Genomic DNA, 144,179 nt, shown 5'->3' on the forward strand with positions numbered 1-144,179 from the left:
AACTTTGCCTCTTGCTTGTGTGTGGATCTTCAGAGTTTGGCCACTCTGCTCATCACCTCTCAAATCCTGAATCAAGTGATGGAGGCCTTCCTGCCATACTGGCTGCAGAGGAGGAGGAACAAGAAGGTACACAAGAGGATGAGGAGGCTGATGGGGGATAAAGAGCTCCCCCTGCTGGAACAAGTTCAGCTGGAAGCGGAAATGAACACCTATCTGGTAGGTCCTCATTTGGGGGCAAACAAGTAGAATTATGGACTGGAATTTGTGAGCAAGCACTATACTGTGTATACTGTACACACACACACACACACACACACACACACACACACATCCTCTCCCTATAGAGGATCCCTTTCCCACTCTACAGATAAAGCGTTGTTCAAAATCCGGTTCGCGTACCCCAAAGTGATAAAATAAAATTCTGTATCAAATTTATAGGCAAGACAAGTAGTTTGTTTAGGCATGGTTTGTAGGGAAATTACAAACCTGCGCACACATATTCAAACGAATATAACTATAGAATCAATTTTTAATGCGCATGTGAACGCCATCAGGTCACAGGTTCGCGTTTAAAGTCTGTTTAGAGAGAACGCCGTCGTCTTGGTGGCCCCTAATGTAATAACAAATGATAATTTTGCTGGAAGTGAATCAATCAAAACCAACTTTAGCCGAAATAACATTATTCCAAATCGCTATAAAGCCAAAACTATCTCTGTTACCGTAAATTGTATGTTTATCTCTGTAAAGCTGCTTTGAAACAATCTCCATTGTTAAAAGCGCTATATAAATGAAGATGACTTGACTTGACTTGACTTGACTTGATAAACAGGCGCACACATCTTTGTGGGGACTCTCCATAGGCGTAATGGTTTTTATACTGTACAAACTGTATATTCTGTCCCCTTACACTGCCCCTATCCCTAAACCTACCCATCACACACAACTTTCTGCATTTTTACATTTTCAAAAAACATTACTTAGTATGATTTATACGCTGTTTTCCTCATTGGGACCGCTGGCTGGTCCCCACAATGTAGGGGATTTTAGGTTTTACTATACTTGTGGGGACATTTGGTCCCTACAATGTAATATAAACATGAACACACACACACACACACACACACATAGCTCAGTCTGATATCATTATGAAGTATTATGAATTGTCAAGGAGCCAGCTCTAGAAGATTATGCAGACACTTAATATGAGTTGATCTGCCAGTAAGAATACTTTTATTACCAAAATGTGTCATACACTGATAATTACTGCAAATTCAAGTGTGCAAACAACTGATAGTAACAAAATATACCATATATTACATAGACATTAAGAAAAACACAATGTGTGTTTAAAAAAAAATATGCACATACAATACAAAAACAAACGTCTCATAGGGCAAAATGTGTCAACTTTTTTTAAAAGAATGCTATGCAAACATACTAGTTTTACATCATTTGAAACTGCTACGGCAGCGGGGAAGATGCATGGGCATTCATTTGCATTGTTTTAATGTTATGTTTAGTTTATACCTAGTTTTTACAGACTTACAGTCGTGACCTAAATTTGATTTTTATTTACAATAATAAATCCTAAAATTCTGCATTTGTGACATCAGTTGCACGTGTACTAAAGCTCAGAGGATTTCCCGTTCTTGGCTCTTTTTAAGGCAGACTTTCAAATTCAATGAGCAGTTAACTGGAGTCTCGCTCTGAACGCTTCATTTGAATCAGTGAGTTTTTTTAATTAAAAAAATATATATATTAAACATTACAAAGCATTAAAGCAATACAGATAAACATGGAAACAACAAAACAAAAAAGACAAAAAGATACACAGACACAAATAATTTGCCAGGGTAACAAAACAACAAGAACAATGCCGTACTGTACATTTATACCTTTAGAGGACAAAAAGGATGAATGTAGAGATACAGTTTTCATTGCTTTGGGATTAACAGAGCTTTGGATAGTTTCCATGTGCTTGTCTAGATCATCTTTGAATAAATCAGTGAGTTGTTGACTCGAGAACAGATGCAATCGGATTGGTCCAATTCACAAATGAATCGTTCAGTGAGATTAGCGGACCGGTTTAACAGGTTCATTGTAAAGAATCAGTTCGTTCAGACGAATCGGACACTGCTATTGCGTCTCTGAGCGAGTGACGATTTCTTCGGTTCAAAATAACGAGAAACGACATGATTTTATGAAATGTAGTGGAGTGAAAAGTATGATAATGCTTTGGAATTTAGTCAAGTAAAAGTTTTCCATTATAAAAATACTCTGATAAAGTACTGACACTTGAAAAATGTACTACTAAAATGTATACTTAAGGGAATAGTTCTCTTAAAAAAATAAAAATTCTGTCATCATTTACTCACCCTCAAGTTGTTTCAAACCTGTATGAAGATATTTTGAAGAATGTCGGTAACCAGACAGTTTGGACCCCATTGACTTCCACAGTAGGAAAAACAATACTATAGAAGTCAATAGGGTCCATCAACTGTTTGGTTACTGACATTCTTCAAAATATCTTCTTTTGTGTTCAGCAGAAACAACTTGAGGGTGAGTAAATGATGACAGAATTTTCATTTGTAAGTGAACTATTCCTTTAAGTACAGTCAGTAACAAAGTAAAAATACTTTGTTGCTGTCCACCACTGTTTCTTGCATCAAAAACAGTCATGATTTAGTTTGACGTGACCCTATTTGACCTTTAGAATTGAATCTGTGTGAAATACCGTGTCTTTGATCATCAGGGCACATTTGACGACTACCTTGAGCAGTTCCTGTTGTTCGGCTATGTGAGTCTGTTCTCCTGTGTGTACCCGCTGGCTGCTGTGCTGGTGGTGCTGAACAACATCACCGAGGTTTATTCTGACGCCTTCAAGATGTGCCATGTTTTCAAGCGTCCCTTCTCAGAACCAGCTGCGAACATCGGGGTGTGGCAGGTGAGAAAGTCTCACATCACAGAAGACATGAGCATTTCTGTATTTTAATGAAGGGTTAAGAGACAGAGAAAATGTACAGTGCTATAGAAAGCAGAGCACAATCTGATAAACTTCAATAGTACAGTATATTATAATAGTCAATAATATCCCATACGAGTCATAATAATAATGGAATTTGTCATCTGGATGAATGTGTTAAAAACAAATACAGAAAAAAAGTGCTATTATAAATATACATTCTACTCACACCTACTCATTCTTTAAAGGTACACTACACACATTTGTTACAGCATGTAATAGTAAATGTTGCATTTATCATTAACTATGATTAATACATGCTGTGGAATTATTGTTCATTCTTAGTTCATGTTAACTAAAGTAGTTAACTAATGTTGAGGTTAAAAAGGACACCACAAAAGTAGTCCATATGACTTTATATAGAGTACCGGTCAGATGTTTTTAAAATAAATCTCTTATGCCCAAGGCTGCATTAATTTGATAAAAAAAAATGCAGTAAAAATAGTAAGAATTGTGAATTATTATAATATGTAACTCATATTTATATATCTAATGTCCTACTTGTATGCATATGAAAAACAATTGTAAGAATTTAAAGCTATTAGATTGAAATGTCTTTAAGATCATAAGAAATATGCAGTTCAGTCTGTCACTATATTTAAACAATGCTGTATTTTACACACCAGTGTTGTTTTAGTATTAATTATAAACTATGATAGTATTTATTAACATTGATAGTAAAATGTATATTGATCTATTATTGATAAATATATTAGTATTATGATGGTATTTATTAATATTTTGAATTAGCTTTTATTTTGATATTTTTTATATTTTCGTTTTTCACTTAAATTTTAGTTTAGATTTTTTAGCAAATTTGTTATGTGCCTTAAAGATTTTTATTAGTTTGTTTCTATTTCTAATAAAAATCTTTCTATTTACATTTTAGTAATTTTAGTACTGCATCTTATTTGTTTCATTTCTGTAAGTTGTCATCTAATGTTTATATTTTATTTGATTTCAGCTATATTTAAATTATGTAAATGATTTTCAAAAAGTTTTAAGTTTTAGTTAACAACAATAGCACTGTTACGCACACACACACACTCACAAAAACTAACATTTGGGCTTTTTATTCTTCCAGTTGGCATTCGAGACGATGAGTGTTATCGCCGTGGTGACCAACTGTGCCTTGATTGGTTTGTCTCCACAAGTGAATGCGTACTTCCCTGAATCAGAGACTCAGCTGATCCTCGTTGTGGTGGCGATAGAGGTAACATATTCTCTCCTGTCCTCACAACATGATAACCTATAACCCGCTTTTGCAATGGCCCAAATTATCCATAAGGTGGCATCAGTGAGCTGTTTTCCCTTCTGTGTGTGTGAGTGTTAAAGGGTGCTAAACTTGGCTGTAGTCCTTGTTTCCTTAACCGCCATCCTAGTGGTTTGGATAATGCAGGAAACATAGTGTGCTAGACATTGTCAGTTCGTGTAACAGAAGAATCCAGAACCCCACTACCGTGAAACTCCAGTCCATATGGGTTAACATCAGAATTAAACAGGAAGTTCAGTAAAGGATAAGCTTTGCCGCTGGCCTCAGGAGACCCACTCAAAATAACTGACCCAAAGCATGGAGAGAAACACACACTTGCACACAGACACACACTAGAGACTTGTGTTTTTTGGGAGAGAGAAAAACAGAACTCCTGATATTCTGTGTGATCCTGGTGGGGATCTGGGGAGGAATTCATTGTGCCATGTCTTGTTTTCCGCTAATTAAACTTCGCAGTAATCACTGGAGTTGTAATTAGGCCATACTGATTCACGCACACAGCATCAGTGTACCATGACAGAATTTTAAATAAAACTCGAAACCGGGGAGTGTTGAGGGAATAGAAAAGTCTTCACAAACCTCAAAAGCAAATGCTCTAGTCAATTCAAGTCTGTGTGTGGCTTTGTTGTTTCGTTCTGCGACATTAAATCCAGTAAAATTCATTCAGATTGACTGAAGTCAGAGAGGATATGCATGTCAAATCAAAAGCAAATGGTAGTGTTGGTCAGAAATTGTAATTCAGATTGATTGGATTGAGTTTGGCCGCTGTAAATTGATTTGTTTAGGGCTGGTGCAGCTGGGATACGGGTATGCTGGGAACACAGGGCGCACTGCTCTGAATCAACTGTGTTTGTGGGTGAATGTGTGGCTACACTTTCTCTGACGTGTTCAATTCATTTCCTGTGAGGGTCATGGCACTTTCAACCTTCAGTGGCGGATGCTACAGACATAATATATATATATATATATATATGTATGTCTGTATATAAAGTATGGGAATTGTGTATGTATGTATATATATATAATGGAACTGCTTCTGAAAAAAAAGTCCAGCTATATTATTATCCATCTATGTATTTATTTTTTCTCAAGTTCAGTGTTGACATAGTTACAGGTGTTTTGCAGTATAGGGCCGTTTCCACATTTTAGAATGATAAATCATTCATTATGTAATGAACAAAATCCATCAACTTATAACTAAAAATGAAGCATTTAAAGCTATTAGATCAACTTGTCAATCTATACATTATTTGATTTGGAAGGTATCATCAAGATAATATTGGTCGTTTTAGGGTGATGGAATCATGTTTTTCAGAACCAGTTCAGTTTAGAAAATAAATAAATACAGAAAACAAATTACTTTTAGATGTTCGTTTCACTTGACAGGTTTTCATTCTGCCACCGAAATAGAGCATGACTAGTTTTATAACTAAAACTAAATCTAAAACCATAAAATATTTTTATTTTAGTTTAACTAGATGTAGTAAAATAACTAAAACTGAAATAAAAATAAATAAAGTTAAAAATAAAAATTAGAATTTACTACTAAATTACTAAAACTTTTACTAAAATTAAAATAATGGAAAATATGAAAATATAAACCAATTCAAAATATTAATAAAAGACTATCTTGATTGATAGTATCTCAATAATACAAACATTTTGAACGACTGATCTGGTCATGAGCTGGTTCTTCTATAAGCTGTTATTCTTAATAATTGGTCAAAAAGACTCACATGAGGTATTGCTTTCAATCCATTTCAATTAATTTAACTTAAATCAGTGAAGTCAATGACTCTTTGTTCATATGACAGTGTGTATTTTAAAATATATTACCAAAAATTGTATATTTTTTGTTTTTGTTGTTAAACCTTTAAGGACAAATGTTGTATCATGCAAGGTGCTTCCTCAAAATTGATCAAATAATTGTTAATGGAATTGTTAAGGAGCCTATAAATTCCTTAAGATTCCACTCCTTAATATCTATAAAGATTCTCTCTCATTAACACACTGTACTGTGTATGCGCACATTTTTATGTCTGCTACATACAGCTCACACAATAAGCTGCAAGCAAATCACATTCTCTGTCTATTACGCAGGGCGCTTTTCAAGGCTGTCTTTATATATTTTATTGAGTCTGTTAGTTGATTAAGTGGAGTGAGCTGGGATTGGCATTGGATCAGCATATACGGATGGGGGAAGGTCTGGTTCTTCTGGACTGCAGAGTACTGTCTGATGTATAGATTCTTTCAGAAGTAGTAACATTGTTTACTACTCACTGGAACACAATATCAGGTGCGTTCATGCCATGTCGTAATTACCATAATGATTCTGAACTGTAAAAAGACTTCATATGCTTGTAGAACATAGTACTTAGTAATTACAACGTGTAAACTTGTTATTTTCTGAGAGCTACGGCTTGTACCACCTGACCACTGCAGATTTAAAGTGTGTTCTACTTGAAACGGTGCTGTGCAGACCAATGTATGACATCTTTGTAGCGTGAGAGGGATTCAAACATAGATATCCATAATAAAGGCTAGATGTCTCGTCCGCGCTGCTGGCCAATGGAGGTCGACGTCAGCACCTGGCGGCCATCTTGTCACAGGCAGCTCGCTCACTCGTAACATTGTGTTAATGGTGCATGTACTTTTTAAATAGCCATAACTTGCTCAATTTTCTACCGATTTTCAAACGGTTTGGTTTGTCAAAAACGTCAGAGATCTAGTTATGACACTGCACACTTATGAAAAATAAGTGTATAAATAAATAATCAACCAAAAATATCTAGCCACGTTAATAACGTTTGTAAGAATTACAATGGATTACCGCTAAAAACAAGCTCCGTGATCAACAAAAGTTTAATTACAGACAGCCTCTGTAGTCCCATTTAGCAACCGCCTTTTGTCAAGACACGTATCGGCTCTAAAAAATCATGAGTGGGGTAATATTGATGTATTTTATGTCGTAGAATTAAACGTGAAAGTTTCTTGAGCTTGTGTTCACCACAGCCATTTAAACAAAACCACATTAAAAAAAAACCATTGACTTCTGGACGATGGAACCGGAGGTGCTAACATGCTAGCTCGTTTCCGCGTTTTGGCCTACAAAGTGATGTCATTCCTGCACCCCTCTATTACGACATGCCGTAACGCAGCATAAACACAGGAACTGTGAACACACGAAAGACGGAACAAAAAAACTTCAAAATAAGAGTCTTGGGTCTGTTCACACAGAACATGTTTTTCCACTCCAATGCACTTCCTTTCTATTGGTTTTCTATGGAAATACGGGCTAGACGGACGTGTTTGTCAATTGCATGTGTGTCTCGTGTCTTTTGCAGTGTCTCGCGCATGACACGCCGTTCTAAAAACAGCACTCAAGTTAAAATAGGTTTGACTTAAAAAAAAACAAAAAAGTCTTTTTTCATTACACTGACCTGCGTCTCACGTTTTTTACTTTAAAAACACTTATATACTTCTAAACCATGACAATAGTATGGCGTTAAATTATCATTATGGAATTAAATTATCAAACAAAAGTTTCCAGCACTTACTAAAAAAATGTAAAAAGGTAATAGCGACTTTTTAACTCAATTTTGACTCTTTTTTTTCCTCAGAATTGTGAGATATAAATATATTATTCTGAAAATAAGTCAAAATTGCAAGAAAAAAGTCACACTTATCCTTCATGTTTTTTATATTTTTTATTCTGTGGTGGAAACAAGCTTGCCTATTGGCCAAGTTTAAAAAAATCTAGCTCCCAAATTTCTGTCATATTCAGGACCTCACAGTGTAGCTTAATTTTTCTGTCAATGTCTGTGGGATTTTTTCACCTTTTTTATCATATACCAAGCAAAAATCACAAGTGTGTTCATTTTGAAAAGTAATAGCGCATCTCACCTCAAAAAGCCACATGATTGGAGATATCATTCATGTCTGTTGCACAAATGGTGCAGGATTAGTGTTTAAAGGGGTCATATAATGGTACATGCACTTTTACAAGTTGATTGTACTGAAATGTGTGTTGGCAGTGTCTGTACACAACCATCATATAATGATAAAAATCCATCCAGTGGTTTTGTTTTAATCTCCTTATATGTTTTCCCCTGCCTCAAATCGAGCCGTTCGAGCCTGTGACGTCACAAGCTCGCACGCCCCCCCCCCCCCCCACACGATTGTTGATTGACAGGAGTGTTTCAACACAGACCCGCCCTCGCTCATGAGGGAGCTGTCAATCATAGTCTGCGCGGACCGGCGCGGTCATTGTTGATATGCTGGAGCACTGTCTATGAGCAGAATGGCGTCTAAGCGATTGTGGTGTTCTGTTCTTGGGTGTAATAACGAACACAGCAGTCATTTTAATGTTCTTAAATCCGAACCGCTGAAGACGCAGTGGCTGAGTTTGTTTTCGAAGGGAATATTCCCCACGAGCAACGTCAATGCTCTCATGTTAGCGCGAATCATTTCACACACCAGACTGCTTTATAAACGAGGGTCAGTATAAAGCTGGATTAGCTAAGAAGCTGCTCATGAAAAAAGGATCGGTACCAGATATTTGTGTTCCTGCTGAATCTCCAGAAGAACGGAAGTGAGTGTAACGTTTTATTGAACTTTATATTAATTTATTAATCTTTGCAAATCGCTAGCTGCATGCTTAACAATGAATGCGTCTAAGGTTTACACTCAGGGTACATTACATTACGGCATGTTTTCTATGTATGACGTTCTCAATATAATTCATAATCTCACGTTTATAATGAACAACGCGTTATGGTTATTGTGTTATTGAGTTACAAACGGTGTACGCACAGAACAGAGGGGCGGGGTGAGCGAAGCTCATTATCATTTAAAGTCATATGCACTGAAATGGCGTGCTGAAAACAGAGCTGTTTTTGACCAGGTAAAATAAGTGTTTTCTTACAATACTAATGAGAATTTTTAATTAAAGTATATTACAAACTTTTAATTTAGACCCTAAAGAATCATATTAGCTTGTACAAAAATGGCATTATATGACCCCTTTAATACTTGGAGTTAAGTGTTTTTTCAACCCTGGTTATGAGCCATTGTAGCATATATGCTGTAGGTCTGATGATATTTAAATATAGGAAAACATGGATTTATTGTTTTTTTTTGTTGCATAAATGAGGAAATCATCCAAAAAGATTAATGCAGAAATAATCTGTGCCCTCAAAGGTCATCTTTGAATGATGGGTAATGCAAATGTTCCCTCGCTTTGTTATCTATTCTTTACTTTGCCTTTGTGTGCAGTGTCACTGGCTCACGGTGGAATGAATCAGAGAGGTTTGTGAGTGAGTGTGTGTGTGTGTGTGTCATTGCTGGTATTTCTCAGAGCCATGACTGCTGCCTATTTTTGGGCCATTCGATACTCAGGTAATTACACGATGACATGCCTCAGAGAGCAGTAACTAGGCAACAGTGTAGCCACGGTGACAGGAGACGGCTGAGGATCAGGAAGAACTGAAAAGCTTGATGGTAGAGTGGATGACTGTGACCTCTGAGGGAGAAAGAGAGAGAGAGATTTGTCTACAAGCAAACGCACACTCGTAATAAAGCAAAACAATGACTTTTTCAAACATTTCGGATGTTTTAGGGGCAATTCAGGGGCGAATATTGCTCAAATGCAATGTATTGCTTTGACTAGCTAAATAACTGTTTTACCTTAACCGAACAGCTTTGGAGTCATTGTAATGTTTATATTACTGATTTTGTGTTGAATGGTGGTCGTCTCGCACCCCCCTGGTGCCTGTGAGCCGCAAAACCACCCTTGCAACTTTGGGCCAGCGGGCCGCCGGCCTCAGTGTTAGGAAGTATCGTGTGATATCAGGTCTCGCGAGGTAACGAATTGCTTTACGGCAAAGAACAGATCTGATAAAATTCTGATAAAATGAGCATCAAACAGAAATAACCCGGCGCCATATACATTGGGCGCGCGCAGCTCTTAAAGGGGCCATACCTTATTTCCACTCGTTACAGCGTCCATCCTACTGAACAGGTACAGGTGCACAGGGGGAGGGGATCCGGCCGTGAGTGCAAGCCATCTCTGCGTGAGTGCTATTCACGACAGTACAAGTACTCCACAGCGACTCTAGGGGTCGCTGTTTGACAAAAACGGAATTCCTACTTAGTGCTGCTTTAACTGAATTTTAGCTTTTAAGTAGTTATACTGTAGTTTTGTTTTACTCGTGTAAATGTATCTATAAGCTTGTTTCTGCCACTGAATAAAACGTAAAAAAGGCAATTGCGACTTTATATCTTACAATTCTCGTAATTGCGTGATATAAACTCGTATTTGCGAGAAAAAAGTCAGAATTGCGAGCTTATATCATTATACTTGTGTTACTTAATGTTTAAACAGTATCTCAAATAGGTACCATGTTTATATTTATATACAAGTCGCATATATGAGGTTTAAATAACGACATTCTTGCATAAAAAAGACTTAACTTCATTACGTGACACATCAACATTAGTATTCGTAAAATAATAGTGGTTTGCTCGTTCGCCATGACACTCTTTTTGAGGAATGCTGCAAGCGGAGCGATACATAGGGTGAAACGGTTCCCATGGTGATACTGGTAGAAAATGGCTGGAAAAGGCTCTCAGCCAATCAGAATTGAGAACCAGAACAAACCGTTGTATAAGGGATAATGCACGTCCAGCCGTTGCAAAATGGCAGTTTGTATGAAACGATAGAGCGAGTCTGCGATCCCGGATGACATAATTAAATAATTGTACAAAAAAAATTGATTTGAGTTTTAATATTTTATTAGCTCACCTATTGCAAACCTTCCATGAAGAAAAAGCGTTCCTAGCAAGCGTATAGTGCTGACTTCTGTTACCCGGATGAGCCTGTGTTATCAGTTTTTACCTGTTGTTATCGACAACACACCGCTGGATGGCGCGATTGACCAATCAGAATCAAGTATTCCACAGAGCCGTGTAGTAAAATAGAATAAAACTTGAAAATATCTTGAGCTTGTGTTCACCAAAGATCTTATTTCAGGCATTTGACAAAATCCATTCGAAAAACCCATTAAATTCAGGATTATGGAACCGGAGGTGCTAAAATGTTAACTCATTTCTGGGTTTTGGCCCACAAAAATACATCATCCTTCCAGCACTCTATTCGGCACATGCTTTTGTAATTTGACATTGTGTAATGTCATTGTCTATACTATAGCTAAGAATCTCTCATTGTGAACTTTGCCATTATCTGCAGCATGACTTTCTACGGGAATATTTCAAAGAGCGAATACGGTTGTCATATAATCTGATTTGACTGCGACTGTCTAGATGTCAGTGGTTAAATTAGCAATCGGTCAAAATGAGAGTGTGTGTATTTGTGTACACCCCACCCAGCGAGTGTTCATGTTAACAGGCTGACAGGCTCTTCCAGGGCTGTTTAACTGAAGACTGTTCTGTTCCATGACTCCCTAACCATGTCTGACATGCTGCAAAATCAGATGTGGCTCTCTCTCTCTCTCTCTCTCTCTCTCTCTCTCTCTCTCTCTCTCTCTCTCTCTCTCTCTCTCTCTCTCTCTCTCTCTCTCTCTCTCTCTCTCTCTCTCTCTCTCTCTCTCTCTCTCTCTCTCTCTCTCTCTCTCTCTCTCTCTCTCTCTTTCTTTCCGTTCCACTCACGTCTTAAAGAGGATGACGGCTAGCCTGGAAACACTCTGACACCTCTCCGACACGCATATCCCTCCAGTTCACCGGTCACACATGAGATTGGTCACCAACAGGCTGAACAAATCAATGGCTGTACCCTTAACTTTCTCACAATGCTTTAGTTATATACTACATCGCATTATAATGTTGTCTTTAAATTAGCTAAATTTTTGTGAAATTTCATGGGCAAAATATGCGCTGACTATGTGTGACCAACTTGAATCTGTTGTGAAATTTGTGATTCCAATCGACATGACTCAATTGTGCCTGTGAAAATTTGGAGAACATTCTATTCTATTCTATTCTATTCTATTCTATTCTATTCTATTCCAGTGCACTTCTTAATTAGTCTGGTTGTTTTTGGATATTATAGCTCCTTTAGTAATAAGGTTTTATTATTGCTTTTCATAGTATAGCTCCTTTGATAATAGGGTTTTGGTATAAGGATTATATTATATTATATTATATTATATTATATTATATTATATTATATTATATTATATTATATTATATTATATTCCAGTGTACCCCTAATGAGTCTCGGGTTGGATTTGATATTATAGCTCCTTTAGTAATAAGGTTTTATTAAGGTTCTGTTTACCTATTCTATTTTTAAATATTTGTCTGTATTTGTGTTGTGACTGGTATGGAGCTCCTTTGATATTAGGATTGTACTATAATCTATTCTATTCTATTCTATTCTATTCTATTCTATTCTATTCTATTCTATTCTATTCTATTCTATTCTATTCTATTCTATTCTATTCTATTCTATTCCAGTGCACTCTTTTGTCTGTATGTGTTATGTGACTGCACTTTGAAGTACATCTGCAATCATGATTCTATTCTATTCGAGTATACTCCTAATGAGTCTCTGTTTGCTTTTGATAGTATAGCTCCTTTAATATTAGGATTTTATTATAAGGATTCTATTCTATTCTATTCTATTCTATTCTATTCTATTCTATTCTATCCCAGTGTACCCCTAATGAGTCTCTGCATGGTTGAGTTTTATTATTATAATAGGATTTTATTATTCTTTTCCATTCTATTCTATTTCAGTGCACTCTTAATTTGTCTCTGGTTGTTTGATATTATAGCTCCTTTAGTAATAAGATTTGTACCTATTCTATTCCATATTTGTCTGTATTTGTGGTGTGGCTGCACTTTGAAGTACATCTGCAAGCATTATTTGATTCTATTCTATTCTATTCTGTTCTATTCTATTCTTTTCTTCATAGTATAGCTCCTTTAATAATATGATTTATAAGGATTCTATTCTCTTCTATTCTATTCCATTGCACCCCTAATGACTCTCTGGTTGGATTTTATTATTCTATTCTATTCTATTCTGTTCTATTCTATTCTTTTCTTCATAGTATAGCTCCTTTAATAATATGATTTATAAGGATTCTATTCTCTTCTATTCTATTCCATTGCACCCCTAATGACTCTCTGGTTGGATTCTATTCTATTCTATTCTATTCTATTTTATTCTATTCTATTCTAGTGCACTCTTAATTAGTCTCCGGTTGCTTTTGATAGAACAGCTCCTTTAATAATATGATTTTATTCTGTTTACCTATTCAAAAAAATCTATATTTGTCTGTATTTGTAGTGTTGCTGCCCTTTGATGTACATCTGCAGTCATGATACATTTGTTTGTTAAAGACTCTTGGAGAAAAATGTGACTACAGAAATAATCTGGGCTTTGTTCTCTCATTATATCAGATCTTAGATTCTCAGTCTCTGCATGATATACAATATGATTTATAAGGATTCTATTCTCTTCTATTCTATTCCATTGCACCCCTAATGACTCTCTGGTTGGATTTTATTATTCTATTCTATTCTATTCTATTCTATTCTATTCTATTCTATTCTATTCTATTCTATTCTATTCTATTCTATTCTATTCTATTCTATTCTAGTGCACTCTTAATTAGTCTCCGGTGGCTTTTGATAGAACAGCTCCTTTAATAATATGATTTTATTCTGTTTACCTATTCAAAAAATTCTATATTTGTCTGTATTTGTAGTGTTGCTGCCCTTTGATGTACATCTGCAGTCATGATACATTTGTTTGTTAAAGACTCTTGGAGAAAAATGTGACTACAGAAATAATCTGGGCTTTGTTCTCTCATTATATCAGATCTTAGATTCTCAGTCTCTGCATCACACCCCCCTCTCTCTCTCTCTCTCTCTCTCTCTCTCTCTCTCTCTCTCTCTCTCTCTCTCTCTCTCTCTCTCTCTCTCTCTCTCTCTCTCTCTCTCTCTCTCTCTCTCTCTCTCTCTCTCTCTCTCTCTCTCTCTCTCCCTCTCTCTCTCTCAGACAGCAATCAGGCTGAAGAGAGGGTGGCATTTTCCACAGTTCACGCTCAAATGCAACATCATTTTGAGTCACACTTCTGCACATGCTCTGTGCTTGTTTTAGGCAGTGCCCTGCAGGAGACTGCTTGTCTGTTACTGATGTTGTGATAAATCACTGATGAATCATTCAGTCAGCGCTCTCAAACCTCTGAGTGCAGCCCTGAGTGTAGAGTCCTTTTTTAGGCTTGCTGATGGAGATTTGCTTTTAATTTTATAAAAACACAGTAGTTATATTACAAATCCTGGTGAGCTACTTACCTAGACTGTGTTTTACGCCATCATATACATGCTCCCTATGAGAAGGCTGTTCCAAAAGGATTGAACCAAATTCTAAAGGCGAGATAACTTTTACCGATTTTCGCCGGCAAAAAATCCAGTCTTTTCAATAGCAATTTACACAGTCTGGAATTTCTTGTGAGGGCGAAATATTTCCGCAGGCAGATTTTGCCTCGGGTTCAAGTTGGTCATGCACATTTGCCACAAGCACATTAAAAAAATGGTTTTACTAACAAATAAAACTCCATTTAATTCAAAACTGAAAAAGTATGGAAATACATTGCTCCTTTAAAGCTGACAATTACACCCAATATTTGCATATGCTGTGTAATTTTTTGGTTTGTTTTTTATTAGCCTATCCCATTATCAGCTTAGCAATATCCTAACATCAGACTGGAAGTAGTTGTGTAAATCAAGACTTATGTGAGCCTTACATGAGGAATGATGTTTGTGTTGTATACATACAAATTGCTGCTTTTGTTTCAAGCGTTTCAAATTATTAAGCGGTCTAATTACAGCCGCAATTATGAGGTTTTATGAGGTTCAATTTAATGCTGCTTTGGAAGCCTTATGTAGGAAGCAAGCCAAACTCACTAGGTTTTGGAACAGCAGGTTTTTGTTATTAATTGACATTCAAACTATTTCTCAAAAGAAAAACGTTTTCAGTTTAGGCAAATTAATATGCAAAGATTTGATATTCGTCAACAAGTGAAACCTTTTTGGGTAACACATTACTTGAACGGGTGTGCATAAGACTGACATGACACCTTCATAATCATGACATGTCATGAATATGAAGGAGGGTTTATGCATGTTTATGACAACTGTCATTAAGTGTTATTTGCTCAATTATGACATTTTTACTGCAAATATGACATTGTTTGAGATGTCTTTGTTATGACAACTTGACATTACCAAGACAACATAAATTGTCATAAATATGTCATAAACATGATATAGCAGATTAATTATCAAACGTAAGAAACCACTTTATGGGTTAACATTACATTAAACTGTCATGTGGTTGGTTTTGACATTGGCTGTCATGAGGCCATTATAACATTTTAATGACAAATTCAATTTGTACCACTGTAGTCGAGGTCAAGAAAAATATTCATGACAGTTATAATGGCCTCATGAAAGCCAATGTCAAAACCAACTACATGACAGTTTAATACAATGTCAACCCATAAAGCTAAGTGGTTTCCTAAGTTTGATAATTAATCTGCTATGTCATGTTTATGACACATTTATGACAATTTATGTTGTTTTGGTAATGTAAAATTGTCATTACCAAGACACTGACAGGTTATGATGTATTGGTTTATGTCAAGTTGTCATACCAAAGACATCTCAAACAATGTGATATTTGCATTAAAATGTCATAATTGAGCGAATGACACTTAATGACAGTTGTCATAAACATGCATAAAACCTCATGTATCATGTCATGATTATGAAAGTGTCATGTCAGTCTTATGCAGACCCCTTCAAGTAAAGTGTTACCCATTTTTGTTTGGTTTTTCTTAGGCCTACATCATTTGTTTTATGTCACCATTATGATTTGATTTCTATGAGTTTCTTAGTGTAAGACATTTGAGGCTCTACATGACTTCTTAAGATTTACCTCGATTTAGACTTTTCCAGGACGAGTCGCTTGTGTTCAGTTGTCCTGAGGTTTCCTCAGTAACTCTGAAGCTGATGCCCTGGGCTGTATCTTCAGCCATTTCTGAATCTGGGTTACTCTGGTCTTTAATAATTACCATACTTTTGTCCAGCACAGGATGAGGCATGGTTTGTTGAGTTGTCATTTTACATTCTACGAAATATGATTCGTTTAATGATGCTGTGACTGCTTGTGTATTTCATGAAGTCTAGAATATAGAAATTAAATGTTCAAATTGTTATTAGCTGTGGAGTGAACACATTCAGACTGGTATATATGAATGAAAATGAGGTGAAAGGGTGGTTTGCCAGCACAATAAAGCTAAAGTTGCTGCTATACTTATGGGTCTTTGGTGTTGTCAATCAGAACCTTAAATAATGACAGTTTATATACATGTGTGTGCTTTTATGGCAAGTGTCTCAAAAGAGCAATTTGGCTTTTTGTGTATTTCCCAACTAATATCAAAATATTCAGCCTTTCATTACATCATTTATAATGACATATGTCATCCACACAAGAAAAGCAGCTTTTTGTATTGAGTCCCAGCTTTAGCTAATGTCTATTCTCTGGCTTTAAAGCGTTAACGTTGTTGACTGTTTATTGATATCTGAACTAAACTACTCCATCCAAAAGCAGAGCTGGTACATTTTCCACATTAGTCAACAATAGCTGACTGACAGAGAGATTAAAGACAGATGTCGTTTATATTGAATTTTGGAGACCATCATCACTTGCATTATTTGTATTTATACGAGAGCTAACTACAGTATGCTGCATTTAAGACATGTTTAAAGGGTTTTACTCACCCTCAATGACTCACCTTCATGTTGCTTCGAATCCATTAGACTATCGTTCATCTTTGAAACACAAACAAAGATATTTTTAATGAAACCTGAGAGATTTCTATCCCTACAAATTCCACATAATCAACACTTTGACACCTCAAAAGGTTTATAAAGACTTTTGAAGAGACAGAATTATATGATGAACAGATTTAATTTGGACTTTTATTCACATATAAACATTGATCAACGCACATAAAGCACGTCAAATATGGTAAATGGAATGTCAAACGTTCTTGCTTGACATGTTTGACCTTCTTCGAGAACCAATAAGGATTGCTGTATTATGCATGCCAGGCCAGTAGTTGGCGATGTCAATTTGTAGAGAAAACCTACGCGCCTGTAGACTGCAATACATCATGTGCATGACGTCACTGTTTTCACAAATTCATGTTTTTATAGTTTACACTGAGACGATAATGTTATCGTTTTCAAAAACATGCATTTTCAGGCCCCCAAACAGTGTTGTCATGTAAATAAAGGACCAAACGCATAAAAAGTTTTCTGTTTTTAGTTGAAAATGGTGTCGTGTTAAACAGATACGTGTTGAGATTACACCTCTCGATTCATATGAATTATGTTTACAATGCCTTTATGAACTTTTGAAGCATTAAAGTTTTGGAAGAATGTGTTTCAAAGATAAATTAAAGTCTAATGGACATGAGGGTGAGTAAATAGTGACCGAATCTTAATTTTCTGGGTGAACTCTCCCATTAACAGCAACACAAAATGACCCTGTTTTTTGTAAGTCAACAGGAAACCCTTTTTGCAACCCATTTACTTCCTTAATTTTATGTATTCAGTGCACAACACAAAAATGTCATGTTCAAGGTCAGAATTTAAAAATAACCAGGACTCCCTTATATTAAAATAGTTTAACCTCTTAAGTGTCACGCCCTTTTTTTTTTGGAATAAACATGAAAATGCACAATCCGAACTTAAAGGGTTGTAATTCAAGAATACTTTGGAATATAGATGTAAGATTGGTCTAGTTTTAAAGAAAACATTTGGCAGGTTTTTGTAGACGTTAAATCAATTAAGAAAGTGAAACAGAAAAAAGTTATAGAAGTTTGAGTTTATGAAAATGTAAAATGTAAAAATTTAATTATTCGTATTTGATATAAAATATATTTTTTCAAAACCTCATGGACCCTGAAACTGCAAGAAAATCAAAGCCAAAACTCTGAACAAGTTGTGTTTCAAATTTTAGGTTGATATCTCAAAAAATGAGCTTTCAGTAAGATTTTGTTTGGGCGGGCGCAGTACCAAACTTTTTCACTAGGTCACAACCAGACTCCATTACTATGGAAGTAAAATAATGTCACATGTTTTTGAAATAAAAAGCCTGTTGAATTGCACTACTTGAAAAAAAAAAATAGGCATTGCATTAACCATGCTTGCATTTTTATGCATTGTATTTTTAGGGCTTGCATTTTTATGGGCTGAAATTCAACATGGTTGAATATTTAAGCTGTGAATATTTCAATTAAAAACATTTCAAACACATTTTCATTATTAAAAATTCAATAATCCATAATCACCATTCATATTTCATTTCCAAAATATTCAAACTGTTTAAAAATACAACCAATAATATTCAACAGGCAATTTTCGGTCCATTTTATTTCGCTTTGCAAATTCGCTTCCACAAATTCAGTGGTTCAAATTCGACAGTAAATTCAACATTGACGTCCAGGAACTGCAGGAAAAGCTGAAGATTGCCGAGCATAATCTCCATCTGCTGTTAGTCGAGCTCACCATCAGGGGGTGCAAAAGCGCTTGTTGTTGACGAAGACCAGCAAAATTAGAGCAAGTCATTCATTCATAAAACTCATTTACAGCAATGTAAGTTTATTTGTGATTATTATGACGGCTGTTTTTGTTAAATTCGGTGCCTTCACGGCAGTGGCGCCTCCAGAAATTTTTCATAGGGGTGGCCAGATGGGGCCAGTTAAAATCTTGGGGTGGCACAGCAAAACTATAAACCATAATTTCAGAATTTTATTCTACTGTTGTAGTAAACCGGCCTGTAGAAAACTATCAGAAAGACTTAAGGAAACTCCTACTGATATACTTTGGTTTATTGTGTTATATTTAATGTTAGCTTACTAATGATATTAGTAGGGCCCTACTAATATATATTATATATAATGATATATATTATACAGCAACATATATATATATATATATATATATATATATATATATATATATATATATATATATATATATATATATATATATATATATATATATATATATATATATATAAGGGCCCTCGCCCCATGGCAAATTTCCAGATACTTACATAATTGTGAGGAATTTAATCCTTTTTAAGTTATTATTTTGCAGTGTAAGATTACAGTTAACACCTTTAAATATTACATAAATGTACTATGAATTTTTAATAAACTTAATGAGTGTATAAATCAGCAGCAAAAAGTAATTCTTGAAAAAATCTGCACAGTAATTTTATAAAAATCTAAATATGTTAATAAAAACAAATTACTATTAGTTCTCTTATAAAATTCAATCAGGCAATCATACATTTCACAATTTTATAATTATATATTAATGTCAAGAATTCAGAAGTGCATATATAACCTACACTACAAAGAAATAATATACAATTAAATTATGCTTATTTTAAATGCAGGCTAGGTATAACAAAATATATTTAAAAGTTCACGTCACAAAGCGAAGAAATGTCGAGCGCACAAATCCTAGTGCGATTTGTTCCTTTGTTTCAGTTTTATATTCCAGTTATTGTGCGCTGTGTCCAGTTATCCCAACGGAAAGGGAATCCTTGAGTATGAGGTATTGAGGGAAACCGATTATAATCCTGTTCATGGTAGAGAAAGCTGATGACATGTAGAATACACAGGGAAAGAAACAATGAAGTTATTGAATGAAACATAAACACAGCTTTTGTGTGTTTATCATCTTTTCCGCATATACTGTCACAGATAATCATTTCCATTTTATGAATGAATGTCTTCGTCAACAACAAGCGCTTTTGCACCCCCTGATGGTGAGGTCGACTAACAGCAGATGGAGATTATGCTCGGCAATCTTCTGCTTTTCCTGCAGTTCCTGGACGTCAATGTTGAATTTACTGTCGAATTTGAACCACTGAATTTGTGGAAGCGAATTTGCAAAGCGAAATAAAATGGACCGAAAATTGCCTGTTGAATATTATTGGTTGTATTTTTAAACAGTTTGAATATTTTGGAAATGAAATATGAATGGTGAATATGGATTATTGAATTTTTAATAATGAAAATGTGTTTGAAATGTTTTTAATTGAAATATTCACAGCTTAAATATTCAACCATGCTAAATTTCAGCCCATAAAAATGCAAGCCCTAAAAATACAATGCATAAAAATGCAAGCATGGTTAATGCAATGCCTATTTTTTTCAAGTAGTGCAATTCAACAGGCTTTTTATTTCAAAAACATTTGACATTATTTTACTTCCATACATTACTGCCCATATAAGGGCGCCTCCATTTCCATATGTGTTTTGAGTGATCTGAACCATTATTTCCACAATTGTCATACAATTTATGAAGTAGGCATCCTATTCAGAAGTAGTAAGGGAAGTTTGGCATATTTTGATATAAATTCAACCTCTAATAATCACATAAAAAGAACACGCATGTGCGTTATAGCTCGCTGCCGCATCACAAATGGTGAATCTATCATATTTTTCTTTATATTTAAAACATTTCAGACCTTTTTTTCAAAAACAAATGAATGGATGCTATCTTTTGAACTATTGGAATGAAAACAAACTGAGGTTTCTACCATTCTTTCACGATTTTCATGTTCATCACTATTTAAAAAAAAAAGGTCTTAACACGCCTTAGGAGTATGAAAATATTCTTGTTGCAAATTGATAGAATACGGCTCTTCTGTAATTTATTTTGGAAATCAATCACCAAATATGAAAACTACAGATTGTAAGCTTTCAAATGATATATAGTTTGTCAATATTAGTTTAGGTTTAGTATAGGATATTACTGTTTTAAATATGTAATGGCTATGTGCTATAAGGCGGTGACACAATGCAAAGTGTGCAATTAATTATACATTTACTTAAACTGTATAAAAATAGTTCTTCAGATCTCTTTAAATCACACAAAGGTGAATCGCGAGCCCGTTTCAGAGGCAGTGGGCATGTGGTGATTCATTTTAATACACTGGAGCTGCAATGACAGTTGACACTCTGCCAGCAGTATTCATCTCACTAATGTGGCCTTTGAAGACATCGAGAGCCATAAAGTTCATCCAGCCATTCAGTATGACTGAAATATGTTCCCTTTTGATTTCACGTGTCTCTGTTTGTCAAAAAAGGTTCTCGATATAAAAAAAAAAAGCCTTTCCATTAAATGCCATTGATCTGTCTGGAAAAGTGTGAACGAATCATAAAAGAATATTCGAGGTGCATTTAGCACTCGCTTATAATAACATAGATATGAAATGAACGCTGTGCTTTAAACTTGTCTTTTTCGGTTTATTGCAGCATGTTCTCCTGGCCTTCAAGTTCATCCTGGCATTCGTCATTCCAGATGTTCCTAAACACATCCAAGTCAAACTAGACAAGCTGGAGTTTGACTCCCTAGAAGCTCTTAAGAAAAGGGTGAGTACGTTTGTACATGTGCACATTATCTGTAGCATGCAAACAGGAAATGGGTCCGTTCAGTGCAAATAGTGACTTGCGTACATGCCTCTGTGGACTTTACAGAGTCAACAACACATGTCTGCATCAACAGAAGCGGTTATGCACCAACCATTATTCCTCTGCTCAGAGAGGCAGAGAGCAGCATTAACATGCTTCCTGATCATTAAATGATCCAGAGAGACCTTTGTACATGCTGAGAAGCTCTACTGACATACAGAGTGTGTTCAGGTAGTGTTTGCTAATGAGGTTTAGCTATTTGGGCAGATGTTTATCACCTCACATGCGGCATAAGAAGTAGGTCACTCACAAAGAAACACACACTGCAGTCTGCCCTTAGCAGTCAAGCAGAATTAATAATGAGGAAAAAACATATTTTTTTCCTTAAAAGACAAAGGCTATGTTTGGATTGAAATACTAACACACTGCTTACTGCAAACTACCTTCTATTTTTAAAAATAACAGTGAGAGAGATTGTATTATGCAGTGATAAATATTTCAAACAGTAGAATGCAACAAGGAGGGGAGCTCACATACATAATTGTAGACATATTCGTGTACAAAAAAACAGAGGTGCAAAGAATACCTGAAAACCATACTTGAGTAAAAGTACAGATACCTTACAGTGAAAATGACTACATTACAAGTCTCCAATTCCAATATGGCTCGAGTACAAGTCTTAGATTATCGGATTTTACCAGTACTTAAGTATTTTACTCACACTGGATGTAGGCTCAAAGATACACTAGCCCTCAACAACTAAGAGATGCCAGTGAAAAAAACAAACAAAAAAACAGTTGATTTGTGAGGAGAGCAATCATGTTTATTTTCTAAAATTGAAATAAAACGGAACACCTCAAAATTGCAATAAATCAAGGTCGACACAACAGCGTCTTAGTAAACGTCTACAAACACTCGAGTGTCAGTTAAGCAGTTCTCAAAAATGGCAGAAGTAAACCAAAATCCTTCAATAAGGTCTATTCAATATAACAGATAAATCAAATAATGTTTAGTCAAATGAAATAGTCAAAGCCTACTTTTACTGGACATGCTGGTTTCAGCCTCATCACCGGCTGCAGTCATGTCCTCATCTCATATGAAACACCTGCGATTCAGCAACTTCCTTCTAATGCACTCATATTCATGTAAAGTAGCCTTGTTGACAAGTTTGGATAAGCAAGGGCAAAACAAACAAGATATAGTACCTTTAATGCCATGTAGATGGCGATATCACTTCTTTTGTAGCAGAAATAAACTGCTGCAGAAAAAGTTGCCATTCAAAATGTAAAAAGTAATTGCATTACTCATCACAAATGTATTAAAGTACAGATTACATATACTTATTAAAAAATGTAGTCAAGCAGAGAGTGAAAGTTTCTAATATCTTTAATACTCTGTAATACTACAAAGTAGCCAACAAGATACTAGTATAGCGGAGGATCTTTCCGAATTTTAGAGAAGACCCGCCCTCTCCAATTTTTTTTAAAATGCACATGCGCAACACTCTATTTGCTCCCGAGAGGGAACGCCTATTAAACTTTTACTAGCAGTGATTTTAAATGGATTTCTCCAAATAGCATGCCAAACTTTACCTGTCTAGTAGAATCTTCGTGACTGCGGCATCAGTGGGAAGCCCAACCTGTGCTTTTAGCGCACGCCAGCGTGTGAAATATTCACCCAAAATCACTCTGGTCTTGTTTCTATGTTCTGCGGCCTTTTTCTTCTTATACACTTCGTATACATTTTTTCTCTTTCGACCCTCGGCCATTTTCAAAGGAAAGGCTGAAACCGTAACTCATCACACATAATACACCTGAAAGTGCGCATGCGCAGAAAGCGAAAACTACATAGGGACGAGCATGTACGACGGCCTTACGTAAACATATCACCAGAATGATTGACACTTAGGTGGACCAATAGTATAGGCTACCCACCCGGAAAAAGAAAATCCTCCGCTATAACTTTAAGTAAAGTAACTTACGCACCAAAGTAATTTGTTTGTCTATAAATTCCTTCAGCCTTTGACGTGGATGTTTTTGCTGTTTTAAACAGTAGTATGTGCTCAGGACCTCATTATGTTGCATGTTAAAGTCAGTGAGTCTCAGAAATAAATTTGGTTATTTACCATTTATGAAAAAAAGTCTTAATTTTTCTATTTTAATGAAATAAGTCAATAATTATATATTCTGCTGTTAAAATGTTTATTTTCATAATAATGGTTTAAATTACTTTTGATTTATTTGTCTGATGAAACTGGAAATCTGTGAGTGAGGTGGTTTTGAAAGGGACTCATCAGCTCTTATTTTTCTCTTAAGTCAGGAGACAGTTGAATATACACTTATTATAATGTTTAATACACACATAGTAATATTATAGTATTTGTTGCTTGTTGATAGTGAATTTCATTCAAAAACTGTGTACAGTGAGAATGAATTTATGAATGTACACTACCATTTGAAAGTTTGTTTAATGTTTAAAGTTTCCTTGTTAAATAAAAGTGTACATTTCTTTTTTTTTTTAAACCCAGATTGATCCCAATCTTTTGAACAGTAGTGTACATATATGAAATTACTGTCCATTGGATTAAAAAAAAATCCCAGATAAGGATTTTGCAATTACTACTGATGTACTAGTATGGAAGTATGCAATTCTGAACAAAGCCTTAAAATGATTGTTCACAAAAATGACAATTCTTTAAAATCATTTATACACGCACATGTATTTCTTTCTTTTGTGGAACCCAAAAGAAGATATAAAATAAAAAAATAAAAAAAATGGTCTCAGTGGACCCAAACAGCTTGAATGTTCTTCAAAATATCCAATTTAATGCTTCACACAAGAAAGAAAATCATAGAGGTTTGGAATGACATGATGATGAGAGTAAATCATTTTTGGGTTAACTATCCCTGGAAGATGTCTGTGTGTATCCGCAAATTGATTTTTACTGTTATTCAAAGGTCAAGGTAGGTGGTGCCAGTAATTTGTTTATGGATATGAACCGTAGCCAGTTTTAATTAGATTAAAAGAGTGATTCACAATTGTAATGTTTGTGGTAATGTATTCAGATCACTGTCCCTCTTCTAAAATAGGAAAAGGCATGATATATTGTCTAAAGTATTAATAATGATTCCATACAATGTCTGTAAAAGCGACAGCATCGACACACTTTAACAGGATTCAATGGCTTTATTTCTGCAGAGACGAGCCCTCGGTCGGTAAGTCTGTTGCCATGGCTCTAGTGATATGGCACAGTTGGATTGTGAATGACAATGAGCTGGCGTGTGCTGTTGGCATCCAGCGTTATCCTTAATGTGGCCTTGTGTTTCCTCCATTCACTAACAGCAGATAAGATGTGTGCGATACGGCCCCCCTTTGCCTCCTAATGCTGTGGATTATAATGTTTCCAATTAATTTAGGTACATTATGAGCACTACTCTAATAGTTTTGCATTTTTATGTGTTGGTTTTCTCTAATCGCAACACTGGTGTGCACGGGCGTAGGGACGGAAACAGTGGGGGGCAGATTACAAAATCAGCTCGTTTATGAATATCAATTGGTTCTGCTTTATTTGCTGAAAAGCAGACATTGATAAATATGTGCAAGCCAAGCAGGTTCATAATACCTGGAGAGTGCTATTTGTTAGCAGTCTCATTTATCTCAATGGCAGATGCTCGGCTGGTGCAGGACCCCTCGGAAGAATGTGAATTGAATCATGCCATTTCGCTCATATGCACTCAGTTCCAGATAGGTTTTTTTTAAGGCAATCGACTAAGCTGTAAATGCCATGTGACTAGTTAATCTTTAGCCGATGAAAAGGGACATCCTGATATCAGGCTGTAGGTGAAAACCCCCAAGCACTTCAATAGCTATAATAGCATACTGTGAAGTGAATGGTAGCAATGTAAGACAGTTTTACTGTACGCTTTTAATAACACCAGGAAATAAAAAATAAAAACTTGTTTTGACTTTTAGTTCATATGGATGACTCCGCCTGTACTATACAGATTTTTGTCCAATCAAATGTCCTTTATTTAAAAATATCCATCCCCCTTATATCACCTTCGACTAGGAAGTAGCAAATCATGGTTTAATGCTGTGACATAAAGCCCATGTGGATATTTAAAAAGAGGGGATGAGCTCTTAGATCTGTCTTACCTAAACATCCTATAGGAAATATGTCATCACTGGAAAGATGACAGGTCTGGAAAAAGTAATTGCATGGGTTCTTTAAGAGCCCTTCTGTAAAATCAGCCACATTAAATATAAAGAATTTCAAATCATATGCTGCTTGCAAAAAATATATATATTTCCCACTGTGACCAAGCATCCAACTATAAATTCTTAAAATAAATAGATAATTTTTTCAAAAGCAGAGTGGACAAATTTATAAATGTAATTTTTTTTTGCTCAAAATGAGGCACCTCTTGATGGAAATAAATGTTGTGATGCTATTTCCATCAAAAGGTGCATCCATTTTTGGTCAAGGACTATTGACAATGCAAGAGTCCATCACTCTGTAAAGTCTCCTCCAGCACATCCCAACGACTTTCAATGAATTTAAGGTCTGGATTCCGAAGTGCCAATTCATGTGTGAAAATGATCCCTCCCAATCATTCTTTCACAATTTGAGCCTGATGAAGCTTGACATTATCATTCTGGAATATGGCCATGATCTGTCTTCCTACATAGGGATAGTTCACCCAAAAATGAAAATTCGGTCATCATTTACTCACCCTCAAGTTGTTCCAAACTTGTATGAATTTCTTTCTTCTGCTGAACACAAAAGAAGTTATTTTGAAGAACGTCAGTAACCAAACAGTTGATGGGCCCCATTTGACTTCCATAGTATTTATTTTTCCATACTATGGAAGTCAATGGGGCCTTGGACCTGTTTAGTTGCCCATATTCTTCAAAATAGCTTATTTTGTGTTCAGCAGAATAAATAAACTCATACAGGGTTGGAACAACTAGGGTGAGTAAATTATAACAGAATTTTCATTTTTGGGTGAACAATCCCTTTAAGAAATGAAAAGCTATACACTCCATCAATTAGGGTTAGAAGAACAGTTGCCAAACATTTGACATGCTAGAAATATAATAATCACTGCAACAATGATCAAGTCATAGACTCTTAATATATATATATATATATATATATATATATATATAGTATAATTCATCTACAATCGGCAGTAAAACTAACAGAAAAATATGATTCAATGTTCAACCCTTGACCCACCATAGGATAAACGGTTTGGAGAAAGGATGGATAGATGGATAGATTCAGTGTTTAACTGATGTGGCTGATATTTGCTGCGCAAGGAAACATCCTGATTGGAATGATTGTTTGGTCATTAATATACCTAGATATTTATTCAAGGAGGAAGGAATGAAAGCATCTTGATGGCTTCACATTCATGAAGACTGTGGTCAAAGATCTGTGGGATTGTAGGTACTGAAAAGGGAAGCCCATTCTCACAGCGAAATCAAGACAGCACATTTAATGATATGATGGAGCACTTGGCTGACGAGCTGCGATGAAGGCGGGACTCCATCGAAGTTTCATCAGTCTAACATTTCTTTTAATTTAGCAGAGAGACGCAGGTCGTAAAACACATATTGATTATGTTTCAGGATGACTGAAGACGTGATGTTTCTGGGCTTCTGCCCCTGCGATTCTCTCTCACAAACTTTACCTGACACCGGCTCATCCCTCTGCCAGTGCTGGCGCTGCGTCTTCACCAGAGTCTTTCCATCAGGATGATGGACGGTGGCTAATCGTTTCAGCGGCCTCGTCCTGATCTGTTAGAGTTCAAAAGTGCCGACTGCAGTTAAACGGTGCGATTGTTTGGTGATATAAGACTACAGGACTTCAGGGAGGTACTTGGTCCAGTGGTTTGAGGGCGCTAGAGTTGAGCAAGCAACACATGACGCCATTTAGCTGTATTTCCATGTGTTCAGCAGCTTGAGAGGGTGAAGACAGCTGTCAGGAGAAAAGTTCCCACTGCTCTAGGGCAAAGGGACTCTGAAAATAGCCGGCACTTGCGGCAGCAATGGAAACCCCCTGTTAGTGGCCAGTCTTTGGAAAGGATCCGGGGTGAACTCCAGGAAAAGGCCAAGCTGCCAACACTAGCATGGAACTATTAAGGAAACTGGGGATTTTGGCCTTCCTGCTCTGTTGAATCTGTTTAACCCATAACAACTGTATGAGTGGCTGATAGGAATAGAAAACAGAGACGGAGACAGTGGCCCTCCAGGAGCAGGATTGGACACCCCTGTGATAATTGTTAAGTCACAGGTGATGAGTTAAGTGAAACATAGGGGGATGTCTGCTTTTCCTACTAAACATCAATGACAAACATCCCACTATCTCCAAAGAAGACTAAGGGAAATGGGTGGGAAACATCTGTGTTGATTCACATTTGTATTTGATCTCACTTTAGATCAATACTTGAGGTTGATCAAAGCGTTCCTACGGAGATGGGTTGACAATGTGGCAGTGGAGAGATACGGTCATCTTGAAAAGATATTGGTTCCCATCCATGGGTATTGGGAAAGCTTTGATAAGATCAATTTCTCCCTTTAAAAGGCAGCTTGTATTATGCATGCATGTTGTGTCCCGGGTTTTGATTTGCTTTGTTTCAGAACTGAGAATTAATGGTTTGTTTTTTCCAACCTATGTCAATTTGTTAAATGATGGAGGCCATTTATCTTAGAACCAGTGCTGTCAGTTTAACACATTAATTTAGTGTGAGTAATTATAAAAATAAATAATGTGCAACAAATTAATGCAATTGATCATGCCACCCGACCCTTAAGTAAATTCCGTAATGAGGAATGTTCCTACCTCTGGAGCAATTCAAGCTTCAGTGACCACTTTTTGCCAATCCGTATTCAGTGCTGTCCGGCTGCTATTACATGCAACACGTCGAACCATACTGTACCACACATCCTGCAGAGTTTACCTCCAACTTGTCCCAACATAGCAGTCTGGAAGATTTTAGTAATCCTGAAGACCTTGTCGGTTATTGGGGTTGAAGCTAAACTCTGCAGGACTGCAGGATTGAACACCCGTGCAGAAGGTGATTCATTATCATTGATCAGATTCGGTTTCAGGATTTTCTTTTCTTTTCTGGAAGATCATTTCAACTTTTTAGAAAAAAACAAAGAGCTAAGTTTTAAGTAGAAAAATGGTGCCAAAAAGGGCCTACTCATTGTCAAGCTAGGCTCCTAAACACACGCCCAACCCCTGCATACATTAGTGACAGAGCCCTTTCTTTAAATTAATCGAAAATCCATCTTTTGGTAGCCAATGTTAAAGTAAAAATATTTTTCAGGGCCCTAACTTGCAGTGTTTGCTAGGCCCCCAGTGTTTGCAAGGGGCTACAGTTGTCCGCTCGCACTTTGTGCACTAATGGCTGAGATTCTTTTAAAAGTCTCGGACTGGTTTTGGAGGCCCTTGATAGTCTGAGGCCCCTTTGGCCCAGTTCATAAACCAGCCCTGGTGTCAAAGAATGTTAGTTGTGTGATGGACCTCGTCAGATTCAGTCTGTTTTCAAATCATTGCCTGACCACCGTCACAGGGAGTGGAACAAGCCAGTCATCCGAGGGAATCTGTCAACTTGCTGAAGTCCATGCGAATGTGACATGTTCCGCGTTAACCTTTAATGGTGTTGGGGAAAATTGAGTCAATATAACACTTTCAATATAGCCAGTGTTGGAACTGAGGGAATTCACAAACTGTGAATCAGACATTAAACTGAAAGCACCTTGACGGTTTTTCAGAAATGATTAGGCTATAGAGACAATATCTTATCACTGTGATGGGATTCTTCACAACTGTTAATCCTCTAATGATTCATTGACCCCGAGTTTGCACTTGTATTTGAGTAGAGTTGTTAACATGAGTGATTGTATGTTGGTGTTGTAGAAGCTTTAAAGCTTTTAACCCACCCTGCCTCCTTCTAACATAATCAATACTTACATGGTCCCGTCAATTATCCCAGTTTGCCCATCAAGACCTCCCTTGAAATCCAGAATATTTGCTCCAGTTAGGCGCATGTCAGCCACCTTTTTTTGAACTTCAGTTCTCACTGTTGTTAATGCTAATCCAGCCTGCAGGAAGGAAAGTGAGAAAAGTGTCTCCTGAGATGAGCTCCTGAAAATTCGGCTTCCGTGAGCATCTGAGAAAGATCGACTCACTGTGTGAACAGATACAGTGTCTGAGAGAAAGAGGAAAGTTTAAAGAGGCAATTCTCATTTTGAGTATTGGATTGTTTTAGAAAAAAAATTCTACCCTTTTTTGAGGAAAACATTGATTGGATTGAAATCTCATACACTCATAAATTAATCGTGAATAACCTGAGTTAATCAGATTTATGGAATTTGCATGGTTTTAACTTATAACAAACCATTACTAAAGCCCAAAGTATACTTCAGCGTCCGCTCCGCGCACTGTCCGTGTGCTGCACAACTTTTGAGTCCGCTCGTACGGTGCGCGTACAACAGCGCATGTGCGAGTGACTTATGCATTTGAAAACAAAGTCCACTAGATAGTGTGCATGCGCTGAAAATGTCTTTCCTCGCTCGCGGCCAAAGGATTATACGTTGAAAGGCTTGTGCGCGAGATGGAGCGGAACGCGGAAAATGAAGTATACCCGGGCCTTAAAACATGGTACATAAACTTGTACATGTACTTGTAGGTGAATCTCATGAATAATGTCAAGAACATGTGAGGGTCAAATTCCATCCATCCATTTGTTTAGCCACTTGTCCGTCCGTCCGTCTGTTTGTTTAACCACTTGTCTGTCCGTCCGTCCGTCCATCCATCCGTCCGTCCGTCCATCCATCCATCCATCCATCTGTTTGTTTAACCACTTGTCCATCCATCCATCCGTCCGTCCGTCCGTCCATCCATCTGTTTGTTTAACCACTTGTCCGTCCGTCCGTCCGTCCATCCATCCTTTACTTGTCTATCCATCCTCATTATTTTTTAGATTACTAGAAAGGAATGGGAGATTTTATGGCATTTTTTAAATTTTATTTAGTTCATATATTTAATTGACATTTAATTTTGTTTTGTTTTCCTGGTGAAATATGACTTGAAGATTCCAGTGGAGGCCACAGTATGAAAACTGTTTTGTAGACCTCTTTAATTATTGAAAGAAGTTTTTCTTTCACCACATTCAGACTTTACATCTGGTGCCTAGCCGTTGTGCAGTTTCCTCAGAGGAGACCAGAGCGTGGACTCACTGAACCTACACGCACAGAATCACAGTGTCAGCAGCCCCGGCCCTATCGATCTCTCTTTTGGATTGAAAAGTTAATTGCACCTAACGCTTTTTCACTGAGAATGTAATTTGCTCTGGTTTGCTGGAGGCAGTGAAATTAATTGATTAAATGAAACTCGGTATATGCCATAGTCTGGGAGGTGTGTATACTGCAGAAAGAGAAAAAAAACTGTTATGGGCAGATGGGTTCATTTTGATCATCTTTTTAAGAAGATTTAGTAGCTTTCTGTAATGTTCTTTTATTGTTAAAAAGCTTTCAATATAGTCCTACAGCATCCCTGCTTCTCTCCATCGCTGAAAACCCAGCGTGACTCATTTGAAGCGCAGTCCTGCCTGAGGCTGTATGTATGCTGAACTAAGATCAGCTTTTGCCTTTTATATCCCAACATGTAAGATTTGTTTAGACCAGGGAGAACTGATGCTAAGTCAGCCTAAATCAGTTCTCTCGCATTAGAAAGATTATGAGTATAAGCCTTGGTTATTTGTGTGAAATCTCTCAGAAGAGATTAAATGGATAATGGGGAACATACCCCAGATTTGTACATCATATTCTTAGACTTTTTGTGCACAAACATCCAAGATTTTCTTTTCACCCCCTGCACTCTTAAAAATAAAAGTTCCAAAACTGGGTTTTCGCAGCGATGCCATACAATAATTTTTGGTACCTCAAAGAACCTTTTTAAATATCTAAAAAAAAAAAATAATTTGTGGAATGGAAAGGATGCATTAATGTTCATACATTGAACTCTTGATGCCAATAGAGAATCTTTGTTTTTAAGGTTAATCTGAGATCAGACGGTGTAAACTCTTTAAACTTATTTCATAAGTCTGGATTCTAAATACGTTCCACCATTAATTTTTGATTTTGTTTGTCTTTTCAGAAAATACTGGAAGTTGCGGAGACCAGAAATACATGGAATAAGTGACATGTGACGACAACACAACGAAAGAACTCAAGGTGTACACATGCTGTAAACTATCTAGTATTATATATTTCACTGAATTTAAATATGCACTCCTTGCCATGTTATCCACAAAATGGCTTATTGAAAATGACAGGGTTTTTATTATATTTTCCAGGCATTGCAGTTGCATGCATTGTTTTATGATTTCTCTTGGTCAATTAAACGGTTACTGACATAATGAAAGAGAATCCAGTTAATGTATGATGGGGTCAAATGACCAGGTTAATTTGGTTAGTCATTTCTATTCCTGTTTAAATGTCTGAATCTGTAAAAAATGTTGTAAAGAGATGGTTATACCTTGGGTCTTAATAATCCCAAACAAAGAGATGTATTGTAATTTTCTGAGGTATTGAATTGACCAGTATCATTGACTCTGAGTTCTACCAAAGATAGAGCAGTGCCTTTAAACATCACTATCACATTTACCTGTTATGGCTTTTGTTTACAGCGTCAGGCCACTTCACCTTGTACTGTACTTGCATTAAGCATATTCAATATCCTCTGCCTGAAAATAAACATTTTCATTATTGAGATAACATGTTCTTCATCCTTGAGAGGTTGGAGTGAGATGTGTGTGTTTAGAAGATGTCCTCTATCAGTCATAAACCCAGCAGCAGCCTTATTCATACAATAAACGATAAGTTTATTTTTTGGTGTGTATGAATATCTGAACATCCAATTTATCAAAAGAAATCCCATTTTATTCTAGCTTCATGCATTTATTTTTTTATCAAGACTTGAATATGGGTAAGTTTCAGAAAAAAAGCAACGTTTTGAGCAAAAAGCTGAGAAAATCACGTTTTTATCAGACTATATCCAGATGGGATTTAGAATATTGATCAAAACATAGATGGAGTAGATCAAGTCCATCAACACCCCCAAAGCTTCACAGTCCTATAGCTCATCCTGGGTCGACATTTCATTCAGTAACTTTAGGGAGTTTTGATTTATATGCTGTTTAATGTTGATGATCGTGCCATTTTACATATGCTTACATATGCCATCACTTGTTTCTGCTTCTTTTTTGCATGTGTATTGATCCGAAAACTCTTTCAGAAGTTGTGTAATAGCGCCCCCTACAGTATAACAGTGACTGAATTTCCTGGCTTTCCGTGTTTTCAATGGCAAGGAAGCGTTGTCTCATAAATGACAGAAAATTCTGTCAATGGTAGGGAAAGAGTTAATGTATTTGGTCATTAACATACGCTGCTGTAGATTATTGCTGCTGCTGCTGCTGCTGCAGAGCAAGTGTGGATTTGCTACTGCTAATGGATCCACAGTCCTGTGAGCATGTAAGATATGCTACATAAATCCCATAGCAGATTTAGACAGGTGGAGCTGGGGGAGGAGGAGGGTTTGAGAGGAACCCTGCGGAACTGGCGTACAGAAAAAAATTAACCAGACTATTTAAACGTTGAGCAAGCAATATCATTGGCTGCAGGATCAGCAGAGGTCATTGTGTCATATATATATATATATATATATATATATATATATATATATATACACACACACAAATTCTATTCTTTGCAAATTTCTACTGAGCAGCTTTTTGGTAGTTTCTCAATGTGAATGTTAGTTACAGTTTTGGGTGACCAGGTCTTAAGCACAAACAGTTACTCTAATGAAACAAAATGCTTGCCTGGTGTGTTAAAATGTTTGTAAAAATGGAATAAGGAGTAAAATCCATGCGCTCACTTAACTGAGAGGGAAAAACGGGGATTGCACAGAATTGTGTTATGCACGTAAACAGTCATTTGTCATCTTGTCTTGATCGAGACTGCTGATTAAAGTTGCATTTGACATTGCAGAAAAGTATTTAAAAATACTTCAGGTTTTGGGAGCCAAATAACTTTGCTTTAGAAAACATCAAGTGTGAAGACCCAGAGGACTGAGGGCAGTGTGACTAGCCAACTTACAACTCAGTCTAATTAAGGAACGGCTTGTCACACTTTCTGAGACTGATGCGGTCTCAGCAGTTTCCACTGAGCAGCAATGACACCATGCAGAACGTGTCTTGTGTGCTCGCAAGGTGCTCTACCGACAACACGTATAGTGTGTTTGAGCATTAAACTGATGCTGGACATGTACTTGGATGAGAAGTGTGTACTTGAGACACCCCTGAAAAGCTCTGGGTTATTGGAAACTCCTTGGCAGCACAAGCGGGCTGTAAATTAGGAGCAAATACCTTTCAGCAGCAGGGAGTTGTGGGCAGCGCAACCCTTGCCAAGTTTAACTTCTTTCCACAGTGTGTAGTCCTCTGAACCGAGACTTTTACTATTGTACAGAAAGCCCACAGATGCGAACTTGGATCAACTTACTTTCATAATGTGACGTATTTTGGAGTGAAACAAGATATTCAATGAGAAAACCGTAGTGCCCCACCCCACCCCCACAGGGGAAAAAAAAGGACAAAAGAAGTCCAGGTTTAAAGACAACATATTTCACATTTAATTTTGGACATCACCATAGCTATATGTAACTTTTAAGGACAAGTTTCAGCAACAGAACATTTATTCATTTTGCTTGTTCAAAGTTGTTTTTTTCTTTTTCTTTTAACGTCAGTACATGGTTTGGTCCTGTAACATTTTGTGGTGGTTCTTTTCCTCTGAATGAACGGGGATCAAAAATGTCAAACGCACAACACATGCACATGTCGTTTAGCTGTTTACACAAGGGTAGGACAAAGTCAGAGACTGACATAATGCATATAGCACTTTTTTCTATTCACCCTCCCTTGCTCTGTTCTTGACACTCATATCTAATAAGGCTATATTACAGCTATGAACAAGAAGTCCAACACTGCATTTCTAAGTGTAGAGCACCATATTTACACCAATATTTACAGACGTTATTTTTTAAAACAAAAAGACAAAACAAACAGAAATACTTAAGATAAATTTGGGTCAAATGAGCCATTTGAAGGATGTACAGGTTTGAAATAGAAAAACAAAACAAAAAAAATATATTTACATATAGCTGCAACTTATAGCTTAGCTTATTGCAAATGCCCTTTAAATCTCTCAACCTATTCTTTCACACTCAGTCCTGTAGAGCTTTGACTTATTTCTATACCATATGATGGTCAGCCAATGACCAACTCTTGAGCCATATTTCCTGAAAGAGTGGCCATCCACTGAATAGATGACATACCATTTAATTATTTATCTGTGATCAGGTGGCCAGGTGACAAAAAAAGCCCCATTTTATCCCAACTATAAGCCGGTTTAAGGCTCGCATCCAAAACAGCAGTCCTTTCAAAAAAATAAACTTTCAAAAAAATATATGTACATACTTATAAACAGCCCGCAAGGCCAGTCAATTCTGAGACTGGTATTTACAGTAACTCAAAGCTGAATGGTACAAGAACAACAGGGTTGAAAGAGATCGGAATCTGCAACCGAAAGTGATTTCTTAAGCCAAAGAAGAGTCCTTAACGTTAAAATTATTTCTCCCTTCAAATTTCGTCTTGGAATAATGACATTGAAAAAAGGGTGTACTGGCTCAACGGTTCTCATTTAAATATTCAGTACAACACAAGCTGAATACTGTGGCTGTCTGCTGGTTTGATTTCGCTCGGGCAGAAACAGCATTGTAAAGGCTAATTATCCCCACTGTGATTCAAAGTATCCTAATTGTAGACTCTACTTTAGTGCAATTTTAATTTGATAATTTGATAAAAATAGGATGAACACATTAATGTGTGGGTGTATCCACAGTGCTGTCTGGGATGCGAATTTGGCAAACTTTATTACTTAAGAGGGCATTTCGCAGAACAACATTTACCAGCTTGAACGGATAAATTGCACTTAAATCCCAAATGATCCCTCAAATATACACACAAAAAAAGAGAAAACAAAAAACGTATGTGGTGTGACTTAAATCAAGAACATGGTGAATGTGTCAATGTAATTCAAATAAAGTCATGTGGATTATCCGTAGCCCCCCGTTATTGCAACTGATTGTCACTAACCTCAAAAATGTTGTTATACTGTACATTTCTAAAAGGTGATGAGGAAACACTTCAAAAGCACTTTAAAAATGGAGGGGGCGAAAAAAAAAAAACCCAAAATGGTAATTTAGTTTAAAACTCGTCAGACAGCACTATGAATTAAAACAGGGTTTGTTATTTACTCTCACTATTGCTTTAACTGTATTACCATCTCGTTACAATCATATTGGGGCTTAAATTCACAAAACCAATTGTGGCATTTATAGGTTGAGCTTCTTTAAGTGCTTGCATTATGAATTGCCATGTTCTGTGCTATCACATACTGTTGGTCTTAATTTAAATACCTCACTTTATTAAAAGGTAATTTTATTTATACATACAGTTTCCACAACTCTTGATTGATTGGGTGGTGTTGGAACCATGGAATTCAAATTAAGAGTGTTTCATTTCAAGGGCTATAAAAGCAAAATAAACAGGACTTAAAAAACAAATGTTGAATTCTATTAAAGTCTAACTGGGCAAAACGAATAAAGACACACAAAGAAGGAAAGGATAGCAGCGTGCACTTCATTAAAAACAAATGGGTCCAAGAGAAGAAACTTAATAAATAAGTTGTAAAAATGATTAAGACGACACAGAAGGCAGGTTTAAAGGTCAAGTTGGGATCAAGAGAGGTCATATACAGCTACTGGTGGAGAACTCAAGTCATCATATGCTACAAATGTGGCAATTGGAACAATCCACTCAGAACCAGCCATGTGCTGTGCCATCATATGACCTGACAGCAGCTGGCCTGGGCTGAGGCACAGAGTAGCCCATCCCTGGGGCTTCGCTGGATGTTCACGGAGATGGTCTTTTCACACAGAGGTAGCTGGAGAACATTATTTTTCAAGTTCAGATTGTTCTCCTTGACCAGGCCAAGTTCATTTAACATGACTGCTGTTTGGTCTTGATAATGCTCCATTGCCCCAACGCCACCATTCAAGGCAGGGTTGATCACTTTGTCTAGACTGTTGTTGGAGCCAATGCACATCTTCCAGGAGGACTTCTCCTGGATTTTAACGCTGGACAGGCTCTGAGGATCAAGGATAAACCGTCCCCCACCACCCCCTCCAGAGCTGCGATGTTGAAACTGAGAACTTAAGCACAGACTCATGAGTTTTAGACTTTCTACCAGTTCCCCTGCACTCCGAGCTGCACTACGTGTTGAGCCAGATGAAGCATTGTTGTTGTTGCTACGCGAACAGCTGGAAGGGCCTCCCTGTCCTTTTGTACTCCCGCCACCTCCACTGCTCCCTCCTGTACTTCCACCATTTCCTCCTCCTGGAGGGCTGCCCTTGTCTGGTCCTGAGTTACCTTCCCCCGGTGGTTTGCCCTGCCCTCCGCTACTACCGCCCCCATTACCCCCAGAGTTTCCAGGTGGACCCTCACTACTGTCCCTGCGGTTCCAGCTGTAGGTGAACCCTGTGTCTTTGTCTAGTCGTCGGCGATGGCTCTCTGAATCATCATCGCTGGTCTCCGAGCTAGAGCAGCTTGAACCACGGCCCTGACTTTTGCGGCGGTGGTAACGCTTCTGGGCCGTACCAGGAGATGCTATGTTCATCTTCAACCGGCTGGGCTTGGGCGGAAGACTCTCATCCATGTCAAAGTCATCATCTGACTCGCCTTCCTCCTCGAAGATCTGATTGAGCACTGGGGCACTTTTTCGAGATGTAAGTCGGTTGGTGATGGACAGTGGTTTGCGCCGCAATACCACCTGGGTCGGCAACGGTGAAGGCTCCTGTTCTTCCTCCTCCTCATCTTCCTCCACTCGAAAGAGGCAAGTTCGTTGCTTGGCTGAAGCGGATGCAAGAGGGGCCATGACCCCAGGCTTAAGGGGGTTTGGGGGCAGAGCAGCAGGTACAGCAGAGCTGCTGGAGGCTTCGCTGATCTCCTCTCTACGGCTTATGTCCAGAAGCCCTTTATTGCGGTGACCGTTTAACAGGCTCTCTGTACTGCGAGCCGGAGCCTGTGGACCCCCAGCATGAGAGATGGACGAAGAGGCTAAGCTGTCCTCGATATCCTGATGCATGTCGATTTTAGTTGGCCATGACTGCCTGCAAAAAAGAAAACAACATAGTCCTTGTTATAAATAACCTTGCTTTAAATAAAGTACAATCTCCCTTAAAGTCAAAAACAGCATAAGGTTGTGACTAAAAGCAGGATAATATAAAGTACAGGTGGACATTGCCCAAAATTTTTTTAAAGACAGAAGTTCTAGAGTGCCTTAGGAAAACAACCCAAATGTTAATGACAGTCCTTGACAAAAAAGCCAGACTTGCTTCTTGAGCCAAGTACTCGAGCAAGAAACATGGCAATTCAGAAATATATCTGTGACTGGATGCTGCAACTTGCTTTTATTGTCTTTTCTTATATCCTTACCTTCCTGCTAGAGTATCATTTACACAGCGTGTGCACTTATGCAAGTTGCTATGGAAAGATACTTTACGCTTTTAAAACAAAGTGAAACAGAGCTCCACAATGTCCTCCCTGGTTGTCATAACCACATCAACACTCCATAAACTTTATGCTGGTATGACGACAAACCAAACAATGCAAACACAAATGCAGCAAATGCTTTGATTAAACAAATATTTAAAATGACATTTTTGCTCAGAGAGAACAGTAAAGAAAATCTGTTAACAAGGATACAGGGTGTAACTTGTAAAATGGCTAGGTAAAATGTTGCCCGTTTTTGCATTACTTAAGTTACTATTTTTAGGATATAATGAATAAGTGGACTGAGACCAAGATTTATGAAAACTATAGCTATGTTTAGAGGCCTGATGAGAAGTGATTGAAGATAATTTCTGCAATGGCTTAAGGCTGTTGCAAATGATGCTGTCAGTCTATGCATGCGGAAATTCCTGTGTAACTTCAAAAGTCAACCTCATACGGTGAAATAACGTTTCAGGCAGAATTTATACTCTACCACTCATCTATATTCTCCACTAGGATAAGGAATTACAATTCTGAGTACATACAGCCTATAAACTCTTTCTGTCTATGAAGGGCACACTGATGAACGAGAACAATGCAATCGTGATCTGGGTAACCAATGGCTACAAAACCGAATTGATTCTGGGAAGAATCTGGGAGGCTCAGTTTGCTTTTCCATTCTGTTGATAGTTCTATGTGGATTACCATAAAAAAATCATGTCACCCTTCATGATCCCTGCTGCATCCTGAGGACTCTTTCCTCTCTTCACCCCATCCAACATATTCCTCTACTTTCCCACACCACATCCTCTCATTTCTTCCATTCCCTGCTTCTTTCAAAAAGCATCCGCAGCCTCGCTGCTTTTCTAGGTCAGTCCAAACCAATTTCAGCCTCATATTTTAAACAAATTTGTCACCCCGTGCAGCGCTCAGAGGATGTGCTGGCTGTCCACACACAGCACAGAGAACAGACAGGGATACTGACATTCAGCAGAGCTGACCTCTCACAACCGCTTATAGTGAATCCTGCCCCTCTCTGAGCACTGATACCTACTCCCAAGAGCCAACAAACCTGCAGTTAGCCTGCCTGTGTACACCATGACATGGTAAACTCTTTTGAAAGTTAATATTTTTGACTAAGTTTTGACACTTACAACAAATAGTATGAGCAAGCCTATAGAGGATTTAACATTTCATTACATGTGGCTTCAAACTGCAAAAACACTCTGGAATGAGTACAAATCACAAAACGTTTCAAATACCTTCAACACAGAGTTATGAATTTGTCTTTTTGCATCAAAAATAAGAAATGAGATGTCTTAACAATACATCCCATAACTAAATAGCATTCTACTGACAAAATATGAGTGTATAAATAACAGACAGCAGAGATGGGGCAACCCCCATGAAGTACCTGAATTGGGCCTTGATGTTACTGGGGCTGGAAGAACGAGGTTGCACCTCCTTCTCCTGCTTTTCCCTCAAGATCCGTTCAGCCAACAAGAAGTAAGTAGCAGTGATGTGGTTGTACTTGTTTGTCTCCAGGGCTCTGGAGGCAGAGCAAAGAGAATGGACAAGTGAGAAGGAGATACAGTGTGTGAGAGAAACACCAGTTTAGACAATGAAATTTGGCATGTCAGTAACAAGTAAGACTCCACGGCTCTAACAACTAGAGACCCATGTGGCTTCTATCAGTTCAAAATGTCTTGTATAATGGAATACATTTTGAACACCTGAGACTAAAATAACTGAAAAATCCCAGATAGCACACCGTCCCAATACAAATGGGACATTCTGCATTTAGCTTTTTAAGATGGCGAGTCTGGGCATGTTAGCAGAGATTACACTGCTTCTTCAGGGATTGCATACCAACAATTGAACAAATTAGTTTGAATCATGCAGCGACAATATTTTGGCAAGGATTGAGCTCACGTCATGGCCTGTGTTCATGGCCCAGTTCAGCTCTTATGTGTAAAATGCACTGAGCGTTTAACAAGAGCAAAGAAGTAAGTGCCACTTATGTTTTGATCTAACTTATTTTTGTGAGTGTGTGAAACAAGGACATTTTGGAAAAGGAAGAATGACTTGTACATGGGATTTTAATGCAATCATTCAGTACACATCCTCTTTAAAACATCTTGAGGGTTACTTTAAGGCAGATTGACTGCAGTTTCTCATAGTGGGGTTCCCCAGCTGCCAGGGAGTGGAATCGAAGACATTAAGGAAAGACTGATGGGTGCTTTGAACTGTCACCCAGCATGCATCTTTCTACAAGACTGTACAGCAGGAGTCTTCTACACTATGTTCGTTTCATGCTCCACTGTCAGCGGGATGAACTTATTTTTCAACACTTGTGAAAAATGGTACCCTACTAATAATAAAACCATGTTATCTTACAATAGCTTAGATAGACACAACAGAATAGAACACAATCAATCATTTTGATTTGAGAGTCATAAAGTTGTCAAAGGTTTAATTTCTTCGGACACAGCAGCGGTCATGATATGCATTTAAAATTTAGTAATACACTGAAAATGTAAAAAATATACACTCTACTTGACTTTATGGCAAAAATATTGTTCTATTAATTCAGCCAAGAGGTCACGCTGTGACGTATCGATCTGCTACTGGTCACGTGTTCACGTGATGCGAATTTGAAGCTCAGAATTCACCAAACTTGAATTTTGGAACGCTGTGAAATGCAAAACTTTTTGCATTCTCATACGTATAAATGGAAATCAATGGAATGAAAAGTGTAGTGTGACCGCCCCCTTTAAGACTCTGTTAACTGTTGCTCTGCCATTACAGTAGTTGACTTGAAGAAAAAAAAAAACTTAACACAGAAGACAACAGTTCAGGCTAACTCTATGCTATAATGCATGTTGTGGCAACACTAAAAATATAAGAATTTATGATACACATTTCAGAATGCAAGAATGTGTGAAATCTAGCTTGTGTACCTAGAAGCTTTTGTGTTCTTGAATTGTGTAGAGTACTTTTTGGGCCTAAGATGTTGGCTAAGACATTTCTCTTGACACGTGTCATTGAAACTGGATTGAACACTCCTCAAGTTTAATGCTACCTATTCCATGTCCAGCTAACTGATCTTCAAGCAAAGTGCTTTGGAACCCTTTGCACCAAATTCTTTAAGGTGACCAGAGATAAACCTGGACTCTCTTTCTAACGCAATCTTTGATTTCAAGACAGTCCTACTTAAGGAAAAATGTGAGGACAGAGATACACTGGTGGAAAATGTTGTACATCTCAGCTTCTTAAAATCTGTATCACAAGCCTACAACAAGCCTTACTCAATGATGGCTTCTCTATCGGCGATGTCTCCCAGCACCATGCGTTGGATGATGCCGTTGTGTTCCTCTTCTGAAAGATTCTTGTGAGACACCAGTGGGGTGTTGAATTTGGTAGCTGGAGATGGGTCCACCCCTTGAAGCCACGCGTGGCTCTCGATCTCCTCCAGTGATGCTCGCCTCTTCGGATCCCTTTGAAGCATTCGGTTTATCAGGCTGTGAAGAGCAGAAAGAGAAGATGAGGATGCACATCAAAAGTTTCTTGAACATGTGAGCCTAATTCTAGACACTGTTCAAGCCTTAACTTAGAAACCTTAACATGTTTCAATGTTCAAAATTCTAACTCGCTAAAAGTTTAGCTAGGAAAGTTTACACCGAAAACGAATAGGGAACATGCTTAAGATGGAGCGGCCACAGAGGGCCTTTCTATCATTAACTGAAGAGAAGCCAATAACACTTGTATTAGCTGACTGAAAATGACTTGAGTTGCTGTTGTTGTGAGCAGCCGCTGAGGCAAAGTTCGACCGGGGCGCATCAGCATTCAGCACACGTACGTGGCAAAATTACAGCCCAACCACCATGAAAGAGCCGAGGAGATTCAGCAGGCTTACAGCGGCAGTCTGAAAATCAGCACCACTGAGCTGCAGAAGCAGCCAGCCCGCTCTAGTCATTATCTGCACGCTAGAAATTTGTGAAGGCAGAGAGAGAATAAATAGATATGAGAACTGCCTGTTCGTCTCCACTTGATTATGCTGCCAGGCTCTTATCAACCAACATTACATCTCAAATTGCCATTATAATGCCAAAAATGGGATTCAGAACAAGAGGACTCTTTTAGAACAGAACCTAAGTGATTAAAGCCACAATTTCTCCATCACAATATGATAGGCAGGGGACGAGACTGCAAGCTGTCATGATGACGTTTCCTCTCCAGGGTTTCAGAAATAACTAGTCATTGGGCATTCTGGCAACAACAACTGTCATTAGTGAAACGTAATAAGAGTGTAGTTATCAAAGGCTGGGGGACAAAGAAATGGGGTCCAGATGTAACCTTTCAATGTCAATATTAAAAATCCCAAAAGAACAAACTGTGCACATGTCAGACATCTCAAAGGCTGTGAATAAATGATGTCTCGGTATTCCTGTCATCAAGGCTGCTTGAGTTTATTAATATGCTGTTGAAACATTTAAAGGTTAAGTCATTTTTTCATTTGGATATTCTTGAAAATAATGATAACTTGTAGTTTAAAGGCACACTATGTAATTTTTCACCACTAGAGGTCATTTATCCAAAACAAAGGCACAGCTTGATGACGCCTTGATTTCACAGAATCATGGGAGTTGTTGTCTTCACCTCTACAGCCGGTGGAGAATACGACGGGACTAAGGCAGAAGTCATATTCATGGATGAGCGGTAATGTATTAAAGATTTATTAACGTTACGAAAGCCGCTGGAGCGATTGCTAATGAGATACAAGCACTACACATCTCGAGAGCAGTGGAGCTTTTATTATTACGCAATATTATTTTATTATTCTTCCGGTCATGCGTATTTGGGGTGACGCAGTGCTGTTTTATCATATTAGATGCATTTGAGTGTGTTGAAAGTTGTTATAATGCTACTGTGCGTTCGCTCGGCGGCTACTATACGAGACACTTGTTGCACACTGCAGTGAGCTCAGGGCTCGAATTTCGGTGCGGGATTGCGGGTATTGCACATAATTCTAATCATTCCCGCAGGTCTCCCATTTATATGCGGGAAATTCCCGCAATCGTAATCCACACAGATTATAAAATCAAATCATTCTTTTAACAACTATCTGCCAGACGCAATTTCACAAACAGCGTGAGTGTTCAGCGGTGCCGCGTCTCTTCTCTCAAAATGTGTTGTGCAAGGCAAGCATCAAGCGCTGCGGCGATAATACACACTCGCGTTTAGGAGTCGGGACATACCGGAATATTCACTTGCACAATCGGGCCAGCAGTGCATCGTGACTGAAGTTTACCATTTGCACGTCTTTTTAAGTCTTACCAGTTTAAACATTCAAGCGATTTTAAACTAATCAGTGATCGCGCGCTCTCTGAGAGATTATTTTCTATGCGCACATTCATAGAAAATCCACCTCAAAAACAGCTGGCCAGTAACAAAAGTTATTTTCCGCGGATTATATTGCGGTCTTCGTGAGTTTACTCTAAACATAGTCGCTTTTGTCTATAGTAAGCATAAAACGCATGCCAGTATAATGAACACACTTCACAGGATCCGTGCACTAGCTCTTAAAGTGACGGCAGCCATATGTGTGTGTCATTAATTTTGTTGTCAAAACAACAAAAGATAGCTTTAAGTTAAAGGAATCAGGATTAATAGCCTATGTATTTAATTTATTCAGGACTAAAATACTACCCAGTGTTATTTTCCATTTGATTACTTTATTCAGTTTCTGTATATGAATACTAGTGTTAGACCTATTCAAAAACCTTTCTCTTTATTTGTATCTTTATTCTATTGTATTTATTTGTGCTACTTTTTTCAATTTAATTAAACAATTTAAATCAAGCTTCCTTGTGTTGTGTAAATTTACAACCCCATTGTAAAAATGCAATGAGCACAAACATTTAGGCAAGATAAATGCAATAATTTTGTTTGGAAAAAATGCTTTTCCCTTTCTCCCCCTCAAACAAAAAAAATCCCCCCCATGAGAATCATCTAAGGGGGGATTTCCCCCCCATTTTCCAAAACGAAATTCACGCCCTGGAGCTAGATCAATATTAGGCATGGTAAATAAGCGGTAAATCAAGAAATCGAGATTTAAACAAAAAGACTGTGTTGAGCTGTATAACAATGATTAGTTTTCTGTCGATGAATGTATCCAAACAGTTGCTTAATAAAACACATAATATATTAAAGCATCATGGTTTCCATGATAAAAACCAGAAATCGAGGGTAGCGTGGGTATGTCATTGATAAGCGATGCGGTTAAAACTGCTTATTTCTATGGATTTAAACACTCTAAGAAACATTTGGGATAATGCAAGTACACAAATCACCAAAATATATAACATTGTTCTAGTGGTTTTTGGATATTTTAATCCAAAAATCTTACATAGTGTGTCTTTAATATCAAACTGATTCAGTAACCGCTCTAAATGATTCAGTTCAGTTTAGGTTTGTATCAAACTGATTCTTACCTCTTTTTTTTTCACAGTTCATTAAAAGAACTGGCTTATAAGAGTCATTGATTTGTTTGTGAATCAGTCATGTGAACTGGTCATGAGGTATGTTTTTGATTCACTGAAAATAACTGTCTGGTGGTAATAGTCATTTCTTCATTAATTTGACTACACTGGTCACAGTGTATGTTGCTGTTGCATAGTCTGTCAGGACAACTCAATAGCAAGATGTTTCTTGCCATTACTCAATGGTACATCTTTTACATCTTTTTATTGCATGACATTTAATACAGACAAAACTCACATTCACACAACTCAAGTAAAAAAATGGCGAGCTGTAAAGTGGTGCAAGATGCACTAATGTCTAAAGCCAATCTTCAATTCTGTGCTGCTAATGCCACACCACTGTTAAGCTTTCCAGTCACATTCCTGGTTCCTTATGGCAAAGAAAGCAATCTACCCTCCTCCAAAGAGAATCTGTCACCAGGAAAAAGGACACCACTTAGATTCATAGCCAACTATATACTTTTAAGTTTTAACCTGTCATTGTTTTTAACACATTTGTCTATGAAATATTCATGCTACAGAAGAGCTTTCCATTTCTATACTCCACAGTAGAAAAAAAAAGTTCCTTCTGCAAAAAGAAAATGCTTCAGGGCTTTATCTAAAACAGTTATTCCTTTTCTGTGAGGATTTACACTCTTGTCTCAATCTGGTAATGACAATTAAGCCAAGTTGCTAACTGTCCGTGGCCTCTCTGTGAAGGTCATTTTACTACTTTCTTACTTCATTTTACTACAAAAGCTAGACATTTGAGTAGCTTGCAGTTGAAGTGAAGGCCTGTACCTCAATAGCTTGAATTTCACATGCGAATCAAATGTGTGAAAATAGAGGTAGTTGTTTAATGAGAGTGAGAATATTATGCAAGCAGGCAGTGACTAAATTAATCTGCCTGACGCGATTTCCTTAAAATACCCAGTCTGAAAAGCCCTGGAGATAAAACCAAATCCAAACAAAAGAGCTTAAAACGGAAATCAGAGAGACTCTGACAAGCCGCAAGACAGTGAAAATGAAGGAGGAATCAAATCAAATGCTCAAAATGCTCATATATGAAATAATAAAATCCTGCCAACATAGCAATTATTACATTTAATGTCAACAATAAAGAGATTTAGACATTTAAAATCAAATTCCAATCCATTTATTTCGAAAAATATTTAAATAGGTATATAATTAGGACCCAAGCACCAATGGTGTGAGGACCCTATTGGAATTGCTCGGTTTAAAAAAAAATATATATATAACTTAATATTAGAAAAAAACTATATCAGGGTCAAGGTTTCTTTATTAGTACCCAAGGGTAAATCTCTAGTGCAGACAGGAGATTCAGCAAACCATACTTAAGACCAGTGGTGTAGTGCAGGGTATACGCCAGTATACGGCGTATACCCACTTCTTTTTCAGTCGGCATTGCGTATACCCACTTCTAAATCCCCTCTGATGCGCATCATTTAGTTGCTAATCCAATCTCGTGAAAAAAAAAAAACACCCAGTCAGGGTCGTACCCCTAATATTAACTCTAATTTGTTGCTGCAATGATTCTCCCATCGCGACGATAACTGACCTCATCTGATCTGCTTCAGCACTCAAACACCCGCTCGTCAATGTCAAAATGTTTGAGACCAATCAAAGCATGCAGGATTTTTGTTCACAGAAGCGCGAGCCGAGCGCTAATCTCAACGCGACGCTTCACTTCAGTTAACGATCATAGTGCGAGATAAGATGCAAGTAGCTAAAATATACAATATTAACCACAATATACCGCTGGTTTTCGATAGAAGTTTTAAATGATCGACAGAAATAATCAGTTTGATCAAAGACAGTGGAAATTATAAGCTCAATTTAACAACACAAGCACCCTATTAAATATATTGCCATTATTATTGTATAAATATATTTGTATAACGTTACCTCGAATGTGTTCGACTTTTCACCGTTTGTATCACTCCGCTTGTCTGTGTTTGCGCAACTTGCATCATTAAGCCAGAAGGCGGCGACAAGTGACTGTCTTTATGAGTGAGCAATTGAACCATTAATTAAATGAACAGATTAGTCCAAAAACATTGATTAATTTAGGAAAGAAAAAGTAGCTGAAACTGGAACTGATTCTCATGTTTAAGAATCTGATCAACTGTTGTCCATTTTTTGGCCATCAAAACACCTTAAAATGCTCATGTCGAGATCAGGAAAATCAAAATTTTCTTGGGGGGGGGGGGGGGGGGGGGGGGACATGCCCCCCAACCCCCCTAGCAATATCATTTATGGGACCTGGCTATTTAGAAAACCCTATGTACGGCCCTAATATGCAAGAATACTAGTGATTCTATATGTTCTATTGTATTCATTATTTTCAATATTCTATAGTCTTACATGTCACTGTTTATAACACAGAGCGTTCATCCTTTGCTGGGATGCTTAAAAAAAATATTGGGGGCATAAATTAAGAGTATACCCACTTCTCCAAGCACCACTACATCACTGCTTAAGACAAATCCATAAAACATCGAAACAATAAACATAAAATACAAAAGTATAAAGAAACTTCTAAGAAAAAGGTCCTGACAATGTGCCTCTACACACCAAAACCAGTCATCATGTCACATTGTGATTTGTCATCTTGCTGCAGTGGGTTCAGCATTGGATTCATGGATTGACTCTCTCTATGATGCCAGACTGCTGTCAGCAACCACTTCCACACACTGCACGGATCTCCAGCATGGCAGGCCACCCTGATAAGACTGCTACTCAAGCCTAATAATCACTCGATCGCTGCTGAACGCTCCAAAACAGTGTAGCAGACCACTACAGCTTACTTACAGCACACATGCCATCTCATATCGGGGACACAAGAGAAGGTTTATATTCCCAACGTAAAAGTCGTGAATGTCTCCTGTCCAGGGGAATATACAAGTGAAGCAGAAATGTAAGGCCCCAAAATATACTTCAACAGAAAATCAAAGAACGAACCGGTGACAGCATTTCGAACAAAATCTGGCCAAAACGAAGTTCTTTGAAAACAGCTTGCCAAAGCACATTTTTGGAAAAGTTTGCTCTGACTGTTTAACACCTTTGAGCTACCATGTCGATTGCATAATAGGTAGGTGTGTTCTAAAGCTCCGCCTTCTTTGACGTGGAAATCTTCTTCAGTTCAGTCTGTCAAGGTCAGACGTGAGTAAAAACATGAACACACTGGAGAGCTGCTTTTACAGTAGTAATTGAAGTTGTCATTTTTATTGAAAGCGACACTGTCACTACTTTTTCATGTTTAATACTGTAAAGCGACTTGTATTATTATTCATGGTCATTAAGCCGTGACCCAATTTTTGTTTAGGAATTTGATCATTTATAGCCTATAAAAATTATAGTAAATTGAACACTCAAAACGGTCTTGCAACCCACCAGTTGAGAAACACTGCTTTAAAGCAATCGATTGTAAAAAGTTATACATAAAAGAGAGCTTGTACAAACATATACATATAGCTATGATCAGAAGCTTTCTTAATGGCTGTTTTCTCACCGCTGTCATCATTTTATGTGTTTATTTTGTTATTGAGAGGAGCACGCAGCACTGGCATAATCATCTAAAAGCTTCCCTCAGATATTTCAAACTTATTTTTAAGCAAAAGAACGAAAAAGAACTTTGCCGTGAGCATATCGAGGCCTTAACACTTCAACTTCAGCAGAGATTTGTAAAGGATGTCCCCCCCCCCCCCCCCCCCCCCACCCCACCCCACCCCACCCCACCCCAGCTGAGAAATGGGCACTTTGATTGTTTAGTCTAAATTTATCTCCAGTATCTCTGCTAGCGGAAAGGCCATCGCAGGAGGAACCGTGGAAATCTGTTTGGAATGTTTACGCTCCTCCCGAGGCTTCCGAGGATAACAACAGCAGATATCACTGCATGTAAAATAACACAAGACACAACATCCAGCACACAAATGTAGGCTGTAGACTGAACAATCCAAATTGTGCTTTCTTTTAGTGTTGCACTAAGAATATGGATGAGATCCACATGAAATTCAAAACCCTCTTTCTCCTCAAAGAATGTAGGATTGTAGAGTAAAAAAAGGTGACCAAATAATGATGAATTATTCATGTTAATGATGGTTGACATTAAAATGGTGGCAGATGGAAGCGGAGTGATGTTGATGAGCCAACCACTGCTTGTACATGTATTAACCACATGGTGTGCTGCAATGCCTATCAAATTCATCTGTGATTCTGCAACGCTGAGAAAGCAAGCTACCCGACAGCAGTCACTGGGGTATAGAGAGGGCTAAATCACACAGCTGGCTCTTTTTACGGCCAAAATACACCCTGAACGTGTATGTCAGTCTTAAACACTGCAAGTTTATGCTGTACGAGCCAAACTAAACACAGAAAAAGAAGTCACAGGAGGAATTTGCAGAAGTGCCCCGCAGGGTTGGACGTGGAGCAGGGCACACCCTGATGAGAGGAGATATTAAGACAAAATGACAGATAGTGCAACTAGTTCTAGTTGCTGAAGAATCTTTCCTTGTGTTGACACACAGGCCAGGGTTCCTTTTCTTCTGTTAACAGTGTTTTAAAGGAGCAATGCAATAATTTAGTTTGAGTTAGATTTTAATTTATCATTTCTGCTTTCATTGTAATGTAAAGTTTTTTTAATTAAAATGACATTTTAATTTTACATTTAAAGTTTTAGTAATTTGTGTTGTCGTAATTTCTATTCTTTTTTTTCAATATGGCTATATAGGTTTTTTATCTTTAAATGATGTGGAACACCTTTTGATAAAGACTGTCATGAATGAAACCTAGGGAAAGATTTAGCTTGCACTTTTCACTGAAATGATTTAGTAATAGGAGAATCATGTCTTTTATCCTTCTTCATATTTAGACAACGATAATAACCCTAGGCATTATGGCGCTTTTTCACTACATGGTACGGCTCACTTTTGGGGGGGTTTCCACGGTGTACAGTACCTAGTAATATTTTTAGTACCACCTCGGTTGAGGTTCCAAGCGAGCCGTACCGATACTAAAATGTGACGTGTAAACACTGCAGATCACTGATTGGTCAGTGAGAATTGCCACTACCAGCATCATTGGATTTGCGACACGAGACACCAAACCCGCTATGTTTTAATAGTCAGTAACAACCACATCAGTATAATTTGTTTGCACTTTTTTAAAAGACTTGATTTAAATGACCGTTGCATGGAACTTGAAAAAAGAAATGGCTGTACATGGTCAGTAGCGGAGGTGAAGTCGTTCCTCTCATTGGTAGCTGAGGAGCGGCAGTAGAGGCGGCGCAACTATAACGATCAGTCTATAATCCCACACACTTTGAATCTACACACTTTTGAATCTTTGAGTGACTGTAAATGGAGTTGTAAATGTAACGATATATATCAAGTTTACTTACGTTTTTGTTGTTGTTGTTTTTTTCCAAGGATGTTTAAGGAAGTATTCTAACATAACGGGGAAAAAAATACTTCAAGGTTTATTATTTTCTTATCTACTGAACATTTAAAGAGCTTAAAAGCTTGCTTAAAAGCATGCTTTAAGTGATGGAATGTATAAACATAATGCTGAAAGGTAAAGGAAATCCTTTCAGAGAAAACCAAGTTTCTATAAAATTGGTTTTAGTGGAGACAGTTTGCTGATAAAGCCATAAATCACATTGACCACACTGCACTGTAACAGAGAGCATGTTTGTGCAGCAGATCCAGTTCCATCGTGAAATCAAAATGACAAACACCAGAAAATGTAAAAAAAAAAAAAAAAAAATAAGATGAGAAGGGTGAAAGCACAGGACAAAAATAGAAAACTAATTGAGGGAAAAATGAAAATGAAAATAAAACCACTAATGGAATGCTTAAATTTTTTTATGCATCACTTGTTCGCATTTGAAGATGCCGAGAGAGCTGCACATTAAATGATTATCATCCAATATTACCATATTTATTAAACTTCCAGACAATAATAACAAAAAGGAATTTGAGGACTATGAAAGGGAAAAACAGCAAAATGTTAATAAAGAAAAAAATGAAATCACGTAAGATTTGAAAAAATCAGCTCAGCAAACTTTTGGACCTAACTGGATCCCCAGTGAAAGTTCGCTCACATGCCAACAGCCAATTAACCCAGTGCTCTCCATGTGAACATTTCCACAGCTTACTGTGTTAACCTTATTAACATGTACTAATGTTGGCTCTACAGGTCTACGTTGTGTTGTTGCTTCTAACAACGTATGCATAAACAAATAAATCGTTTGCTTTAACACCATGTACTAACCAGATGCGACAACATGTATTTTTGTTATTTCTGCGTTACAAATATTCATATTATCAAGTTTAAGTTGGCTACTATGATAAAAGTTTAAGTTCTCATATAAACACTGATGTCTACGATAACTATGAAAATAGAGCAAACACCTTTTGAAAGTAATAAAGATTGTTTCGATTACATCGTTACGCCACAGGGTAGCGACAAGTGACTGCTAAAAAAATGTGTTTGAAGCCATTGCCAATGTCATTGAAGCATTCGTTCAAAACCGCTGATTCATCCAGTAATGAAACAAGTGAAGTATTTAGGAGTGAGTCATTGAATTATTCATTCAAACAGTTGTTAAAAAAATGAATTCAGATTAATTAAACGTTTTAAATAGACTGCGTCAAATAACATTTTGTCCGAACTCTAATTAATTACATGTTATTTTGTTTAGTTGCCTGTTCAGAATCGTGATCTCTGTTTGAAAAAATTGTGATTCTTAATTTATCCAGAATCGTGCAGCTCTAAAGCTGCAGTTTGAAACGAGTCTAGGTCAGTTGAGAAACTGGCTAAACTACTCATTCTGATGCAGCTTTGAATAACCACCTCAACATCTTTGTAATAGGTCACAATCTGTCACCTTTACAAAGACAAAACCTAAAATTCCTTTCATTCTAAGAGTAGTTTGCATTTATCAATAAGTTGAGTATATCTATTGGTCTTTAAGCAAATATGTACTGAAATATTTACCACCGGTGAAACAGGTTTTGTTTCTGTGCTAAACTGGCCCAACTGTTCATGACATTTCCAACGGAGCATTGTGTGAAACTTTTAACAGCCTAACAATTGCATCCCGCTGAGAAACGACGTCAAGAACCAACACATTTCCGTACCCCGCCACAGTTTCCACCTTGTTCACCCTGAAAGTGATAATGACAGGATGAAGTCTGCAGCATTGTCTGCATCTGAATTGTTTGAATGTGTTTGGTACTTAAATTTATCTTAAACAGAGACTGTGATAATCAGAAAACAATAATCCTGAATAAAATATCAAAAGTAGGCATAAAAGGCATTAAGGATTAAGGATGTGCAAATAACATAATCGGCTGACAGACTTGAGAGTGCAATATAAATTGTGTATATAGTTGTAATCGAAATGATTCAACCCCCATTGCAAATCAGGTTTATTGGCAAAATTAAACAAAACTGTTTGCAGAGAACAAATTAAACAAGAGTAATTGAAAAAGCTCAACACAACAAATGTTTCAAGTGATTTCCCCAAATTCAACTGAAAATGCAACTTTTAATGACTTCCGCAGTCTCAAAATTATTCAACCCCCTGAATAGAATCCCTCACAACAACACAAATCTGCAAAACAGGTGTTGTTTCAAGCACACCTGATGCAACTAATCAAGGGCTTCATTAACTGGACCAGGTGTGCTTGAGCTAGGACACCCTGAATCATATCACCCATATAACCCTGTAGCCCAAGACTGGTTGCCCACTAAAGCTAAGCAGGGATGAGCCTGGTTAGTACCTGGATGGGAGACCTTCTGAGAAAACCAGGTTGCTGCTGGAAGAGGTGTTAGTGAGGCCAGCAGGGGGTGCTCACCCTGTGGTCTGTGTGGGTCCTAACGCCCCAGTATAGTAATGGGGACACTATACTGCCAATTGAGCACCGTCCTTCGGATGAGACGTTAAACCGAGGTCCTGACTCTCTGTGGTCACAAAAAATCACTGGGCAAATTTGGCCAGGATGCCGGGGTTACACCCCTACTCAGTGTTGGGGTAGTTACTCAAAAAAGGTAATTAGTTACTAGTTACTAGTTACTTCTGTAAATTGTAATGAGATTACTTTACTAGTTACTGCGTTTGAAAAGTAACTTCACTACTTATTACTTTACTTTCCCGTTTCTTAATTTATGGACAAATATCATAGCCCTATCATCACTTTGCCTGTCTACATAGTGTTTATTGTATAAATATATACAAAATGGCATGTAAAACCATATGAAAGAACAATATCCCTGTCTGCACAAGGAAATATATCTCACTGTAAAATCCACAAACAACAGGATAAAGGAGGCTATGGTGCGGTCATTTTAAAATGGGGTCAACACACAAGTTTTAAAACACAGGCTTTGGGAAACATGAGAATAAACTCTTCTCCTGAGAACAAAACAAGCTTTTTATTCGACTCATGGCAATAAAAATAAAAAATGAAGTGGTCAATGAAAAATAATAAAATAAAGGTCACTTTTACATTTTTGATCTTAATTTAAAATGCATTTTTCTTGGCGATTCAATAGTCGGCAGGGGAAGCATTCCTCTACAATGAACCCTGCAACAAGCCTGTTCATTTTGTTTTGTGTTACCTGCTGTGCTCCAAGACTTGAGAAGAGTTTTTGTAACAGCGTGCGCGGCGCCGAATCCGAGGATGAACGACTTCAAGAAGCCGAATCTGCCCGAGCATGTAGCCTACGTCTCACCGTGACCGCATCGGCACACAGTTTGCGTGTCTAAATCAGTTGCTTATGTTTACAAAATGAGCCTACAATAGCATAATAAGCATTTTTAATAGAAAGATCCATGTTTTATCAAATGTCCACGAAACTTAATGAAATGTTTAGTGAAATTAGAAACCATTTAAGAGATCGTTGATTTAGTTCTATAGTCTACATACATGTTTTTATATCCACATTTTGTTCTAATGTCACAAGTAATAATCTCAGGGTTTACTGGATTTTACGTACACGATTCTTTTTGTAGTGTTATTGGTGGTGATGTAGCCTACTAAAATAAACATCGTCACGTGTGGACCTTTCTTCTTCTCACCGTTGATTCCTGATGGTTAAGAGGACAATTACTCGAGTCGCCCCGTCGTTTCACAGAATAGTACAATGGCGAGCGCGTCGAGTATAAACGCCTCGTCCGTTTGGGGAGGTGCGCGTGCAGTCAGCGGAGACTCGCGCTGCAGAGACCCCCTGTCTCCGTCTCCGTCTCCATTTCCCTCTCTCCTTCGCACCGGCAGCTATGTCACTCAAATCGATCTCTATGGCAACGGTGCGCACGCACCACTAGACAGAACTTTACACACAAGCAAACACGGCTTGGGTAACGCAGGAAAGCGCGTTCCTATAGTATAGTAAAGTAGTGTAGTTACCGATATTTTTAGTGTAATGCGTTACTTTACTTCGTTACCCAAAAAAGTAATATCGTTACTGTAATCCGTTACTTTGTAACTCGTTACCCCCAACACTGCCCCTACTCTTTCGAAAGACATCGTGGCCAAATTTGCCCAGTGGCCTCTGTCCATCATGGCCTCCTAATCATCCCCATATATATATATACACTGATTGGCTTCATCACTCTGTCTCCTCTCCACCAGTAAGCTGGTGTGTGGTGGGCGTTCTGGCGCAATATGGCTGCCGTCGCATCATCCAGGTGGATGCTGCACATTGGTGGTGGTTGAGGAGATTCCCCCTTCTATGTGAAGCGCTTTGAGTGTCCAGAAAAGCGCTATATAAATGTGATGAATTATTATTATTATTATTAACACATGAAATATCTGAACTGGCTAGGTTTGTTAATTGTCACTTTGACTGCATGTTAGAAATCGAAGTCGAACAGAAGTCGAACAAATGGTCCAAAAAGTTAAGAGAAGATATCATTGCCCTTCACAAACAAGAGACAGGATACAAAAAGATAGTAAATGCACTAAATGTTCCTAGAGACACCGTTGGAAGCATAGTTTGCAAGTTCAAAGTTAAAGGAACAGTGGTTACACTAGACGGACGGACCAGAAAAGGCAGCTATCAACGGCTGCAACCAGATTTCTGAGAAGGCAGCAAAAGACCTGCAGCCAGATTTGGTGGCAACAGGCACTGAGGTTTCAGCTGCACAGTAAGGCGCGTACCAAACGCATGTCAGAACTCCAACACCTCTGGTTGGCCATTACGTTCACGCTCTCAACATATATGTCTCTGATTGGCCATTGTGTTCAACACTTCAAAAACATGTTGTCTTCACCAAGCGTTTACACAGATACGCATTTGAAAGGAGGCATCAATCAGAGGATCCCTAATATATAACCATTGATAGACGGATCCGCTGATAGACACCTGCTTTCAAACGCTCCTGTGTGTATCTGTGTAAGCGCTTGGTGAAGACGTTTTTTTTTTTTTTTTTTGTATCTCTCCACTAGTGTTGTCAAAAGTCCCAACGTCAGTACCAAGGTAATTTTGACAAGACTAGTTGAGCGATGAAACTTTTCGGCTCTACGGATCAGCAGTATGTCTGGAGGAAGAATCATCTGATGAAAAGAACACTGTCTACAGTTAAGCATGGTGGTGATGCTCTGCGGCTGCTTTGCATCCTCTGGCACTAGAAACCTGGAGCGTGTGGAAGGCAAGATGGATCCATTGAAGTATCAGGAAATCCTACGAGAAAACGTCATGCCGTCAGTGAGGAAGCTGAAGCTTGGTCGTCATTGGACCTTCCAACAGGACAATATTCCCAAGCATACCTCAAATTCCACCACGGCTTGGTTTCAGAAGAAGTCCTGGAAGATTCTACAGTGGCCATCACAGTCACCTGACTTAAACCCCATAGAAAATCTCTGGTGGGATTTGAAGGTGGTGATTGCAGCACGCAAACCGAAGAATATTACTGAACTGGAGGCCATTGCTCATGAGGAATAGGCTAAGATTCCTCAGAAACGTCTGGTTATACATCTCGTTTACAGCAGGTCATAACAGCAAAAGGGTCTTCTACTAAAGATGCTTGCCATTAAGGGGTTGAATAATTTTGAACATGCAGAAGTCATTAAAAGTTGCATTTTCAGTTGATAGCTATATTTTACAGTCAATATAAGATAATAGGTTTATGTTCAATTACATAAACATAAAAAAAATATATAAGATAAATGTCTAAAGCCAGATTTTGCACTATTTTTTTAATGGTTTAGTGTTACACAATGTAATGTCTTTGAAAAATCTTTTAATAATTAAGACATTCAATTTTTATTGGTAATAATTTGGGAGCAAATACTAATAATTAGTTGCAATTAATCACCATATGTCATGTAAATTAATTTGCATATATTGCAAACAGCTGGAGAGACTGTTCAATAGATGTTCCAAGATACATTTCTGCTCAAACAGTGGCAGGGCATCGAAACATCACAACCCATTTTGGATCAGATTGTAGCGTGTCCACCAGCTGGACGTATGCATGTGTGTGTTCTGCGCTGTTTCCTCTGTGAACAGACTTTCCATTTAAGCTATGATATAAGCAGAGTCTAATTTTAGCTGTTGGCAGTAGTTCTGAAAAATGTTAACACTAAACATGTGTGCTCACAAAGCCCAGACAAAGAACTGAAAAAAAAAAAAAAAAACCACTTGCCTGACATGCAAGTTCCTGAGGACAAACCGCAAGAGATAGCTAGTAGTGTGAGCTAAACGACACAGTTTGAAGTGGAGGGGGTAAAATATGGTGAGTGAATGAGAAAGGTTAGTTCTGGCTTCTGTAAAGATGCCCGGAGCTTATCAGTTACATAACCGTGCTGTTTGACTCAATACAATCAGTCTGGCTGCAACAGCCTATCATCACAACGCAAACTCTGACTCCCAGTAAACCAATCACAAGCACCCTGACACCTTAAAGGGATAGTTCACCCAAAAATGAAAATTAGCCCAAGATTTACTCACCCTGAAGCCATCCTAGGTGTAAATGACATTCTTCTTTCAGACGAATTCAATCAGAGTTATATTAAAAAATGTCCTGGCACTTCCTAATGGGAGTCAATGGGTATATTTTTCAAAACGGCTCTGCGGGGGTTAATAAAGGTCTTCTGAAGTAAAGTATACACATTTAAAACTTTATCGACTAAAATAACTAGCTTCCGGCAGACGGCGGTACGCAGATTGACTTACGCCAAAAGAGTAACCCTTGAACCCTACACAACGTAATGACGAATGCAGTTGCCCAGCCCTTTAATCACGGATGGATAGGCTTTGATGGACTTCCCAAAAAATATACCCACTGATTCCCATTATAAGGCTTGGAAGAGCCAGGACATTTTTTAATATAACTCTGATTGTATTCGTCTGAAAGAAGAATGTCATATACACCTTCAGGGTGAGTACATCATGGGCTAATTTTCATTTTTGGGTGAACTATCCCTTTAAGGACACATCAGATCTTGTTTTACCTTAGGTCTTCAACCCTGCTAAATAAGGGAAATGTGTGGACATTTTCATATACCTTGTAGAAAAACTTTGTCTGTACGAAAGAAAAGGCATATAAATCTCTTGACGCATGTAATTTGGTACTTAGCGGTCATGTCCAGGACATTGAATATTCATTTTGTTATTTTAATTTTTTATTATGGACCGAGGTACTGCCTAGCCAGTGTCAAGGACACAAAACACAGCTATTTATGATGTGTGCTATTATAAACAAGTCATACAACTATGTATATACTTGTGGTGTACACAAGCACTTGCATGTCTGGGTTAGAAGGTTATTAACTATTTTTCAGGATAAAACACTAGAACTAATGCTACTACTACTACTACTTTCTAGTCTATGAAAATGGTATAGGTTTAAATATTATTTCATGCCGTCATAACTGTAGGGCTAATAGATTATTCCCTCTCTAGGGATGGAAATTGATAAGAATTTAACGATTCCGATTCCATTATCGATATTGCTTATCGATTCGATTCCTTATCGATTCTCATTGGGTGAGGGAATTCATTTCATTTTCAGTTTATTTATATAGGGACAGTACAAAAAAACATGATCCCAGTCAAAGCTGGAAAATATGTATTGTACATAGAGAGTATAGCAAGAGCTAATTTGCATCTCAGGTCCCTAAGAAAGGCTTTTCTAATAAAAAATAAATAAAACAACAAATTACTACTCATAGAATAAAACTACCACAATATGTCACTTATAGATGTAGATGTCACTCAAATACCAACCAAAATTTATACCAGAAATGAGCTTACAACTGAAGCATAAAACTTCACATGCACTTTTACATTACATTACACTCTTACAGTGCATTTTAATAACATTTAAAAACTTTAACTTATACATATTACAATTTTACATACTAAAATGGTCACATTTAAATATGTGAGCAGTTCTGGTTTATTTTAAACCACCAATAAGTACAAATTGTTTGTTTGTATTAACTCGCTTTAATATCTGATCAGAAGACACAGCACAGAGTATTAGGAGTGTGAACCTACACTGGTCTCACGGTTCGGTTTGTTTCGATTACGATTATCATGTCATCGATTCAGTTCAATTCGATATCTCGATGCATTACATGCACTGCATCATCAATTTTCAATTTTACTTCAAAAGTGATGCGTGCGTGCATGCTCGTGTTCGCCTGTTCGGGAAGTCACAGTGACAGAAACAGTGACATTCCAGTTTAAGTTTCATGGGACTAAAGTCTGTTTATGCCATTAAGAAAATGAAATTCTGTAAAATAAATTTTGTTTTAAAAAATTCATTTAAAAGCAGTGCTCATTCATCAGTGTATAATGTTACACGTGTTGCAAGTGACCGTATTGTTATGAGGCGCCGTCATACTCTCGTTGAGTATGTGCGAGTTTGTGTGTGTGTGTGTGCTCGCGTCTCATATGAGTATGTGCGTGGAAAGTTTGTGCGTGCGTGTGTGTGTGCAGTTCCGCGCATCTTGTGTGTATGGAGTTTGCGTGTACAGTATGTGGGTGAGCGACTTTAGGTGTGTCGTTGTGCATTTCATATGTATTTTGCGCAATCAGCAGTAACGTTATACATGTATGTTTGACTATGTAGTATATGTGTATGCAAGTGTTTCATATATGTGTGTGTGCATGAATGAAGTTTGATTAAGCTCTAGAAGGCGCCTCATATTGTCGTCTTTTTGCGTGAAATATAACCAAACTGTAGAGCGCTTCTGCCTCGATGCCATGTTTGCTGCGTTCTGAACCAAAACAACGCAGCGCGTGTGTCACGTCATGACACATTTGCAACGAGCGGAACCGATAAGCGCAATCGTTAAGCAGGCATGCTAACAGTTCCAAGGAATTGGTTCACTGGGCACCGGTTCTGAAGAACTATTAACTGCGTATGTGCAAATTATGTAGATCTATTGTTTACATTAATTTATGCTTTATTCATCAGTCCAATCCATTTAATGGCTTGCAACCATAAAAGTCTGCGTTTAGCTTTAAAGAGCATCTTTGACAATGGTATTTTATAAAAAATGAAGATCATAATCCCCATTACACACCCTAAAAGTATACAATTTGGCCCCACCACTTTTGGAGTAGTGGTGCCACCCTTGAATTAAATTATTAACAGCAATTGACAAAACTCATATAATCGTGACAGCTCCACATAAGACCTTTTCAAACTAGTCACAGAAGGAAAAAAAAAAAGTCGAGCAAGACAGATATTTGGATTCTGGGAAGGTCATTCCAAGTCTGTCTGAGGTAGCTTATTAACATCCATGTCAACAATACTGTGTCTGGCTTTCTAGATGATGAATGTATGATTAAATACTCCAAAAAGCCATTGCGTCTCAATAGCCTATGGGGAAAAAACGTCAACATTCAAGATGAAGGAAATGCCAGAGATGATCCGACTGGGTCTGAGACAGAGGTTAAGGCAGTGACTTACTCTTTGCAGGCGTTGGAGACGTGGGCAGGTACAGTGTATTTGCAGTCCATGATCATAGTGAGGGTCTCGCTGTCGTTGGCCTCCTGGAAGGGGGGCTGACCACACACTAGCATGAAGAGGATGACCCCTAGACTCCAGATATCTAGAGGGAAGAGGGTGAAAATGTCATCAGCCTTTTCAACAGATTGTTTCATTCATTAAAACATTGATGAAAATCATCAGAGAGCCTCCATTGCCTCAGGAAAGGTAGAATGAAACAAACCAAATGTAATGCATAACACAAGTTTTTTGTGGTTGACACCTTAAACTGGTTCAAGATAAGCGTGACTGAGTGCATGTCAAGGTCTACACACCTTCAATGACAAGCAAGAATTTGGCAAAGAGTCATATCTGGCACATTCTCAAGAAATTCTCAAGAAATCAGCAGCTGTATCTCTGGTTTTGGTGCGGACCTATTTTCAACCAACCATAACTTTCGGTTACTTTGATTAGTGCGAAAGCTGTCATTGAAACATGATTGCATACAAAAGACTCAATCTGGAAAAAAAAAGCATACTGAAGGAAAGGGGTACAAACTGATTTTGGTTTCAAACTCAATTTTAAAGAAATAGATCACCGCGAAGTGAAAAACGATCATCACGGCACACAAAAAACCCACATGATTTGAATTGAAAAAGAGCGCTTTGAAGAAAAGGGAAACAAACTGAATTTGGTTTCAGAGCCAATCAAATGTACCATGTGTGAACACAATTTTGAATTAGTTCACACTAAAATAAAAATTCTGTCATCATTGTCACTCATATAATCTCAAACTGTTCTTTCTTATGTATTATTCTAAAGAAGAACGATTTAAATAAATGGACAGACAGTTTATTTTTGCGTATACAAGAACCAGAACAAAAGTTGGACTGGAATACAGGGTTTTAGACTGACTAAAATAGTCGCAAAAAATAAACATGTGTGACAATAAATTAAAATCTAATCGCCACTGGTTACAGTTGGGAATACTCTGTGGGCGTATGCATGTAATTTGGTCAAATATCATCTTGTGAGGTGGCGTAAATTGGACTGATTAGCCTGGCACAGGAATTTCCCTGGATTTTTCCATGAGTTCCCAGAGTAAAACTCAGTAGCTTTAAAGGTGTGTGAATGTTCACTGATTAAAATGTTTCTGTAATCGTGCAGCATCCAATGTGCACTTTGCACTCTGGTGGTCAGCAGCAGAAAAGAACACAGTTTGGAAGAAGTGGTTGAGCCCATTAGCAGACATTAAATCAATTTAGCAGTGTGGGTGGGCCACAGAATAAGATAAATTGTTTTGTCGCAGCCAAAATCTACCACACGAGCCCAGACTGTCAAAACACATGGGAAGTAATTAACAAATGCTACGGAATGTTCAATAACTAAACGGCATGAACAACCCACTGCATGAGCAGTTTGCAGTGGCATGAAGAACTTAATCTCAAATCAGAAATTCCAAGTACAGCTGTGACTTTAATGAAAGAGAAGTTTAAGCAAAACTTCCATCAGCCCTTCACTCTCAGAGGATGTCGGCGCAACTATGGCAGTAGTTCGCAGTGGCAAGAAGCACCACTTTAACAGCCCTATTTATGAAATTGACAACACAGTCAAGAAAATGGAAGAGGTATGATTTCTTGCTCTAGCTTGCACAGATGGCAGGGGTGCATTACTAGGAGGTAATGGGAGATGTTTTATCTGATAATGGCCCCGCGGAGAGCTCCAATCTGCTGTGGAGTGTGCAGAAGTACACCTGAGGCACAGAGCAGACGTGGTTACGCACCGTGCCTGTGGCTCCGGACCGTTTCTGTCCCTGCTGGGACTGTTCGGCTGTAATGACCGGTACACCCACAGGCCACAGGTTTTTGCTCTGGCCACTGACAGACAGATGGATCAGAAACAAATCAGGCCCAGCAAGAGGTATTTGGTATAGCCAGATATCCTGAAGTATGTCAAACTCGCCCATTCACATGAGTGCAAACACACAGCATGCTCTACTTGTGAGCAAAGAGGTTAAAGTCCCCCTGCAGTAAATATTTGTTTCCCCTTAAAACTAATCTTTGATCACTAAATGATACATTTAAACGCTTTTTACTTTTAAAACAATTCCTGCCTTAAAACAGCTTGAATGTAACTCTACAACCTTGCTTCATTATATACGCGGTTCTATGAATATGCAAATGAGCCCCGCCTCCACTCACTCACACCAGCTCAGAGATCCACTCGTTGACGATCACGTTGACCCGATTGGTTACAAGGTAGTTAGGGCATTTAAACACAGGGCTGACTGACTAATGTGTCTATTTTTCCCCATGCACCGGATTCTTTTAAATATCCAATAAAAATGCAATTCATAAACATAATGGTTTGAATGTGCCTCTATAATGTTTTTTTTTTATTATTCTGAATTAAACTATCATGCAAAAAGTAATTTGTAATATTTTGTTATTGAAATATATCCCCTTGAGTGGAGCGACATGAGGCTAAATAATTAAATTTAGAATGAATTAATGAATGCTTTTAATAATTATTTAATTTTATTGTTAATGAGAATTAAATAAACAGATTTAAATGTCAATTAATTTGTAACTTGTAATGTGATTTATATCAATGTTATTAATGTTATGTTTGTTTAACTACATCTTAAACATGAATTAAAGTTTTAAATATGTATATTTATTTATTTGTTTATATATTTATTTGTGATATGCAGATTACATTTTTTTGTTTATTTTTATTTGGCACTCCATATGTGATGAAAAAATAATCCAAAATGTCAGGCTGCACGTTTAAAGATCTGCAGAACGGGGCAAAGTTGAAATAATTTGATCATGGTTTCAAAGCTTGACGCTTAACTCCATCTAATTAAACGTGCTGGAAAAAGTAGATGCGTATCCTGTGCTGTGAAGGCACCTTTATTCACTTGATGGCTTCTATTATAACACAGGGCACTATTATTCAGCAAACTATTATAACAATCATAATCAGGTTATTGATCGATCATGCCTTTGCCAATTCGTTAGAGAAAATAAATTGCGACATAAGGCGCACACAAACAAAGACACTGAGACTTAGGGATGCAACGATACCGCTTTTTCAAAACCGATCCGATCCCAAAATTCTGAGTATCGGCCGATACCGATACCAATCCGATACCAGTGCAGTTTTTTTTTTTTAAATCAAGTAGAATTTCTATAACTCTGTGTGTTGAACTGATAATCACTCTTTTGTGTGTTAAACACAATCTACTTAACACAGACAACTTAATTTTAAAGAAAAACAACAAATCCAAAAAATATATGATCATAATCTGTGACAAAAATGCTATAATAAACTAGATTAGTGGATAATTCAGCAGTGCAATTTAGTCTAGAAAAATCATGAGTGCACAATAATTGTATAAAATCTGAACATTTAGTGAAGAAAATTTAGGGGAACAAATAAGAGACAATAAGTGTAACACTAAATCTAGTCAAACATTACACATTGCTCTTTGTATTGTTGTAAAATACATTCATGAAAAACAAGATAACAAAAATCAAAAAGATAAATTATTATATATAGCCTGTATAGGCTACTATGAAATTGAGACATGTTTTAAATGTATAGCACAGCTGTTTAATGAGGCAGCAACATATGATAGATAGGACAGAACAAGAAAGGCTATTAATAATCTTTCATTGCGCAAAAGTAGTATTATATGATTATAAAAGGATCCAATACAGTGCGGCACACAGCGCTTATGCGCATCCCGAGCGCAGAATGATGCGCTTGAAGCAACACGGAGTCACAGCGCGCAGCGCGTCGAATCCGCATTGAACAGTTCAAAGCACAAAGGAAAGACATATCGATGCGTAGTGTATTATACACAGTATCTATGCAATCATTGATTGAGCCTTTTCTTTTAACAGTTTTAAATTTCAGTTACTGTGCGCGTGAAGAACAATTATAGTGCTCTCTGACTCTAGGCTACTCTGTTGCGATCTAACAGACGCCCGGTAGAAAGTAACATGATTTAGTTACAGCAATAAAGTCCAGCAATATAAAGTTGTTTTATGCTAAACCATAGACCTTTATCTACAGATCAAGAATAATAATAGTAACATTGAATCATCTTGATCTTGGAGAGTTTCATCGTGTTGCCTGTCGTAACAGAACGCGACGCGCTGTTAAATGCTGAATGGAGAATGACTGACAGAGGGAAAAAGTTTACGAGGTCTTGAATTTAATGACTTAAATATTAATTTTTATCTCACATTATACTATATAATGGCTTCAGAACACTTATAAGATAGTGCACGAAAACTTTATGGTACTTGATAATGTTTTTGTGCCTTTTGTGGGGCTTAACAATAACACAGAATAATACGCACAATATCGGATTTGGATCGGCCTCCTCTGACCGATACCCGATCCGGCAAAAATGGCAGTATCGGAGCCGATACCGATACTGAGTATCGGATCGATGCATCCCTACTGAGACTCTCATCGAGATGCTGGAATCATAACAATACATAAGTCATTCAAAGACAAAATCTCAGATATTCACAGCTCTTTGGCACATCAAAAAGATCGATCAAAGCTAAATAAATCAAACAACTCGTTTCACCATCTGTGTATTTCAAATATAAATGCATTTGGCGACAAGGCAATGCCTCCAAAGGCTAATGGGTTGTGGCCAAACAAAGGGCTGCTTTAGTGTACGAGTCCATCTGTGGCGCTCTGTCTGTCAGCTGTGGATGAACTTCAAATGTAGTTCCCTTATAAAGAAACAATGGCACAGTCTGTGAAGTCTGCATTAGAACAGTAGCAAGTCTTTAACAGATGCCAACACCACTGTGCCCCGTGATGTCTAGAGTGCTTTTCTTTGTGTCAAGCCGTCAGATGCAGCTCTATTCACGGTTCGTTGTCACAGTGCACTGGGTGACAGGGCCCTGAGTCAAGTCACCTTTATTTATATAGCGGTACAATACAGATTATTCCAAAGCAGACTTACAGTGATTAACATTATTTAAAAAGACTTTGTTAAAGCGTTATAAGCCATAGGCTAAACCAACGCAACCCAACCCAACTAGCTACAAGGTAAATCATAAACTTTTATTTGAAGCAAAAAACTATTTGAAAGGTCATACAAAGTCGCCTTTGACTTGCTTAGTTGGGGACACTTAATATTCAACAATATTATTGATCTGCCTGCATTGACACCGTTATATGAGAACTGAACTGAGCTGGACGATGATGACATCACTATTTTCTCCACTGTTTTCTCCAGAGTCGCTATATATATATAGCCTAAATTAACTAAATTTCTAACTTTTTTACAACAAAAATGAACAATCACTGAACTAACTTTAGCTGGACTATGACGCTATTTTCTTCTAGATCTGCTGTACAGTAGAAATAAACTTTGTTGCATTATTTTCCTGTTATCACTGTAAAGCTGCTTTGAAAATGTTGATTATATAAAATAAAACACTATATATTAAGTTTGTTATATTTAAGTATTTTGAGAGCATGTTTTGCTTATTTCGACTCTCTGACTGGTGGAATTTTCTGTACAGCATCATGGGTTATATAGTTTTAAACCACGAATTCTGCTGTTAAACACGATTATTTTAAAACTAAGTTGAAATAATGCATGCTAACGGCTTAAACAGAAGCAAATAGCCTACCATCGATTAACAACCTCATTGCTCACAGTAGGGATGTCTTTAAAGGTTATAAGTTATTGTTAAAAACCAATTTCCCTATGGAGAAACTGAATGGAGGTGTCAGTGCAGTCAAGTCAATAACATTACAGAATATTAAGTGTCCCCAACTAAGCAAGCCAAAAGGCGACAGTGGCAAAGATAATCTCCAGAAATCTCGCAAGAACTCCATCAGTGACGGAACGAAGAAAAACAACCTGGGGAGAAACCAGGCTCAGTCGGGGGTCCAGTCCTCCTCTGGCCAGACGAAACGACATGGAGTTATTTCCTGGCTGCATCACAATTCAGATTGTGGATTAATATCCTTCTGAATATTTCAACCAGTTCCTTCTGCTTGAAAATTGGGATACATTATGCCAGCATTTGGTGTCTCTACCAAGTCATTATGCAAAACCTGGGCTATTTTAACCTCAGGGCTGGACACTACTCAAGCCTGGAGGCGTCTTAAGACTATTACACAACCTTGGCACTGGGAACGCCTGCACTAAACATAAAATATTTACAGAATAATCTAATCCAAGTTCAATTGGCTAGCATGACGAGCACATACACAGTCCAGCTCTAACTAAATCTCAAATGATTTGTTTAAGCTAGGGATGCTCATTTCGGTTAATTTTCCCGACCGACAACCGACACTCGTTATCCGATTATTAACCGTTAACTGATAAGATTATAATAGCCTATTAATTTAAATAAAAATAAAATTGAGTGTCTGTGACCCGTTTTTCCCCCCACAGGTTTATTTTAACGTGCAAACAGCAGAGCAGATCAACAACAGAACCTGGATTCACATTCAATTTTCACGCACTTGACAGTGACAACAGAATAAAATAAAATAAATAAAAAACATAAAATAGTGTAGGCCTATTTTATGTTTTTTCTTTATTTTATTTCTTAAATAGTTAACAAATTAAGATGACAAAAAGAAAACACTGAATCCGTTTGAAGCTTTGAAAAAAATGCAATTTTCCCCCTCCAGACTAAGTTTTTTCGTCAAATAAAAATAGCAGGCCTACCTCAATCCACATATTGTCTAGTTTTTATTTAAAAAAGTAACATGTCTACATGATGTGGGGTTAGTCTGGAGCGCAGCCTGTTGAGTTCGACCCGCGGCCGAAAACACATGATCCGATGGCACAGATGTCCCGGGAATACAGAGATAACGTCTCGCTAGAATGGCCAGCTTCGTGAAGCGACTTTCATTTGCTTGTGGATGTTTGCTTCGCAAGATATATTTGCATTTAACTTGTAACTACTGCTGTATTTTAATACCGCGTAGCATATTTTGCAAGTAACTTCGTCGCCCTTTCTGTCGAGATGGTCCCACACAGTAGGCTACTTCTTTTCGCTCGCTCGCTTCATTTTGCTTGCTCAGTGAAATATGTCTCTAGGCACGTGCGGTTGCGCGTGTCGACGCGCCCAGTGAGTTTACAAATATAGGCTATATAGTATTTTTTTTAACCATGCAGCAAACTAAATAAATAAAAAAATAAAAAATAAATAACTTAAACCGTTTAACTGATAGTATTAATCGGTCAATTTTTTTACTTTCGGTTAACGGTTAAACGGTCAATATGAGCATCCCTAGTTTAAGCCTCTCAATGCCCTGCTGAACACCTAAAATAACATGAATGAATCAAGTCAAGTAGATTCAAAAATAAAAGATGCATTTAAAATGACATGTGTCACTCCAGTAATCAATCACACTAGCATTTCTTACAAAAATGTATAAAACACTTCTATCCTGAATCTGTGTGAAAGCACAAGCCCGTATCCCTCATGCACAGCCTTCATGTCTCCCACAGTCTCCGGATGGCTCCATATACATGCATAATGTGAGTGAAAAATCAGCATGTTAGACCTCCGGGGTTTGCCGTAAACTAGAGCGCTCCACAATTCAGATGAAAAAAAGCTCACACGGAAAACTGCCGTGGTTAATTGTTCACAAGACTAGTAATGTGCACTAACAAAGTAAATAGTGTCAATTTTGATATCATGCCAACTTTAAAGCAGAAGATCCAGCTCAGTACATGCGCTATGGGAGCTTTTAGGAATGACAGTCATGCTCTCTTGTTGAATCCAACAGGTGATCTGTTATTACATAACACAGGTGCAAAAGTCTTAATGCGGATGGTGTGACTTTAGGCCATTATATATATGCCTGCCAATGCAAATGCCAAAACAATGCCAATGCTGTTAAGGTCATCACAGTGTTCTGAATGTTTTGGTCCAAGTCAAAATACTAACAAATATAATATATTATAATATAATATAATATAATTAATATGCTACAGTCCAATCTTGATAATCTTGATAATTCATATAAAGTAAAAAAAACCTGTATGGTTTAAAATTGCATTCTGTAATTTTGCTGCAAAAATGTAAAATTTATGGTTCTTGCGCGTAAAAGAAAAAATATATATTTTACAATATAATTTGTTGAAAAACAGTAGAAGGCCCAGAAGTCATTGAATGACACATCACGTGATCATATTTTTATATAAATAATTTAGTTTTTAGAATGTAGATCGTGGTGTTTTGTTACATTTTGTCATTTTAGTTGAAGGCACTATCTTTTTTTGTTCAAAATTAACAAAATTAACACAATGAGTAAAACCATCAGGGAAATACCGTGTCTATTAATGGGTAAAGCTACAGTAATGTCTTCAGCTAGTCAGCTTGAGATCCTTTCCAACTAAATATTCTCTTAAGCCTAGTATAGTGGATGTTTTATGAGACGTGAGATAACCATATTCATCCGCAGTCACGCAGAGCCAAAGCACAACCAAAACAATGTTCTTCTGCAGAGTGCATGCGGTTTCGTTTCAACCGCTAAAGGGTCAGAAGTTACATAGTTTACCTTTAATGTTCATTGCATTATTTTAATGCCGTGTGTTACCCTGATGGTGTTTTGACTTTTGTGAATAATTAGTAAATGATTACCTCGTTTTATGGACCGGACACTTACGATGAACTCTGATTCATCATGTGGCTTTGTGTCTAACATTGTTACCATATTTATGGAAACCACTCCTGCCATTTTTTTACCGTAAATTTAATAGGATATTTTACAGTGTATGGCTCATTTTACGGTGTATGGCTTGTTCAATTCTCTGACCCCAAGTAATACTAATACATAATCTGCAGAAATGTATTACAGAAACAGTGTTTCCCCTAGGATTTTTTTTCAAGGGGCAGGGGGGGAGACTGCTAGTGTTGCGGAGTGGGCGTGTTACGGATACGTGGTGTAATTTTTTTTTTTTTTTTAATTGAAATCATGTTTTATGAATCATTAAACTTATACAACTGAAAAAAAAATTCACACTAATTCGGTGTTGTGTTTTTTCTGGTAATAAAATGAAGACATAAAACACAAATTTTAGAATTTATCATCAATTTTAATCATATGAAATTAAATAAACTTTTTGTCAAATAACTTGCTGCACAATGAGCTTTAGCCTACTGTTAAAATTAAAACATGGATTATTCCTTAAAGCTGCTGTCCGTAGCTTTTTTTGGGTTAAAAATTATCCAAAATACATATTTGATAAAGTACATAACCAGCCAGTGTTCAAAACTATCTGCTTGCCTTAGCTCGATGCAAAACGGTAAGCTTGTAATAATGTTTTTAATTTTAGTGGTACTGGTGGATTTCCCCGGGAGATTCGAGCATGTCTTTGCGTCATTACGTCACATCTGTACACATAAAGAAGGAGTCTCGGCTAGTATAAGCTATATTGCGTGTGAGGATGTTGGAGGTAGAGATTTATAGCCTTTTCTCACAGCACTTGATATAATTAAACTTATCAATTTGATGGCGGATCCAGAAAGGTTCAAACGACGATCATCATCAGTGACAACTAGAGACTCACCCGCTGTAACATGCAAAAGACTTCGTTTGGACTTCGGAGTGGCTACAGAAAAAAAGAGACTGCAACCGGACCCATGCGAAAACAAGGATAATATCGGAAGGACATTACATGATGTAGTCACGCAATGCTTGCTGACGTTGTTAACATTAACAATTAGAGAACATAGTATAGCTACTTTGCACGGTTTTGCGTGAAATGATAACTTATAAGCAATTGTTAGATTTAATCAGCGCGATTTACTGCAATGTCAGAACCAGAACAAAAGTGAATGTTTCTTACTAGTTCAGATGACATTTCCCGGTGAAAATTCTTATGTTGGTCATACTTCCAAAAAGAATAATCGGCGCGGTGACTGACAGCTGCACACTCTCCTCAAACACTGTGTTCATCCGCGCTGTGCCGTGTCGAGGGTGTTGAACTACAACCCACGTAAAGTTGATAATTCCGCGAATGACTGCAATTGCAGATTTCGAACAGAGATGGCGACAAAGAGGAAAAATGCCAGACTGCAGCTTTAAAAATTTTGATGATAATTTATTTGGATTACTGTTAGTGTATTATTACATTGGGACATATCTAAATTCTAATGTACAACGGTAATATATTTCTGTCAAGTTAAACCGAACTTTTATTTTGACGGGTTGCCGTGAAGACCTTTTGAGTTTCTGTGCGTTTATGTCATGATGATAGTTTTTCTAAAATGAAGCGGTGGAATGATCACGAAGTTACTTTCAGAGTGGATCTAGAGCCTGGAGAGGAAGTTCATGCATTTGTGTCTTCATATAGGGCAAAAAACAGCGCAAGCATCACACGTGCTTCAGTGTGTGTGTGTGTGTGTGTGTGTGGTAAATGAAACTGTGCGTCGGCGGCACCATTCATTCACACAGAACATGCAGGATTCGTATTTAAATAGTCTTTGTGTTTTAATATTCACACACACTAGTCTACATCGCGATTTGATTTCAAGTGTACTGAACTGCTTTCTATTTTTTCCTCAAATTTACAAATTCCGTGAAATTCCACTTTATACACTAAATTCCTTTTTTATGACTGGATTTCGTCAGCATTTTAGGGGGGGCGGGCCGCCCCCCCCAAAACAATTGTAGGGGAAACACTGAGAAAGCATGACAGTTTCAAACACACTGGTGCTTTTACTATTACATAAGACTCAATGGCCAATTGGCTTTCAGAAAGTCATCAAATGAAAGTAAATTTATCTAGAATTCATCAAGCTAAACAAAAATGGTCCAACTCTGTTTCCCAAAAGGTTTGTGATAAAAAGTACCTTCAACAAACATTTGGTTAAATGTAAGTTACCCTATGCTTATATAACAAGTCACAACTAACTTTTAGTGACATATACAATAGCTCAGGGTGTTTGGACACTTACACAACATATAAAAACTAGTGCTGTCAAACGATTAAAATATTTAATCGCGATTAATCGCATTAATGCCATAGTTAACTCGCGATTAATCGCAATTAATCGCACATTTTTATCTATTCTAAATGTCTCTTTGATTTTTTTTCCCCCATTCTTTTTTTCTCATTTTAATGCTCTTATCAACATGGAAAAGTGGATCGGCTTGCTTTGTGCAAATGTTTTTTTTTATTGAAAACAACATTGACAATACGGTGTTCAATTTCACACTAACATTCTCACTTGGAGCAAATAATCTCTCACACAATGTAACACTGTCCATCAATAAAAGGGTGAAAGAAATACTGACGAGGTCCTGATATTGACGAGGGGGCGGAGAATTCGCATCAGCTGTGTGTGTGCGCTTGGCCATCATCAAGTGGTATTTCAGACTGGACGTGCTGCGATGACGATAGCTCAGTTCACAACGACAAAACACACAGATCACTTTGGTCTTGTCAATGGAACCATTTGAGAACTTTTTAAAAGTAAACTTTCCATTCAGAATCTTATTGGCATCCATTTCGGCGTCTCGCGCTCGTCATCCACTCAAACCGTAACGTTAACCTACTATTTGGCCGGCTCGCAAGCCTAAACAAGTGTGTGCGGCGTGCCTGTTGTTTTGTTTCCGGTCTAGCTAGATCCGCTTGCGCTTTGGTCGACGAAGCAGCAAAACGTCCTCGCGCGGCGCAAGCCATTGAAATGAATGGGTTTCATAGCGCAGCGCCGCGCATGCCGCGTCCTGTTGCAAAAGCATGTGAAAAAAACTACAAAGTTTGCTAGGCCAAAAAGACCGTTAATCGTCCGATAAAAAAATTAACGCCGTTAAAATGGGTTTGCGTTCACCCCGTTAATAACGCTTTTAACTGACAGCCCTAATAAAAACAAATGAAAGTAATTTCATTAAATACTAAATTATAAAAGCATTTGATATTTAATTTTAAGAAACTTTTAGAACGCTGACAAGGATGCCACGTGACGTTTTAACTGAAAAACACAAGACCTTTGTTTCGCTGAATATGTAACACCCACACCAAACCCATCCAATGGTCTAATAACAGTCTAATAACATTGTGCGACTGCTGACCTGAACCCAAGGGGACCAAAACAATAAGGACTATTTAAGTTTCAGAGCAGGACTCAGGTTTTTTTTTTTTTGTATGTCTGTGGCATCTGTGTGCTCCAACTGATGCTCCAGCAGGAACTGAAAGCGACAGATTTCTAGCACATCCTTGTTTGAGGGCAATGGGTTCATGAGGAAGAGGAAAGCTTTGCCTTCATTTGTCCCGTCACCTCTGACCACTGTACGCACTCCTCCTGTGTGTTTACACAAAATAAATAGTCCTATTGAATCAAAGGTCAGCTATTGGAAAGAATCACTGTCTAAGGAGAAAGGTGTGTGTGTGTGACTGCACAAGGAAGTTGCGTGCAAAAACATGCCCACACAAAAAACACAAAGTGCCCAATCACTGCACATAGACACCTGTGACAACAGAGAATACCAACTGGGGAAGGGCGGACAATTATTTTTAGACATTAATAATGTTCTCAGCTCACGCAACTCGACACCAGCTGATGTTGCTTGATATTAACCGAGTCCTCAGTGTTAAAAACAAAAAACAGATGAACCGAAACATTTAATCCGTTAAAAGCACCAGGGAATGCAATCTTGATGCGAGCAGTGAAGGGGAAAAAACTGCCATCCAAAGAACACTGCTGACTTAAATCACCAAGGCAATGTTATCTAGGTGGCTAATACAATATACAAGCAGTTGTTCAAATTGTGAGAACGATTTAATAATTTTAGAAGAATTGTTCAGTTGAATGAGTTTAAAAATCACGAAATAATTCTAAACAAAAGAAAATACCATTATTATTTTTTCAAATAAAGTGTGTTTGTAAATAGATGTTGGTTTATGGCAATTTCTAGCTAGTGTTCCAACTTAAAGCTGCAGTGCGTAGTTTCGAACAGAGATGGCGACAAAGAGGAAAAACTGCGGACTGCAGCTTTAATAAATTAATTGATGTAAGTTGTTTAAAAGTTTTAAAGAAAAATATACAGATTTTTTGACAAAAATGTAGTATAATATTTATTTATTAATTTATAAAATATTCTTATTCTTTAAAATAAAATAATTGTTTATATTATTTCTATTACTTTTTATTATATTTAATTTAGAACACTATTTTATACAAATATATATATATATATTTGTATAAAATAGTGTTCTAAATTAAAAAGTTATTTATAAATTTAAAAAAAGTATTTGTTACAAGTTACAGACTTGTTTTGCTTTTTTTACTAATAAAAATATGTATTTTTTCTGACACATAATATTTATTAGTAAAATATCGGTTACATTTTTTGAATTTATTACGCATTATTATTATGTAATTAATTTGTTTACGAGCGTGTGTGTAAATATTGTCTGGGCAAGTAGTCTGACTGGGCCTAGCAACAAAACAAATGATTGTTGAGCGCTAAAAGAGTGGAACGCATCAGTAGCCCTGCACCTGAAGTCTTGTTCTTGTGTGCTTGTGTCAGGTCTGATGAGTGATCTGAACAGGCAGGGGGGGCACATGTCTCCTGAAAACCTCGCGTGTCCCGGACACACCTGGATCAACAGCGGCAGCAGGTGTTACCATAGCAACCAGCGGCCCTCTGAGTGGATTTCACATTGCACACTTGCATCAGGCAAAATCACCAAAAGACGCCACTCTAAACATAGTTCCTCCATTTCCTTTAATAGCCTGCACCATCAATCTCATGGTACATTCATGTTCTGCTCCCTCCCTTTCCAATCCAGAGAAGAAAGAGACGCAGGCGGAGGGTATAGGTCCCCTGGTTGTGGTGCCAGTGCAGCAGAAGTGACGGGACCCGTGTAAGCATGCAGGGAGCATATGTGCCTCGCTGGTGCTTTAATTAGTGATTGGGGTTTAGTCACTTGGCAACTTTCTCTGGTGAGCTCAGCGCACCAGTAACTATCTTCAGAGCGGCTCAGAGAAGAGCAGTGCGGTGCTCCGACAGAAAGAACGCATCATTTCCTCAAACACATGCATAGAGTCCTTCACTTTAAACTAGCCTATCCCAATACTGATGTAGGCCAATACCTCGCCACACAGGGCTAGTCGGAGGAGTCCTGTGTGATGTAGGCCTATTCCTCGCCACACAGGGCTAGTCGGAGGAGTCCTGTGTGATGTAGGCCTATACCTCGCCACACAGGGCTAGTCGGAGGAGTCCTGTGTGATGTAGGCCTATACCTCGCCACACAGGGCTAGTCGGAGGAGTCCTGGAGACATCAGTCTGTGGGAAAGGTTGGTTAAAGCAAGGATCTTTCTTTCTTTCTATTTTTATACACGCACTACTGTTCAAAAGTTTGGGGTCTGTAAGATAAAAAAAAAAAAAAAAACATTTAAGTTTCTTAAGCTCAAAAATGCTATAAACAGGAGATAGAGTTAACAAACGTTTCGGCTCTTTGCCTTCGTCAGTGCAGACCTTTTTTTTGTGCATTTTTGGATTGATAAATAGGTCTCAGCACCTAAATCAAAAATACAGCAAAACAGTAATATTGTAAAATATTATTACAATTTAAAATAACTTTTCTATTTACATTTTTTTAATGTAATTTATTCCCGTGATGGCCAAAGCTGAATTTTCTGCAACCATTACTCCAGTGTCACATGATCCTTCAAAAATCATTCTGTTACGAGCATTTATATTTTAGAATTGTCAGGATGGATTTCGTTGGAAATTGTGTAAATGCGCCACTTTGGGGGTGTGTGTGACATCACGAGAAATATCGTAATATCGTGCTAGAGTGTATTCCATCAGTTGCAGTTCTGGTGCCTCCGTCCCAACATATACTGTAGAGGTAGAGTTACACTCACAGGACAAAAAAGTTCATTATTTGCATGTGCTTTAAAGCCTTGCCGGTTAAACATTTCATTCGCTTGCTGATGCACTGTTCTAACATGAGCTTTTCTCAAAGCATGCACACACTAAAAGCCTGTCAAACAGCGTGTGAATACTAAACTTAGTTGTCTTTCGAGTCTTTTTGAACCAAACACACACTTGGTTCTATGAGCTGTCAGCTGGCCTCAGGTTTTTCTGACAAAATTGTGGGAAATCATTCCTTTTTTTTTCCTGAACATTTTTGAGTGACACTTTGCCGGGTCTAGGCTAACATCAACAGCCAAAGCCAAAGGAATTACCCACTGACCTGTCTATCCAATCTTCACTTTTGCCAGTTTCATTCTATTGGTTAGAGATGTGTTGATACCAACTTAATACATAAAAATAGCAATGAAATTGTCTCTCTAGATATCGATTTCAATGCTACAACAAAAACGAAAGCACTAAACACAAATATTTTAATATTACTATAAACAAGTTAAAACAATGGCACATTGCCTTAAAGTACTGCTCAAGTAAACAATGTTCCAAGGTTTTTCAAATCATTATTCGAGCAAACAGTCAGTAATAAAGAAATAAATGAAATGCAGTGTGTATTTTTTTTTTTTCTTTTGTCAATATTGTTGCTTTATTAATATTAATGACATAATAGACAGTGGCAGGTCTATTAGCCTAATGTACTGCCAAGGCTTAATGCATTGATCCATTTGACTGTTTATATTAATATCTCACCAAGATGGGAATTTGCATTAGACTGTTCACACACATACCATAAGCCACGCACATCTCCATAGAGCACGTGCTGATTGTTGGAATGCAGTCACCTGTCTGTCAGACAACAGTACAATAGGGGTGGAACGGTACATGTATTCGTATTGAACCGAAACGGTACGGGCGTCACGGTTCGGTGCACGAATTTACACGGAGAATACACGGTATAAAAATAAATAAAACTCGCGTGCAAATTAATTAAAGTAATGCGGAACTACTGTTAGATTCACGGATTCTTTAGGGACACATAATCTGTACCATCGGCTTAGCTCTGAACGCGCGTTCGCTTCAAACCTTGGCATTATACGCGGGTCCTATTCGCTTTGGACTAGCGTCGAACTAGACGCGAATTTGACGCTCTATTCGCGTTTGGTGTGACCGCATAATTAACAGGCTGCGATGTCAAGATTGCAATGAATGCTGGAGTGTGTGTGTGTGCAGGCACGAGAGAGAGAGAGAGAGAGGGGCGCGATCGAACAGTGGAAACATAAAAAACATTCTCTGTCATTTTGTTCATACAGATCATTAAACCTGCAAAGTGTTTACTTATATTTGTGTACACTCGCAATAAAACACAACATTGTGCTTTTGTCACACTGTAAACTTTTGTCAAACTGTAACCTACAACGGTCACTCAACCAAAATCACACACACACACTGTTTTAAAAGCAAAACATATTTATCCAACTCCATTTCAAAACAGTCTGTGGGTCCCATCTTTTGGACATTCGTCATATTGCATTGGTTTTCATTTCTTGTCCTCGGAGCACTAATCTCACACATTCTACATTGATTAAAAAAGAAAATCGAATGTGTTTTTAATGGTAGTATTATTTTATACAGAAATCAATTATTTATAATTCAGATGAGAATAGCGTTACATTGTTAATTAATAATGTTAATTAAAATTAAGGAAAACAAATATATTGATCTGAAATATAGCAAATTAATTTTAAATTAATTCAGGTACAATTACCAAACATATCGCAAGGTCTTTTGTCTTTTTATTAATTTAATTAATAAACTAATTATATAAGACTATTGTCAGTGCACTACAAATAAACTGGTTCTATGCCTTTATTAATAAAACTTATTTTAAAAATACAATGCCTTCTGCATTTTTGTTTTGCTTTTCCCTCCATTGTACCGAAATCGTACCGAACCGTGATGTCTGAACCGAACCGTGACTTCTGTGTACCGTTCCACCCCTACAGTACAACTGTCAGTACTTTGAACTTTACATACCGCATCGTTCTACAGCGCACATTCTATCAGTTGCAGTTCTGGCGCCTCCGCTCCGTCCCAACATACTGTAGAGGTAGAGTTACACTCACGGGACACTCACAAAAGTTCATTATTTGCATGTGCTTTTAAAGCCTTGCTGGTTAAACATTTCATTCGCTTGCTGAGGCGCTGTTCTAACGTGCGCTTTTCCCTAAGCATGCACACACTAAAAGCCTGTCAAACAGCGTGTGAATACTAAACTTCGTTGTCTTTCGAGTCTTTTTGCGCGAATACTGTCAAACACACACAAGGTTTACATAAACACAGTTGGTTATGTCTAAAGTGAAACTAAGTAGTTGAGAGAAAATTGGATGTTAAAAGTTAATATTAAGTTAAACTTTATTAATAATAATAATGACATAATAGACAGTGGCAGGTCTACATTTTTGCACATATTTTGAATGAAAGATCAAAAGGATAAACAATGCAGATTTATTTTTTACACCCATTTTTGATCATTTTGACCAGGGGTGCCATTAATTCTGACCATAACTGTTCATCTGCTTGTTATCGCTCGTTTCTGCTGCTTCTTTACCTGTGTTTTGATCAGGAGATTCAATACACTTTCAGAAGATGTGTAATAGCGCCCCCTACCGTATAACAGTGAAAACACGGAAAGCCGGAAATTTCCGTCAATGGCGGGGGAAAGAGTAAATAATTGAGGATCTTTACAACGGAACTGAATCAACATTAAACTGACTTCAGCTGAACAATGACAATATTTGCATATGCCAACTGTGATTTCTTTAAAAATGTCTGTGTGAGCTTGCTTCAAACTACTTTCCCTACGGGGATCAATAAATAAACACTACTACTACTGTACAGCCGAAATGAACTCCATTTGCATCATTGAAACAATCTGTATTGTATAAAGCGCTATATAAATAAAGGTGACTTGACGTGAATTTTGTCTTATTCTATTAAAAACTATTTTGAACCATTTGAGTGAAGATGTAAGTGGGGAGTTCAGATCAGTTATAGTTTTTACTGTTAAAGACCTGTGAAATGTTTTATGGAGGAGGCTAATGTTGTATAATACCCCTAGGCTAACTGTTAGAATGAACTTTATTAATACATGTATATATGCACATTGTCCAATATACGTCTTTTTTTTGACAAGTAGCCGATTAGGAGAAATTAATGAATCTATATTGACTTTATAAAGTGAAGACAATGCAGTGTAAGTGTTGATTTACATTTATTAGCCTATTCACTTTTTGAATCTGAATATTACTGTTAGACCTACCTAACAAAAAAAAACTTCTTATTTAATTTGTATCTTTGTTCTTTTGTATTTATTTGTACTATTGCTTGTGATTTGTTCTTATTTCATTACGGTTTACTTCTATCATATTTGAGATGAAAAAAATTTAACCATAGAAAAAAAATCCTCAGCATTGAGCCCTAAAAGCATTAACAAATAATGCAATGACTATAGTGTATGTGCCATTTCATGATGCTCTGATGAGATTTAACTTCAGATAAAGTCATTTATAGCAGGCGTGAGACGCTCTAGGAGGTGAACCTGAGCTGTCGACTTGAGCTGAGGGACTCAAAGCTGAGAACATTCACACACAAGCTGCACTTCAGCCACCAGCCTTTATTTATGCGTGTGTGTGTCCTGCAGTGTGTACGCGTTTGCCTTTGGTGATGTTTCAGATGACTGAATGGACAGGGTTCTAGACGAATGAGGCTACATGCACACAAGGCCACTGGAAGGTGTTCAGATGGGACTTTTTGAACGTGCAAAATGGAGACATCTGCCTTATCTGGCTGGACGAGGAGTACAAATGCTGGTGCACCATTTTTTAAATGCTTTGCAGGAATTTGCAGTTTGCATTAATCTCTAGTCGTGTAGTCCTTTTGACAAATCTTGATTTTGAAAGCAGAATAATGCAGGAATGTTACGTTCAAAACAAACCAAAATTCTACTGTAATAGTGCCAATAAACCAACCAACCACAGCCAAGATTGAATTTTACAGACGTCAGTGTTCATGGTCCTGGAATTCAGCTTGTGTTTCCGGTGTTTGGATTATCATACAACAAATCGAACAAACGTCAACACTCCAGAGCCTTAGAAAAACATGGAAAATTTGAGATTTGCTATAAATAATAAATATTTAAGATTACAAGGTCATAGTGTTGATGCAAAGAAGCTTCTAGTTTGCCATAACATGATGAAGACATTTATTTAATTAACGAAATCTAGGGACTCAATTTTCCATGTGCTGCTTGTTACAAATACTTTTGTGATCTCAACAGGGGCCAATATTTCTGCGGCGATGCATTTGCAGTAGCACCGTCCTATAAGACTATAACATGTCATATAGCCTATAACACGCTCCCTCGCCTTTATTTTTCAACATTTTGGGAGGAGTTTGTGGTTTCAACAACCAGATGCATTGACACATGTCCAGTTTCGTCTGGGAGGCGTCTCAGGCCACCTTCTGAAGTGGTTTAAGCGATCGGATTTAAATCTATCTCGAAAGCGTTTCAGAGGGCATTTATACCTGGTCTTTTCACGATTGGATAGCTATTGGATCAGAGAAAACGCATGAAGTGACCAGGTGTGAACAGCCCATAGTCTAAGCCTGAGGCTGCTAACTTAAAAACTGGATAAACACAGACGGTGCTAGACAAATATTACACTGTTCTTAGCGTTAACCGAATTAGACTTAAAATAAAGAAAGTCAGATCATTGCAGATCAAGATCAGGTCAAGAATTAAAAAAAATAATAATAATAAAACATTTCCATGGCTGGAAATCACAATTTGAAATGTTTTCCATGACCGTGGGAAACCTGGAGTTAATTTGTTTTCAAATCCTGCTATGCATAGAGTCAAGCCAAAGATAACTCACGGAAACTAAGTAAAGAATTGAGAAGTGAAGGAAACCAACAACAACAAACATGTCACGGCATGATTCGACATTTTTATTAGTCTTTTTAATCAGATAAGCGTCACGCCATCAATTCACTGAAGTGAAAAGTCAAATTCCTTTTTAGAGTTGCCATCGTTTCAAATGGCGGAACCTTTCACAAGCCGGTTCTTCATTCATTTGTATTACAGTAGATGGCTAGAAAGCATCAATGCTAAGGTAAAAATGTAATAATTAAATTAGGGATGCATCAGGATCACGCTCAGTCGAGAACGGTCAAACTAACTAGTTGCAGTCTGACAAATGAGAGAGAGATATAAGAGAAATGTAAAAGGCATTCCAATAAATAAATACCCATTAAATACACCACCATTAAAGTTATCTCACAATATTACAGACAGAGCTGCTACGATTGATGTTTTTATGATTTATGTTTACGCCAGAATGCAGTTGTCACTGCCGCAAATAACCGAACTGTGTACGAACGTAACCGTTTTAAGGACTCAAATTCAGGACTGACAACAGTATTCTGCTGCTGTGTACTCGTGGCCATAGTATGAACAGCACAAGAAATTAACACAAATATTTAGTGCACACAGGGCCTGTCAGTTTCAGTTAGGGTCCGAATATGTCTCTGTTTAACAGAGGTGCATCTTTCCGGTCGCACAATGAGGTATTAAACAGGTTTCCAAGCCAAACACTGGACAAATTATTATCGATTAGGAAGCGAAACCAGAAATCACCTAAGCAGGGAACCCGCCGGTATCAGAGCACAATGTCTGTTTGATCACACTGACAGTGTCAATAACAAGTGTTTAACTAGGGCTCCGGCAGGGAAGCTCGGCTCAAACAAAGAGCGGATTAACTGTCCCACCACCTGCCTGTATAAGGGCTGGAAATACAATTAACCCAAGACCATGTCTCTATGACTGCAATGTTGTGACAGTTACTGTACAAATGTGTACAGAGCTTACCCAAGTGCTATCTGCTCTGGAATAACACTGCGTGTTTAGATTAGGCCTAAAGCTTTTCAGCACAACCACACCTCTTTTCTATGGATATTACGTTTATTATTAGAGATACAACAATATTACAATTGTGGTCTATACAGAGTCGATACAAATTTTTTTATGTTATGGCAGATAACATTTACATTTCTTTAAATGGCCTACAAATTGGCATTTTGTCCAAATAAATAAAAAATAAAACATTGAAAACTATTCAAAACTTTTCAAATGCTACAAGTGAAATACCGTAACGCTTTATTTTAAAGTGTCCTTGTTATACGTTGCATATAGTTACTATATTAATAACTATAAATTATGCGTAATTACAAGCAAGTAACCCCAATCCTAACCCTATAGTAAGTTAATATAGTTAAAGCTGCAGTCCGCAGTTTTTCCTCTCTGTCGCCATCTCTGTTCGCAATCTGCAATTCCAGTCATTCGCGGAATTATCAACTTTACACGAGTTGTACTTCGACACCGCACAGCGTGGATGAACACAATGTTTGAGGAGAGTGTGCATCTGTGAGTCACCGCGCCAGTGTGGAGACTGTCATTCAGAATCACAGATTATTCTTTTTGGACGCATGACCAACATAAGAATTTTCACCGGAAAATGTAATCTGAACTAGTAAGAAACATCCACTTTTGTTCTGGTTCTGACATTGCAGTAAATCGCACTGATTATATCTAACAATCGCTTATCATATCACGCAAAACCGTGCAAATTATACTTTGTTCTCAAATTGTTAATGTTAACAACGTCAGCATTGCGTGACTGCATGTAATGTCCTTCCGATGTGTATCCTTTTTTCCGCATGGGTCCGGTTGCAGTCTCTTCTTTTTCTGTAGCCACTCCGAAGTCCGAACAAAATCTTTTGCATTTTACAGCGGGTAAATCTGTTGTCACTGGTGATTGTCGTTTGAACTTTTCTGGATCCGCCATCAAATTGATAAGTTTAATTGTATCAAGTGCTGTGAGAAAATCCACCAGTACCACTGGAATTAAAAACATTATTACAAGCTTACCGCTTTGAATCGAGCTAAGGCAAGCAGATAGTTTTGAACACTGGCTGTTTATGTATTTTCTCAAATATGTATTTGGATAATTTTTAACCCCAAAAAAGCTACGGACTGCAGCTTTAATATTACTCAGTACTTGTAAGAGGGACACCTTAAAATAAAGTGTAACCCAAATACTAAAAATGAATATTAATTTTGAAATTTGCTATTTTTAATATAGCATTTTGTTTATTAGTGGGAAATTATTAAAATGTTAAAACAGTGCTTTAAAATATTAAATAGATGTTGAAGATATTGTAAATTTTAAATCATGAGATATGAGCATGCAATTAAATATATTGAGAAATAAAAAGAATCTCTATAGCTGCCAATAACTGATATGGTGATGATCATATCAGTGCTATGTTTTTTAACTTGTAGTATTTTATTTTATTAAAAAAAAAAATGTTGTATACAGTTTCTAATAGGGGTGACCCCCGAATAGTTGAAGATTCAATGCATCGATAGGAAGAACCTGATTCGATTACCAATCTCACGATCGAATCTTTGCAGAGGTTATATGAGTGTGCTCAATGTCTGATTTCACATAAAACTACAGGTTTTCTGTCAATACGTTAATATAGGAGCCTATTATGATAATGCTGAAAATACAAATGTGCAAAAGAAGAAGCTTTTAATAAATATTTTTAACGTGCGTGAATAAATCCAAACACCCCCGTGACAGATTTAAGTTTCACTTTCGATCTGTGACCGAAAGAGGAGCGTTTTGGCGGCAGGGATTTAAATCTTTAAAAATGTCTGGGATAAGAAAATCTAAAGTGTGGATGCACACCATCAGAAAGGATATTTTCCCAGACTGGATTAAGGATCAGGAAAACCATGATCACACTTCTGCATGCCAATGTTAACAAGTACGTGAAAAAAGCTTTTTAAATGCTTAAATGGCACTTTTACGTGGCTCAACGCATGTACACAGTATTGGCTACCTTATTAAAAAAAACATACTATGTGCAGATAAACCCATAATATGAACGTAACGTGTTCCATCTATAAAAAGTCGCGTAAAGAGTTTTTTTTTTTATCATAACGGTTTTCAATGGGATGAAAATTAGCGTTTAATTAAATGCGTTGCGTTCATATTCTGGTTTCATCTGCTTTTCTGTAGGCTACAGTATGCTATATTAATAAAGTGTGTATAGAATTTAATCTAGTAATATAACTGTCTTAGGACATTGAGCCGTTAAACGTTTTTCATGTTAAGCGTTTTAGAAAGCATTTTATCCTCGCACACAATTTAAAAAGATTCAAACGGACACAGAGACACAGACAGAGTGAAAGACTAGATTTTTCTCTCTCGGTCAGCTAGGGTACAAGTGATTTCAAAACATTTCAGCCGGTTCTAATTTGATTTTTGGATGCTGTGAACATGTTTAGCTAAACTGTCACTCGAGTTTAGCGTTTATTGTTGTTTCTGCAGTTAAAAAGACAAAGTTGACAATTCTGGCTATACTTTCGTTTTTTTTTTATTATTTATTTATTTTTATTTAATTTATTAATAACTCAGGGCTATCTAATTGAACTATTTGTGGCTTGTGTTTTGAATATATGTTCCCCCGGCACATATTTGTTCTGCATCTTGTGACTTGATTCTGACTTATTTCGTTTTGTATTTTTATTTATTAGAAAGGTATATTCTGTTCTAATTTAATTCTGTAAATTAGTTATTGATTATTTTTCGGTGCATCGATGTTGTGCTCTCTGTACTTAGAGCCTGCAGGCAATTTAGCTGATTTAATTTGATTTGCATGTGAAATCCAAATCCTGTCTGCAGTGTGATCTTTCTGCAGTTATTTATGTTATTTCTTAGTTTTATTGATCCGAAATGTTTTTATACATTTTCTTCTATCTTTGCGTGATGTTCTGTACATCGCGGCTTTAAAATGTTAAAGCCCCGCCCCGCCCCCTCCCCAACACCACACACGATTCGACTATTAGTCGACTATAGGGAAGACTTGACGATTCTGATTATGAAAATCATTATCTGATTTGAATATTTCATATCAAGTGCAAAAAAGAGCTTGTTTTGAGTGCTCTCCTTTGCCTGCCTGTCCTGGCCAGTGAAGAGTTTGGAGCTTTGCATGCCATGACATGTCTAACGCCTCTACCACCTCTTACTCTTGGAAAGGTTACGTCTCAACCTGCATCAACTTGCATGCTGGTATTCACTATCTCAAGGAGCCAACACAACAATGATGAAAGGATTCCACCAACACGCTTCAAGAATCCATGGCCTAATAATCCAGAACTTGAAGCTCAAATGAAATTCTCTCTTCATAACTGCCTAGAAGAACCACATTTGCAGCCATTATCTAGGGTTGTTCTGACATGTTTTCTAATAAAGAGTTTAAGCCGTATTTTTGACAGCAGTATGGACATGCCTTACAGCGACAGCTAATAAAATCAATAGAATATGATGCTGCTCAGTCCTGCTCACACTGGAATAGTTTATCATATATGACAAATGCATGCATGTTAGAAACACTCTAACAATATTTAGATGCCATTTGTCTATTTAGAGGTCACCTGTAAACAGGAACCAATGCTGGAAAATCAGCTCTGCTAATTGTACAAGCCTGTTCACACTAAAAAGAATGTTTGGCATGAAAATTTGGTCCGACTTTCACGTACAGCCTGATTAAAAAAGCTAATTTACTCTCGGACAGTAGGTGGCGCTTAATGAATTCCACGTGACAGCCTGTGCTTTTTCACAGTGTGAAGGAAAAGAGATTAGACCATGTGACACCAGTGAGATCTTGGGTAAAAGTTAAGTCAGAGTGTAAAAAAATACCCGTAGGTTTCTGAAGAGCATTTTTGAAGGCAAAGTGGGCGGAGCCGGCTATCGCCATCTTGGCAGCGCGTCATTTTATGGTTTTGTGATAAACCGAAAATGGACAAAGAGGCGGGATTAGCTGAGGTGACTGCTAACAGACAGCAGACAAACGGCTAGTAGTGACAGCAGCGGCAATCCACCTGACGGGCCTGATTACTATTAATTGTATTATGGGGGTAAAAAAAGTTCTCTCAACCATCCAAAGACGTTGTGCCAAACAACATCTTTACACGTGATAAAAATCACTGTAAAACAGATTTTTGAGACACTAAAATAATAATGTGGAAATAAACAGAGCTTGAATAAATGCCCATGGCAAACTGAATCTTTGACTTGTACGTTGGAGTGTGAATTACTGAGTTGAGATGCACAGGCACTTACCCACAGCAGGTGCATCATACTCATCTCCCAGCAGGATCTCCGGGGCAGAATAAGCCAGCGAGCCACAGCTGGTGGTCAGCTTCTTTCCCGGCTGAAACTTATTGCTGAAGCCAAAGTCGGTGAGCTTGACCACTCCCTGTTTCTCAAAGAACACCACATTCTCCGGCTTCAGGTCGCGGTGAACCACGTGCAACCGGTGACAGTACGAGATGGCGTGCACTATCTGGGCGAAATATTTCTTTGCCAGCTCCTCGCTCAATCCCTCCTCGTGCTTCATGATGTAATCAAACATGTCACCGCCATCGCCGAGCTCCAAGATCAGGTAGAGCTTTGTCTGTGTGTCGATGACCTCGTAGAGCCGAACGATGTTGGGGTGCTGGACCAGTTTCATACAGCGGACCTCCTGGAAGAGGTGACCGGTTGCGACCGTGTCAAGCTTGGTCTTGTCGATTACCTTGACTGCCACTTTTTCGCCGGTGAAGACGTGACGCGCGAGTTTGACCACGGCGAAATGGCCACGGCCGAGCGTCTTGTCCAGGTCATACAGTCCAGCGATCTTTCCGTCGTATCCGCGCTTGATTCCCGCCATGATGGCTGGTCCTCCGGTGGGATGGAGGGGGTGTGGCCCCTGGGGGAGGGGTGGGGTTTAAACCGGAGGGAAAATCCAGCTCACTTTAGCACATTGGCTGGTAACGGCAATACCATGATGGCAGGTTCCTGTTAATCAGAGATAAACCAGTACAAAAATTAGTCATTAGAATGCAAACAGTCATAAATTAATAAAAGCCACAATTATCATTTTATAATGTTTGTAATCTTGCATGTTGATGTAACATTGAAGACCTTAAAGCTGTATGTGGTCCGAGAGCTATTACATTATAGCCTGGGTTTCCCCATACTGCCTTTGCACAGCGCGATTTTAATTACATTAACCAATTTCAGCCAAATTTGCTGAAGGTTTTACCTCTGTTTTTCAATCTGTTAATATTGTAGTGAATATAGATGAAAATTACCTCAAAATCATTTTATATAGGCCTTAATATGTAGACGGTTAGGTAGCTAGGGCAAAAAACAAAACAAAAAGATATTAAAGTTAAAGAAAAATAAAGAAAAAGTTTAACATTAGAAACAGCAACATTAATATATTTCAAAAAGAGAAATTATTAATGAAATAGAATGCAACATTAAAAGTAAAAATAAAGGCTTTTCTAAAATTACATGTTATGTAAGTAACATACAGTCTACTAGCCATGCTTGTTAAAGTGTAGAAGGGTCAAATATACAGTTTGTCAAATGAGAATCAAGCATTTCAAGGGGCCACTAATAAAAAATGTAGACCTAACTAACTATTAAGTTTTAGCGTTTATTTTAACTCTTTATTCAAGCTTAAAATGTAAATGATTCACGTGTTTATATATTCCAACAGCAGATTTGACTGAAAATCAGAGTAATCCATTCCCATCATGCCAAGCTACATAGTGGTTCCACTGCCACAGGCCTTCAACATGGACCATCATGGATTTGTATTGATTTCCTCTTGTTAGTGAAAAAATAAAAGCCACATGGCTGGCAAGTAAGCTGGTGCTCCAGAAGAGAGGCTGCCTCCTAAAAGGGCTGATTCAATTCCAGTAGCATTAACCTCAGGCCAGTGCTGGAGACGACTGCCACGAGAGTGGTCATGACTTTTACATGTTCACAGCGTCCTATATCTTCTCCTTATCTCCATAAATCATGTCAGTCATCAGGAAGAGATGAAGTGTAAAATCATTGAGGGTGCTAAAACATATTCGAAAACATTTTTGATAGCACAGGGAAAACTGCCATATATTCTGCCATACAGATATTATTAGAATTGTTTGATAACTTGTGTAATTTTGTTACAATTTGTTACAGCAAAGGGAGGCTTTATTTAAATCTTTGAACTAAATTCACACAAAAAGAAAGACAAGTAAAAAAGTCAGTAATAAGAACAAATAATCAAATTGAAAGTTTTTCAGGTGGGTATATTCAGGTAGGACCCTATGATTTCCGCGATGAGGAAAACACGGACGGAATCCAGTCATAAAAACTGAATTCACTGTATAATGCAGAATTTAACGGAATTTGTCCATTTTTTTATGAATTAATAAAAAGCAGGTCAGCACACTTAAATCAAATCGCGTACAGTTGAACAGCAGAATTTAGCTACGTCTCAATGTAATAATAATACAAACACAAATAATAATAGTAATACATTATTTATTCAAATTTTATTTAAGGGATAATCAAACATTTTCTTCCATGTTTTAATTTTAAGAGTAAAGCTCTGTGTTGTGCAGCACTTTGTTTGACAAAAGTTTGTTTAATTTCATATAATTTAAAGATAAATTAAATTAATGTTTTACCTACATTTGATTGTCAGAAAATTTTAAATACAAGACAGAATTTATGTAAAAACAACATTTTATTTCTTTTTAATTAATATTAGTTGATTATTAATTATTAATTTAACCATTAAAATGGAATCCAGAAAACTTAAAACAGAAAAAATTAAATGGAATTTGAGAAGAATAAAACATATTTCATAGGGCCCTAAACAAGTAATTTTTGTTAAACATAATAAATTGCTGTTAAATTTTATAAGTTTAATGGTTTCAATTAATTACACATGCTTTTTGATTACTAAACTTTAATTTAACCATTACAATGGAGAATTTTTATGGAAAAAATTATTTTGGGAGAAAAAAATTACGGATTTCATAGGGCCCTATCAGATAAGCTACTCAGAAATTAAAGTAATCAAATGTAAAATAACACTGGATAGTCTTCATTGTAAAAAATAAATACAGATTGATGCTAACAAATAAAGTTACAAAAGTTATTCAGTCAAGAGCAATGCTTTTCTTTGTTTTTGCTCCTTGATTAACATGACAGACAGCAGCAGATTTATAAAGCTACTGTCACTTAAAGCTTATGCACAGATCCAATAACATGCATTTTCTTTCTCAACTATTTAAGTTCCAAAACTGACTGTTTTCACCTGAATACTTGCCAAGACATAATTTTGTGTGTATTTGACCATTTAAGAACAGTAAGCCACTTATTTTGAGAGGCGGACCGTTTATATCAGTGGGTGTGCTTTTGGTGTGAGCGCGAAACCTGCGGGTATAAGTAAAATTATGCGCAATACAAACACTATTTAATAGAGGTGGGGGGAACAATCGATTCACATATGAATTGCGATTTTACCTTCTACTTCTATCGATGCACAAATTTAAAAAAACGATTACACTTTAACTTCGCAGTACCACTTAAAGTTACTGACACGTTAAAGCAACACCAAGGAACTTTTCCTCAGCGGTCGCCCTACAGGTTGGAAGCGGAATTGTCCATTACCGCTGTCGTAAATAATTTAGCCTACCACAGCCTACGGTCGCATGCGCACGCTCGCTGTTTATCCAGCACCGGCTTTGGAATCAACAATGGCAGACATCCCAACCTGGAAGAAGTCATTTCAGGGAGGTATATCTTGGTGACTGGATTGTTGACGGGTGGGTGGCGGGTGACGGGTGGCGGGTTGACTAGCTTTCGTGAGGCACACTCGCAAGGTCTCTCGCTCTCTCCCTCTCTGCCGTGCTCGCGCTATGTATGTTATGCGCGCAGTATGTTCTGTCTCGCATGCGCGCTCTAGATTCCGGCAGATTTGAACTAATTTGCGGGCATCAGGGAGACGCTATAGACTTGGGATGTCTGCAATGGCCATAGAAAATTTGAGGAAGTGGTGGGGGAAGTGACGTATGCCGTAAAGCAGTCGAGTTTTGTAGTTCTTTTTGTGCTCGGGTTACTACCCGAAACCCGAAGTTACATAGTGCGAGTAAAAGCGATACAGACCACGTCAGGCTATGCCAGACGTGTCATTTAACCTATTGTAAGTCGATTTACCATCACAAGGGTCTTGGAAATATATTATGAAGGTTGAAAAGTTCCATAGTGTTGCTTCAAGAGTGTTCTTAATCACAATAAGCCATGAAGAAGGACTCACTGCGGTGCTCGCGCTGACGGACACAGCCGAAGCGCAAGCACAGATGCCGCCTCTCAGATGCATACAATCCCGAATTCAGTTCTCTTTCACAGCTTATTGCGCTGAAATGGCCAAGCACACAATTATGTCAAAATGCACACTTGTGAATGTAAACAGTTAGGGAAAATCGGATGTGTAACAGTATATTAGATCTGTGCATTAATTCTTAGGCCGTGTGTTAGGGGTGGGCGCTATACCGGTATGAACGTGAATACCGGTATTATGTTGTGCCATGATATGGATTTTGCGATACCGAGGATACCGTATTCATAAATTCAAATTTTGCAGTTATATTGTTTTGTTCAATTTGGTAGCCAACTCTTTACAACTGTTAACACTAATGACGATACAGAATCGAATACGCTGTTTAAGGAAATGGCTGATTTGGCGCTTCATGCGTGAAGTTGCTGAGGCGATTAACCGCTGTCCTGTGACGCGTTCAATGAAGGACCGTAACGTAGAACACATCGCTAGTGCTAAGCGGCTGTTCATAAAGGATGCATCTTTTGTGGTGGAATGGGAAATAACAAGGTAATGAGACGCAAGTTTGACTTTTAACTGGAGGGCAGCATTTTTAGAATGCCGTTTCATTTGCGAGACGCGGGTGCAACACCAAAACAAGTTCGTCAAGCACAAACAAACGTTAAAGTTCTAGGCTACTGTATGTTTGAGATGTCATGTTTTCATGAAGGTTGAAAGCTGCTATTATTATCTTTGTTTTTACAAAACATTTACTGCTAATAATATTATCCACGTGGAGACATTTCCCCGCAATGTAACGTTAGGCTATGAATAACAGGACACGACACACACATAAGCGCGCGCATACACACACATAAGCGCGCGCATACACACACACTGGTCCACTATCTTTGTGGGGACTCTCCATCGACGTAATGGGTTTTATACTGTACAAACTGTAGGCCTTTATTCTGTCTCCTTACACTAATGAATTAGTTTGTATGAAAATTTTCATTGTTTTTTTCTTGTATGCTTTTAAGTTCTATTTATTTGGTGCTTTGTTCAATCTCAAACCATTATTTTATTTTTATTATTAAGATGTCTGCATAAGAGTTAACTGTAATCTGTGCAAACATTAAACGTCTCGCTTTGGTCTACACGGGAAGTGTTCTGCTCGCTCTGCTAAAGCTAAACTATAATTACTAAAACTGAAACTAAATAAAATAAAAACTATATAGAAATGTGTTTGCAAAATAAAACTAAATAAAAACTAACAAAACCATTAATGAAACTAGCTAAAACTAAACTGAAATTTAAAGCAAAATTGAAAACGATATTAAAATAAAAACTAATTTAAAAAAGCAAAACTATAACAACAGATATTCCCGGAGACAGAGCACACCCGAAGACGGCTCTCACTCAGAAATCAATGAAGTCTTCATTCGCTGCCGGTTCTCATTATGACAAGACGAGCAAAAAGTGGAAAGACATAACAAGTGCATTCAGGCCTACCTCATGTTGCACATTTGCACTTTTTGAGAGAAAAAAATGGCAAAAAAAAAAAAAAAAACCTTTTCAGGTCTATGTCCAATGAAATGCCTCACCTGTTTCTAGTTATCTACCTGTTAAAATACATATTTTGCCTGTAATTTAACTAAGGTGTACTAAAATGTGATTCCAATTTTTTTTCTCATATCGCGATATAATATCGATATCGTCCGGACAGTGAAAAATATCGTGATATGAATTTTTGCTCATATCGCCCACCCCTACCGTGTGTCCACCAAAGCGCTTTTAGTCAGCTAAAAACGCTAGATGCTCTGCTAAAAAAACCGCCTAGCTGTGGGCGCTTGAGAGCGTTTTGGCAGCGCAGCGTTTTTTCAGTGGAGACGCTTCACTGCTATGATACAGAATATCCGCAGCGCACAGTTTACTTGTAACTGATTTCGCAGATAATTTGTTCCATACTAAATAAATTTTTCATCCATTTTGTTCGGTTAGCTCTGCAGGTGGATGTCGTTGTACACTACAGAAAGAATGTTGTGACAGTTGTATCATAAACAGTTGTCACAGACAGTTGTCTGGTGTGGTATTTGTCCCGCCCCTCCTCCACTGTGATTGGACGGTTGGGTAAAAAGTGACAGTGATGAGCACTGCGTTTTACCCAAAGTTGAACATACTTTGTAAAAAATGCCGAGCTCTCAACGCTTCAGCGTGAAAAAAACCGCTCAGCACCTCGTTACGCTCATGGCGTTCTAAAAACGCGGCGCTCCCATTAAAAAAATATGCCAGCCGCGTGAAAAAACGCTTTGGTGGACACACGGCCTTAAAGGGACAATAGCCTAATAAACTGTTGTAGCCCGCTTCATTCATGTTAAAGCTGCAGTCCGTAGCTTTTCCTCTTTGTCGCCATCTCTCTGTTCGAAATCTGTAACTGCAGTGGGTTGTAAATCGGCATGAAACAGCGCGGATGAACACAGTGCTTTGAGGCGAGTGCTGCTGTCAGTCACCGCGCTGTGTGGATACTGTCATACAGAATCACAGATTCACTTTTTGAAAGCTTGACCAACATAAGAATTTTCATAAGAAAATGTCTTCTGAACAAGTAAGTAAAATCCATTTTTGTTCTGACCAACTAAGGGGGGAAAAGCATTCGACATGATAAGCTTCGTTAGATTTAATCAACGCGATTTACAGCAACCGTGCAAATTATAGCCTACTTTGTTCTCAAATTGTTCATGTTAACAACATCAGCATCGTGTGACTAATGTTAAATTTAATGTGTTTTATGGTTACCTGCTGTGTAGTTCAGAATTCATATTCTCCATAATAGCAAAACGAGAAGGCACAACAAAGGAAACTCCATAACTGTGTGAATTAAGACGTACTGTTACACGATTGAACTATTGAAATGTCTTACTTGTTCAGCAGAAAAAAGCCGTCTCTTCTTCCGTTTTGAACCCCTTCAAAACACGGAGTTCACGCACTTTTCAAAAGCCCCGCCGATGTTTAAATCCTTGTGTTCGCATGAGACGGTTTCTTTCTCTTTCTCTAGCCACCTTAAATCCGAAGTACGAAGTCTTTTGGGTTTTATAACTGCTGAATCTCCAGTTGACACTGATGATTGTTGTTTGGATCTTCTGGATGCCATAAGTTTAATCATGTAAAGTGCTGCGAGAAAAGCCTATACATCTAAACATCTCGTCACGCGCAGTATAGCCGGCTAGCCGAAACTCCTTCTTTATGTGTACGGGTGTGACGTAATGACGCAAAGACATGCTTGAATTTCCCGCGGAAACCCACCAGTACCACTGGAATTAAAATCATTATTACAAGCTAGCCGTTTTGAATCTAGCTATGGCAAGCAGATAGTTTTGACCACTGGCAGAATATGTTTTTTTTTTTTTATATAATTATTTTGGATTATTTTTTAACTTAAAAAAGTTACGGACAGCAGCTTTAATTAAAAAAATATATATAATAATAATCACTCACTAAAACAAAATCATTTTCAATGTTTACAATTAATTCAGTTGTTGTTTTTTTCTTCAAGAGCTATTAAACTGTCTAACCGCAGTTCAATTGGGAAAAGTAATACAAACCTAGGCTATACCTATAATTCCTAAAGTTAGCAATTCATTCAGACGCCTATTAACCCTAAATATGAGAAGCAGCAGCATGCTTGCCTTAATAGCAAACAACATAAATTAGTCTGCAAAATCCATTAATTTTACATAGTGCTTTCATATCATAGTAATAGCTTGGATCATTAACAATGAACACTACACCATCTTTTGTTCAACCAAAATAAATGTCCTTCTCTTTTCATAAAACAGAGCTCGTTGTGGTTTAGAGGAGTAATTGTTCAAGGATTTGGATTGTTCGGCCCCCTTCACTAGTGATTATGTTGTAATCATAAACAGTTGATTATTACTGATATTGATACCAAAGCCCACATTGAATTGGTGAAAATTTCTAAGGATAATATTAGTATGCATTTATAAAATCTGGTCATCTTCCAAACAAGGCGGCCCAGATGCTCCAGACCATTTTGTACACAACAAAAGTGGAAGATTACCACAAATAGCATTTCAGATTTCAGCTTGCCTATTGAACAGCCTACAGAAAAGCTTAAATAAATCATATCCCGCTGTAATGCCTAATGCTGGCTGACTACCAATTACTATGCAGTCGTAATGGATTCAAATGTCCCCAGCTGAACGGTCAACTCCTTGAATGTTCCAATGTGAAACACTAAAATCAGAAGAATACATTTACAGTCCTTTCACAGTAACACATCAAAATTCAACAGCTCCACCTTTTTTAGAGAATTCCTAAAACACAATCAGCCAACAATCTGTCAGTGAATGACTGTTCATGGCCAGGAATGTACTGTAACTTTTGGGTAATATTGCACAGTCTCTCTAATTACACAGGTGAGATCAGAGTTAACCCTGTAAAGCCTGACATACGAAATTATTATTATTATTTTTTTTACAAAAGTTTATTAAACATTTAAATAACATCTATGTTTCATATTTGATACATCAGGCTTTTAGTTTTATGGCCCATTTAGTATGATATATTGAGAATATGGAGATCGTAGTTGAGAGAAAAAACAGCTAAATTTTATTCAGAGACAAAAATATGCAATTTTTATAGAAGACTGTACAGAAAAAGTATATCAGACTCCTTACACAAAATACAAATATATATATATATAATCAATATATATAATAATAATATAATATAATATAATATATATATATATATATATATAATGCATATTAAATGCTTATATTAATTAAACATATATCAATTAAATGAATATTAATTAAATGCTTAGTTTTATGATCAGATATTAATGCACCTCTTGATGGAAATAACATCACAACATTTATTTCCATCAAGAGGTGCAGTAATTTTTGGTACTTTGGTAATTTTTGGACTTGTATTGATAATGCAAGAGTCCAGCACTCTGTAAAGTCTCCTCCAGCACATCCCAACGACTTTCAATGAATTTAAGGTCTGGACTCAGAGGTGCCGATTCATGTGTGAAAATAACACTTCATGCTCCCTCCCAACCATTCTTTCACAAGTTGAGCCTGATGAATCTTGACATTGTCATCCTGGAATATGGCTATGATGTGTCTTCCTACATAGTTGTTTAAGAAATGAAAAGGTACACACTCCATCAATTAGGGTTAGAAGAACAGTTGCCAAACAGATCACATGCTAGACACATAATAATCACTACATTAATGATCCAGTCATAGACTCTCACCCCTGGTTTCACTTAAGACTAGACCAGGACTAGAATGAATGTTTGAGCTGTTTTAACTGAAAGCAACTTGCATCGACATATCTTAAAATATGTCAGTGCCATTGCTTTGTCTCATCATGATACACACTGGTAACGTTTTTTCTAAGGATTGTTTATAAAAGCTACTTAAATGCCCAAATTGAACTAAGGCCTAATCCTGGCTTAATCTAAGCACTGTCTGCGAAACCGGACCTTAAGCATCTGCCTATTTAAATCCAAACAGCAACTTTTTTTTGGCCGGGCAAACAGCAACGGGTAGTGTATGAAGCAATGCAATATTGCCTGAGAAATATAAATAAACATTCCTCAAAACCATGTTGTACCACATTTTATACTTAGAACAATTATTACATTTAGATAAAAAAAAAAAAAAGTATAATTATGTAAATCTAGGTTACTTCAGTAAATGTTCTGACGTTTACTTTTAAAAAATCAGATTCAGCAGAAAGACACGTGTACCATAACCTGAATCATTTTTAGAATTATATGAAAAGGCCTTTTACTTACTAAAAATAACTATCAATCAGACAACATAAGGCATGAAGTAGATAGTGTAAAACAGGTTTTTCAGTAGTTCTGATCATGTTGATAATTCAAAGTCCTTCCATGTCAAATATGATACAGTAGGCTTTATAAAGTTATGCTCCAAGTCATGTACTTGAGCTGTTCTTAGGCTCAGTTTTACGTCAAGTGGTTATTTCTTCAATATTAACATTACATTCTAACCACAAATGATAAGACAACCCTGCCAAATCAACACAATCAAATGGCCTGCAGTTACAGGCCCAGTTTTACCTTTCAGGTTGCATAACATGATTACAGTACATTAGGCTGAGGGAACGTGTTCCACACCTTACACATTCCAGTGTGACATGAGACATATTGACCAGAGTACACTAGGCTGATCTTCTGAACTCTTACATGTCTCTGCAATTGAGTATGACTGATGAAAAATTAAAACTCCAAGTGAAGACTTTAAAGCTTAAAGCATTGTGAAATCAAGCAAATTAAAGCGTTTTATGTTCACAAAGCTATTAGACTAAATGAAACTTGCACAAAAATGGACATACAACCTTTAATACTGAGAGCATCAAACCACACACTCACATCAGAAGCATGCAAAACCACATCCATCTTCTTGATACGATGCAATTAACCAAGCTTATCCGTTAAAAAAAACAGACTTGTTAAAGCCCATCATCATTAAACATTCTTCTACCATCAATACTAGCAAAACCACATGTGCAAAGAAAGAAAAGCATCCATGTCTGGTGATGATCATGGACACATCATGTGAAAGCAGACCTGATATGCCCATGCATGTCAGGCCTGATCTGGCCCATAAGCTCCTTAAGAGCTCCATACATCCATAGAGGAAGAGGATATAAATAATGGCTAACTGGCTACAAGCTTCTACCACAGCCCGTGATTATCAGATAAGCTGAACCCGGCCGATCCAGCATCATGTGCCCCCATAGAGCATGCATGCAGCTGTCAAATCACATCCACATTAATGGATGTTGTTTAACGCACGTTTATTGTGTCTTAAACAGATGCTAGCCGGCTAACCGTGTTAGCATTCTAACGCACTATCACACAAAGCTTTGACTTACCGCTCTCTCCGGCGAACATTAAAACCACTTAAAACTCCTGAATGTCCCGGCGGCTGTAGATCCGAAGACGGGTGAAGCCCGGCTGAGTGTGAGTCCAGCCCCGTATGTGTGTGTGTGTATGTGTGTGAGTGAGGTTAGTACTGATCAGTGTGAGTGTAAAGGCTGCTGGTGGAAGTGCGACTCTCAGCGCTTCTCGCTCTCCGCCCTGAAACCATGGAACTGCACGGAAACATTGGATGAGTCACATTGTAGCGGGCTGCACTGGAAAATACCGTCAACAGAGGGCGCTATGCGGCCGTAACTTTAGCGCTTGTGTAGAGAGACTTCAGACGGTTTTCATTCCTTCATCATGATGGAGCCTTCAGTCTTCCAAATCATGGTAAAATGGGGTCTAACAACAAGTACAATAAATATGTTTAATACTGAGTATTGCTTAAGGAAGGTTAAATAGCATTTTACACAGCTTTTCTGTAAAAGAAAAAAATCTTTCTGCGAACGGAAATCGCGACTATTTCAGGGACGTAAACAATAACAAACTCGTTGGAACGCTACTGTCTGGTTCTGGAGCATTTCCGGTGGCGCCATTTTTAAATCACAGATCTGTCGAAACCTTTTACTAAGGTCTATGGTCAAAACCTGTCTATGGTCAAAACAAGCGGGTACAAACAAACTGAATAACTGGGCCCTTAAGACTTTGAGGCGCACACTTTTCACACAGAACATTATTTAAACGTTCACCTGGAGTATCTTATCCAGACGACTATCATTGTTTGGTTGATACTGCGTGTGCCTAGATATGCTTTAAAAGCATATCGCAGTCTGGATGCTTACAATGTGTTTGTACAATATGGACGACATTTGTCTTGTGTTTGGTGAAGCTGAAGCAATTCAACTGGTGTAAAAAAAAAACTTACTTGGTCAATGACATGACCTGCATATTTTTGTGTCCAAGTGCTTTATTTCCTTTTTAAATTATTTGATAAATGCATATCACTTTATTCTATAAAACCTATTTAGTTTTAATTCTTTTTTAGTACATTTAAATAATACATGTTGTTGTATGTGTTGTTATCCAAAAAATGTCAGGTGGTGCAACTGTCTGGACAAATGAACAGACAGAAAACTATTTAAAATGGTGTATTAATAAAAAAATACTAATACTATGGTATCATTTTAGGTTTGAAACCTTTCATAACAAATTTTATAAGTCGTTTTAAAGCTGTTGAGATAAGTCAGGGTGGCACAACTGCAAACAGCACCTTTTTTAAAGCTTTTTTATGGTTTGTTGCTAATGTGCCCGAGGAGAGTTTACATTGCACTTGCATGGTTGGGTTATTATGTATATATGCAATTAGTACATTACATTGCTAACTGTATGCTAAACTAATTGAAATGTGCCATTATTACTTATTTCATATGTTTCATTGGCTTTTCCAAGCCAGTCAGACAAAGAGTAGTTCAGAATCTACTTATTGGGTCATTGAAGGTAAGGGAAACATTTGTAGACACCTGATAAATGACAACATGCAAAATATGTTCCTATATGGTTTTCAAGTATAGCCTACAGTCACGGATATGCAAAGAATAAAGACATTAAAAATATATCAGATGTAATGTATTAGATGAATTAGAATTCCGGTCACACTTTATGTGGCCTTGGCTACTGTACTAACCATTTTATACAATATAATCATTAAATATGTACCCTATATGTAATTACACCTAAAATACTTGCATTTAATTAACATTTGTTGTAACTTGTTACACTGTGTAAACTGTAACCTAACCTAACTCTAACCCTATACCTTTACTCCTAAACCCAACCATCCCTCATAATATAAATAATAAATAATTAATATTATTTTATAAATAAGATAATTGCATCACAATTGTGACCTTTTTTTCTCACAATTGCAAGTTTACATCTCACAATTCTGAATTATAAAGTCAGAATTGAGAGATAGACAAATAAGTTTGTCAAGATGAGAAATTCGAAAATCTTATAAAAACTTGTTTTAAAAGCATGCATCAGGTATGTTAAAATGTACATAGTGTAATTATGTTGATTTTATGTAATTAAAAATTACATTTACAACATTTCTTTACGACAATTAAGACTGAATGTGTCAAATGGTGTAACTGCCAAAGAATGGGAAATAATAAATATTTTATCCAACTAGATTGCATGTGAGTGTACATATAGAAATAAATACTTAATTTTAATATATGTACACACGAACATAGATTGTATTAGAGTTATCTCTAAATGTAATTTTTAATGTTTTTTTGAAATATTTGGCAGGACATATGCTGAAAACACCTCTGTTTTCTAAATAATCTTTGACAAATTATGTAAAAATTGTTGAAAACCATGTTATTTCACTAAACTAGATTATAAAATTTTATTCCACATTAAATTTCATGTATATAATTTTATATTTTTAAGAAAAATACTGGTTATGCCAATTGACAAAAACCAGTTACACCACCTGACCATGTTGCTTCTAGAGTCAAAGGCCATTGTTTGTTGAAGAAATTGTTACTGAAAATCAACCATGACAGTCAACAAGTTCAGCAGAAGTGGTTTAATTTTTGTCAATGCTGAAAAAAAAACCTGAAAAGAGCTAATGAGGTTCATTCTCATGTTACGCAGCACGTTTGAGCTTCGGCAAGAACCAATGAGGTTCATTCTCATGTTACGCAGCACGTTTGAGCTTTGGCAAGAACCAATGAGGTTCATTTTCATGTTATGCAGCACGTTTGAGCTTCAGCAAGAACTAATGAAATTCATTCTCGTGTTACGCAGCACGTTTGAGCCTCGGCAAGAACCAATGAGGTTCATTCTCGTGTTACGCAGCACGTTTGAGCTTCAGCAAGAACCAATGAGGTTAATTATCGTGTTACGCAGCACGTTTGAGCTTTAGCGAGAACCAATGAGGTTCATTAACGTGTTACGCAGCACGTTTGAGCTTCAGCAAGAACCAATGAGGTTCATTAACGTGTTACGCAGCACGTTTGAGCTTCAGCAAGAACCAATGAGGTTCATTCTCGTGTTACGCAGCACGTTTGTAGCCTCGTGAGACCATCCTGATCTCGCGAGCTTTCAAGGTTTCACTCGCAGATCAGTCTGGATACTTTCCGTTAAAGAAAATTTGGGAGCAGTTCACCAAACGAACGTCCAATCAGCGTTGGCTTTGAGGCGGGTTGAGGTGTGACGCAACGAGAAGCGCGACAGTTCAGTCTAAAGAACATGGCGGCTTCAGCGGATGAAACTAGCATCAGCGTGGCTATCGATCCTTTGCCGACATGTTGCTTATTTGCTGAGCTAACGAGCCTTTACCTGCAGCAGCAAGAGTAGCCTGGCTTGTGGTTGTGTTTTCGTCGTCGCTCTGTTAGTACGTCATATGCTTTGTTGATCTGATTGGTTGATTTGGCCCGTCTATCACCAACATAGGCCAATCAGCTAACCAGTATTTTCGCCCCTTACCAAAACTACTTCAACGGAAGGTTTCCAGATGGATATGCGGAGCAAAATCCATCTGGCGGAGTCAGGTTAGCACGTTTGAGCTTCAGCAAGAACCAATGAGGTTCATTCTCGTGTTACGCAGCACGTTTTGACAAGGTTCATTCTCGCACGTTTGAGCTTCCACTAGAACCAATGAGGTTACATTAAACACTTGAAAAGAGTTCCAAATAGTAGGCTAGTTTATATTACATTTTTAATCAGTATCATAAACTAGTGATATTTGACTAAATTGGCCCCTCACAGAAAGGCTTGTAATAGGAGTCCATAGGTGTAACCGGTTACACCATTTGACATTTCAGTTTAAAATCAAATTTGACAGGCATTATCATGGACACCTATGTAATCATGTGGCCTTGGTGGTAAAATTTAAAATGTAATTTTTAAAGTTAATAATAATTTTTATAATAATGATGAATTATCAATGTATTATGAATTATCAATGGTCATACCATTTGAATACTTAAGAATACGTGACCATACCCTAAAATTGTCAAATTATTTCAAATTTTAAAGAGAGTTAATAACATTTGCATGCAGCAGTTAATGTCACCGGGGGTCCATCACTGTGATATAATTTCCAGTCACATGGTCTTCTTACACAATATATAGACCACCTTGACTCTTCAGAAATTTGACTTGACTCGCATGATTCCCCAAATTAATTATAATATTCAGAACAATGGTGTTCCATTTACTTTTATTTACTGTTAAAAAGTTATAATGTAAGATTATGCCAAACTAGCTGAAATGGTGTTTTATTGAGAATTTAACCTTTTTAAAACAAGATCAGTTATTTGGTATAAAGTTTTGATGGTTACACCACAGACATTTTTGCAATCATCCCCCAAATATTCTCTCAAAATGAATTAAAACCAGAAATTTTAGACTTGGTCCTCAAAAAAGAGAATGTATGCAAGTAATTTGCTGTTTTATTTTGAAATTTGCTACCCTTTTATTTTTTTTATTCTGTGGCGAAAACAAGCTTCCATATCAAACTCATTAAATGTGGGAATTTTCCAGAATAGCATGTAGTAACAATAGACTGTAAAAAATATGTAGTAACACAGTAAATGCATAAATGCATGGTCTTGTGGGTAGTAGGCCTATTTAATGTTAGTATGTTCAATGCCACCTAAGATAAAGTGTGACCAGAATTTCTGATGAAAATCCTGTCATCATTTAGCCTATACTCACCGACCGTCATGTTAATCAAGTCCAGTATGACTTTCTTCACCAGCATCAGTCCTCTTTCACTTCACTGAAACATCAAATGCCTACATCAGCATGTGTTCGACGGAAGAATATTAAGTAATCACATCATTCGTCGTAAAATATATTCAATACAATTAGCTACATTTATTAACAAGACTTGTTATAGGGTCGTTTTCATATCACGTGACATATTTGACCAATCAATCAGAGGTAAGTTTAACAGTGCGGAAATAATAGTAATTCGTTTGAAACGTCTCGTCTTTTCTATGTTTTAAATGTAGTTCTAATTTTAAAACAATGTCATTCTTGTACGTCACTGGACGCGTTTATATTGTGGTGGGTTTTGCTTTTTTTATTTATTTAAATTAATATTGTTAAAGCGATTTTGTATGGGTCATTTAAAAGTTATTTGTTCACGGCATTTTTTCCATGCTTAGTGGATTATAAAACCATGCCTTAAATTGCGGCCAAATGCATACACAGGGTTAAAATGGATTTTTCAGTTTTTATATTTGTTTCTAGCCCTATATAGTGCACTGCACCTGCCTCACACTGCTTTCACATAATGAAAATGTGTTATAATAGGCCTATTTGAGACAACATCTTATTTCAGCGTAAGGAACACATCCATTCAAGTAAACAGGTACATATGGAATTATTATTGTAATAAATAATACATGATAATATGACATAATAAAATTGCAACAGCAATCAGCAATGTGACACATTTGATAGAGTTATAGGTCACTGATTATACTTGCAGAAGCCATATAGCCTGGTTCTTGACCCAGGAGACAAGAGTTTGCAATGGCTCCTATAAAAGATGTTATAAAGCTGCAGTTCACTGGAGAGAGATGCAGGTCAAATACACATGACTGCAAAGAGCATGAGCAATGAAATTACCATTCGTTTCTTGAAAAGAAGGTTCGTTGTGCAATAGCCTACAACACACTGCCTCAACACTGAATATTAAATTCAGCATTTATTTTCCCATTCCACTTAGTAAGAAGGAAACTGAAAAGCACATATGGCTTTTTAAAGCTATCGTCTGCCATCTACTGGTCAATAGTGGTAGGCTACTCTTTGTATTTAAAGAGCTCTGCATTAACAATTTACCACAGAATAAATTACAATTATTAAGCATATTATGAGACAAATAGGCACTGATCACTTTAGTGATTAAAATATAAAATTTTACTAGTTTGCTAATCCTCTATGAACGCATTTTAATAAGTTATTGTTGTACCTAAAATTGGCTCTAGAGGGCGCCGTATTACCGCTTAGAATCAACGAGAACTGACAACTCACTGATCACCTTTAAAAGACAATCGTTTTCAAAACTCGAGACTCAATCATGGCATGGACAATTTCTCAGTTAGGCAAATTGTAAGTCAATACAAAAAGGTCTGTAGCCTGTTCAGGTCATGTTATATGCGTTCATGACAAAGATGTAACCTTCCAACCATAAAACAATCCCCGTGGCATTATGAAGTCTATGGATATTAGCTTATTACTTTTAGCTGGTTTGGTAAAATGAACTTTTAAAATTACAGTGACACCCAAGAGTCTGAATAGCTAATATTCAAACACCTTCCAAAGATTTATCTCCAAAGTCACCAACAGTTAGGCCTATAGCCTATTATAGCTAAATAAACGAGTTGAATGTCAAGTTTAAAGTTTAAACTTTAATACATTATGTGAATCAGAATATGTTTAAGTGTGCCATAAGGCAATCTATTCTTAAGTTAGTTAACTAGCAAATAAATAATTAAATATAGGCTATAGGTAGCCTAGAATTAAATTGGTGGAGACAGTGTGTTATACATATACCGAGGTTTTCCCCAATTTACCATTTAATATTTATCAAACATTATTTAAAATTAATTAAATTAACTAGGAGATGGATTTTAATATTAATGTAGCCTACTTTCATTGTGCTTCTCATTTGGGACTTTCAATTGTGCTGCGATGCTCTCGCGATAACACACGAATACAAACGTCAGACTGATTAGAGGCGATAAGATCTCGCGAGGTTTTCTCGTCTGAGCTCGGTCATAGCTGTGGGTGGAGACTTCTCCAGCAGCTGGTTAATGCTCGCAGAATACGCGCGACAGAGTCGATTTTGTGCAACGTAGCGATAAGATTGCCGATAAGCCTTCAGTTAATCGCTGTGGTGAATGAACACATCTTGCATTTAACACAATTACCCGGAAAATGCTGCGTTTGTCCGTTGTAAAGTTGTAAATGATCATTGGCGCTGGTTTGCTGGAGCTACTGTTGAAACAGTGTATCCGCAGTGAATTCACATCACTTCGTCCTGGCTCACCTTTCCCACAGGTATGATTTGCATTGGCTTTTCCATATGGTTTGTTATGTATTATTGTCTGTCTGTTTTGGAAAACTTAATACAACAAAAGTTTTTTTCCCACCATCTGTCGTCATGAAAAGGTAGATGCTTCTTCTCGATTATTACCGATCGGTCATCCGCACGATTTCTATTCTATATTTCCAATCACTACTCGCGTCATAATTTCTTGACTCAAATATAATATATATATATATATATATATATATATATATATATATATATATATATATATATATATATATATATATATATATATATATAAATCATCGCATAAGACCAATAGCTGTAATAAACTGCTACCTGTTGTGTTTCACAGGATTGTGTGTGTGTGTGTGTGTGTCGTGTGTATATATATATATATATATATATATATATATATATATATTATTAGCCTATATATATAGATATATACACGACACACACACACACACACACACATATATATATATATACATACATACATACATACACACAGAGAGAGAGAGATAGAGCATCAGCATACCCCATTTATTTGATCATTTTAGAGTGCGTGTATTGCAATTATGAATGACTTGTACTCAAATGAGTCAGATCTGCTTGATACAAATTATTTTGACCTGATGATTCATGTCATCATTGCTGGAAATTTTCAAAGAGTGACCTTTTAAAAGCACAGGGCATTAGAATAGAAATAAAACGGGATGCGAAGGGCACAACTGGAAGGACAGCACCAGATGTGATGCTGCCACTATTATAAGCATTTGACATATATAAGCCAAACTTTTTTAAAAGCATTTGTCCTGATGTACATGCTTTCTTGCTGATTGTTACAATGGATCAACTTTCATTTTCATCAAGGACAGGAATGCCTGCTAGATGTCACTCTCAAAACTATCTAGACCTGCCTGAATCCTCTGAGACATCCTAACTCAAATGTCTAACCAGGATATTGGTGCAGAGACTGGGGTTCCTGCTTGTTAAATGAAAAACCTGAAGCCAAAGTCTGTCATCTGTTTAACTTTATTTGTCTTCAAAAGGACTTTTCTTTTTGGTTGACAGGTCTAGAATACATGGAGTTTGCTATTAGTTAACATTCCCATTCATCTCAATGGCAGTTGCTAGGTTGACGCAAGACTAGTGGTAGAATTAAAGTTATGACAATGCTGATGAAACCTCAAGAACGTGCACAATCCCAAGCCCTGTGACGTACGAGGCAACAGACAGGAAAACATATAAGTCTAGGCTATTTCATGCTTTTTTGATCTCCCTAAAACACTGTCGGTAAAGAAAGATGCATTTCAAATTAAAATTGATAGCGGACATTGACTGCCTGCATTGAATCCAACAGCCGCAACATTTAGGGGTTGATGTTATCATCAAAAGCATCAGCGAAAGTATTTTTTTCGATTCAGATCGTTCCCTATTCTCTAAAAACGCTATAGCCTGTGCCAAATTATAGCCAAATTTGCTCAGTGCCCTCTGTCCATCATGGCCTCCTAATCATCCCCATATTGGCTTCATCACTCTGTCTCCTCTATGTCTGCAATATGGATTCCGTCGCATCATCCAGGTGGATGCTGCACATTGCATATGGAAGGGGGAATCTCCTCAACCACCACCAAAGTGCTTCGAGTACCTAGAAAAGCACCATATAAATGTAACAAATTATTATTATTTATATTATATAGCCTCACTTTCCATAAGCAAACTCAATTCTTATGTATATTTCTTCTTTTTGATTTGCACCCTGTCTTTTTCCTGCTCCAGTGTTTTGTCATTTAGCTGTCCTCAACCCAGCTCTGCAGTGTTACGTAGAGTCCTTCTCCCAGGAGGCAGAGTGACACTGTTTCCTGTAACCCCCTCTGAAAAGCTCTTTCAGACCCATTCTTCATCTGTCCCTGAGGAACAGAGGGACACTGAAGACGTTTGCCTTTTTCAGTGCTTAGCTTACTATATGCATCAGCATGCAGCTTATTAAGGGTAATAACAATAGGTGAATTCTGGAACCTGCTTCACCACCCTATGCTAATTTATAGAAGATAAAAGGCAATACAACTGTGTACTACAAGAGTTAGGCATTTTAAAAATGATTTGTGAAGTGTAGTTTTTTTTTTGGTTCAAAACGAGAAGTGCATTGTATGAAATTGTTAAACTCAAAACGCTCATGGCGCAAAATGCTGAAAAAAACCCCACTGCAAATCAAAGTCCGTCTGAAGTACATCAGCAAAATTCAAAATCCTCACAGAAATTAGCACAAAATTACCAAAAATCCTGGTCCACAAGGTAATTGAAAAAAAAATTAATACTCGGATAACGAGCGGCGGTTGTCGGTCGGGAAAATTAACCGAAATGAGCATCCCTAGAAGGGGCATAATGATTGTGTCTCTTTAACCCGAGCGTTTTCTGTCATGGGCAGGGAGCCGAGTAGGGAATCTCCTTGGCTATCCTGAAGGGAAGAAAGCCACTGAAAGACTGAGAGCCGTGTCTTTCCAGGAGCCTTATTAAAATGCATTAGAAGCACTAGGCTGCCTTCCCCCATCATTGTGGTGCTTATCATCCACATAGCAAACAGCCCAGCTGTACACAAGGGAGCTGGGCAAGCCCTGTCAGCCAGGCCCATAATCCCATTCTCTCTCACGCAGTCATAAACACGTGGACCCGGCTCCCCCGAAAAAACCCCCCCTCTCTTGCATGATGTGACCCCCTGCTTCCTTTCTTCATATGCATGGAAAGGACAGCTTTTCAAGGACGTGAGGTCTGCCTGCTCTTGCTGAGGGATTTAGATCTGGACAGCTCCTTAGTGCCATGCGCTCCCAAAGTCTTTATGCTCTTTAGCATATTACTCGCCTCTGTGTCTCTTTAATCTGTTTGCATATCGCTTCACCAAGCAAATCAGTTTTAAACCCCTTTTCCCCCATGATAAGAGCTCTGCCATGTTAATATGCGCCAATGGTCTGGATTTAGCTTTGATTTTTTCATTGTAGCAATGAATTAACCTCCTATAATCTGATCCATACCACAGAGCATTACATGCAAGCAGTTTCAACATCCTCCGTGTGTGTGTCAGTTTTGCTCATAGCATCCTCAAACATATGCCAGATCTGAATGATAGCCAAGCAGTCGAACTCGAGCATGTGATACACATGAGCTTGCATGTGATCTTCATATCAGATCCACAACCTAGTCCTAGATGCTAATACAAGCATCAACCACTTTGCAGAGTTAAATGTATACACTGTAATAATTAAAATCCATAGAAAAACAGAAAAGGTACTGGGGTTGTGCCGATAGAGTCAGGCTCAGAGATATCCCCGGTGGCTGATGCCTTTGACGGTATCAAGATGATTATTATTATAGCTGCGTTCACACCATGTCGTAATTACCGGGATTTCAAGATGAATACACGTGATGTTCTACTCAAAGCTGTTCACGTCCTCAGACCAGGAATTATGCGTTTCTTTGGCAACACTATCAATACCTAAATTAGAGCTCTCTGGCGGTACATACAAAAATGATATAATAACAGTATTTTATAGGTCCAAAACCACTGCACAATAATCAGTCATAGATGAAAATCAAAAGCAACTTCAAACACTGGCTTAAAAATACTTAACAAGAAATATTGATTCCCCTAATTTTTTTCACTATATTCATATGGATTAGTTTTACGATCACATTTTGAAGCGTGCGTTACTTGGCATTAACATTCAATCACCGTGATCCGATCAAGCAGATCGGATCATAAGCCAATCAGGACACGGTGCGTTTACACCTGTCCACATCAAGTGGCTTCTGTATCTGGATAACAGATCAGATCTCACATTTCCGTGAAAAAAAATAAAAATAAATAAAAGGGATGTCTCCGGTGAAACTTTGACCTGAAGTGGTGGGTTCTCTTACGAGAGGTTCTCTCGTATTGCGTAAGCTAGCTTACGCTGCGGGAAAGATTCATCTTTGCTGAGATATTGAAGCCAAAAAATTATTTCATAATTTTGTATCCATACACAACGCAGTTCCTCTGCGGCAGACCTAGAGCGGGCTAGCTAGCAGCTCATTGGTTCGCTCAGAGAGAACTGCTTAAGCCTATGGGAGAGCGGGGCTGAACCCGCTTCCAATGAGAGGCGCCCGCGCGCTCATTGCGTCATGACCCGCCAGAATGGGCGTGGCCATGGTGTATATAAGGCGCTCTCCCAGGCTTATATGTTGATTCATTTCATCTTCAGCAAGCTGCACGCTTCTGCTGTTCCTGAGAAAAGCCATCGCCGTCGAAGAAGGCATCCTCTAGCGAGCTCAAGGACCCTGAAGAAGCCGGCCGTCTTCGCCACCTTCAGCCGCCCAGCAAGCTAGGCCATCCGACGATTGTATCCTTTCTCTATTTCTAAAAGAGCCGAGCGTCTTTTTAAAGATGTCTCGTTTTTCCTGCGGCTCTTGCCGCGCTCGTCTCGAGGACGGAGACCGCCATGTCATCTGCGCTCTCTGCTTGGGACTCGAGCATGCAGAACTCGCCCTCGCTGATGGAGGATGCGACCTCTGTGAAAGCCTGCCGTTATCGTCCCTGCGGGCACGACTTCTGGCAGTGAAAACCGCTCCCGCGCCGCCTATTCTCTCGCCGCGTAAAAAGAAACGCCGCTCTCAAAGGCCGCCGGAGCCCCCAGCGGAAACATGCGGGCCGCCGCCGCCGCCTCCCGCTTCCCGCTCTCCCTCCCCGCCCCTGCCGGACATTCAGTTGCCGCCGAGTGGCCGCTCTGTTGTTTCCGATGACGCCGCGGAGGAGAAGGACTCCTGTTCACTGCTCGCTTCTGACAGTGAAGACTGGTCATCTCTCGGATCCGCGAGAGAGTCGACGGGGACCCGCGCCGGGATAGAAGAGGAGCTGATGCGCCTCCTCTCACAGGCCGTCGAACGCCTCGGTCTCGAGTGGTCTCCTCCACCCGAGCAGGCCCCGAACCGAATGGACGGTAGCTTTTTTCATCGGCGCTCGACCCCCGCGTGCACCCGGGCCGCTCCATTCCTGCCTGAACTTCACGCAGAGCTGACAAAATCCTGGAATGCACCGCTCTCGGCTAGAAATCGCTCCGATGTATCCGCCTCGCTGCGCTCGGTGGACGGAGCCGCCGAGAAAGGCTATGCAGCCATGCCGCCCGTCGAGGACTTGGTCGCCACACACCTCTGCCCGCCCTCCGCTAGATGGCGTTCTTCACCCACGCTTCCTTCGAAGGCTTGCAGAGCGACCTCGAGCTTTCATGCTCGCGCTTACGCCGCCGCCGGTCAGGCCGCCGCTGCGCTTCACTCTATGTCTGTCCTCCAAGTGTTACAGAGCGATATTCTCCGTGAATGGGCCGAAGGCGGTAGAAAACCCCCCCCCGCCGTCACGGATTTGAGAAGTGCTACGGATCTCGCCCTTCGCGCCACTAAAGCCGCCGCACAAGCTCTGGGGAAATGCATGGCCAGCCTTTGTGTTGCTGAGAGACACTTATGGCTCACGCTCGCCGACATGGGAGATTCTGAGCGCGCCGCGTTTCTCAACGCGCCCCTCTCCCCGACGGGCCTGTTTGGATCTGCCGTCACGGGAATTGTCGATCGCTTTTCTGAAGTACAGAAAGCTTCTCAGGCGATGAACTTGTTTCTACCCCGCCGCGCTAGCTCTTCAGCGGGCCGCTCTCACGAGCCCTCCGCCAGAGCCCCATCACAGCGCCCCCCTCCGCAGACTCAAACAACTCAGCGCAGTCAGAGCGGCCGCCCTCGCCCTCGCTCTCGCTCTGACAGCCGCCGCAGACCGCCGCCCCCCCGTGGCCCGCGACCCAAGATCACGCTGAAGCCTGATCATCAGAAGTCTGCCTAACAATGTCAAGAAAACGACGGTGCTCTCCCGCCGCGGCCGGACCGCCGTCAAAGCTTCGCCCTCTGCCAGTCCCCGTTATTTCGCCGACTGCTGTAGTGTTGACCGCCACAAACAAGCCGGTGTCCCAGCCCGCTTGCGAGCGACAAAAAGCCGTTTTTACGGCTACCCAGAGAAATCTCAAAAGAGAAATTTTGCCAGTTGTGTAGAAAATGTGCCCACAATCATGTGTTCACCCATACACACAAGCATAACATATCCCGTGTCTCTATCAGAGCCCCATCACATGAAACGGGCACAGCCCGCTCTAATATCAGAGAACATAACACGCCCACGAGCTCGTGCACGTGTCCCCTCTCTGCTCGCTCTGTGTCACGGCCCATAGACTCCTCTCTGAGTGCAAATCCCGTTGCCACACACATTCAAAGCGCGCCCACACACTGTGTCCAGCCCGCTATGTGCAGCAATCAGGGCAATACAGCCATTCGGCCACTAGCCGCATGCTCCAAAGCGTGGGAAGCCATTCCAGGCATTTCCCCGTGGGTGTTAAGCATTATAAAGAACGGCTACCTGCTACAGTTTCGCCGCCGCCCGCCTCGTGCGCGCGCGCAGCTCGAATCTTCTGTCAGCCCGCTGGCCGCCGGCACGCTCCGCTCAGAAATTGCGACGCTGTTGCAAAAGGGCGCGATAGAGAGAGTCCCGCCATCTATGACCGAGTCGGGGTTTTACGGCCGTTATTTTCTGGTTCCCAAGAAAGACGGCGGCCTCAGACCGATCTTAGATCTCAGGTCTTTGAACAAAGCGCTCATGAAGAGACCGTTCAAGATGCTCACTACCAGGAAACTCCTCGCGCAGGTGCGCCAAGGGGACTGGTTCATATCTCTAGACCTGAAAGACGCCTATTTTCAGATCCAGATAAATCCCCGTCACAGGCCATTCTTACGTTTCGCCTTCGAGGGTCTTGTTTATCAATACGCCGTTCTCCCGTTCGGCTTATCTCTGGCGCCCCGTACATTCACGAAGTGCATGGATACGGCGCTCGCCCCCCTGCGAAGCCAGGGGCTGCGCATTCTGAATTATCTGGACGACTGGCTGATTTTGGCCCAATCACAGACGGAGCTTCTGTCGCACCGCGCAGTTCTCCTCGACCATTTGGAAACGCTGGGCCTCTCTGTCAACTGGACAAAGAGCTCCCTTCATCCCAGTCAATCGATTTCCTTCCTAGGAATAGATTTGGACTCGGTCACGATGACGGCTCGCCTGTCTACACAGCGCGCGCGCAGTGTTCAGCGTCTAGCCGCCTCGTTCCAGATGGGCACCCGCAGGCCTCTGAAAACTTTTCAGAGGATGCTGGGTTACATGGCCTCAGCCTCCGCTGTACTTCAGCTGGGCCTTCTGCACATGCGCCCGCTTCAGTTCTGGTTGAACAGCCGTGTACCCCACCGCGCGTGGAACACGGGTCGCCAGCTGATCAGGGTTACGCAAACGTGTCTCACGGCGCTGCAGCCATGGACAGTAGCAGAATGGTTTCGTCTAGGCGTCACGATGGGGACCTTTTCCTGCCGAAAAGTCATCTCGACAGATGCATCCAACACGGGTTGGGGTGCAGTCTGCGAGGGCTCACCGGCCTTCGGCCACTGGTCGATTCAGGAAAGCCCATTACATATAAACTGTCTGGAAATGCTGGCGGTCGAGAACGCGCTCTCGCACTTTCTCCCGCGCATCCAGGGACACCACGTCCTGATCCGTTCGGACAATATGGCCGTGGTCTCCTATCTCAACCGTCAGGGCGGTGTCAGATCCAGAAATCTCTGTCGACTGACGCACCGCATTCTAGTTTGGTCTCAGAGCCGCCTGCTCTCGCTCAGAGCGACGCACGTGCCGGGCCATCTGAACGACGGTCCAGACATATTGTCCAGGAACCTCATCTCCACAGGAGAATGGTCCCTGAACTCACAGACGGTCCAGTTACTGTGGCGACTATTCGGCAGAGCAGAAGTAGACCTCTTCGCGTCAGAAGAGAACGCTCACTGCCCAATATATTTCTCGAAGAGCGAGGACGCGCTAGCCCAGGAATGGCCTCGCCGCCCGCTCTATGCATTCCCTCCGATCGCTCTGTTACCACAGGTAATTCAGAGGATCAGGGACACACGCCACTCGGTGCTCCTCATAGCCCCGCGTTGGGAGAGTCAGAATTGGGTTCCGGAGCTCACGCAGCTGTCACAGACAGCCCCGTGGCCCATCCCAGTCAGAGCAGATCTCCTCTCTCAAGCTCGCGGCACGATCTGGCACCCCCATCCACAGCGCTGGGCGCTGCATGCATGGGTGATCAACGACTATTCGTTGATTTGCCAGAGGGAGTAAGAAACACTGTCATACAGGCTAGAGCACCTTCCACGAGAAGGCTCTATGCGTCTAAATGGTCTGTGTTCTCAAAATGGTGCACCGACAAACAGCTGGACCCACGGTCGTGCGAGGTGCCGTCTTTGCTTGTTTTCCTTCAAGAGATGCTGGACAAGGGCAGGTCCCCCTCCACTCTCAAGGTTTATGTGGCAGCCGTCGCGGCGTTCGCGGAACCCCGACGCGCTCAGTCATTGGGCAAAGACGAGTTAGTCATCCGCTTCCTCAGGGGAGCTAAGAGGATGAACCCTCCGCGGCCCCCGTCGGTTCCGGTTTGGGATCTTTCTATAGTCCTTGAAGCTATGAAAGCACCCCCGTTCGAACCGCTCGAGTCTGTGGATCTGAAATACCTCTCGCTCAAAACCGTTTTCCTGACGGCTCTGTCCTCAGTTAAACGCGTTGGGGATCTTCACGCGCTCTCATCCAGCGCCGCGTGTCTTGAGTTTGGACCGAATGATTCGATTGTCATTCTCAAACCTAGGCATGGCTATGTCCCGAAGGCGATTGGTACCCCGTTCAGGGCTCAGATTATCTCCCTATCGGCTCTGCCTTCATCCGATAGTGAGCGCGATGCCAATCTCCTTTGTCCGGTGCGGGCTCTGAGATTGTACACTACGCGCGCTGCCGCGTTCAGACGCGCTGAGCAGCTTTTCGTGTCGTTTGGGGGGCGCACCAAGGGTCTGGCCGCCTCAAAACAGACACTGTCTAGATGGATAGTGGACGCTATCGCCTCTGCTTACGCATCTAAATGCCTGCCCTGCCCTCTGGGCATCAGGGCGCACTCCACTAGAGGCATGGCCTCATCGTGGGCATGGTCCTGTGGAATTTCCATTCATGACATTTGTGTGGCCGCGGGATGGGCCTCCCCGTCCACTTTTGTCAGGTTTTATAACTTGGAAGTTCCCGCCTTGCAGGCAAAATTACTAGCTGTCTGACGAACAGCTCTCTAAGAAGCTGCATTTCTGGAGGTCCCTCACAACCGGTTCGCCCCTTGTGCTCTCCTGTAATGCTTATACACTTCATGTGCCCGCTCTGCTGGCCCCATACATGCTTATGTGTACACTTCATGAGCCCGCTCTGCGGCCTCTTTGTACATTCACTCCACGTTAAGAAATTCCCCCGGTATATCCCTGGGTTTTTCATGAGTGGATTCGTAGCGCGCACGGCGTTGGCCAGGTGTTCCCGCAGCGTAAGCTAGCTTACGCAATACGAGAGAACCTCTCGTAAGAGAACGAATCGGTTACCTAACGTAACCTCGGTTCTCTCTAGAAGAGGGAACGAGTATTGCGTTCCCGGCCGTGCTTGCGCTACTAGCGTTTCGCTTCACGCTGAAATAAATCAACATATAAGCCTGGGAGAGCGCCTTATATACACCATGGCCACGCCCATTCTGGCGGGTCATGACGCAATGAGCGCGCGGGCGCCTCTCATTGGAAGCGGGTTCAGCCCCGCTCTCCCATAGGCTTAAGCAGTTCTCTCTGAGCGAACCAATGAGCTGCTAGCTAGCCCGCTCTAGGTCTGCCGCAGAGGAACTGCGTTGTGTATGGATACAAAATTATGAAATAATTTTTTGGCTTCAATATCTCAGCAAAGATGAATCTTTCCCGCAGCGTAAGCTAGCTTACGCAATACTCGTTCCCTCTTCTAGAGAGAACCGAGGTTACGTTAGGTAACCGATTCGTTTTCTTTTAAAAACAGTTTTCAGTTGGGGTACATTTTACAAATCTCGCAAAATGAGGAGGATGAAGAGGCTGCAAGTACTAATAATGTGGATAAATCGCGTAAGAGAAACGCATGGGTCCGGGAACGTTGCAAGCTGTGGTGGGAAAAATGCACATTCTTTACAGAAAATGAATGGTTCTGCAACTTTAGGGTGCGAAAGCAAACATTTCAGTAATGGGGGGTTTGTGTGACGTCCACCTGTGAATACAGACATGATGGCTGGATTGTGTTTATATTACACTGAGATCCGATCACAATGCGTCCTCGACTACCTCCGAACCTGGACACGCTGATCGGATAACATTCCGATCGGAAGCGCGTTAACTTGTCTTTTCAATGTGTATGTGGACAACATCCGGATACAGGTCTCATGTTAATGCCAAGTGTAAACGCAGCCAAACTAATGGCGTAGCTGTCTATGGAGGGACAGAAATCTCTCAGATTTCAATAAAAAATATCTACATTTGTGTTCCGAAGATGAACAAGAGTCTACGGGTTTGGAACGACATGAGGGTGAGCTATTAATGACATTTTTTTTTTTACATTTTTTTGGGTGAACTAACCCTTTAGCCAACATGTGACACATTTTTTTTATCACCAACTCCATCTTGGCTCGCAAAATGATAGACAATTATTTGCGTTTCCCGTGGCATAAAAAACAGAGCAAGTAAAATAAAATAAATGAGTAAATAATAATATCATGTTTCGCGATCTCACAGGCTGACTATAGGACGATGTTACTATGGAGCATAGTGCCCAACACTAAAAGGTACTGGTCATTTTTTGCCAGGACATTTTCTTTTACCCTAAACAAAACACAATACAATGCATAATTCAAAATATGAGGAAAAATCAACATGGACAATTCATGTTATATAAATTCATATTAACACATTACTTTGGTATATATTTTTTTCAGACTTTTCTTAAAATGTTTTAATAAGAAAATATTGGTAACTGTTTTGCATACTACTATGCTGCATTGCTGCCCCATGACCACACATCCCATCCAGTTATGATTCTGATAGATAAATATGGTTTAATTACATTTTGTGAAAAATGTCTTTAACATTTGTTACTCTGGTCAAATAAGGAGTCAAATAGTTAATAAAAATCATTGCTGATTTTATTTCTCGTTCTTTTGTCAGACTGGAAATTGGAGACAAAGTCAAACATATTGCATTACAGTATTCCATGCAGAATGCTTGTGTTGTATACACATGTATAATAGGTCAGCTGGGTATTCCATGCGCACAGAAATGTGCATGTTGTGCACAGTGTACTTACAGGACTGAAGAACTTGAAATTGCAGAATGAGCAGCATATTAGTATATTTTGCAAACAGCCTTTTTTATATATATATATGAGAGTGCTGCATATTCTTACTGAAAAACATTTTGTTGGTTCGTTTTATCAAGGCTATAGTATTTTTCTTTGAGTGATTATGGTGCAGTGTCATTGAGTTGAGTGAAGTTATTTGAAATAATCACTGGCAGAATGGTGTAGGCGTAACAGCGTTGTGGGTGTTAAGTCCCAAGAGAGAGAGAAAGACTGAACACTGAAACGGATGTAAATGTTACCTGAAACCAAAATAGACTCGATTAGAAATGACTCTGACAGTTCTTACTGTATTAAAAACTTCTTTTTTTACACCCCTCCTTGCTGATTTGATTTTTTTTACCCAGATAAATAATGTATGAGATGAAGTGCAATGTTGATTTGATTATCACCTCTTGGTATGTTAATATTAGGTATGTCTTAAATTATTTGTGATTTTTACATTTTCTTTCATTTGATAATATAGCAAGAATGAATGATTATGAAGTATTATTATTATGAAAATGATTAATTAGTAAAAGCTTATTGTTGCTCTTTTAGGAGATCATGTGAAATTTTGAGGCAATACACCCTGGGGAGCCCAAGTAATACGGGGTTTATAACCATTAATTCTTCAGTTTATGGCTAATTTCCAAGCAGACATCAAAGACATTTCAGTCTTATGTGAGCTGAGATGGAGCCACTAAGGGTTTGCTCAGTAGTTTCAATACATAGCTGACATTTTGCAGGCATTTGTTAGTTGGTGAAGCCTTTTTATGTTTCCCTCTGGGTTGTCTATGCAGTGAAGGGAATTAAATGCATAAATGGCGACAATGCCATTCCTGCTGTTTGTATCCTTGTGGATTGAACGTTAATATCGCTTAATTCTTAAAACATGAAATACTGTGGATGAAAACAAACAAGGAAGATTGTCCTTCACATCCTGAAAATTTGCATTTTTCATCCACAAGATGTGACAGCAAGAAGCTCTGCCAGCCTCCTCCTAATTTTTGGTACTGATAAAGCTTTTAACATAGCTAGAATGTCATCTCCCTCAATTTGATGCTGTCGTTGTGAACAATAGGAAGAGCTGTCACTATTTTAGATTACTGTAGCAGGTTCTTTGTCTTTTCGAAAACATTTTCTTATCTCATATATTTACATTTACATTTATTCATTTAGCAGACACTTTTATCCAAAGCGACTTACAAATGAGAACAATAAAAGCAGTTAAACTAACAATAGAACAACAACAATATGCAAGTGCTATGACCCTCCCAAGTTTAATCTAACGCAGTATGTGTACTTTTATTTTATTTTTATAAAGATAATAGATATAGAATAGAAGATAAAGTGTTAGTATTAATGGATCAAGTGCTGCCGAAAAAGATGCGTCTTCAGCAGTTTCTTGAAAATGGCCACGGACTCAGCAGCTCTGTTTGTGTTGGGCAGGTCATTCCACCAGCAGGGAACAGTCATGGAAAAGGTCAGAGAAAGAGATTTTGTGCCTCTTTGAGATGGCACCACAAGACGGTGTTCACTTGCAGAGCTCAAGTTTCTGGATGGCACAAAAGTCTGAAGTAATAAGTTTAGGTAGGAGGGAGCAGACCCAGTGGTTGTTCTGTTGGCAAAAGTCAGTGACTTGAATTTGATGCGAGTGGCAACTTGCAACCAGTGCAATTTTGTGAGGAGAGGAGTGACGTGTCCTCTCTTCGGCTTGTTAAAGACCACTCTACACTCAAAAAAATACCTCATCAGTTGAATGTGAATTAATCATGTGGCAAATTTCCACATAAAATTATTACATTAATAAAGCTGTATGTAATCATGTCTGTTGGATGTAATCAAACTATTTCTATCTGAATTATCACAATTACATTGACCTAATGTAATTTTCTTGAAAATCAAACTGAACTTTATTACATTGACCTAATGTAATTTTCTTGAAAATCAAACTGAACTTTATTACATTGACCTAATGTAATTTTCTTGAAAATCAAACTGAACTTTATTACATTGACCTAATATAATTTTCTAGGAAATTAAACTTAACTGTATTACATTGACCTAATGTCATTTTCTTAAAAATTAATGAAATTCAAACTTACTGTATTAAATTCAAATAATGTAATTTTTCCAGAGTAAAATGTAACTTGTGTACACGGACCAATGTGTTTTTCTAGTATAGGTGTAAAGAATGTCACAATCTAATGCATTATTATTATTATACATAACCAACCTTCAGAAATATGCAATTACAGTAAGCACACCAAAAAAGCAAACAAATACCAAAAAATACTTTGAAAAAATACTTTGTTTATTCATTTCATGAATTTAAGAACTGCACAAATGGCTAAAAACAATTGTCAACACACAATTTACTCTGTCAGGTAATCAATTAGTTCACATTTACAATTTTTTTAATTGTTTACAATTGTGCTCATTTTTTTAATGCAGAAAATACAGACAAAAAAATAAAATAATAATAAAAAAGCTGATCTATTCAAACATTTTCAGCTTGAGCTTTTGGACTCTGTCTGACAGCCTTTGTCCATCCAGATTAAGAAACAGTTTTTGAAAGACCTCGAAAGTATGCTGTAGGTTGGATGGGTACCTCAAATCAAGAGCATAAATGATGCCCATAAGCAAAGTGATGGCACACAGAACAGTTTGAATTTCCCCGAGTACCTCTACTCCCTCAATTACAATCGACACTTTTGGTGGTTGTTGTGCACCTTCTGGATGGAGGACACAGATCCCAGGACCATCTCTTCTTTGGACTTCTCAGCCTGGTCACAGTCCTTGAAGTTGGAAAAAAGCACAAGAAACAAACATTGTGTGTGTGTAATGGTTAAAACAACAAAACATCCCACTAAACTTGCATTACAAACAGAAACACTGAGGGCTGGGGCAGAATTCTTTTTTTTTAAATTGTTTGCGTGCTGGAGGTACGTTATTACGTCGTGTGCAGAGTGATGTTCAAATTTAAGCTAGCTGGTGAGAGAAAATGGCACGATCAAAGAGTCTAAAGAGGAAATTTGACAGTGAAAATAGCCATACAAAGAATAATGAAAAGACAACTATGCGTTCATCCTACCTAGTTTTGTAAATGCAAATACATGTTACGTGTCATGTGAGTACTACCTTTCCATGTGACGCGAGCTAGTTGAAGAACGTGAGGAAATCGTGCAGGCTAGTTGACAAGACCCACACAATGGGCCGTAAGTGTTTTAAGAAGCTTCCTCAAATGACCGGCAACACGTCCAACATGCAGATGCATATCCTACGGCACAATCCCGAAATCTATTTAGTTGGAGCACAGAAAACAACCCAAAAGAAGCAGCCTGTACTGCCTAGTTTAGTTTAATAATTTGCATAGTTAATATTGTTCTTTGGTGTTCAGTTTATACAGGTTTTTCAAATGTTATTTAATAAAAAAAAATATAAAAATCTTTTTTTCAACCCAAGCTCCGCCCCGCCCCCGTGATAGAATCGCGATACGAATCGAATCATGGGTCAAAAATCGTGATACGAACCGAATCGTGGGTTTGGTGTATCGTTACAGCCCTAGATGAGACCCAGGGCCCACGACCTAAATTATCCAAATAGAAATTTATTGCCAATTTTCAATGGGAGAGTGACCAAGCAACAATCACTCGGCAAGATTGCCCAGCAACATTGCTCAAAAAGTTGCCCTGTGTATCATCACCTTTAGACTCATTAAGAGTCTGTTGTATTGAATAGCATTAAATTGCCAGGTATAAGCCTAGCTAATGAAGTGATGACTATGTGTAGCCTGCGAATAATTAAATTCAAAATTCAGTACTTACAGCCACTAGGAGATTGCCACGTTTTTTTTATTTGTAGAAGTTGATAGAACTGGTCCATATGCACTGGTCCAAGATTTCTATTTAGGAAAATAAAGAATTTCAGTATCAGTCAAAAAATAATGTGAACAATTTTTGCAATTATTTTCAGACTGTTGAATGTTTTCCGAATCAGCAGGAAAAATAATAATATTTGTTTTAATTTATTACTTAAAGCTAAAGTTGTTTGATAGCTACTACATCAAAAACTACTAGCCACAGTTCACACATTATTTAAAACAAGTGAACAGTCGGTAATAAAATAAGAACAAATACACAAATTACAAGCAGAGATGAATACTAAATAAAGTTACAAAGTCTAACAGTAGTATTCCGATACAAAAATTAATAATTAAGCACAAATTTAAAATAACACTATTTGTTCACTGTAAAAATTAAATATATTTTCATCTTTGATAAAGCTGTATTTTGTCGTTTTATCAATATTAATGACAGACAACAGTATACATAATTTTAGGTGTGTGCTGTCACTTTAAGCCCGACATCACGGACCGAAAAAACTGACAAACTGTAACGCCGTTCTTTCTCAACTGTTCACATGACATAAACAAGAGGATACTTGTCAAGACGGCCATTTAGCCGGGTTACGGGTATTTTGATTATTCATAATCTGAAAGAATATGAAAGAAGTCCACCACTAGTCGACCATCGTAAGTGCGGAGTCTGCTGACTGACGGTGACACAGTGCGCACTCACTGACACTGTGCAATGACAGTTGGGTGATTTTACCTCTACGTTTATCTCTATCGATGTTCCTTTATTCCCTTTGCCGTTCTCAGTGCCCTTCGACCTGAACATGTTCGCTCCCGAGTCCCCTCCCTTCGGATTCGAATCTCACTTTTAAGATGGCGGAATGCCCTCTGTTACGTCCACTACGGTCGACTCACTCTGGCAACTCAATAACTTACTCCCGAGTAAAGGATTTGTTCAAAATAAACGACGCATCACTAGAGGAGATTGTATATTTTTACATGTATATATATTATTATTTGTTATATATTAGCCTACTGAATGTATGCTTTTAAAAAAAGATGCCGCAGAATGTGACGTCATATCACGACCGTTGAAAAGTGCGGAGAACTGTCAGTAATGCGATCTATTCCTTACTGTATCACCAGACAATTGGGTTCTTAGTTTAAACAATAGCCTACACAAAACACCTCTGAATAACAGACAGTTGTAACATCTAACAAACTTAAAGCTAATGGTAATTAACTAACGTTATATTTCACGGTCAAGAGAAACGTTTTTTTTTTTCACCATTTAATACGTTACAGCTTCGCCTAACAAAGTGCACATAAAGAGGAAATACTTATTTTAACTGTGACTGATTAAGAAATTACATCGTTGTTGTTAGAAATTTCTTAAATACTCACCCAACTTTAGCAGTAGGCTATCCGTCGAAAGTTCTGGAATGGCGGCTAAAAAGTTCCTTGCACGCAGTCCAAACAGCTCTCAGTGACATGCGCAGTAGGCGTGGTCAGGCCACAAACTTAAATTTCAGTCATTAATCCAAGTAAATTCACTCTCATTACATGTGGAACCTAGGCAATTTACATTTATTCAAAAAAATAAAAATACATCTGCTTATAAATGTATAATATTTAAATTGATCTAAAATGAGTGATTTATGGTCATCCAATGAATGCCAATGAGCACTTTTTTGAGTGTAGTTGCAGTAATTTGGATCACTTGCAGAGGTTTGACAGTCCAAGCTGGAAGACCTGCTATGAGAGCATTACAATAATCCAGTCTGGATAGAACAAGTGCTTGGATAAGGAGTTGTGTGGCATGCTCTGATAGTAAGGGCCTGATCCGAGATGGTCCTCACTGCAGATCCAGCTCCTCCCACCTTACATATACCTAAACCTACCCATTTCCGCCCCCTGATCCCTAACCCCACCCCTAATCCTACCCATCTCCATCCCTTAGATCTGGATCCAACTCCGCCCCCTGGATCTCGTGTACTGCAATGAGGTGCAACTGCCTGATCCTCCTAATGTTGTATAAGGCAAATCTGCAGGACCGGGCAGTTCTAGCAATGTGGCCTGTAAAGTTCAATTGATCATCAATCACAACTCCAAGGTTCCTGGCTGACCTTGATGAAGTTATGAATGACGAACCTAGCTGAATGGAGAAGATGTGGTGTAGTGTAGGGAAATCTTTCGATTTGCGCCACTTCCTCTCTGCACCCCTGAGTTTAGAACGATGTTCGCTGAGAACATCAGATAACCAGGGGGCAGAGGGGGTGGCGTGGGCTGGCCTGGAGGATAGGGGGCAGAAGTTGTCCAAGCAGTATGTTAAAGTGGAGAAAAGAGTATCAGTTGCACTGTTAGTATCTAGTGTTGAGAGCTGATCAGGTGGAGGAAGTGTGGATGAGACCAAAGAGGATAGGCAAGAGGGTGAGAGTGTGAGCGTAGGTTTCGCCGAAAGGTGACCTGTGGAGGAGTGTGTGTTGTGTTCTGAGGCATGTTGAGAGTGAGGAGTAAGTGGTCGGAGGTGTGCAGCGGAGTGATCAGTAGCGCGTGTAAATAAGGTCTAATTGGTTACCTGATTTGTGAGTAGCCGCAGTAGATACTCGTTTGAGGTCGAATGAGGCAAGCAGAGTGTGGAAATCAGCAGCCTGAGGCTTTTCTAGGTGGATGTTGAAGTCTCTAAGAACTACGAGAGGAGTACCATCTTCAGGGAAGGATGAGAGTAGCACTCCAAGAAACTGCCAAGTAGGATTGGGTATAATTTTTTTTTTTTTTTTTGATACCGGTGCCAAATCGATACTTTTAAAGCGATGCCGGTACCTAAGCGGTGTCTTAACCGATACTTTAAAAAAAAAAGAGAGAGCCTCAAAACGATGGTAAATGACATACTTTTTATTGAAAAACAAACAAACAAACAATTCTTAATTTAATATATTAAAATTTTAAAGTAAATATATAAATATAAGTAGTCTTATTAGAAAACACAAAAAAATTACATAACAAATTCACAATAAAACCTAAGCCAACTAACCCAAATACAATAATTTAACACTACAGTACTAACAACAGCAAAGTAGTCTTAGGGCCCTATTTTAACGATCTGAAACGCAAGTATCAAGCGTAAAGCGCAAGTAGCTTTGTGGGGGGGTCTTGGACGCTGTTGCTATTTTACCGGCGGGATAAATGACTCTTGCGCCCGACGCAAGTTTAAAAGGGGTTGGTCTGAAATAGCTTCATTATTCATAGGTGTGGTTTGGGCGTAACGTGAAATAAACCAATCAGAGCGTCATCCAACATACCCTTTAATAATTCATTACATTTATATAGCGCTTTTCTAGGCACTCAAAGCGCTTCACATGGAAGGGGGAATCTCCTCAACCAGCACCAATGTGCAGCATCCACTTGGATGATGCGACGGCAGCCATAGTGCGCCAGAACGCTCACCACACACCAGCTTACTGGTGGAGAGGACACAGAGTGATGAAGCCAATCGGTGTATATATATATATATATATATATATATATATATATATATATATGGGGATGATTAGGAGGCCATGATGGACAGAGGCCACTGGGCAAATTTGGCCAGGATGCCGGGGTTACACCCCTACTCTTTCGAAAGACATCCTGGGATTTTTAATGACCACAGAGAGTCAGGACCTCGGTTTAACGTCTCATCCGAAGGACGGTGCTCTTTGACAGTATAGTGTCCCCGTCACTATACTGGGGCGTTAGGACCCACACAGACCACAGGGTGAGCGCCCCCTGCTGGCCTCACTAACACCTCTTCCAGCAGCAACCTGGTTTTCTCAGAAGGTCTCCCATCCAGGTACTAACCAGGCTCAGCCCTGCTTAGCTTCAGTGGGCAACCAGTCTTGGGCTACAGGGTGATATGGCTGCTGGCTAAAGAGCAGGTGCGCATGTTGCAAGGCAGATTGTTATTATTATGGCGGATCTACCAGGCGCGCGCCAGGAGCGGTTCACAGCCGAGGAGACCGACGTTCTTGTCAGGGCAGTGAAAGACAGAGAAGTGACTTTGTATGGGGATGGGAGATTTTTTTTTTTTTTTTTCTGGTTCTTGACGGACAAACTAATTTGTCAGATGTCCTTATATACATATGTGTCTTGCCACTATTGGGCAAACAGGTCTGATCCGTCATTACTACAATTAGCCTGAAAAATTTGGGTAAGTGTGTAAGCTAGATTTAGGCCTACATTTTTTTACATTTTCATGGACACCACAATGATTTCCCTCATGTGTTAATATTTTTCCATGTTATAATGTATGATTTGCAAAAATAAAAACTGCTGCATCTGTGTTGATGAGAGAATCAAAGTGTATGCACGTTGTGCACCCGCTACATTATGGCCAAGCATGCGCGCTTAAAATAGCATTATGAACAACGCGCAACGCGCCACTGACTTTAGACTAGGTTTTTTCTGGTCAGTGGCGGAATTGTTTTCTGGAACTGCAAAATAGCACTAGGGAATGTTTGCGCCGAAACACGCCTCCTTTTTGCGCCGACCCGCCCAGGGAGCGCAAGTTCATTCCCTAGTTTACCGACGTGCGTCTGTGGAGGGAAAAGCCCGCTTTGCGCGGGTGCAAAATAGGAATGATACATGCGTCAGTGTACAAAGTCATTTGCGCCGGGTGCAAGATAGGGCCCTTAGTTTTCTTGTTCATTTTTTGCCTTCTCTGGCAAAATACGGCACCTCTCCTGACTTATTGGATGTCCTGCACAAGGTGAGCGTTATTTTAGAACGCATCACTTTAAATGCCGTGACGCGAAACCCACAGTTGAAGAAGAACGCCGCCATGTTTACAACTGTGACAATGAGCGCTCAGGATCAACCGAAGGCTGGATTTACAAAAGTATGTGAAGTTTACTGCTCTATTGTTGCAGTAAATTTCCACGTTCTTGAATGAATAATTTATGAGATGTACACCGGTCTGTTATTGTAGGGACATCGACTTTACATGTCCACACTAAACATGACGCGAAAAAAAAATTGGTTGCGTTACATGTCAGTCCTTGGCTGATATTTGTATTCTTAAAAACGTGTAAGTGAATGTGTTTTGTCATTTAAGAAACCTTTATTATCATGATTCATGTTAGTTGATCTATAATGCACAATGGGCGTTAGTATGCACCGCAGTTCAGAGAATTGAATCTGTCAGATTTAGGCCTAACACATCAATTCATCCACTTCTCCTGAAATACATTAAAGTAAGTGGCTGGTTAAGTGTGAGAAGAACTGAGTAAATTGTATAGTTACCTATACAACGTGTATCTAAACGCGTCATCCATTTATAATTGAAAGGATTGTTATTGCCGCTTCCATAGACATCTGTGTATTTTACTAACTATAAATGTAGTACTTATGTGTATTTAAATGTCTGAAACCTAAAATAAACCTTATGTGGCTGAAAACACTGAATAGTTGTGATATATGACAGCGCTGAGCGTCTGTCTCTCTGGCTCAGTGCCAGCCAACGCGCGAACGCAGATTTGAATTTAGAAGTTGTTGATCAAGCGATCTGAACGTTCTAATCACACCGGTGTGAACGATCGTACGCGTCAAAGGGTTAACTAGCAATCACATGCGGTGATGATGCTTGCGTCCGTTTTTTCTCCTTTCTTTTTCCCTCTGTGATTATTCTGTACTCTGTTTATGATGTATTAAGATGGAGGTATTCATTCCCCTTGGAGACCCACTGTCCTGTAGAGTTTAGCTCCAACTCTAATCAAACGCACCTGAAACAAGTAATTAAGCTCTTTAGGATCACTTGAAAATCACAGACATGCATGCTGAAGCAGGTTGGGAATAAACTTTGCCAGACATCCAGGAGAAGGCTTGAAGACCTCTTTTTTAATATATATTGGTGTTAGTCATTCCCCAGGAATGACTGTTTTAATATATATTGGTGTTAGTTACTCACAAACTTCCTGATTCAAACATGGTATTCTGATCTTTGCAGGTAGAGGAGCATGAGTGTGGGGTCGGAGTTCTGCTGCGATGCGTGCTATTGGGTGTAGGATGAACCTGCCGGCAGTGCTAAACGGCCTGCTGGTGTCAGTGGTGGCAGCCTTGCTTTGGAAATACGTTCGCCTGATTGAACACACATCTCAGTTGGAAGAGGAGCTACAGCTCACACGCCAATCACAGGAGTTCTCACAGGTGCGTATCGACTACCACGGTGCCCTGTTAGCACTCCAAGAACATGGCACCAGAATGGTCTGCACTGGGAAGATGCACACCGATCGCATCTGCCGCTTTGACTACCTCTGCTACTGCACGGAGGCTGAGGAGTTTGTATTCTTCCACAGTAATGACTCTGTGATGCTGCCCAACCTTGGCCCTCGGCGTTTCCAGCCCGCCCTGCTGGACCTCTCTTCTGTAGAAGACCACAACACTCAATACTTTAACTTTCTTGAGCTCCCGGCAGCGGCTCTGAAGTTCATGCCGAAACCTGTGTTTGTGCCAGATGTCACTCTAATTCTGAACCGATTTAACCCAGACAACCTCATGCACATTTTCCACGATGATCTTTTGCCAATCTACTACACAATGCAGCAGTATTCAGACTTGGATGACGAAGCCAGGCTTGTCTTCATGGAGGGTTGGGGTGAAGGTGCTCACTTCGATCTCTACCGTTTGCTCAGCAGTAAGCAACCACTACTCAAGATGCAGTTAAAGACCTTTGGCAAACTCATGTGCTTCACCAAGTCCTACGTAGGACTTTCAAAGATGACAACATGGTACCAATATGGCTTTGTGCAACCGCAAGGACCCAAAGCCAACATTCTGATATCGGGTAACGAGATCCGCCAGTTTGCTTCATTTTTGATGGAGAGGCTTAACATCACGCGAGAGGAGGGCGATGACTACATTGTAGTTTTTAAACGTACCACTAACAGGCTCATCCTCAACGAGGCGGAACTTCTTCTTGCTTTAGCCCAAGAGTTTCAAATGAGGACTGTCACTGTGTCTTTGGAGGAGCAGTCGTTTGATAGCATTATCCAAATAATTAGTGGGGCGTCTATGTTGGTCAGCATGCACGGAGCCCAGATGATCACCTCCATGTTCTTGCCCCGTGGTGCCGCTGTGGTTGAACTCTACCCTTATGCTGTAAACCCAGAGCAGTACACTCCCTACAAAACCTTGGCCTCCTTACCTGGCATGGACCTTCAGTATGTCGCATGGCGAAACACCATGGAAAAAAACACTGTTACATATCCCGATCGCCCCTGGGATCAGGGTGGCATCGTCCACTTGGACAAAGAGGAACAAGAACGTATCCTTGCCAGCAAGGATGTGCCAAGACATCTTTGTTGTCGTAATCCAGAGTGGCTTTTTCGCATTTACCAGGACACTTTTGTGGACATCGCCTCTTTTCTGGACGTACTCAGAGAAACTCTAAAAAAGCCTAATCTCAAAAAGGTTAAGGTGGCTAGCACTGTACATCCTGGTCGAGTCAGAGAGCCCAAGTGTCAGACGTCAGTACAGGCCACCAATGAAGCAAAGCTCTCAGTGTCATGGCAGATCCCTTGGAACCTGAAGTACTTGAAGGTTAAAGAGGTGAAATATGAGGTGTGGATCCAGGAGCAGGGAGAGAACACATATATGCCTTACATTCTGCCCCATCAGAACTACACATTCTCAGAGAACATCAAACCCTTTACCACATATTTAGTATGGGTGCGCTGTATCTTTAACAAGAACCTCTTGGGCCCGTTTGCAGATGTTCTTATATGTAAAACTTGATTCAGCAATCAGTTTAAACGTAACACTGTCACTGTCAGCTAGTGAAGAATTAATTTGAAGATTAATTCTCAGCAGATATCCTGAAAATTAAACGGTGTGACACGGGTGAATTGTTTTCGACCTTGGTAGTCATTCTTGTGACTTGACTGTTCTTCATGGTCCTTATGGAGTGTCATAAACTAACGGATAATGAAAGCCCTGGCTGCAATTAAGGTTAGAAAGGGAATCCAGTTTACAGAACTGGCCAGTCCTTTTAGATTGCGTATCATCATCCAAGCAAAGTTCTCAATTAATTTATTTATAAGAAATGTATTATGTAATTTAAATTCATATTTATAAGTTCAAGACACTGGTTTTGTCTGACACCTGCTTTTGTTAACTGAAATATTGCACACATTTCTGTGGCTTAAGTGAATTTTTTTCAAACACTGAGTGAACTCTTGTCCAAGGTTTTTTCATTGTATTTTTCATCGTTTTTAGTTATAATGAAGCATTTTGGGGGGTTTAAAAGAAGAAATGAAATACAAGAAAACTTAGAGTAAACGTTGTACTATACATTGTACTATTTTACAAATATGATACTGTTTTCTAGCTTGGGTTAATTCGTTTTTTCTGCAGTGTTGATGTTCTTTTTACTTTTTTCAACCAGCCTCAAAACCACTTATTATTTAGCCTACCTGTTCAATAGGAAATATTTGAATTTGTTTGCCAGTGAGATATCAAATTCCGCTCATGTTTGTAAGGTTTATAGAATCAAATCACAGACAGAAGACTTTCAGTAGGTATTACCTGATGATAGTCTGAGATAGTGTCCTGAAATCCGAAAAAGTCTATTCTTAGTTTGATGGCATGTCAGTAATTACCTCTATGTTAAGTAATTTGGAACCTCTATGTTAGGAGGGGTAGTATTGGTAGTAGCACTATAGTGGGCTAGTAGCACAAATAAATTAGGTTCAAATCTTGGAAAGGCCAATTCATGAAGTTACTGAGTAGAGTTACCAAGTACCTGGCTAAAAGCATTTGCTTAATGTCCAAACCTTTTATGACTGCATATGCCTTAGGCTACATGCAATATTAAAGATCTGAAGATTACTATTCATATGATATGTAAAGAAACAACTGTTTAGATATGCTTCCTATATCCTGTCATTCAACAAATGAGCGTAAAACAGCATCTATATCTGCTTTAGAGAAAGACGATGCCCGTTTCTCTTGTTTTTTTAGAAACTTGTGTTGTGCTGGCCTCTGGATAATTGAGAAGATGGAAAGTTGGAAACATATACTTTATCTCTGCCAATTATTTATTGAAGAAGACTCTGGAAAGCTATACATACTGTGGCCCAGATTTGTTAAAGGTTTCACTGTTTATTTTTGTATTTTTTTCACAGCTGTGATCAATGAATGGAACATGAGAAATTCAACAGCAAACCACAAGCGTGTTGGTCTGAATGGCCTGTCAAGGCATCTGTATTTTTTTTTTTCCTCAGTGAGGTTTTATTCTGTCCTTCACTTTGAGGACATTCTGCATCACATGGACATGGATTTAAATGATGCTAAAACAGATTAAACCAAGAACATTTCTAATTGAAATTCGGAAATGGCAAACCTGAGCCATGCAGTTTATTAGCATAACTCTGTGTTTTGATGGTAATTTTATTCAAGTACGAGGATAATAAATGAATTCTGTTTGTTATACAAAATAGCACAAATGTCCTTTGCATATATTCAGAGAAAAGCAACCTAGCATGTAAATCTTTAACCATCTTGCCTCCACTCTGAGTTGAGAAACAGTTGTGTCAGTGATTGGAAACATCTCAGATTTCGCATTCTTTCATTTCAATCATTAGATGGTAGTTTTTTGTGTGTGTGTGTTTTTTTTTTATACATAGAAACATATATATATATATATATATATATATTTATTAGGATTGCAGGCTTGGGTCCTGTAAACAGTCTCATTCCCTGAGCCAGTTCATGAGATTTACCATTATGTGCCACTGGAATGCCATACATAATTTTTGTCGGTTTTATTAAATGGACAATTTCTCAGATGTCTTTGTGAGGTCTTGTTATTTGACATGTCTGTATCCTTTATCATTATTATTATTTAATGTTGATGAATTTATTGTCTTTCAATTCAATATCTTATGTTTTTTGTAAACATTTTCTAAACCTTTAAGAAGTGCTTGCTTATTAAACTGAAATGCGTAACAGAAGCACTGGTAAATAACATTTACCCAGGTGCCATGATTAGGGGAATTTTGTCCCCCCTTTTTTGGTCAGAATGTGCAGTCTCGAAATCGCCCCTAAACCCTCATTCACTCTTCCCTACATTACTCCACTAATATGGTCCACTTGAAGGAGTGAATGAAAAAGAGTGAGTGAATTCAAACAATGAGTGTGCCAGAAGGGCTGCCGCTTTTGCATAGTTTGTGCTTGCCGTTTAATAATAATTTTAAACTTGCAGCTCCAGTATAAATGGAAAGATTTGTCTTTAACTCTGTCATGGAAACGAGCATGTTATACCCCTTTTATTTAAAGAATGTATTAATCAATTAGAAAGGATATTTACCTGTATGATATTACTCTGTACCCACATTGGACCAGCGGTTTGGAAAATGGATGGATGGATGTTTCAGTGCCATCTTCTGGCGAGATGTGGGAAATTATACGGCACAATCCTCACAGTGCATTATGGGTATTCTCTGGCCCTGATGATAATATCCACCATGGTTTCAGACACCACTACAAATGGCTGTCCCCTAAAATAGTGCCCTATGTAAAGCAGCACGGTTACTTTTCAACCTTCATAATATATTTCCAAGTCTCTTGTGATGGTACATCGACTCACAATAGGTTGAATGACACGTCTGCCATAGCCTGACGGGGTCTGTAGCGTTTTTAATCGTACTTTTAAACTTCGGGTTTCGGATAGTAACCGGCGAACAAAGAGAACTACAAAATTCGACTGCTTTACGGCATATACGTCACTTCCACCACCACCCCCACTTCCTTAAAATCGGACGTGCGAGCCAAATGTTATAGTCATGCCGAAGCAGCACAGAAAAACAAGAAAGCAAAGGTTTTATCGGAGCAAAGCAAAAAGAGAAAGTGATCGCGTTAAAGGCAGAACGAGGATCAACATTGGGCCAGCCTTTTCTCGCTGGCCCGGAGGAGGGGTGCCCGACCGATGCGGACTTGGCAAAAAATAAAATAAATCAAATGAAAGCCTATGTCTAAACGGCGTGCACAAGTTTGGTAGGGGCTACATTCTTGCAAGTAAATATATAAGATGTACAAAATCATATTTTAGGATACCTAACATGTCTGTGATATTTGTTTATTTGTCTTGCCTCAAGCTATAATGCAAATCGATTTGTAAAATTTGCAGATTCATTTATGGTAGCTTGATATTATAATATTGACGATATATGGTTATTATCTACCACTCAAACATTGCATTGAAGTATCATATAGATCCAGTAAAACGGTAACCAATAGACTAGGCTACTATAATGACGCTGGCTTGTAAACGTGATCATCGCGATCATTTGTCAGAAAAAAAAGAAAACCCATGAAATTATATTCATATGACATGCTGAAATATATGCCACTGTACCTGGGATGAAGACATTTCACACACGACGCAAGCAGAACACCTGCTTGTGACCTCCTCCTACAGAGTTCAGGGCTATCATGGTTGTCAACAATTGCACGTTCATGTAGGATGACAGAGTTTACGACAGTAGTAGAGGTCTAGAGGACAATACTGTTTCCCAACTGTAGGGGGACCCCACCCCGAGAGCAAAAGTTCCCTGGTGTTACTTTAAGGGTATAGGGGGCGATTTCGGACACAGTCCAGTATACCCACCCACCATGCCGATACAGTTTCGATTGGTTAAACTTTCAAATGACGTTTAAAACTGCGTCATGATCACGACCAGGGCCGGATTTACCTCATATTGTGACGGGCAAAAAAACAATTTTGAAGATTATTGTAGCTGTAGCTATATGAACGCTCATTTTTTTTCTGTCATTTGGACAAAATCTCACATTATAATGAAGCGTGGCTATTTTGGCTATGACTCGACGACAAATGCAAGACGCTCTTCTCCGCCCCTCAAATACATAAAAGATTAACCTTTATATTTAAAATGTTTCTTTAGTAAAGAAAACGCTGTACATATTCAAAGAACCAGTTCTTTATTGACCCTTGCATCGTAAATAAGCAGAGACAGTCCAAACTGCTTGTGGCACTTCATTCACGATAGAAATGGGGCAGAGTTTTGGTACGAGATTTGGTCACAAACTCTTTTTTAATACTTCTCATTGGTTCACAAAACCCACAGACAGGATTAAAGAGTTTTAGGTTAACTACTAATTAATCGACGATAATTTAATGACAATCGATTACGGGAATTTATGTAATTTGACATCCTTAGTTTGAACCCATTATATACAAATAATGTACGGATATATTTGATACTGTTATTGTGAAAGCATTTATAATGCTACTGCTGTCTCTTGGAGGACAGTGGAATAATCCTCGCGTCTGTGTAGTAACACATCATTTCCTCTGCTTGCTATTTTTTGCCTTTCTAATTTTGAGATCAGAATCACCGTGACCTCCAGAGCCAGATTTGTATATGGATGCTGCATCTGCCTACAGAATGGAACATGAAGGAATAGTGAATCTGATAATATACTGAGCGTCTCAATGTAGGGCAGTGTCAGTTCAAGGTGTTATGTATAGCCGAAGGGGACACTGCTGAACTGCAATGAGACGATTGAAGAGAGAGAGACTGTGCGTTGTGCTTAACATGTTGAGACCAATTCAAGGTTTCAGGCACGAAGTACAAATTACGTCAGCTTGCTCTGAACTCATTAAACTAAACACAAAATGGCATGGTGGTTTTATTTTTCCATTCTTAAGGAATCTTTAGAAATTTGCCTTCTGTATTGGAGCATATCATTTTCAAGGAAATACAATTTTCAAGAGTTCAGCTCCAACCCTAATCAAAGACAACTGAACAAGCTAATCAAGGGCTGCGTCTGAAAAATGAGGCATGATTGCCTCGCTGCCTTATGTGGCAATGCCTTTGTAGGCAGCGTTTGTGCACAAAGGCACCTCACGAAACGGATTTCCGACAGACTTCTGACTCTGAGGCAGCGTAACGGTTTAATGATCTACAGCAAAATAGAGCGCGCTTTGGTGAAAACAAAGCAAATATTTAATTACTACACTTGAAATTACATCAGAAGTGGAAAATATTGGTTAAAAACACAGTCACACACAAGCTGACCAGCAACCGCAACTTTCAGACACCATCTTTATTTTTTTTAGCTTAACTCCCACAGAATGGAACACACATGATTGTGATATCAAAGGTAGTGAAGGATACATCTATGCTGCCTTCAGATGAAGATATCTCAGGAGACGGGAAGTGAAGCTAACATTGGATTTGGATGTGCCTTGATGCCTTCCTATCTTGGAATGTATCAGAAGGCTGCATTTTAAGTCTTCGGATGCAGCCATGGTCTTCAGTTACAGGTAGGTAAGTTTGATCAGAGTTTGAGCAAAACTAGCCTACATGGGGCAGGGCCGAATTTAAAGGAGCACTTCACCCATTTCCACATTAATCTTTATTGAAAGTGGGTCATATATGTAGTCAAAATGTAAAAGAATTTTTGAATTTGGTGCCCTCTTGACCGAGAAAAGACAGAAAATAACTTTAGGGCGCATTTGTAAGACAACAACTCCCACAATGCACCTCATTGCACAGCTCCGCAAGCCACTCCCACTAATCCAGAACAGCGCAAACATCAGAGAAATCACTCTTTCGTCTACATGGCTAACGTTAGCTGCCACCAGAGTTAGAAATTCATTTCACACAAAATTTCTAGTTAGTTGGCTGTGGCGAGCAGGACGAGGGCGAGGGACGTGAGAGGACGGCACAAGGCCGGTGGCGTGAGTGATAGTGAACGACACCTGTGAGACGCACCGGTCTCACATCTCTCACCGAGGAGCGGAAGCATAAAGGAGGAGCGACGACAAGGCAGATCTAGAGAGGAACAGGCCTGATTTTATGTTGTGTTTTGTTTCTGTTGTGTGTGGCCAGCAGTCGTCCGTGAGGGGCTGCTGGCTTATACTTTTGTTTTGTATTTGTTTATTTTACTATTAAAATGTTTAAAGGGATAGTTCACTTTGAAATTAATTTTTGGTATGTTTTAGCTTACCTCAAGGGCATCCAAGATGTAGGTGTCTTTGTGTCCACAATATTTTCAATTTTGATATTTTTAGGTCAAACCGTTCTTGTCTGTCAGTCATATAATGCAGTCCTATGGGGTCCACCTCAAAGAGCATGCACAGAGAAGTCCAAATTAAACATAATTTAATGACTCGTAAATGTAAGTACACATTAAGACACTAAGACACACTAAGACACGAAACGAGCGGTTTGTGTGAGAAAACGAACAGTATTATATCGTTTTTACCTCTTGTAAACACAGCCACAGCCAAGTGATCTGAGCTCGCGAGCGGTTCGGTCTTTTCCGGAAAGTGCCGGAAGTGAAACCTCGCGCGTGTACGTCACTCATTGTTTACACAGAGCAGAGATTGTAGGTAAGACGGCTAATTAAAAGTTACTAATTTGCACTTATCCGGGATGTTTAAACCGTCGTAAAAGAAAACAATTCCAAAAAAATAAAAAATAAAACAGTTGTATGAGTGACGTACACGCGCGGGAGATCACTTCCGGTGCTTTCCGGAAAAGACCGAAGCGCCGGCGACCTCAGAGTACTTGGACGTGGCTGTGTTTACAAGAGGTAAAAACGATATAAATACTGTTCATTTTCTCACACAAACCGCTCGTTTCGGCCATCAATGTGTACTTACATTTACGAGTCATTAAATCATGTTTAATTTGGACTTCTCTGTGTATGCTCTTTGAGGAGGACCCCATAGGACTGCATTATATGACTGACAGACAAGAACGGTTTGACCTAAAAATATCAAAATTGAAAATACTGTGGACACAAAGACACTTACATCTTGGATGCCCTTGAGGTAAGCTAAAACATACCAAAAATTAATTTCAAAGTGAACTATCCCTTTAAATGTTCACCGGTTCCCGCCTCCTTCTTCCCACAACAACGAACCCCGTTACATTGGCAAGCTCTTTAGTGAATTACTCCTCGTTTGTATTTCTTTCTATATGGTGAATTATTGCATGATACCTGGATGTTTAGTCAGAACATATGCGGTGCGAAACTAGGATTGTTCACATCACAACACAAACGTCCGTGTGCTCGTCTGATTCAGAGATTTCGTCCAGGAGAAATTGCCATGGTTGAAATTCTCTGCAGCAGACGGACTCTATCTGTGTCCGTAGCGCACAGCGAGAGCACAGGCACCAGCAGTCCGCCCAGCTCGAGCCAGTCCAGGCTCCTCGTCCGCGACAGGCAGCCGCCTCCTGTTCCTCCATCAGCCTCAGCTGCTCTTCACTATATTGCGGCTCGTAAAGATAGCCACCAACATCGGATTCGAGCAGCAGAATTTCAAAATCCTCTTCTTCCATATCATGTTTAGTTTCTTACGTCATTGTAACTTCCTATCTCCACAGTGCTTGTTAGCTTAGTTTCCAAACAAGATGGCTGATATTTATTTCAGTATCTGGAAGTGAAGTCCCACCCACTGATCTGTAATAGGTCTGTAGCGTGAGTGGGTCCAACCCCCTGGATAAATGATGAGCTAGTGTTTGTAGTCTCAACCCTTATACAAAGAAATGGGACTTCCTGCTTTTTATGACGCAAAATGACGATTTTTACATCATAAAAAGCAGGAAGTGGAACACTTAAATCCTTATTTCTCCCATCTCAGGGGAAAATAAGGGAATAAACCATGACCATTCAAAAATATGACTGGGTTTCTAAAGATACAAAGCTTAATTCAAATGGGTGAAGTGTCCCTTTAAGAAACCCTGTTGTAGATATTTTATGGTGTATTTTCTGGATGTGACCATTACGGAAAGGTCTTATGCAAATATATAATTATAACATTATGTGTATAATTAAGAGAAGAAAATGTGTCTGTTTTGACAGTGTCCATCTAACTTTTATTATTATCCTTTTATTATTATTGAATGGGATACCAGTAGTATTTAAACCACATGTCAAACTCTGCTCCTGGACCACTGTCCTGGAGAGTGTAGCTTATTCAGCCAGCTACAAAACACCTGCCTGGAAGCTTATTGACAACTTCTCAGCAATTTACATAAAAAAAAAAAAATGTAAGTAGGACTAAAATGTAGATTGTGAAATGAGAGTCTCTTCATGTAATGTTAACAACAAACCTTAATTTGTCTTAAATTAAAAACCTCATATGGTCATAATAAATGAGGAGAAGCGTTTTAAATATAATAATAATAATACTTTATGTTAATCACAGTAATTCCTGCATGGACTGGATTTGGTATCTCATAGGACCTCATAGTAACCCAAAAATAATGTGGGTAATTTGCTACATCATTTTTCTGAGGTTTTGTGAATAATAACCAAAATACAGTCACAGTGAAATCACAAATGAAATCACAGTGTTTCTTTGAAGCAAAAATGTACTTAACCTCCACAGGGAAAACTATCCCTGTCCAAATAATGTTAAAGACCAGAAATTGGCATTTGTTAGTGAAATTTCGTAGATGTGCTATAGATTGATAGAGTTTCTCTTTTCAAAGGAAATGTGGCTCGTTAATTGGACTTTATTTTCAAAAGTAACCCCATTTGAGTAAAGATGGGGATAAGGTTAAGCTCACAGCGTTTGAGGTTTCATTGCAGGCAATTGTTCAACCTTTGATGTTAATTCCTGAGCTATTTTTGCAAAAGAACATCGTAAAAAATATGTTTACAATGTTAATAACTGCGGAAACACGTCATCACAGTCTGTAAAAATGGTCCATTGTTGGTCTCTTGCAGTTTCAGTTACTGGGGAATAAGGTTTTTAAACTTTTAAAAAAAATGTAAAAATAGAATTTTGGTGAATTATGTTCACCAAGATTCGAAATCTCTGTCATCTAAACAATGATTCATTCTTTTAATGACAGAAATTGGACATTGCTAGTTCTCACATGAAATATTTATTATTCTCAATGTGCCAAGCAGAACTTGGGTGGATTGCAAGATTTATATCAAATAATGAATAAAATTTTAGCCTATTTCCCACAAAAAGCCAGTATATGACAGAAAACTCTAATAAAGAATATAGCACAGAAGTGTTATGAATAATTTTTATGGTAGATGTATACTGCTTTTACACCCTTTTTAAAGTTGAAAACCTATTCGCCAGTAACTGAAACTGCGAGAGACCAACAATGGACCATTTCCACAGACTGTGATGATGCGTTTCCATATTAACATTGTAAATATAGCAAACTCTTTTATATTTTCATAAAAAAATATTTTAAATAAATAAATAAAATATGTTTACATTTATAACACTATACTTTGTGTTATATTACCTTGGCATTAAATTACAGAAAAATAATTCAAGCTGTGTGAGTGTTTAAAATATAACTGCTTAAGGAGTGACCAATGTAATTATCTCTCTATATATTTTTTTTCCTCTTTTGGATTTTTTCTTTGGCCTTTTGGAGCAAATGGGATTATACAAATATGGATTTGGAACAAATGTGCAACAATTTGGAACAGTATTACCAGAATTGATTTCTGGTATGATTTCACTTAATTCAGGAGAATTACCTTTACAAACCTGGATCATCAAAACATAACAAAACGTGTATTTTTTTGGAAAGAAGAGCACTTATTTGTGCTTGCAATGGAGCACAGTTACATTTGTGCTTGCAGTATGCTAACAATAACAACACACACCCCACTACATAAAACGTCTCAGGTTACGAATGTAACCTCTGTTCCCTGAGAACAGGGAACGAGACAATACGTCATCGACGTTATGGGGGGGAACGCCTCAGGCGTGACAGGTGTCTGAAATCACTATCAAATCACGTCAATCACATTGACCGGCGAAAGCCCGTGAATCATTAGCGTGAATGATTAACGTGCGACCTGGAAGTATATAAGGGCGCCTTGCAAACATGACAAATCACCTTATCGTCTGAAGGGACTGTACGGCAGGCAAGCCCCGAGGCATGGCAGGGAGACGTATTGTCTCGTTCCCTGTTCTCAGGGAACAGAGGTTACATTCGTAACCTGAGACGTTCCCTTTCGAAGGGAACTCAACAATACGTCATCGACGTTATGGGGAACGAAATACCCACTCCGCCATGCTGAGGGGAGTGCATGCCCTCAGGCAGTGACAACTGTCCGAACCAGCAAATTCAGATGAAATGCTAGAACCACTCACCCTCAGGTCACACTGGGCTGTCAGTGACAGCATTCCCTACGGTCATAGCCCAAGCTATAAGCCTCACAGGAAAACCTCCATAAACATGGTTAAATGAAAGGCCTACCTGGGCCTGCTCAAAGGCCTAGGACCACAACTTCAATTAGAAGGGGTCCCTTCTAGGGAATGTGGCTAGGGAACCCGAAGGAACCCCAGCCAGTCACTATTCAGGGGAACATACTCACCCCGAAGTGCCACCAGGACGGCCTGACCTGGCGTCAGAGCATAGACACTTAGTCTGGCCACTTCCTGTCTGTCCGAAGACAGAGCCTCTGGACACTTGCCTTAAGTAAGGCATCCAACCCGAGGGACTGCGAAGCTGGCAGTGAACCACTCGGCCCGGATCTCAGAGACGGGATATCCCGGAGAGTATGACTCAGCAAGTGCTTTCCAACCCTTACCAGCGAGGGGAGTTTCTCTACTCGATCCATGGATCTACCCAGTGCTTGTGTTACAAACACTGAGGAGGCCTGTGATGGCCTAAGGGCTGATCTAACTGGGAGGCCTCACGAGAGGCCTACGACCGTCTGACCAGACTCAGGAGTCCGCGTGCTCACAGTGACCCTCAATGAGGGGAGCATATGATCCCCCTGGTAGGCAAAACCAGGCTGTAGGCAGGAAAGAGGTTCCGAGAGGGAACCAGTAGCAGAGAATGAACACTTTAGTCGAGCCAGGGCGCAAGCTCGCCTTCAGCAGCTGCCTGATAAGGCCAGCAGAAAATGATAGCAAGAGGCCACTAGCCTCCTGAACCCAGCACCGCTAGGAAACCACTCACAGGGAGGCCTGGAGAGGCCTACAACCTGATAACCACAGTATGTGGGGACCCTCAGGGAGGCCTGGTGAGGCCTACTACCTGACCGTACTCACTCAGGGAGGCCTGGGGGAGCCTACTACCTGATAACCACAACCTGTGGAAACTCACTGTCAGAGAGGCCTGGTGAGGCCTACTACCTGACCGTTCTCATTCAAGGAGGCCTGGAGGAGCCTACTACCTGATAATCACAGCATGTGGGAACTCACCTTCAGGGAGGCCTGGTGAGGCCTACTACCTGACAGCCAAAAAATATTTGGGAGCTCACAATCAGGGAGGCCCAGAGAGACCTACTACCTGATAGCAACAGTATGTGGTCACCTACAGGGAGGCCTAGAGAGGCCTACTACCCGCTAACTATAGTACGTGGGGAACTCACCCTCAGGGAGGCCTGGTGAGGCCTACTACCTGACAGCCATAATATCTGGGAGCATTTTCTGCTACCCGATAGAAAGTCAGGCTAGCTGTTCAGTTGTCTGTCCTTGGGCTTGTCTCCAGGGAGGCCTGGTGAGGCCTACTACCTGATAGCCAATGTAGGTGAGGATTCGCCTTCAGGGAGGCCGGGTGAGGCCTACTACCTGATAACCATCTTAAATGGGAAATCACCTTCAGGGAGGCCTGAGTGGCCTACTACCTGATAGCAACTGGTAGCTGAATTCGGGTGACAGTTCCAAGGCGGCCTGTTAAGGCCAACCAGCTGGGGACTCGCCTATCAGGGAGGCCCGGTTGGGCCTACCAGCTAATAGCAAGTCAATTCCTACAAAGGAACACTGTTGGGAACCATACTACACCAACGTAACTATTGGGCCCACCCACAGGAGGCCTAGCACGGCTAGCTACCTGCAGCAGCTATAAAGTATGTCCCACAACGTTGGGACTCACCTCCGAGGAGGCCTGTTTAAGGCCTACTACCCACCGGTGAGTCAACTGCCCAAACCACCAAGGCCAACTATTTCTCTCGAGAAGTGGCCTACAGCGCCCTATTGGGGGCTGCCCATACAAGGAGGCCTGCTGAGGCCTACTACCTGATGGCGCAGCCTTCGTTGGCAGATAAGCTGTTTACACAGCGCCTACAGCATCCTGGTGCCTAATCACATTGCCCACGGCAGTGTACTCAGCAAGAGAGCTCAGCAAGAGAGCTTAAAAACAAGGGGAGTACAACATACGCCACTCTGCCTCAACGGAGGCCCCAGTTAGTCAGGGGCCTACCATCTATGCATGGGCGTCAGCTCAGGGCAATGCTCTGGCTACAGGGGAGTGTACTTCGACCAAAGAAGAAGTGAAGGCTTCCCTCATACTCCACCCGAGCCATAGTGGTGCGAGGTAGGATAAATAGAACTGGGAGTGAAGTACTCAGACCTACCCTGAATCACAGGGGAAGACTCACACCTCACCCTGAGGTTACCAGGGGGCGGGCCTGCCAGCGGCTCTAGGGGTGACAGAAATGTATCTGTGCCCAACCTAGGGGAGTGGGGCTTGAATGAAAGCCACCCACCTACAACCCGGCGCTCGAGCAGTAGCTCAGCGAGGTAAGTGAAGCCCATACTGGCGGCCTAAATCCGTAGGCCAGTTCTGCACGGCAGGGTCGGGCAGGAGACTCAGTCTACTTCGTGAAGCGAAAGACGGCCTAACCCTGCTCAAAAGGACTTATATACCACGGAGGCCTAACTGAGGCCTACCGTATCCTTATAAACCATCCTCTGCACCACGCTGCATTACTCTAGTCACCCCGGAATGCAGAGAAGGGGGCGGGCCTTGGCCTAACAACTCCCATGGGAGGAGGCTGATTATACAGGGATGCCAAAAACCTACATTCACAAAGTGAAGGGTCAGAGGAAGAAATGCTAATTTTAGCAGAACGCCTCTAATATCCCTGGCACAGCCTAAGCCAGCTACAGAGGCGGCCCTGGTGAGGGCCAACCTGTAAGCATAGATCTATCTGAGGGCTCAGAGGAGCCACAGCCTAATAAGGAATAAAATCTGTATTATTCGATACAAAAGGCTGCAGAATCGCTCAGCCTAATGAAACCCAAACAGAGCTCAAAGGGCGAAATACTCAGGAAAGTCAAACGGTCCCGTGGGCCGGACTTAAGATCTATCTGAAGCTCTAGCATCAGTCAACACTCTAAATAAAAATTTTTAAGAGAGAGACCAACTACTCTACCCTGAGGTGGCTAACAGCCCGAAGGCTAACATAGTTATCGTTCTGGCCACCTACCGGGGAACTTCAGGGCCCTGATATCCAATAAAGTTCTCTTACCTTATTACCTTGACATGGCCCCATAACTCTATACAGGGAACGAGGTCTGTAAAGAGAAATATGTTATTTTTTAATCACAAAAAATACTCTTTGAGAAGACCAGCAGCTCACCTGCGGCGTGCAAGGCGAAGATTCACCAGACAGTTCTTTATGAACCTGGGAACCGCCACTTTACATGCCTGAAAGGAGCGTTTCCACCAACCAGGCCCAGGTGGGCCATAGGCCCATCCCCAGGCCTGATGTAATGAACGCCTGGGGGTCAGAAGAGAGAGGGCAGATTTCGTGACCCTCCGGGGAAGTTATCCACTACCGACGCTGTGAGCGTTTGTTCTGGATAACCTCCCTCAAATCTCTTCTGTTGCGGGAGTCACGCCTCCTCTGCGACCTGCTCCTCGAGGGAGGGGGCGCACGAGAGGCGACTGCGGACGCGGATCTCAGCGGTATACATGTCCTAAATGCTGCTGAGCGCGCCTTCGCCTCCCTGAACTTCCCCACCACCTCTTCTACAGAGGTGCCAAAGAGTTCGGAAGGCGAAACTGGCGAATCGAGGAGAAAGGTCTTTTCTTTCTCCCCGATGTCAGCTAGGTTTAACCACAGATGCCTCTCCGTGGCCACCATCGCCGCCATCGACCGACCGATCGCGGCAGCGGTTTGCTTGGTAGCCCGGAGAGCCAGATCTGTGGTGCGGCGCAGCTCAGCCACCGCCTCAGGGGACATCCCTGCCCCCTGGTCGAGATCCCCCAGCAGACCGGCCTGGTGTACCTGCAACACCACCATGATGTGCAGGCTAGCACCGGCCTGACCCGCTGACGTGTATGCTCTGCCATTCAACTGGCAGGGTTTGAGCTCTCAGTGTCGATTGTTTTCCCATCGACGCATACCCACGCTTTCCTATCCTCTCAACATCAGCGAGACTAGCCCGCTGATGTTGGTGGATACAGGCAGAGTATGGGTTCTTCCATGTCCTCTCAATCTCAGTATGAGATCGGGAAGAAATGAAAGGCTCACCTGAGCTGGTGGTTCTATGACCGGGGAAAAACCGCTCTCATCGCGAGCGATTTCTCCCCCAACGAGCAGCCATGGCAGCTGCAGCCTGTCCGCGGCGCGTTCTATAATACCAACCAGCTCAGCATACACGGGGCAGGGTGGCTGAGAAGATACAGGAAAATATCTTATATTATTACCACCCTCATCAGCCATCTCCTGTTTGTCCAGGAGAGCGCTTGCTGCCGGACTAAGTTTTCCCTTTTTTTTTTTTTTTGGAAAACTTCACCCAATTGCAGCAATTGCGCCCCCTCTCAGGCGATCGGCGAGCTTCATCTGTGACATCCAGACGCTGAACCTTCTTCTCTCGAGAAGAGGGACAGGCGCGATCACAATTTGTACAGGCAGTTCCCTCGAGAACTGCCTGTGCGCGTCTTTCTTCCCAGACAGAAAAATGCACAGTTCGCGTGTGTCACCCGGCTTCAGATATCTTGAGCACGGGTCTGCACACTTCTGAAAGCATTTCATAATTACCTGATTTTCAAAGCAGTTACAGACAAAACAGTCCCTGAAGACGAAAAGATGATTTGTCATGTTTGCAAGGCGCCCTTATATACTTCCAGGTCGCACGTTAATCATTCACGCTAATGATTCACGGGCTGTCGCCGGTCAATGTGATTGACGTGATTTGATAGTGATTTCAGACACCTGTCACGCCTGAGGCGTTCCCCCCCATAACGTCGATGACGTATTGTTGAGTTCCCTTCGAAAGGGAACCACAAACAATTTACAACCAATTAATAAGCTTGAATTGAACAAATGTGACATTGGCATATTTCTTCTCATATTCTCCATATTATCTCAGTCTGAGATCCCATTTTAAAGTGAGCCTTTGCCAGCTGTGTAAACTCTTATTAAAGCCGTGGAACGAAAGAGAGAGGGCAGCCAAATGACACTCTCTCCTGTTACTGTCACATCTTTACACCTGAGACAGCAGCCTCGAGTGGAATCTGTCAATCACATCGTCACAATGAGCCTGAGAGGGTGCCCGGAGCTGACTGCTCATTGTCATGGCAACACTCCAAGGTGAGGACCTTAAGGACTCTCATTTGCGTCAGAGAGTTTCACCAGAGGGCACAATAGTTTCTGAACAGGTATATAGGAACATCTTTTAGAAACAAGAATTTTAGAGTACATCCTCTGTCTAAATAGCTTCCAAAAAAATCTGTTTTATTAGCAAAGTTCGGGAGGAGCACGTTCAGATAATCTGCCCAATCAGCATGAGAGGAAGCATATATATTATGCGTATAGAGCCGACTTACTGTCACATTTTGGTTTGTTCATGTCATGTTCCATGTCTGTCATGTGATTCCCTGTTTGTCATGTGATCCTGCCATGTGTCTCGGAGTACTCTGAGTTCGGGCCAAATTCCGAGCTCGGAGCCCTCCTTTCGGACATCACGAGAAAATAAACATATTCCATTTGATTAAACAGTATGTGCAAATAAGTAAAAGTACTATATCTGAAACAACTGGAAACATGTGGTGTTTTTTCTCTTTGCTGAATTGTTCTTTATGTTTAATTACTAAAAATGATTAAATTCTAAACATGAGCCACGAAATAACTGTTGATGTAAAAGACATCCATAATAAAACATGTCAGACAGGGACAGAGCGTTCAAAAATACATATAGTCGTCTCAAACCAATTAAATCCATATTTTTAAATAGGATCATGGTTATATTCTGCTTTTTTCATGAAACATGGTTTTTATGCTGTCTTATGAAATGTTTTGAGGGTAGCGTGACCCTGATCATGACAGTCTTTCTACTGCTGTCTGCGGTAGCTGTCTCTCCAGACGAGGGTTAATAGGATAACCGTGTCTTAAATAAATCACTAGCAACAGGGAAAGAAGAGACAGCAGAGATAACAGCCTCACTGAGCTCTCAGGGTTCTGAAACCAAATATATCACATGCTGTTAGTCAGTAAATGCTCACTAAGGCGGCATTTACTTGATGAAAAAAATGCAGTACAATATTTTAGAATTTAAAATGTTTTATATTTTTAGATTTTAAATGCCTTTTATTCCAGTGAGGAATTTTCATCAGCCATTACTCCAGCCTTCATTGTCACATGATCCTTCAGAAATCAAAATATACTGATTCTGTGCTCAATAAATAAAATCAGTATATTATGATTTCTGAAGGATCTTGTGACAATGAAGGCTGGAGTAATGGCTGATGAAAAATCATTCTTATATAACAATTGTTTTATATAACTTTCTATTTATCAGAGAGCCTTGAAAAAATCTTTTACTAATAATAATAATAATATTTATTATATTAATATTGAAAACAGTTGTGCTGCTTACTGTTTTTGTGGAAACACAGTAATAGATTTTTTCAAGGCTCTTTAAAAAAATACAAAGTTATATAAAACAATTTTACTTTAGATCTGTATAAACGTTTTATATTTAAATAATATGTGATATCTAAACACAAATGTTCAAGTAACCGCTTTGCCAGTGCAGTGGTTACTTTTGAAGTTGGCAAATGAGAGACACAGTTAGTTAAAGCTCCTGTAGGTAACTTTTGAAAACATGTATTTGCTAAAACTGTCCTGACAGTAGAATATGAGACAGATAATCTGTGTAAAAATCAAGCTCCAGTGGTCCTATTGCCATTTGCAAGAAATACACGCTCCCGGTCAGAAACAACCAATCAGAGCCAGGAGGAGTGTCTTAGCAGTGTCAATCACGCTCGTGTACGCGCTGATCACACCCTCTTGCACAGCGCGAGCCGTCGTTCAAACTCAAGATTGCCGGCGAGCTGCAGCTGTGCTTATGACGGAGAAACAACCTAAACTGCCAATTCTCGAGTGACCCCTGCTCATAAAACAAAGAGATAAAAGGAAAAAGACTGATGACGATAAACAAGCGAAAAAGAAAGAATTACACAGAGCCCATTGACTCGGTGTCAAAACTCTAGCCGCATAACATGTAGATCAAATGTTACGCACTCTGCTAAGCAACAATTGAAACCTGCTAATTCACTGGCTTGTCATGTTGCTGAAATAATGTACTAGCACACCTTATCTAGCATTATATATCGCTAGAATAATTACTTACATACTGTAACGTTAGTTACCGTTATATAACGTTATCTTACTAGCTATTTATAACTTATAGAAAGAGTGCAACGTTATGAAGTTACATGTAAGTTAGGCTATTGGAAAATACATAATGATTTGAGGACCAAGTTTGTAGTCAAAGTATGGGCAGGCCATAGTCAATCTAAAGCATATTATTGACGTTTAGTCCCTATTAGTGAATGTGCCCAGTGGTTAAATTGGGCCGGGCTCTCCGGGGCTCAGCCCCGGCACATAAGCCTGCTCGTTTGCAGTCAGTTGCCTACTGGAAATTATGTCACATACAATTTGATGAAAGTGATGCTTTTGAAAACATATTTCTGACAATAAATGAAAGATTTTTGAAATGGCATGTCTATTTTGTCTCGGCGGAGCTGAGATGAGAACAATCGGAACACGGCCGTATTTTTGTTCAGCTGCTTAATCTCGTTGTCAGTCGACCATGATCGCGCACCGCTCGCGCATGCGC

The 144,179-nt window shown here is 39.1% G+C and overlaps 3 protein-coding genes across 4 annotated transcripts in view; 2 read left to right on the forward strand and 1 right to left on the reverse strand.

Moving 5' to 3' along the window:
• Nucleotides 1–32,261, forward strand: part of ano10a (anoctamin 10a) — a 44,255-nt gene extending 11,994 nt beyond the window's left edge. Inside the window, exons 10-15 of one of the 2 annotated variants that reach the window (XM_056257392.1) lie at nt 34–216; nt 2,753–2,944; nt 4,107–4,235; nt 21,668–21,784; nt 25,022–25,038; nt 31,995–32,261. In XM_056257392.1, the coding sequence (XP_056113367.1) occupies nt 34–216; nt 2,753–2,944; nt 4,107–4,235; nt 21,668–21,784; nt 25,022–25,038; nt 31,995–32,046 (690 nt within the window). In that variant the 3' untranslated portion in view covers nt 32,047–32,261. The remainder of the gene's footprint in view (nt 1–33; nt 217–2,752; nt 2,945–4,106; nt 4,236–21,667; nt 21,785–25,021; nt 25,039–31,994) is intronic. The other variant, XM_056257401.1, reaches the window with a different exon arrangement.
• Nucleotides 32,262–36,359: 4,098 nt separating this feature from the next.
• snrka (SNF related kinase a) lies at nt 36,360–96,295 on the reverse strand. The gene is made up of 6 exons (XM_056257413.1): nt 96,100–96,295; nt 85,143–85,859; nt 59,980–60,121; nt 41,817–42,029; nt 39,923–40,057; nt 36,360–38,126 (listed from the first exon to the last, which is right to left on the reverse strand). The coding sequence occupies exons 2-6, from the start codon at nt 85,729–85,731 to the stop codon at nt 36,800–36,802; spliced, it is 2,406 nt and encodes an 801-aa protein (XP_056113388.1). The 5' UTR covers nt 85,732–85,859; nt 96,100–96,295; the 3' UTR covers nt 36,360–36,799.
• A 6,518-nt stretch (nt 96,296–102,813) lies between these two features.
• pomgnt2 (protein O-linked mannose N-acetylglucosaminyltransferase 2 (beta 1,4-)) lies at nt 102,814–126,508 on the forward strand. The gene is made up of 2 exons (XM_056257427.1): nt 102,814–103,174; nt 124,308–126,508. The coding sequence occupies exon 2, from the start codon at nt 124,346–124,348 to the stop codon at nt 126,092–126,094; it is 1,749 nt and encodes a 582-aa protein (XP_056113402.1). The 5' UTR covers nt 102,814–103,174; nt 124,308–124,345; the 3' UTR covers nt 126,095–126,508.
• The last annotated feature ends 17,671 nt before the right edge of the window (nt 126,509–144,179 follow it).

Source organism: Rhinichthys klamathensis, unplaced genomic scaffold (genome assembly GCF_029890125.1).
Source record: "Rhinichthys klamathensis goyatoka isolate OS25496 unplaced genomic scaffold, OSU_Roscu_1.1 h1tg000006l_1, whole genome shotgun sequence".
Taxonomy (NCBI): domain Eukaryota; kingdom Metazoa; phylum Chordata; class Actinopteri; order Cypriniformes; family Leuciscidae; genus Rhinichthys; species Rhinichthys klamathensis.

Excerpts from the sequence above, each read along its gene's own strand:
- snrka (XM_056257413.1), bottom strand. The coding sequence starts at position 85,731 with ATGGCGGGAATCAAGCGCGGATACGACGGAAAGATCGCTGGACTGTAT. Across the intron at positions 42,030-59,979 it reads GTCTCCAACGCCTGCAAAGA|CCTGATAAACCGAATGCTTC; the intron begins GTAAGTCACTGC and ends TGCTCTTCACAG. Across the intron at positions 40,058-41,816 it reads GATAGAGAAGCCATCATTGA|AGCCCTGGAGACAAACAAGT; the intron begins GTAAGGCTTGTT and ends CTCTGCCTCCAG.
- pomgnt2 (XM_056257427.1), top strand. The coding sequence starts at position 124,346 with ATGCGTGCTATTGGGTGTAGGATGAACCTGCCGGCAGTGCTAAACGGC.